Source organism: Rhinoderma darwinii, chromosome 6 (genome assembly GCF_050947455.1).
Source record: "Rhinoderma darwinii isolate aRhiDar2 chromosome 6, aRhiDar2.hap1, whole genome shotgun sequence".
Lineage (NCBI taxonomy): Eukaryota > Metazoa > Chordata > Amphibia > Anura > Rhinodermatidae > Rhinoderma > Rhinoderma darwinii.
In genome coordinates, this window is record NC_134692.1 from 69,975,468 (window position 1) to 70,116,626 (window position 141,159).

At 44.1% G+C, this 141,159-nt stretch overlaps 1 protein-coding gene across 2 annotated transcripts; it reads right to left on the reverse strand.

Moving 5' to 3' along the window:
- Nucleotides 1–35,014: 35,014 nt before the first annotated feature.
- On the reverse strand, nucleotides 35,015–121,583 carry MFSD6 (major facilitator superfamily domain containing 6). 2 transcript variants are annotated; one of them, XM_075829921.1, is made up of 8 exons: nucleotides 121,225–121,583; nucleotides 93,981–95,551; nucleotides 76,565–76,662; nucleotides 57,456–57,617; nucleotides 54,619–54,717; nucleotides 44,030–44,310; nucleotides 43,148–43,167; nucleotides 36,397–36,485 (listed from the first exon to the last, which is right to left on the reverse strand). In XM_075829921.1, exons 2-7 carry the CDS (start codon nucleotides 95,495–95,497, stop codon nucleotides 43,150–43,152), a joined length of 2,175 nt encoding a protein of 724 aa, XP_075686036.1. In that variant the 5' UTR covers nucleotides 95,498–95,551; nucleotides 121,225–121,583; the 3' UTR covers nucleotides 36,397–36,485; nucleotides 43,148–43,149. The 2 variants fall into 2 exon arrangements, with proteins under 2 accessions (XP_075686034.1, XP_075686036.1); XM_075829919.1 differs by lacking the exon at nucleotides 43,148–43,167 and having other exon boundaries at nucleotides 35,015–36,485.
- Nucleotides 121,584–141,159: the final 19,576 nt, after the last annotated feature.

The window sequence follows — 141,159 nt, forward strand, 5'->3', positions numbered from 1 at the left end:
GTCCCCCCCATTTTTCATAACCAGCCAGATACAATAAAGCAGCAGCAGCCTAGCATCACCAGGGTGGGAAGGGCCACTGTTTTTGGCCTTTCCCCTCCTGATAATACCAGCCTGCGGCCACCCCAGTGGCCGACCATCACTACAGATGGTCAGGTACTGGATCGTACCCGGCTCTTCCCAGCACCCCTGGTGGCGGTGGGTACCGGGGTAATAATGGGGGTTAGTGTTAGCCTCTGCACCGGCTAACACTAAGCCCCGCCTTAGCAATGGATACTGTCAATCAGCCGGCGGCCATTACTAAGGCGGTAGTAATATAGTTTAAAAAAAACCACAAAGACATAGAAAAAATATTTTATTGAAATAAAAAAAAACCCACACAACCCTCATTAACCATTTTATTGATAATAAAAAAAAGCCGTCATCGAAGTAGTCCTGGAATCTGCCGTAGTCCAACGACCGAACCTGTAAGAAAACACAAGAAAAACAATTAGATACACATGTGTTAGGCTTAGATACAGGGCCCACCATGTGTGATATTGTCTGTGAGACCCTGTATCTAAGCCTACCACAACGTAGGCTTAGATACAGGGTCCAGCAGACAGTAATCTTATACAGAATAAGATTACTGTGTGCTGGGGCCCTGTATCTAAACCTACAGTGTGGTAGGCTTATATACAGGGCCCATCAGACAGGATCACACATGGGCCATGTATCTAAGTCTACCATGTGATTGGCTTATATACAGGGCCCAGCTGACAGGATCACGCATGGGCCATGTATCTAAGCCTACCATGTGATTGGCTTAGATACAGGGCCCAGCAGACAGGATCACACAATCTGTGATCCTGTCTCATGGGCCCCCTAAGCCTGCTACATCGTAGGCTTAGGGGTTGTGCAGTCCCTAAACATTGATGGCCTATCCACAGGATAGGCCATCAATAGCTGATGTGTCTCCCGGGACCCGCAAATCACCTGTTTTGAAGGGGCCGCAGCACTCGTACGAGAGCTGCTTCCCCTTCATTTCATTACTCGCTCACACTGTGAATCGCCGACACCGATTTACAGTGTGACCGGAATGAAGTGACCGGAATGAAGGGGAGCAGCTCTCGTACGAGTGCTGCGGCCCCTTCTAAACAGCTGATTGGCAGGTCCCGGGAGTCGGACCCCGCCAGTCAGGGCTAAGCTTACCTTCCTCTTCAGCCACGGCGGTAGTTCTGTCGTCTCGATGCTGTGCGCGGCGCATAGCGCTGTGACGTCATGCGCTGCGCACAACGCTTGACGTCAGGACCTCCGCTGCGATCCGGAACCAGGAAGGTAAGTAAAGTCTGTTACTATAGTAACAGGGGCCCGCGGCCCAAGTTACTATAGTAACACTTTATTGATGTGGTGCGGGGGGGCTGTGGCTTCGGGGCCCGGTCGCAATTGCGACCGCTGCGACCCCTATAGCTACGCCAGTGCTTGTGTACCAGTTGTCCAAGTACAAGTTGTACCCCTGATCAAGCAGTGGGTGCAGGAGGTCCCTCACTATCTTCCCTGTTGTGGACAGGACGGGGGGACTATTTGAGGGCTCTATGGTCCTGTCCTTCCCCTCATAAATCCGGAAAGCGTGTGTGTATCCCGTGTCCGATTTACACAGCTTGTACATTTTTATCCCGTACCTGTCGCGCTTATTCGGTAAATATTGGCGAAACTTCAGCCTGCACTTGAAGTGCACCAGGGATTCATCTATAGATATTTATTTTTGAGGGGTGTAGACTGATGAAACATTTTGGGATAAAATGTTAATGAGGGGCCTAATTTTAAAAAGTCTATCGAAGTTTAGGTCATCCGCAGGGGGGCATGGGGAATTGTCACTAAAGTGAAGAAATTTATGGAGGGCCTCAAAGCGGGATCTGGTCATAGTATTGCGGTACAGCGGACAATGATACAGAATGTCCGTGGACCAGTAGGATCTCACTTCGGGCTTTTTAGTGAGACCCATGTTGAGGACTAACCCCTAATACTTGTGCATTCCTTCACAATTAGTCGGTTGCCACCGATTGGCCTGGGCATGAAAGGCGTTGGGGTGTTCCGAAATAAACTGCTGGGCATAAATGTTAGTTTGATCAACCATGAGCTGGATCAAATTGTCTGTCAAGAATAATTTGAAAAATCCAATACTAGTCAGCCCTTCTGTCTGTACATGAATGCCTGTCGCAGCAGTAAATTCTTGGATTTCGGGGGTTTAATTGATTGGGGTTGACCAATCACTGACTGTACCAGGGTCAGGCAGATCAGCAGTTTCAGGGTCAGGTAGAACCTGGGCACTAACCCTCCTGTGACTAAGAGGAGGTTCCTCACTGTCACTGGAGGAGGACGATGAGAGAAAGAACTGTGGTTCCTCACCACTCGCTGAGTCCGTATCGGACGCGCTCATGGCATATACCTCTTCAGCGGTGTAAAGTCTCAATGACATTTTGGGGGTGTGTGTGCGTGTGTGTATATATATATATATATATATATATATATATGTAGTGTTTACACACACGTAGCTCAGAGAACTGTAACAAAGTCTAACAAAGATTTTTTTCTTGTTTTTGTTTTATTGCAATTAGTAAAACTTACTACACTTACTAACGGACACTGACTGACACGGACGCTACGTATTGACACTGACAATGGATTGACACTAACTGACACTTACTGACAAGTGACGCGACTGACAGTAATGGATTGATGCTGACTAACTGACGCTGACTAACTGACACTTACTGACAAGTGACGCGACTGACAGTAATGGATTGATGCTGACTGACACGGACGCTATGGATTGATACTAACAACTGTTTGATGCAGACTATCTGACAACGGACACTGACTAACTGACATGACAAATTGACGTAGACGAGCAACTACCTACGAACTAAATCAAATTATTTTTTGTGATCAAAAAAGAGAAAAAATATCTCCCTTATACACTGGGAGGCAGTGGGGAACAGGGGAAGTGAAAATTAGGGGTTATTCACTATTTTCACTGACAACACGATACAGGCTCTGATCTCTCCAACTACTAAACACTAACTAAGAGATCAGAGCCTGTATCCTGTATTTTTCACCTGCCCTGCAAGAAAACGCACTGTGATTGGTGGGTCTGAACAGACCCACCAATCACAGCTCTCGCCGGCAATCGACCAATAGCAGCAGTCCATTGCTGGTCACATGGGACATGGGGGAGGGGGGGAAGCACAGGAACAGTTTTGAAAACTTTTGCTAACTTTAAGGGAGGATCCTTTTAGGGGGGATCGGTTGATCTGTACAGATCTGTACAGATCCACCGATCACATCGATCGCCGGCATTGGACCGCTTTTACGGGTCCATTGCTGGTGACTGAGATTTGTGAGCTGTCGGGGGGGGGCATTTTTTACCCCTCCCCGGCTAAAAGTGCACTGTGATTGGTGGGTCTGAACAAACCCACCAATCACAGCTCTCACCGGCAATGGACCAATAGCAGCAGTCCATTGCCGGTCACATGGGACATGGGGCAGGGAGGGCGACCTTTGTAACCGTTCCCGGACTTAACTACAAGTCCCGGGAACGGTTTTTAAAACTTTTTACAGTAAAAACAATGTGATCGGTGGATCTGTACAAATCCACCAACGACATCGATCGCCGGCATCGGACCGCTTATCGGGGTCCGTTGCCGGTGACTCGGGAGTGTGAGCTGTCAGGGACATCTTCAATCCCAGTTCCCGGCGCACACAGCCACCGTACACTGGGAACGACTCAGTAACTGTACGTCCTCGTGCGGGAAGTAACCTCCCGCAACGACGTACAGTTACTTACTTGAGCGGGTAGGAGTTAAAAATAATTTGTTCTTTATTCAGTGGACGACTCGTTTCTGGACCGTACCGGTCCCTTCATCAGGTCTGTAATACATGTGTGCACGTGTATAATGCTCGGTTATATGATGGAAAAGACCGGGAAAAACCATAGTTCCACGTATTTTGAAAACTTTTACGAGGAGGGAGGGGGGACATTTATTTAACATTTGCTCTATACGATCTAATAATTAAAAATTACAGTTTTCACATATTTGATTCAAAAAATTAAGCATTAAAACAAGTGTATACTTAATTGGTATTAAATATATACGCTTGTTTTAATACTTACTTTTTTTTAATAAAATATGTGAAAACTGTAACTTTTAATTACTGGATCGTATAGAACAAATGTTAAATAAATGTCCCCCCTCCCTCCTCATCTCCCTTCCCGTAAAATTTTTCAAAATACGTGGAACTATGGTTTTTGAAGGGACCAGTACGGTCCAGAAACGCGTCGTCCACCGAATAAAGAACAAATTCTTTTTAAAGATAATACCATCTGTCATCATCATTATTTCATTTCTGCCTGCCGCTGATACCGTAAATACTGTACCTTTTTCTTTTACCTTTCATATTAACACAGAAAGGTTTGATTCATAATGGGGGGCTTATGAACCATAATACCTTTAAGTGATCATGAAAAGGACAGTTCTGGGAGTCAGCTTTGGATAGCCATTTAAAACCTGGTACATTGAATGTCTCGCAAAATATCACAAGCCAATCTACTTTAGTACTAAGTGGAGGCTGTAATTACATACAGCACTACTCCATATAAAAATTAAGGAAATCTGGGGTGATCGGGTGGGTCTTCACTAGAAAAGGTGAAAGGAAAACTACTTTGAGTAGAACATAAGTCGTCCCACTATTAACCCCTTCCCGACATCCGCCGTATATATACGGTGCTGCCGGGAAGGTGTTCCCGCAAAGCGCAGTACAGTTACGGCGCAGTGATGGTTTCGGGCTCAGGAGCAGAGCCGGCACCATCACCGCGGGGTGACAGCTGTATTATACAGCTGGCACCCTCCTGTAACTGCCAGGACCGGAGCTATTCTCCGATCCGGCAGATTAACCCCTCAGATGCTGCGCTCAATAGAGCGCAGCATCTGATAGGTTTTCACCTGTCCGGCAACCCAGTGATGCAATCGCTGGGTTGCTGTGGCAATCGGACGCCAGAAAATGGCGTCCGAGTCTGCCTTGTAGGGGAGCCGATGAGGACCCGCCTGCGGCGTGTCCTCATAGGCTTGCTGTCAGTAAATAACTGACAGCGCTAATACACTGCACTATGTATGTAGTGCAGTGTATTAGAGTAGCGATCGGGGCATCAGGCCCTCATGTCCCCTAGTGGGACAAGTCAAAAAAGTTAAAAAAAGTAAATAAAAATGTGGTAAAACAATAAAAACACACACTTTTCAAATAAAAATAAAGCTAAACTGACTTTATTCCCATAGTAAGTCTTTTATTAAGGGAAAAACCGTAAAAATTAAAAAAAACTATACATAACTGGTATCACCGAGTCCGTAACGACCCAAACGACAAAACTATTATGTCATTTATCCCGCACGGTGAACGCCGTAAAAAAAAAACATGAAAAACAACGCCAGAATCATTGTTTTCAGGTCACATCTCCTTCCAAAAAATGCTATAAAAAGTGATCAAAAAGTCACATTTACTCCAAAATAATACCATGAAAAACGACAATCCGTCCCGCAAAAAATAATCCCTGACACCGCTTTGTGCATGCAAAAATAAAAAAGTTATGGGTCTTAGAATATGGCGACACAGAAAACAAATGATTTTATAAAAAAAGTGCTTTTATTGTGCAAAAGCCGCAATACATAAAAAAATATACATAATTGGTATCGCCGCGTACGTAATGACCCAAACTACAAAACAATTATGTAATTTATCCCGCACGGTGAACGCCGTAAAAAAAAAACATGAAAAACAACGCCAGAATCTTTGTTTTTAGGTCACATCTCCTTCCATAAAATGCTATAAAAAGTGATCAAATAGTCACATTTACACCAAAATAGTACTAATAAAAAACAACAATCCGTCCCGCAAAAAATAATCCCTGACACCGCTTTGTGCACGCAAAAATAAAAAAGTTATGTCGACACAGAAAACAAATGATTTATAAAAAAAGTGATTTTATTGTGCAAAAGCTGCAATACATAAAAAAAACTATATAAATATGGTATCGCCGTAATCGTATCGACCCGCAGAATAAGGCCTCATTTACACGAGCGTAATATACGCGCGTGCTTTTCACGCATGTCGTACGCACCTATATTACTCTATGGGGCAGTGCAGACGATGCGTGAATTTTGCGCAGCGCGAGTGCGTTGCGTAAAACTCACGACATGTTCTATAATCGTGCATTTTTTGCGCATCACGCACCCATTGAAGTCAATGGGTGCGTGAAAACCACGAAGGTCGCACGGAAGCACTTCCGTGCGAACTGCGTGATTCGCGCAAGAGCTGTCAAACTGAATGTAAACAGAAAAGCACCACGTGCTTTTCTGTTTACAAACATCCGAACGGAGTGTCTTAGACATGAGCGAACCGAACTTTACCGGGTTCGGCCGAACTCGTTTTGACCGAACCCGGCAGGAGACAGTCACTGTGCAGGGTGCTGAAAGAGTTAAACTGGTTCAGCATCCTGGACAGTGACTTCCGATTCCAATATACGTGAACGTGTAAAAAAAAAAAAAGTTCTGACTTACCGATAACTCCCGGCTTCTTCCTCCAGTCTGACCTCCCGGGATGACAATTCAGTCCAAGTGACAGCTGCAGCCAATCACAAGCCAAGCACAGGCTGCAGCGGTCACATGGACTGCCGCGTCATCCAGGGAGGTGGGGCCAGATGTCAAGAGAGGCGCGTCACCAAGGACGCGTCACCAAGGACGCGTCACCAAGGCAACGGCCGGGAAGTTCTCGGTAAGTACGAACCTCTTTTTTTTTAAACAGGTTACTCTATATGGTGATCGGAATTCACTGTCGAGGGTGCTGAAAGAGTTACTGCCGATCAGTTGACTCTTTCAGCACCATGGACAGTGACTGACGTCGACTAGCCTCATCTCTATGATGGCGGCTGCGCGAAAATCACGCAGCCGCGCATCCTACACGGATGACACACGGAACTGTCAAGTGCCTTTTGCGCACGCAAAATGCTGCGTTTTTTGCACGTGCAAAACGCACACGCTCGTGTAAATGAGGCCTAAAGCTAACATGTAATTTAGGGTGCACTGTGGATGCCGAAAAAAAAAACAATAAAAAACTATTCCAGAATTGCTTGTTTTTGGTAATTTCCTCTACCAAAAAATGAAATAAAAAGTGATCAAAAAGTCGTATGTGTTCTAAAATGGTACCAATAAAATCTACAGCCTGTCTCACAAAAAACAAGCCCGCACACCGCTCAATTAACTGAAAAACAAAAAAGTTATGCCACTAGTAAAGCGGTGATGAAAAAACATCTCAATGCCCAGGCCGGAGGGGAACATTCCTTCAGTTTCAGGGCCCTAGTATTTAGGAGCTAAGAAAGGGAAGGGACATAGCACATCCGCTGGAAGCGAGGGCGCCCGTATTATACCAGGGCATCACTTTCCCAGTAATATTTCCCAAACTACGAAGGAGAAAAAGTCCCCAAAAGGTGCAGAGTGTTACAAAAGGGGGATAAGAAAGAAAACCGTTTATCAGTGTGACACCGGCCTGCGCATAACGGATCGCTTCACAGCGTAACACACTTCTATGGATAATTGTATTATTTACCCCATTATTATACCCTCTTATTATGCCCTGATGTACTCCGCACAGATTACATATGCCCCCACATTATAAACGTAAATTCCAGCAAAACCCCAAACAGAACTCTTACCAAGCAAAATCCATGCTCAAAATGGCGGCCTTTCCCTTCTTAGCTCTACAGTGTGCCCAAACAGCAATTTATGTTCACAAGTAAGGCATTACCATACCCGGGAGAACCCGCTTAACAATTTATGGAGTAAGATTCTCTAGGGGCACAACATATTCTGCAGTGAATGGGCAGATCAGTGGAGAAATTGCAATTTTCACTTTGCACCATCCATTGCGTATTCATTTCTGAAAAACACCTGTGGAGTCTAAATTCTCACTACACCCCTTGATAAATGCCTTTAGGGGTTTAGTTTCTAAAACGGGGTCACTTTTGTTTGGTACATCAGTGGTTTTGCAAATGCAACATGGCGTCCGCAAACCATTCCAGCAAAATCTATGCTCCAAAAGATAAATACCACTCCTTTTCTTCTGAATGCTCCCATATACGTAAACAGCTGATTATAACCACATATGGGGTGTTACCGTACTCGGGAGAAATTACTTTACAAATGTTGGGGTGCTTTTTCTTCTCTATTCCTTGTAAAAATGAAAAATGTTGATCTAAAACTACATCTTGTTGGAAAAAAAATATTTTTTTCATTTTCATGGCTTAATTCTAATTAATTCAGCAAAAAACCTTTGGGATCCATATTTTCACTATACCCCTAGATGATTCCTCAGGGGTGCAGTTTTGCAAATGGAGTCACTTTTGGGGTGTTTCCACTGTACTAGTACTACAGGGGCTCAGCAAATGTGTCATGGCGCCCAGAAACCATTCCAAAATCCAAATGGTGCTACTTCCATTCTGAGCCCTACCGTGTGTCCAAAAAGATGTTTGTGACCACATGTGGGGTATTGTTTTACTCGGGAGAAGTTGCTTTACAAATTTTATGGTGCTTTTTCTCTTTCAGTCCTTGTGGAAATGAAAAAAAAATACCTAAACCTACATTTTCTTTGAAAAAATGTAGATTTTCATTTTTACGGCCTACTTCCAATAAGTTCTGTAAAACACCTGTGGGTTCAAACTGCTTACTGTACCCCTAAATAATTTCCTCATGGGGTGTAGTTTCCAAAATGGGTTCACTTGTTGGGGGTTTCCACTGTTTTGTCCCCTCAGGGGCTTTGCAAATGCGACATGGCCTCTGTAAAGGGAAGTGTCCATATATATATATATATATATATATATATATAGTGTGTATGTATACAGTGTATACGTATGTAAATATACACATACTGTATATATAATATATATGTGTATGTATAATACATATAATGTGTCATGAGCCAGGGCTGTAACAACAACAGCCCTGGTCATGAATGCGGTTGGAAGCAGAGCAGGACAATTAGCATGGCCCTGCTTTGTTAGGAAACCATGGAGACAAGGGATAGTTATCCCCTGTCTCCATTTCAAGTCTCCCGCGCGCACGGACTGTCTCGTGCGGGCGCTCATGAGTCGGCTGGTGATACACGACCCATACTAGCCAGGGGCAAGCGCCACATTCCCCGCTGCAAGCGTACCGACAGGGTTAAATAGCCCTGCGTCGGTACGCTCAGGAGCCGAAGCTAGCTGGAGCTACGATCAGCTGAGTGCTGCCTGCCTGCCTCCCACACCACCGACCCGGCTCACCTCTCTTTCCCCCAAAGACCTGGGCTCCTGCTCCTGCCTCTGCTGCTCCACAAAGTCACGCTAAGTATCAAGTGTAGCAGCAGCTACACTTAACCCTGTCTCTCCCTGTCTCCTCCTGCTGTAACCCTTGCTTCCCTGAGTTAACCCCTTGATCTCCCTGAGTACTATCCCTACTGTCCCTGAGTTAACCCTTGCTTCCCTGAGTTAACCCCTTGCTCTCCCTGAGTCCCTACTGTCCCAGAGTTAACCCCTTCTTCCCTGAGTAAACCCTTGCTTTACCTGAGTTAACCCCTTGATCCCTGAGTTAAACCTTGCTTCCCTGAGTTAACCCCTTCCTCTCCCTGAGTCACTACTGTCCCAGAGTTAACCCTTGCTTCCCTGAGTAAGTTAACCCCTTGTTCTCCCTAAGTTAACCCTTGCTGTCCCAGAGTCCATGAGTTAACCCCTTGCTCTCCCTGAGTCCCTACTGTCCCAGAGTTAACCCTTGCTTCCCTGATTTAACTCCTTGATCCCTGAGTTAACCCTTGCTGTCTGTTTTACACAGTAACCCATTCCCCTTGTTCCTCCTTATCCCGTATTAACCCTTAGTGTATAGGGAAAGTTATATTAGGAGGGAGTGGGATAGAGATAGAGAGCGTGTGAGAATAACAAGTAACTTCTGTGTATTGTGTTGTAACGTAACTGTATTCTGTGTATGTTTAGGTAAGTGGGTGGCGGTATAATATTGTGATACCGTGTTTATACTGTACTGTGATTAGTTACTGTATTAAACATATGAGAGTGATTACTGTATGTTAATAAATATTACCTTTATTTACTATACGGTCTTATTCCCTTGAGTAGCCGCTAAAGCAATTAGATCGACGTTAGTATAAGGAAAAGGTAGGGGAACTAGGCATAACCCTAGTGACCCTGTTTATAAAGGCGGTAGTAATAGTGGGTGTCACTAACCAGTGAATCCTGCTATTACCCCACCCCCTTTAACATTGGCGAGCCAGCCCATACTGCTTTCAATTTATTTCTGTCTTTTGTACAATAAAATTGTGTCAAAACGTGTGCGCAGATAGGCGGCGAGGTGTGGACAGGTAACGTACATACACGGTGTAGTGTTGGGTTATACTGTGCGCCTAGACCTTTTTGAAGTTCAGACGAATAACACAATTTTATTTAAGGCTTGGACTGTTATATTATTGATCAGCGAACCTATTGTTTTTTTGTTTATTTTCTGAGGTATTAACGACTTTTATTTTGCTTTGCGGCGTGCTGCTCTATGGCGACGAATTGTCGGGCGAGCGAGCAACTTATACAAAAGAGTTTGCAGAAGTATCAACGTCGGTGTTCTTCCGGTGAAGTCCAGCTGATCGGGAAAAGGCGTTCCGGAAGAAAAGGACCTTTTTCAAAACAGCGGGTTACAAGAAGGACAACGCAGACGGAGATGACTTCTGGAACAGTGAGTATAGACTTCTCCACACTTAAACACCTCGCCAAAAACAGTAAATTTAATCCAGTAACACCCACGACATACAAGTCAGCAGGAATGCTGTGGTCCACTCTGCTGGACGAGGCTTATACACATGATAAGTTGTGTATTAGCAAGAGGAGTGTTCTTAACAAAACCTCCAAACGTCTCCACATGCTCGCTAAATTAATCTGTGTGTATGAGGAGACGTGGAAGCCTGATCACTCAGAAATGAAGAGTGATTCCCCAAATCTTCACTGCCAGTGTTGTGCCAACAATGTGAAGCAGGTTTGTGATTTGCAGACACAACTGGCAGAGAATGCCCAATGTAGAGATCAGCAAATTTGCATGCTGGAATCGCAGGTGAAATCACGGTGATGATATTGATGCACAGCTGACTGGGTCTTATGCTGTGATCAATGCATTTAAGGATAAGGCGGCATCTACGGATGCCATCATTGCCAAGTTTAATGATGAGCTTGCTAGGTCACAATTGGTTGCCAGTATGCAAAACACCATAAAAGATTTCTCAAAAATGTTACCGGCTTTGTCTTTTTCAAGGCCTGATTCTGCTGTAAGTTTGCCCTCTACAGGGCAAAAAGGGGGGAGTAGTAAGAGTGATGGATCAGATGTCACAAATCGTGATCCCATCCGGAATCCTGAAGGTAACATTGTTACGAAAGTGTTATGCAGATGTAAGCTTACAATATTTAGAAGTGCGTCCCTAGCCATGCAGAACTTTAAGAGATCATGCACTGCTGACTGCCCTAAGTCCAGCAGAGAATGTACTGTTAAATGTTTTGCATGTGCCGGATCAGGCCACATTGCGAAGTACTGCGAGTCTTTGAGTACTAAGAAATGTGGTCCTGTTAAATGCTTTAAATGTGGTCAGATGGGACATATTGCGAGGAACTGCCACGGCATAAGCAACCATGGAAAGCCCAGCGAAATGGCAATAGAAAATGGCCACGTCACAACAAAAACGTGGGTATAGACAAAATGGCTGCATAAGAGTCTCCTTACAGCCTTATGTGCTCCGCCACGTGCTCAAGGGTCTAAATGACCAACCACAACTAGGGAGGAGTTTAGGAAGTTGGCCATAAATTGCATGTTCAGTCTGGTGTTACGTCTGTAATGGTTGTTTATGGTCTGTTGTGTTTGTCCCCAGTTGTCCGTTTGTTTTCATTTGTGTTTTTATTTTGTGGTTCTTTCACATATTCTATTGTGGTATATTCCTGGTTATCAGTAGTTATGTATTTATATTATATAGGTGTTGCCTGTATTTATAATGCATAATTAGAAAACCACTCCAGGAAAACAACTGGAGAATCAACCATTGGATAGTGGTGTATTTGCGCCCAATGTTTTAATTGCTCTCTATTAGGATAACGTTGAAGTTGTTATTATACTGTGAACTCAGGTTGGGCGGTGCGAACAGGTAACATAAGTTCACGGTGTAGTGTTTTATGTTATTCTGTGCACCTAGACCTGGGGGGTTCAGACAGGTAACACAACTTCATCTGAGGCCTAATGCGAGTGCAATTGAATAAAGCGAATAACAGTATGGCTGATTCTTTTGTGTTTAACTGGAGTTAGGAAAATTTGGACAGGGGGAGGTAACCCTGGCATTACACCCATATCTTGATTTTAAGATAATGGGTTTGGTAAGACAGGGATACAGTTCTACAAACCTGAGAATTGTGAGGAACCACAAAAACAGTGCTTCATCCACAGCTCCCCTCAGATATCCTGACCTACACCAGTGTTGGGATACCGAGGGGTCCTGTGACATGAAGGCTAATCCAATGCCCTCCTCAAGACATGGGTCAAGGATATTGGTGCTGGTATCTAATGCAGAATGCCACGCGACTAACTGCTCTGAAAGAGGCATACTCCTCCCCGGAGCATACTGTACCCTTAATCCCGTATTAGGCATTGATGTGGCAGATCAGAAGGGAAGAACTCCGGTGACACCTGAAAAAAGGCTCAACATCCGTCCAGACACCCCTGTCAGACTCCAGACGATTCCTCTTGGGTTTGGCATCGAACTAAGAAATCTCCTGCTAGACTTCAATGAGGAAGAGGATGTCGTGGAGAACCTGAAAGATTCCCAACACCAAGCAACTATTCAGTTGGAACATGACACTAAAAAGATCACAGGAATTGTGAACAACCTTGACGCGGACGCGGAAGTGTCTTGGTGGGAGAGCTTGTTCGGATATAGTCCCAAGGCCACTTCCTTCTTCAACTTGCTCATCCACCCAGTGATAATCCTTCTCACTTTTTGTAATGATAGGGGTAGGGAAACGGACAAGTGAGCCCTAATCAACCCGCCACTCTGTCCCTGCCTACTTGCAACGACCCGCCCTAGGCGACGGGGTACAACTGGGCGGCGGTCCCTACGCTCAGTAAATGCACGAGACAAACAGACAAGGGTACACAAAGCTAAGGGAAATGGGGCAGTTGCCCACGGCAACACCGTGAGCAACAAGAGAGGTGAACGAGCCGAGTCAAACCAGGAGTGTACGAGGTACCAAACGCAGAGCAGGAGAGTAGTCAGTAAGCCAGGGTCAGTATGGAGCAGGATCAAATAGTCAGAAGCTGTAGCTGGGCCAGGAAACCAAACGAGAAGAATCACAAGCAAAGGAGGAACAGGAAAGGCAGGTATAAATAGCCAGAGGGCGGGAGCTAGCTCCGTCTGGCCAGGCTGTGATAGGCTCTCCCACTCCTAAGCCTGCCATCCTGAGTGGTGGAAGATGGAGTCAGTCTCACAGACATAGAAGCAGGGGCAGACTGATTACCTATGGGCGTGGATACAGAAGCTGTGCCTGGCAGATCCTTAACAGTTTTCATCTCTGTTGTGCATAATAATTAGAAAAAGTGCATTTTGAGTTTTTTACTTCTAAAAAAAAAATCTGTTATCATTAGGAGATTTGTTCAATAAAATTTGCATTATACTCCAACGGTTGATGGCTTGAAGATTAGACTGACTGTCATTTGCATCGACTATTTAGGAAAATCAGCGAAAAATAACATTTGCATAATAATTTGGAATGGAGTGTACACTGTCCCCATGAATAAAATAGTGTCAAACATTGTAAAGTAAAACACCACACATACTCACAGAGCCCCTATTCACAATGCCCGCTGTACATGGTGCCCTACATACAGCCCCCTGTAAATAGTGCCACTCACAGTGCCCCATATAGATTTCCATGTAGGTAGTGCCTCCTGTACATGGAGGCTATATCTACAGGGAACTCTAAGGCTGCCCATTGAAAAAAAAAATAAAAAAAAATTACATGCTCAGCTGTCCCCATTCCCGCACCGTCCTCCAGCGACGCAAGCCTGGTCAGTGACCAGGCATCATCCATCATAACGGTGCAGTCGATGTGATGACCTCATCGCACCGACTGCGTCATTGCTAAAGCAACGAATGGCGAGGCAGGCAACTGCTGGTTCCAATCTTGTCAGCGCTGGAGTAATCAATTGTATCTGCATCCTAAGGATGTCGATACAATTGGGGTCCCACTTTACTGCAGTTCTCCGAATTGGCTGTAATTTTATCGGTTCGGGAGAACTGGGGTGAACTTGGCCCCCTTTCAGCCACGGGCACTTGACCAGATTGCCCTAATTATAATTCGCCCCTACACACTTTGTTGAAAACATCTGAAAAGAAGACATGCGAAAATTGGCCTGCGGTGCGGATTCTGAATCTGGAAGGAATATTCAATGTGTGCAGGGTGAACCAACTGTGATCTGTGTGACAGGAATCTGCCTAATAATCAGTAACTTTGATAAGTTGTGCTGAGCGGTCCATGTGAGGGAGAGCCAGAAGCTGGATGCAGCAAGCGCGTAATCACATCACACAGGAAGTAAATGTATGAGTGACTCAGGTTTAGACCCACGGAGAGAAATCACAGAGGCTTTTGCTATAGATACTGTCGGGTTTACTCACCTCCCGACGCCCGTAGCCATGGATCTGTGAGCGCTGGTCCCTGTATCCTTCCAAGGAGACGCCAGCACTCACTTCCGCTCCGTTCTGCTGTGTCCCATAGGGTGCGCACGCACGCTCGTGCACAGCCTTAAAGGGCCAGCGCGCGCACAAAGAAAATCGTCATCATCATCAACTGCCATGATTTCCTGGTCTAAAAGAAGGCCACATGCCTTCTGATCCTTGCCTGAGCGTTGTTAGTCTGTCTTGCAAATGGTCCCTTAGTGTTTCCCCGTTCCAGTCATTACCTGTGCCCTGTTACCCGTTCCTGTATCCCGTATTGTTCTTGTTCCTGTGCCTACCGGTGTTGGAGTCGTGTCTACTGCACCTGCTGTCCTTTGCCACGTCCAGTGTCGTTTGCCACATCCAGTGTCGTTTGCCACGTCCAGTGTCTTCTGCCACGTCCAGTGTCTTCTGCCACATCGGATACTGCCCGCCACATCTGGCGCTACCTGCCGCACCGGCCTCCATCCATGTTGAAGCCACAGCCACCGTCTGGACAAGTTCAGGTACCCAAGCGTTGCTATCTGCTATTGACTTTCGTGTAGACTGTGACCTTGTCAGCTGCCTCCCTGCTACAGAGGAGCGGCCTAGTGGGTCCACATACCCTGTGACCGTGACAGATACCGTGGATAGATACCCAGTGATAGAGAAAGGAAGAGGAAAATAGGTATAAGGCTGGATTCACACGAGCGTGTGCGTTTTGCACGCGCAAAAAACGCGGCATTTTGCGCGCGCATAAGGCACTTGACAGCTCCGTGTCTCAGCCCCGTATGATGCGTGGCTGCGTGCTTTTCGCGCAGCCGCCATCATTATGACACTCCGTTTGGATGTTTGTAAACAGAAAAGCACAGCTGTTGTGTGAATCACGCTCGTCCCACGGAAGTGCTTCCGTGTGGTGCGCGTGATTTTCACGCACCCATTGACATCAATGGGTGCGTGATGCGCGAATTACGCCCAAAGAACGGACATGTTGTGACTTTTTCGCAGCGGACTCACGCTGCGGAAAAATCACGCAACTGTCTGCACTGCCCCATAGACTAATATAGGTCCGTGCGACGCGCGTGAAAATCACGCACGTTGCATGGACGTATATTCCGTTCGTCTGAATAAGCCCTTAGACTAATATTTAACGCTTCATGAAGACAACCCCTTTTCCATATATCCTATTAGGCCATATAGACATTATAGGCCTCTTCATGACCAACCTCTAGTTTTTAAATAATCATTCCATTTATTGAAGGTAAAGATTTATTCAAAGCCTATATCACCCATGTGAAAAGTAACTGTCCCTCTCAATCTAATAACTGGTTGTACCGCCCTTGGCAGTAACAACCGCAATCAATTGTTTGCTATAACTTGTGATGTTTTTTCCATCGCTGTGGTGGAATTTTGGCCCCACGCTTCTTTGCAGATTTGTTTTTATTTCCGCTACATTGAAGGGTTTTCGAGCATGAGCTGCCCGTTTAAGGTTTTGCGACAGCATCTCAATGGGATTCCAGTCAGGACTTTAACTCGGGCACTCAAAAACCTTTTGTTTCTTTTGATTTATTCAGAGATGGACTTGCTTGTGTGCTTCGGATCATTGTCCTGCTGCAGAACCCAAATGTGCTTGAGCTTTAGGTCACAAACTGATGGGCAAACATTCTCCTTCAAGATTTGCAGAATACATGGTTCCATCAATTATGATAAGTCGTCCAGGTCCTGCAGAACCAAAGCAGCCCCAGACCATAACGCTACCACCACCATTTTTGACTGTTGCCATTATGTTCTTGTGGTAGAATGCAGTGTTAGCTTTACATCAGATGTAACAAGACCTTTGTCTTCCAAAATGTTCCACCTTTGACTCATCAATCCACAGAATATTATCCCAGAAGTCTTTGGGGTCATCTACATGTTTTCTCAGACTTTCGTGTTCTTTTTGGTCAGCAGTGGTTTGTACCTTGCAACTCTCTCATGGATGCCATTTTTGCCCAGTTTCTTTCTTATTGTAGAAACAAGTACATTGAGCTTAACTGAGGCAAGTGAAGCCTCCAGTTTTTTAGATGTTCGTCTGGTTTCTTTTGTGATATCCTTGATGAGTAGTCGATGCACTTTTGGTTCCAATTTTTCTGCATTTGTGGATAATAGCTCTCACTGTGGTTCGCTGGAGTCCCAGAGCCTTTGCCATAGCTTTGTATCCCTTTCCAGACTAGTAGATTGCAATTACTTTCTTTGGCATCTATATTTGAATCACTTTATACCTCTTGCAAGCGACCGAGCTCGGGCCGTGTAAAACTGTCCGTGTGTCGGCCGGATTTCCCGACCCGACCGCGGTACAGGTGAACGGGACTCCTGGCATCATAGACATTTTATGATGCTAGGAGTGCCTGCCTTCCCACGTAACTGAACAAAATGATACAGTACGGAACAGCAGTTCCGTGGGAAGGCAGGAACTCCTAGCATCATAAAATGACTATGATGCCAGGAGTCCCGTTCACGGAGCATTTTTCATGGCCCGAACTCGGTCGTGTGCAACTGCACTTAGAACGTGGCATCATGTGCTGCTTTTTGAGACTTAGCCTGCTTCACGTTTCCAGACAAGTTCTAAGTAATGTTTCGATTCAACATGTCTGGTAGAAATGATGCCTGGGTGTGGCTAGTGAAATTCAACCCAATTGTCAATTGAATTCGGTTAACTAGATGATTAAGTTGCTAAGGTGGCAATATATTTTTCACATAGGGCCAGATAGGGCAGAACAGCATTTTTCCTTCAATAAATGAAATGGTCATCCAAAAGCTGCATTTAGTGTTTACTTGGGTTATTTTAACCCCTTAATGACCGGGCCTGAAAAGACCTTAATGACCAGCTCAATTTTTCTGTTTTTGCCTCTCTGCGTTTCAGCAGCCATAACTTTTATATTTTTTCATTGATGTGGCTGTATGAGGCCTTGTTTTATGCGAGAGAAATAGTATTTTTTTTTTCACACAGTTTGGGGGTAAAAAAAAAAATTTTTACGGCGTGAATATAGGAAAAAGCGATTCTCGGAATAGTTTTTTGGGTTTATTTTTTATCCCATTCACGTTTCACGCTAAATAACCCATTATATTAATTCTTCAGGTTATTACGGTCGTGTAGATACCTAATATGCGTAGGTTTTTCGTTTTTATTTAGTGTAGGGGCAATAAAATGTATTTAATGCAAAATAAAGACTCTTTTTGGGACTTTTTTTATTTATTTATTTGTTTTGTTACTTTTTTTTTTTTTTAATCCCATCAAGGGATAACTTTATTTGTAACTTTATTTTTTACTTGTAATGTATTAGCATACTTCTGTACGGTAATACATTACACTGTGTCACTATTAAACAGGCTGCTGATCGGGCAGCACATAGTGAACTGAACAGACAGCCCTGGGGTCCTTTGTAGGTCCCCAGGGCTGACTGCAGAGGGATTCCCCATTGTTTGATTGCATCACTGGAATTCCGGTGATGCGATCAAAGAGGGGAATTCCCTTTGATCATGCCGCGGTCACGGACCACGGTAATCAAAGGGTTAACAGCTGGGGTCCGAATGTTTGCCGACCCCAGCTGTTTTCAGGAGGCTGCTCTAAGATCAGGAGCTGTACGTTACAACTCCTGCTTAGAGGATGAGCGCTCTCACGAGCGCTCATAAGCCTGATCTACAGCGACGCCAAAAGACGTCTCTGTAGACTAAGCACCTGCACCCCCTGACGTCAAAAGACAGTGGGCGGTCGGGAAGGTGTTAATCTAATATTATAAGTACTTAAATATGAAACATTCATGTGTGACAAATATGCAAAAATAGAATAAATTAGGAAGGGGCACATTTTTAACAGCACTGTATTGTAACAGAATTGTAGCTTCATAGACACGACATTTTTTCACTAAATAGGAGGAGATTGCTTTCATATCTATTCCCTTCTTTTAGCAGATGTGCTGTATTTCAGCTTCTTCATTTTTAAAAGGGATTCTCTCTGGTGACGCTTAATTTTTTTTTTTTGTAAATTCTTTATTTATTTGCTTTTTCAAACAAGGAACATATCAAGCAAGGAAACAAAAAAGAAAAAAGGGGGGAAGGGACAAGGGCACACAGGCCCAAAATATTGCATCAAACAGCTTACAAAATCCTGTATGCGACATTAGGGACAGAGGAGGGATAAAGACAAGGGAGTGACGCTTCATTTTAAATAAGTTTTCTTACATGTAAAATAAAAGCAGCCTGCTAAAGAATTCAATCATAGCTGAAGTACAGCATCGTACCTTAGAAATGTACAACTGCTTAACAAAGCTACAACATAGGAGGGAGCAATGAAATGTTAAAAACGAATGTACTGCAAATATCTGCTTCGTTGTTTCAAAAGAATCTCTATCTAGAATATAAATATCACAAGTTAAAGGGGTTGTCTGAGATTTAATGACTTTGTGTTAATGCTTGTAATTTATAAATGGGTAGATAACGCCATACAGCCCCCCTGTAGATAACGCCATACAGCCCCCCTGTAGATAACGCCATACAGCCCCCCCTGTAGATAACGCCATACATCCCCCTGTAGATAACGCCATACAGCCCCCTTTGTAGATATCTACAGAGGGGGCTGTATGGCGTTATCTACAAAGGGGACTGTATGGCGTTATCTACAAAGGGGGCTGTATGGCGTTCTCTACCGTGGGGGCTGTATGGCGTTATCTACAGGGGGGGCTGTATGGCGTTCTCTACAGAGGGGGCTGTATGGCGTTATCTACAGAGGGGGCTGTATGGTGTTATCTATAGAGGGGGCTGTATGGCGTTATCTACAGGGGGGCTGTACGGCGTTCTCTACAGTGGGGGCTGTATGGCGTTCTCTACAGGGGGGGTCTGTATGTGTGTTTGAATTAATGACGAAAATAAACGTTGTGGTGTGCGATCTAGCACTCGACTATAATGTTCATTTTCATCATAGGTCCTTAAAGGGGTTATCCAGTTTTTATTTATTTTTTTTACTTATTTGTAGAATAGAAAATCATAGTTTTCTAATATACATGTATGAGAAATTCTCCTCACATACATTTATTATAGTGCATGAGGCCCCTGTCACAGTAGAATGGTATAGCCCACTGATCAGTCCTGTGTAATGTATCCACAGGCTAATTCAGTAGGACTAAACATTGGCGTCAGTCATGTGACCTACACACACACAAAATGTGTTGGGGCAAGATGGGCTATGTGAATAGGACTAATGGTGGAATAATGAAAAAACAATTGATTCAATGCGCATATTCACTGTCTCTAGATCAGGGGTCTCAAAATCGGCCGGGTAAATGGACCGCACGTATAAAAAATTTGAAGTTGATGGGGCGCATCACTTTCAAATTCGATACAATGCAAAATTATTGTTAATCAGTTAGGTATTTGAACTACTATAACAATACTACATTACTATAATAATACCGCTAGTTTTAAACTTACCGGAAATTTGCGAGTTTTCTCCACGTGCTTATTTTAACTTTCCAGTTTTCCAGTTTTTGTCGCTAAATGCAGTCTCGCTGCTCAGTGGGCAGCTTTTGGCAGACACAAGAATGTCAAGATTAGGCAATCCCTTTTTAGATAGTGCCACACTGCCCTCTGTTGATATTGCTACAGTGCCCTCCGTAGATGCCCCCCCTGTAGATAGTGCCACACCCACCTACATAATGCCACACTGCCCTCTGTAGATAATGCCACAGTGCCCTTTGTAGATAATGCCACATTGCCCCCTGTAGACAGTGCCACACACCCCTGTAGTTAGCGCTACCCCCCCCCCCCTGTAGATAGCGCCATTGGGACTCACTCTAGGAGTGGAATCACCTCCAGAGCGTCGGCGACTGGGATTCCACTCCAGGAGTAGCCACTGACGTCACAGTATATATATTGACAGTGACGTCACGGGCTTCCCCGGACACAGCGATTAAATTAGCGCTGTGCCCGGGGAGTCCTCGGTGAGTGGAGGAGCTCCCTCTGATCCTCCGCTCTGAACTAATGCTGAAGCAGGGACCTGACGGTTCCCTGCTTCAGCATTGGGTTCAAATGAATCCGCATCCTGAGGACATAGATACAGTTGATAGCGGGACATACGCCCGGGACTGTCCTGCTGAATCCGGGACAGTTGGGAGTTCCCATGGGGGGGGATGTAGCTCTGGCTACAAGGGGGTGTGTGTGGCCATTGCTGACCTACTGCCAACGCTCCAGCATGGGAAAGGGACTGCGCTCTTTCATGACGTCATGAAGGAGCGCCGACGCATTCCTCCTTCAGCCTGCTCTCTCCTCTCCCAAGGGAGCTATGGGGCTCTGCAGGCCGCAGATGACAGCCTCAGGGGCGGCATGGGGCCTGCGTGTTTGAGACCCTTACTCTAGATGATTCATAAAATAACTGTGTCTCTCTAGGGGACGTTGTTAATAAAGTTGAATACAAAAACAAACACACAGAGGAGACTGTGAGAAGAATGTTAGAGCTGCTCCTTGCAGAGACTGACAGACATCATGAGATGTTGCTGGAGGTAGAAATACTTTATAACTTCCGCCCCTCAATAATCTACTATTTACCAGTTATATACCTGGATAGTGTACCTGAATGCCAGTGGTCACCTGACTGTCCATTCAGTTATTCTATGGGTGCTTTTTTATGGACAAATCTTTGGGCTATACCATTTTTTTTCTATTTAGACAGCGATAACTGCACTCATATATGTAAGCAGAATTTTAAATACATATACAGTATATTAGAAATCTGTATGATTTCCTATTGTATAAATAAATGAATAGAAAAAATAAAAAGCGGACAACCCCTTTAAGGGATTAAACATTCATACACTTAGATGATAAAATCTTAGCTGTAATGTCCGCGGTCGCAGACCGCAGTCTTCTATTATCCTGCAGACATCTTCCTCCCCAGAGATGCCAGCACATTCGGCCGTCCTGTCCTGCAGGGATTACTAGGGTGCGTGCTTGAGCTCATTCCCGGCCTTAATATGCCAGAGCACACACATGTTTTAGATAGACTGATTGCTCCCATGATCACCCTGGACTATAAGGGCCCTGCCCCTTCCTTCATTGCCTGACCTTTGTTGTGTTTACCCGTGTTAGTCTCTGCAAATGGTCCCTTAGTATATTCCAGTTCCCAGTGTTCCCGTTCCTGATACCTGTATCCTGTGCTACCTTGTTCCTGTGCCGTAGAGAGTTGGAGTCATGTTGTGTCGTATACTGCACCTGCTGTATTTCACCACGCCTCTTGTCTGCCTGCTGCCAAGGTCCCATATGAGCCTGCCATCGCTACTATCTGTATTGCCAAAGGTACCCTTATTCAAACTATTGACTTTGCCTTGGTATCCTGTTTGGTTAGCTGCTATCCCGCTACGGCGGTACGGCCCAGTGGGTCCACACACCCATCGTGATAGTAAGCTCAAGTCATGGACCCCGCTGGTCAAACCAAGACCATGACGACGTCACAAGTGATGCGAGCGGATATGCTAGACCTCTGGTCTCGACAGGACCAACTCCTCCAGGCGTTGCAGTTCCCTCAGCACCTGTTCCTATTGCCTCTGCTGTTCCTCCTACTACACCTCCTGGCAGTACAAACCCTCCGACTACACCTCCTGGCAGTGCTGGCCCCCGGATTTTATCTGCTACTACCCCATCGCTATGACTGAGACGCGAGGACCTGCAGGGGATTTCTTAACTAGTGCCAGATCCACTTCAGTCTGTATGCCAGAGCATTTTCTACGGACGGCGCAAGGGTTACTTTCATCGTCTCTCTCCTCAGTGGCAGGTCCCTAGCATGGGCGAACCCTATCTGGGAATGACAAGGACCAGAGACCCGTGACTTCCAGGGGTTCCTACGGACCATTCGCACAGTATTTGAGGAGCCTGGACGAGTTTCGTCAGCAGCTGCCTCCCTGCTGAATCTTCGCCAGGGAGACACTTATGTGGGCGAGTACGCCATTCACTTCCACACCCTGGCGGGAGAGTTGTTATGAAACAATGAGGCCTTGGTGGCTACATTCTGACAGGGACTGTCCCCTGAGATTAAGGACGAGTTTGCCGCCTGAGATCTGCCATCTACTCTGGATGACCTCATCCTTCTGGTCACCGGGATCGACAAACGGATTTGAGAACGGTTCCAAGATGCTTGTCGGGAGGGAGGACTCCCTAGTCCGACTCCTACATTGCAGCAACCCCTGCTGCCCTTATCAGCTGTTCCTCCAAAGAAGTCTTTGGAGATGGACCATCTCAAGCTGTCTACCCAGGAGAGACAACGCAGACACACCTCGGGACTCTGTCTGTATTGCGGCCTCGGAGGTCATCTTGTGCGTCTGTGCCCCCAAAGGCCCCAGAGCCTAGGGTTGAGAGACAATTCTGGGTGAAGAAGGACTTTCTTCTAAATTGTCCATCCCCGTGACCATAGTGTCCGTTAAAAAGACGCACCGGGTCTCTGCCTATCTGGAATCTGGATCCACAGCTAACTACATTCAGAGAGACCTGGTGGATATTCTCAAGTTGCCCACAACCCCCATGGATCATTGCCTCGGTGAATGGACTGCCTCTGCGAGACCCGATTGTGGCTGTGACCAAACCACTGAGACTCCAAGTGGGAGCCCTTCATTCCGAGCTCATCTTGTTTTTTTGTCCTGTCCAAGGCCGTCAACCCTGTGCTGCTGGGCCTGCCCTGGCTCAGACTACATGCCCCAGTTCTGGACTGGAATTCTGGATAGATTCTCCAGTGGGGTTCCAAGTGCATCAACCGCTGCCAGGGGCAGATCCATCCGGCCCAGCCTCCCCAGTCTCAGTCATTGGCAGGATTGCCTTCTCACTATTCACAGTTTGCAAATGTTTTCAGCAACAAGGAGGCGGAGACGCTGCCCCCACACCGGGTGTATGACTGCCCTATTGAACTGGTTCCTGACACATCGCTTCCCCGTGGAAGGGTATACCCTCTCTCCTTGCCAGAGACTCAGTGTATGTCCGCCTATATTAAGGAGAATTTGGAGAGGGGCTTCATACGAAAATCCTCCTCCACGACCCTGCATCGACTACTGGGGTCTCAATCAGATCACGTTCAAAAATAGATATCCGTTGCCACTGATTTCTGAACTTTTTGACCGCATACGAGGAGCCAAGATTTTTTTCTAAGCTAGACCTGCGTGGGGCTTACAACCTAATATGGATTCGCCGAGGAGACCAATGGAAGACGGCATTTAACACCCGAGACGGGCATTATGAATACCTGGTGATACCCTTCGGTCTGTGTAACGCTCCCGCGGTCTTCCAAGAGTTCGTTAATGACATCTTCCGTGACCTCCTCTATGTCTGTCTTGTGGTCTATTTCGATGACATCATCAGAGACATGTCTGTCAAGTTTTTCTGCGATTAAGGGAGAATCGCCTGTATGGCAAGCTGGAGAAGTGCGTGTTTGAGGGAAATGCTCTACCCTTTCTGGGCTACATCATCTCAGATCAAAGCCTCAAGATTGATCTTGTGGAAATAAAAGCAAGATGCACGGCGCTACATAGTGCAGGTCAATCCAAGTAGGCAAGTTTTAGGTCATAGTGGTTAAACAATGTTCACGGTGAAAATCCAATAGTGCTGCTGCCAAGATCCAAACCGGTTAACCATACGGTCACCGCATTGCTATGAAATATTCAAAGATAGGAAAAGAACAGATCTTATGGGGCGCTGCTACATTACAAATGGACAAAGGCACAGGAGATTTGGAAGTAAATGAACTTAAAACATATATCTATTTAATAGAAACATTAATAATAATAGTGGCTACGCGTTTTGACTCCGAACTAGCGTCTTCCTCAGGCCATATACATCACATGCAATACAGCTTATATACCATAGAAAATATAAATTTAGGAAAAAAGGCCGCCAAAGTAAAAAAGGTCAAAGTGCGACTGAGAAGGTAAAAGCCATCCTGGAATGGCCACGTCCTCAAGGCTTAAGGTCCATACAGCGTTTCCTGGTATTCGCCAATTTCTACTGGCAGTTCATCCCAAACTTCTCACTGACAGCTCCCATCTCCACCCTCACCAAAAAAAGGCATGAACGCTAAGGTGTGGATTCCAGAAGCGGAATCCGCATTTAATAGCCTAAAGAGTGCCTTCATGTTAGCCTCTACCTTCGATCATCCTGATGCATCTCAACAGTTTTCGTTGGAGGTGGACGGCTCCTCTGTTGGTGCTGGCGCACTTCTGTTCCAGAGAGGTCCCAAGGGTATGTGGCTATTACTCTAAACGTTTCTCTTCCACAGAGCGCAACTACTCGATTGGGGATCGGGAATTACTGGCCATCAAATTGGCCCTGGAGGAGTGGAGACATCTACTAGGGGGCACAGTTCATCCCATCCTGATATTTACTGACTCACGTATCTCCAGACGTCCCAACGACTGAACCCCCGTCAGGCCAGGTGGTCGATGTTCTTTGCCCGGTTCCAGTTTCACCTCCACTACCACCCTGCCGACAAGAATGTGAGGGCTGATGCTTTGTCCAGGTCGTTCGAGACAGAGGACATCATGGAGTCTCCACAAAATATCATTGATCTGTCCTGCATTATCTGTCAACCCTCTGCAAGTAATTGAATTTCCTCCGGGGAGGACTTTTGTGCGCTTGGCAGACAGAAGGAGAATCCTTCACTGGGGACATAGCTCCAGACTGGCAGGTCACGCGGGTGCAAATAAAACCCGAGACCTGATTGCCCATCATTTCTGGTGGCCCACGCTGCCCAAAGACATCATGGACTTTGTCTCGTCCTGCACGGTGTGCTCGGCTAACAAGGTTGCTCACTCCAAGCCTGCTGGCCTGCTCCAGCCGCTGCCTGTGCCCAATGCTCCCTGGCAGCATATAGCAACTTTGTCACGGACCTGCCTCCCTCTGCTGGATGCAGTGCGGTCTGGGTGGTGGTGGTGGACCGATTCTCGAAGATGGCTCATTTCGTTCCGCTGACCGGTCTACCTTTTGCTTCTCGACTTGCCAACCTCTTCATCCAACACATCTTCCGCCTGCATGGCTTACCTCTGCATATCGTGTCGGATCGGGGGGTTCAGTTCACTCGAAATTTTGGAGAGCCCTCTGCAAACTCCTTGATGTAAGTTGGACTTTTCCTCAGCCTACCATCCCCAGTCCAATGGCCAAGTAGAGAGGATCAACCAAATCATGAAGAACTATCTACGACACTTCAACTCCAGGCAGCATGATGACTGCATGCAGCTCCTTCTTTGGGCCGAGTTCTCCTATAACAACCACACAAGTGAGTCCACTGCTTCTACACCGTTCTTTATTGTCTATGGCCAACATCCACAAATTCCTCTCCCTGTGTCCGCTACGTCCCAGGTGCCTGCAGCTGACTCTGCATTCAGGGACTTCCTACAGATCTGGCAGCAAACCCGATCCTCTATTCTGGTGGTCGGTCAACCGCATGAAGCGAAAGGCAGACTCAAGGAGATGAGAGCCCCCTCCCAGTTTCTTCCGGGTACCAAGGTCTTGCTGTCCTCAAGGAATATCCGGCTGAGGGTGTAGTCATGCAAATTCGCTTCTAGGTTCCTCAGACCCTTTGAAATCCTCCAGCGGATCAACCTGGTCTCTTATACGCTTCGGCTGCCCGCTACTCTCAGAGCCTGCCATCACTACTGTCCGTATTGCCACAGGTACCCTTATTCGAACTATTGACTTTGCCTTGGTATCCTGTTTGGCCAGATGCTATCCCGCTACGGCAGTACTGCCCAGTGGGTCCACACGCCCATCGTGACACTAGCTTCCTGCATCCACCACTAAGTGGAGCTTACTGAAGTCTTCGATAGGCTCGCGCTGGTTTTATAATTTAAAGGGAATCTGTCACTAGAACAGATCCCTTTAACTTAGGGCATTTGTTCAGGGCACTGCTAAAAAGCACACCAGGAATGTTAGAGGCGTTTTCCCACAATCCATGTATAAATCCATTAAATGCTGAAATAAAGATTAATCAATACCTTTAGTGCCTTTTTAATGTTTTGCTTTTTTGCAGAACATGACTTTCATGCCACGTGCCACTTGTTATGCATCGCCACAACCTCGTTCGGGGCGTGTCCTACAATCATAACTTTACTACAATTCCCAGACTATATGGGCCATCTCACATGATCTTCCCCCTAGGTACATGTCAGTACTGAGGTCATATACACGGGGAGGCCCAAGGGCTGGTTCTCAGTGTATGCGTGATACACACACTATAAGCATGCGCTGTGAGAAGCAGCCCTTAATGCGTGCCCCCGTACCGACTGTCAGTAACGACAACCTATACGATGGATGTTTGGCACATGATCTAGCTTGTGACTGGAAGAGTGGGAGATTGTGTCAGCTATGAATTGGCGGATCTGTGAGTATAACAACAATTATAATTTCCAAAAACGTTTAACACTGCCATTTATATTGATAAAAAATTAAGTTAGTCCCGGAAAAAAAAACCTTCACTGTAGTAGGCCATGCAGCCACGTGCACGACCCCTTAATCTGAACTGCAGTGGACACGGACACATGGTCCAGCTTGACCTATCAGTGGGGAGCCAAAGTAAAGTACTGATCGTGCTTTTTAGCAGCACCTGGGATGCGCCGGCTGATTTTTCTTAGGGCATTTAACAAATGCTTTATGCAAAAGCGGTCTGTGTTGGTGGCAGATTTCCTTTAAGGGTGTTCTATACAAATCGAAAAGGTATGTTCACACTAAGTTTTTTTTGCGCTAGTTTTGACACGCAAACCATGCTAAAAAATGTCCAAAATTGCCTCCCATAGATTTCAATGGCAGCCATTTTTTTCCGTCCAGCGGGAAAAACGCTCGTGGGAGAAAGAGGCGTCATACCCTTTCTTCAGGCGTTTCGGTTTCCGACCTCCCACCTACGTCAATGGGAGGCAGAGAAGGCGGTTTTCGTGTTGTTTTTTTGCCCGCGGTACTCAATGGCTACGGCCAAAAAACGCGGCAAATTTTTCACCTGCAAAAAACTGTGTGAACAGGGCCTAAATGTGTATTGTATGTGAAAATTTACCACAGACAGGGGCTACAAAAAGAATAGGAGGCTGGATGAGAGCATGTACTGCAGCTACAAAAACGAGTCTGCTCTGATGTCTATAAAGGCATATTATAAAATGAACCAAGCACATTTTCACTTTAGGGACGTAGTAGTTTTTGTTTTTTTTGCTTTCCCACATTCTTTATTTTTTGGAATACGTTGCTAGTTGAGACGTTGTTTCTGTGACCGGAGGAGCTTGAAGTTTTTTTTAGCTATCATTTTGGAGCACTTCTAAGTTAGTGTTTAATATATGTGAAATTTTATCGGCATGCATAAAAAAAATATATATATAAATTCCGCCAATTTTTATTCCATTCACTAGATTGATACGCTTACTTTATAGCGTTCATTTTTACGTGTCCAGCACTTTACACTCAGGCACCGTTATTTCATCTTTACAAAATCACTAACTACAAAGATCAAAAATCTCCTTTTAAGTAAAAACTAAAAAAACTAGAGTAAAACCAAGTATAATTTAGTATAAATCCATGAGTTAATAGCTGTATGCCTTGGTCAGAAGCTTGAGACATACAGAGGAAGAGTATGGACCCATAGATTTCTATTGGTGCCATATTCTAGATCAGGGGTCTCAAGCACCCGGCCCGCGGGCCGCATGCGGCCCCTGGGGCTGTCATCTGCGGCCCACGGGACACAGAGCCGCTAGTATCGGCTCTGCTCCGAGACTCTGGAATTCCCTGACATCACTGTCCACATATGAACAGCGATGTCTGGGGCTTCCCCAGAGCCGGAGTCCCGAGCAAAGCGCTGGTGTTGGCTCTGCTCCGGGACTCTGTGGAATTCCCTGACATCGCTGTCCACATATGAACAGCGATGTCTGGGGCTTCCCCAGAGCCGGTGTCCCGAGCAGAGCGCTGGTGTCGGCTCTGCTCCGGGACTCTGTGGAATTCCCTGACATCGCTGCCCATATATGGACAGTGTGTCAGGGTCTTGCCCAGAGCGGAGCAGAGCGCTGGTGTCGGCTCTGCTCCGGGACTCTGTGGAATTCCCTGACATCGCTGTCCACATATGAACAGCGATGTCTGGGACTTCCCCAGAGCCGGAGTCCCGGGCAGAGCGCTAGTATAGGCTCTGCTCCGGGACGATCCGGAATTCCCTGACATATCTGCCCATATATGGACAGTGTCAGGGTCTTCCCCAGAGCGGAGTCCCGGGCAGAGCGCTATTATCGGCTCTGCTCCGGGACTCTGGGGAAGCCTCTGACATTGCTGTCCATACATCGACAATGATGTCAGGGGCTTCCCCAGAGCAGGAGTCCCAGTGATGTCAGGAGCACAGCTGGAGTCCCAGGAAGAGCCTACTAGCGCTCTGCCTGGGACTCCAGCTCTGGGCAAGCCCCTGACATCACTGGGGCAGCCTCTACAGAGGGCACTTTGGCAGCCTCTACAGAGGGCACTTTGGCAGCCTCTACAGAGGGCACTGTGGCAGCCTCTACAGAGGGTACTGTGGCAGCCTCTACAGAGGGCACTGTGGCAGCCTCTACAGAGGGCACTGTGGCAGCCTCTACAGAGGGCACTGTGGCAGCCATCTACAAGTGGGTGTGTGACAGTATCTGAAGAGGACACTGGCATTATCTAGGGGTGTGTTGCATTATCTGCAGAGGGCACAGTGGCCTTCTCTGCAGAGGGCACAGTGGCCTTCTCTGCAGAGGGCACAGTGGCCTTCTCTGCAGAGGGCACTGTGGCCTTATCTAGGGGTGTGTTGCATTATCCACAGAGGGCACTGCGGCAGCATCCACAGAGGGCACTGCGGCAGCATCTAAAAAGGGGCTGCCCAATCTTGACATGTGTGCTGAGCCACCGCACTGCATTTGGCGACACTTAAACTGGAAAGCTGGATTGTTGAAATAAGCACGTGGAGAAATATCTCAAATTTTAAACCTAGCGCTATTATTATAGTAATGTAGTATTATTATGATAGTAATATAGTGTTATAATAGTTCAAATAACTACTTGATTAACAATAATTTAGTGTTGTATCAAATTTGAAAGTAATGCGGCCCGTCAACTTCCCATTTTTTCTATATGCGGCCCACTTACCCGGCCGAGTTTGAGACCCCTGTTCTAGATCCATGTAATACAGCCATGTGCATGAGGCCTTAAATGGGCAGTTCATGCTTAAAAGCCCTGATCTCAAGTTACTGAAAGCATTTGGTATTAAAGGAATCCTGTCATCAACATCTTACCTGTTAAACTCGCCTGACCCCTCAATGGCCGCAGCTGTCCAGAGTTCGTTCCTGTTCTCTTCTTTCCTGAAGTCCTCCTCTGTCTGTAAATATCGTCATTTAAACTCTTCCCGCCTTTTATGGTAATTATTTTTCCCTCTGGGATGCAGCTTCTTAACCCTGCCCACCGTTGCCACCTGTCTGGCCCTGACTGGCTAAGGAGCTGTCAATCAAAAAGAAGGAGGTGGAGTCCACTCTGAGACGCTGGAGGAATGAAAATCTGACTCTTTTCAGATGAAGATTTGACTCTTTTCTGCTCATTTGCATACGGTGTGGGACCACTGAAAAACGGAATACTAAAGCTACAGAGCTTACTTAGAACATATTTATAGCTTAGATGACAATGATTTTTCACCCACTTTCACCAGGTATTACTGGCTTTATAGCTAAAATGCTGGTGACAGGTTCCCTTTAAAGAGGCTCTGTCACCAGATTTTGCAACCCCTATCTGCTATTGCAGCAGATAGGCGCTGCAATGTAGATGACAGTAACGTTTTTATTTTCAAAAAACGAGCATTTTTGGCCAAGTTATGACCATTTTTGTAGTTATGCAAATGAGGCTTGCAAAAGTCCAAGTGGGTGTGTTTAAAAGTAAAAGTCCAAGTGGGCGTGTATTATGTGCGTACAGCTGGGCGCTCTGAAGAGAAGTATCATCCACTTCTCTTCAGAACGCCCAGCTTCTGGCAGTGCAGATCTGTGACGTCACTCACAGGTCCACGTGTCGGCCACATCGGCACCAGAGGCTACAGTTGATTCTGCAGCAGCATCAGCGTTTGCAGGTAAGTAGCTACATCTACGGGCGGCGGCGCAGCTATCAGCCACTGCGGCTGCTACAGCGGTAGTGACGGCACTGTATCAAAGCAGGGAGGTATCTTACCGCTCTGAAATCTAATAGCGCCACTGTAGCTCCCTGAAAGAGCAGAATCAGTATGTGGCCAGGGATTCCACTCCTGGAGCACTCAGCTTGATTTCTCTGTCCCTATAAGGACAGTGACATCAGGGGAAGCAAATGACATCACTTCCCATAAATGGATAGACGACAGGCACTTCTCCTGGAGTGGAATCCCTGGTCATAGCCTCTGCAACGCTGTGGCTGGGGATTCCGCTTCTGGAGTTTCCCCTGATGTCACTGGGACAGGGGGGCGGTGTGGTGCTCTTTTGCCTGCGTCTTTTGCATTAGCTTCAACGGCTTAAGAGAAAACGCAAAAAAAATTTAAAAAAAATAAAAAATTAAAAAAAGCCAAAACAACGCTGTCAATACAGAATCTGCTTCAAGAGTAGTGTAGTGCTTGTTTTTAGCAATTTTATGTCTTTCTCAAAACAATTTTTGGTAGGGGTGCCCTGAGAATTTTATTTTTCCAGTGCTGCCTCGAGTCCGAAGAGGTTGGGAAACTCTGTACTAGGCTACAGGATCACACCGGCCTACACAAGGCTCCCGTCGTGGAAACGGGACCTAAGTGAGTACAATTTTTGTTTTGGGCACTGTCTACAAGGGGGAGGTGGGGGGGCTGTATGGCACGATCTACAAGGATGCGGTGGGGGATTATGGCACTGCCTACAGGGAGGCTGTATGGCAAAATCCACAGGGGGGGGGTACTATACTGTGTGGGGGCCACTAAGCGGACATTATACTGTGTAGGGGTACTACAGGGGGCATAATACTGTGGGCACAATTAGAAGACAAAATACTGTGTCCTTGAAGGGGTTGTAATATATTATATTATTATACTGTATGTGGGCACTAAAGGGGCATTATAATTTTTTTTATGGGGTATTTTTCTTTTTAATGATGGGGTGGTGTGCCGAAATATCATTTCGCATGGGGCACCATCTATCCTAAGGCCAGTCCTGGTTATGTAGGACGCTGTGAGCCACTGCCTCCCCGTAGGAATACAGTCCCGTACACAAAACCTGTTTCAGTATGTGACAGTATTCGGCCAGGGCGACAGGAACACCTAGCGACATACATAACTATAATGCTAGGACCCCGGCTCCCTGAACGGTGTTCAGTCTGGCAAATGCTGCCGACATGCTGCCCGTACATCACGGACCAAACACTGTCATGTGGATAAGGCCATACAATTGAATGGGATCCTTACAAACAGCTCATCAGGAAAAACAAGTCCGCTAAAACCTTTATTCTGGAACAGGAATCCGAGATCCCTATGACATTCTCTTTGATAGATATACGGCACAGGGGAGGCAAGGAGAAATATGTCCTGTATAGCAGTGTCAACCAACCGTATGCCGCTACACAAGCTAACTTAAACACTAAAGCCTTATTCACACAAACGTGTCAGTTTTGATTGCAAAAAAAATACTGCGTTTTGCATGCGCAAAAGTTCAGTGTGGCATCTGTATATGGTGCGTGATTTTCGCGCAGCCGGCATCATTATGACGCTCTGTTTTTATGTTACGAAACAGTAAGGCTGGATTCACACGAGGTCATTACGTCCGTAATTGACGGACATATTTCGGCCGCAAGTCCCGGACCGAACACAGTGCAGGGAGCCGGGCTCCTAGCATCATACCTATGTACGATGCTAGGAGTCCCTGCCTCGCTGCCGGACAACTGTCCCGTACTGAAAACATGATTACAGTACAGGACAGCTGTCCTGCAGCGAGGCAGGGACTCCTAGCGTCGTACATAACTATGATGCTAGGAGCCCGGCTCCCTGCACTGTGTTCGGTCCGGGACTTGCGGCCGAAATACGTCCGTCAATTTCAGACGTAATGACCTTGTGTGAATCCAGCCTAAAGAAGGAGAGGCTTTTATGTTTCACTTCACTTTAACAACTGTAGCGCGAATCACGCGCGTCACCCGGAAGAATTCAGTGTGCCGTGTGCGATTTGCACGCACCCATTGACTTCAATGGGTGCGTGCTGGCACGAAACACGGGCAAGTATAGGACATGTCATGAGTTTTACGCAGCGGACACACGCTGCGTGAAAATCGCTGACAATCTGAACGTCCCCATAGCCTAACATAGGTTCATGCGTCCATATATCACAGACGTAATATACGTTCGTGTGAATAAAGCCTAACTGCGAGAACCCAACGTAAACAGCAACAGTATAGAAGATAAACAATATTCACAGATGTAGTAGTACAATATGATTACATAGATTAAATTTAAAAGCCCCAGAATGACACGTGAGCACTTTAGCGGCCAACATGAATTGTGGGGCAAACCCAACCGGAGTAATCGGTTTTTGCCTCAAGAAAGGATTCCCAAAGATAAATGATAGCCCCATCAACTGTTGGCAGATCCTGCAGAGAACAATCTAAAATAGGGGTCAGCAACCTGTAGCAGCAGTGCCACAGCCGTCATGAGGAGTGTGGTTTACTAGCACACTTCTGGTGCCCAGCGCCGTCGTGTTCTTGGTGGCGCTGAACACAGAGAGGTGCTTCATTCTGCGCTTGGCGGCTGATCACCAGATTGGAGAGCAGTGCTTCATTGTCTTTGTTGCTACTGAACACTAGGCAAGCACACAACGCAGCAGTACTCTCCTGGTTTTCAGCACCGCCAAGTGCATAATGAAGCACTGCTCCCTCCTGATCAGTGCCACAAAGACGAAGAAGTTCAGTCACCACTCTGCTAACTTTTTCTTTTACAAAGGTTGGCAGGTCTTTCTTCTATCATCCCCCAAATCTGGTGTTCAGTAGCAGTGGTCTCTCCTATTCGCATCCCAAAGCTAGTTTTCAGTAGTCGCTCTCTGTTCTGTATGCAGCACCCTCAAGCTGGTATTCAGTAGCCGCAGTCTCTCCTGTGTGCAGTTCCTCCTAACTGGAGTGCAGCAGTCATGACCTCTCCTGTGTACATGCAGCCCTTCTTCACCGGGTTTTTTTTTTTGTCGGTAAGGCCTCATGCACACGACCGTAAAAACGCCCGTTATTACGGGTCGTAATCACGACCCGTAATAACGGGCTCATAGACTTCTATTGGCGACGGGTGCCTTCCCGTTTTCTCACGGGAAGGTGCCCGTGCCGTTGAAAAAGATAGAACATGTCCTATTTCAGGCCGTAATAACGGCACGGACAGTCCATAGAAGTCTATGGAGCTCTCGTAATAACGGGTGGCTACATGTGTGCACCCGTCATTACGGCAGCGTTGCTAAGCGACGTCAGTAAATAGTCACTGTCCAGGGAGCTGAAAGAGTTAACTGATCGGCAGTAACTCTTTCAGCACCCTGGACAGTGACTACCGATCAGAATAAACCTGTAAAAAATAAAAATAAAAGACTTTCATACTTACCGACAACTTCCTGCTTCCTCCAGTCCGGTCTCCCGCCCGTTGCCTTGGTGACGCGTCCCTCTCGACATCCGGCCCGACGTCCTGGATGACGTTTCAGGCCATGTGACCGCTGCAGCCAATCACAGGTCAATCACAGGCTGCAGCGGTCACATGGACTGCCGCGTCATCCAGGGATGTCGGGCTGGATGTGAAGAGAGGGACGCGTCACCAAGACAACGGCCGGGTAAGTATGAATTTCTTTAACTTTTATTACAGAAAAGGGATGTCCCTTCTCTCTATCCTGCACTGATAGAGAGAAGGGGCTGCCGATTAGTGCAGTGCTATTTTGCCGCCAAAAACGTGCTCGTAAATACGGGTGGAATACGGGTGACACCGGACCCATATTTACGGGCACGGGTTCGTAAATACTGGTGCAAAACGGGTGGAATACGTGTGACACCGGACCCGTATTTACGCCAGTATTTACGGGTGGGAAAAAATACGGTCGTGTGCATGAGGCCTAAGCCATACAAAAAAGGTTGTTTACCACTGATCTAATGTCTAAGGGCAGCTTGAATGTAAAATTCTTACTGTAAACGTACTGCCATAGGAACACATTTGAAGATGGGACACAACACAGACTAGTTTATTTGTATTTCGATTTTTCAATAATTTAACAGTACTGAATAGGATGAAACTAAAAGGGTATTGTTTTATTCTGCCAATCCAAGTCAATGAATTGTGAAAGGTCTTTCCATGTCACACGTTTAGCAACATTAATAAAATAGTACATCAACTTTTTACAAGCTTTAAATATATTTAAAAAAACAAAACAATTCACACAAGATGGGCTGTGCTAGAAAGATCCAGAATGATAGAAGTGTAATAAATATATTAGAGCTGAACAAATCAGTAGCCAGGTTGCCAAAATGTGCGATATCTTATGGAATAATAGATGGAATGAATTACATTTAATAAAAGTCCTACATTTCAGCCAGTACATTGTCCAGCTCAAAGCAGAAAAAAAATCTATGTAAACCAAACAAAATCTTCTCCTATAGAAGTCCACAGAGGCAATATTGACATGACAAAAATTACATTGCATTAACAGCAGATATTTTGACGAATAAAAAAAAAAAAGTTTTAGAATTTCTAAAAATACAATTACATTTCCAGATATCAAAACCGCATGCCCGACGTATTTAAAAATAGATAGAATTTCTTCTGAAATAACATAAAATACAGAACATAAAAGGAAATCTGCTACCAATCTGCCTGTATGACTGACCCGCTATACAATATATGTATACTGTATGTAAATCAATATGAACAAAATGTAGTCAAGCCCCTTTCTAAGGCTATGTTCACAAGTGCGCTAGATTTTCCGATATTCTGCTCCGTGATAGGAAGAGAAAAACTAAATTGCTGGATCATTTGCATAACGGAAACCAACAATGCCCGACGGAACCCATTGACTTTAATGGGTTTTGTCGGTCATGGTTTCCTGACAAAATAGTAATGGAGCCTCCGACGCATATTTGAACAGGGCCTAAAATATTGACGCTGCAATGTGAGTAAAGACTTTTGTTGGCTCTACTTCTCCAATGTAACACATACAGTATAATATACAGTACATATATTGTACAGTATTAAGGATGCTTATCATTAACCATTGCACTGCATTTGACAAAACCTATGCGCTCCTATAGTTTATATGTTCACATTATGAACGCTGGCGGAGTTTCACTAAGCACGTCGGGCTGCACACACTTCAATATGGAACAATGCAACGGTTACAGCCAATGAGACTGGAAACGTCTTTATAAATAATCAAAAGTTATTCTTTCATTCTTGCTCCATCCACTAAGTATTCCAATAAAACCAGCCGTGTGATTTATTAAAATGTTCCTCTCTTTACACCCAATTTTCAGTGTGTAACTAGCAGTTTTTCCAACAAACATTAAGCGCACTAGTTCCCTATGTCTTCTGGTAGAGAGGGGGGACCCTCAGAGTTATTTCCTCGTGCATGGACATTCATTTCTGGATTAGGAGCAGCACCGTCCTGAATATCAGGAGTTACAGCAGCTGCCTCCGTAGTAGCGTCTTCACCCCTTGCAAGTCGTGGAGATCTTGTAGCAGTATTACTTTCATTATTTTCCTGGAAGCAGAAAAAAAAACTTCTTACAATATCCATATTTTTTATGACATCACAAGAATAACGTGGAATTGTAAACATGCGGATACCGATTCATTGTAGTGAATATGAAATGTGAACAGGACAAATGTAACACTTCTGGGAAAGCAACCTGTAAGACATAGGTAGACAAACCGTGAAATGCAAATAATAAAAGTATAAGGATACCGGTCAGGCCATACCTTTCTAAAAGCGACATGTCAAGTATGGAGGGAAAAACACAAATGTGAAGACAAGGCCTGTCTCGTAAGACAGTCTGTAGAGTCCTATATAAACAATAGGGGGGGGGAAGCACTACGGTGTCTCCCATGGCAATATATCATCATTTATTTCTCAACCTTCATATCTATCAGAACAGTTCGAATATGGTTGATGCTGAAAACATCACCTTTCTATGCACGGTTTGTCTTTGGTGGTGTTCAGACTAGGGTTGTCACAATACCAGAATTTGGACTTCGATACCGATACTTTGTGTAGTATTGCGATTCTCGATACCAAAACGATAATTTACCAACGATAAAAAATAAAATAAAAAAAAGTTCTTTCATTTTCTGATGTGAGGCATGAGGTCTGATGAATTTTGAACCTCCATGTGCCCCACATTAATAGCAATTAACTCCATCATGTTTCTCAGACATAATGGACAACATTGGGTGAATGTGTGAGGTACATGGTGGGGTTAATTACTATTAGGGCGGATTTACACGTGTGTGCGTTTTGCGCACACAAAAAAACGAAGTGTTTTGCGTGCACAAAAGGCACTTAACAGCTTACTTTTCGCGCAGCCGCCATCATTATGACACTGTTTGGATGCTTGTAAACAGAAAAGCATGTGGTGCTTTTCTGTTTGCAATCATAGTTTGCCTGCTGTTGCTCGAGTCACGCGCGTCCCACGGAGGTGCCTCCGTGTGGCATGCGTGATTTTCACGCACCCATTGACTTCAATGGGTGCGTGATGCGCGAAAAACACAGAAATATAGGAACGGTCGTGAGTTTTACCCAGCGGACTCACGCTGCGCAAAAATCACGGACAGTCTGCACTGCACCATAGACTAGCATAGGACCGTGCGACGCGCGTGACAAGCACGCGCGTTGTACTTCCGTATTACACGTTCGTGTAAATCCGCCCTTAATGTGAGGCACATGGAGCTTCAAAATTCATAACACCTCGTGCCTCACATTAATAAGTGAAAGAAAGCAGATTATTATTATTTTTTTTTAACGGCGTAAACATCATAAATGACGCTATAAATTTGTTGTGAAGGTTATTACGTTCGCAACGATACCGAATGTGTGTATATTTTAACGATTGAGGCTTCATTTTAATGTTTATTGTAAAAAGTGTATGTTTATATTTCTATTTTTTATTTATAACTTTATTTATTTTAAACTTTAATGTACTGGCATATATCCATATTCTGGTACATTAGCCTGCATACTGATAGTACACAGGCAGTTGTTCGGACATACCCAAGGGTGGACATATCGCCGGTTCGGCTGCACAGGTTCCCGCTCAACTCCCCTAAAAGCTGTGCACATAGATCGGCAGACAGAGGGGGGTCCCCTTCCCTCCCTGTGCACCTTAGGCAACTCAAAGATCGGGCTCCCTTCTTTCACATATGTTATTGATGCCATCAATAACATGTTAAGGAAGGGGCCCAATCTATGAGTTGCCAAATGTGCACAGGGTGGGAGGGGCCCCCTACATTTTCTGCGCGGTAACGCCGATCTATTACTTAGAAAACATATTAGGAGGGGAGCAGCCTGGCAAAGATTGCTCTGTCTGGTGGTCATCATCTAGTAACCAGCGTCACTGTCAGATGCAGTGCAACATCTGACAGTGACGCTCACTAGGTGACCAAGACCACCAGACAAAGCGCGCCGCACCTAGCAAGCAGCATTGCTATCTTCGGACCACTTATTGATCCAGGATAGCGGCGCTGCTGAAATGAACCCCAATACTGGTTGGCTGAGCCTCTGTTAAGGTTCTTCTTGCTCCACCCCCTGAGCCTGTTGCCAGCGAGCCAATGCTTTTACTGTAGAGTGTGTGCTGAGTGTCGTGAAGGGGACTGACTGAAAATAAAAAGAACTAGGAGGTAGTGGTTGCTGCCCTGTGTGTAGAAAATGTTTGGAGTAGAGTGGCGCTGGGACCTTCGCTTATCTCTAGGACGGGGTCCCCTAAACACCGTTCTGCCTTTCTTGGCTCCTGCGTCTTCCCGTCCACTTCCGGATTAGATGGCCGGGAGTTACGAAAACAGCTGAGCTACACGGTTGCTATTCACTTCTATGGGAGTTACGGAAACAGCGTAACTCCTGACTATCTAATCAGGAAGTGGCCGGGAAGCAGGGGCCGAGAAAGGTAGAACAGGGTTTAGGTGCCCCCGTTCTAGAAATGGGTGCGGGTCCCAGAGGTGGGACCCGCATATCCTGTGGATATGCCATAAATGTCCAAGATGGGCAAACCCCTTTAACCTCTTAATGACCAGCCTATTTTAGACCTTAATGACCAAGCCATTTTTTACGGTTTTCCATCGGCTCATTCAAAGAGATATAACCTTTTTATTTTTGCGTCAACATAGCTGTATAAGGTCTTGTTTTTTTGTGGGACAAGTTGTAATTTTTAATAGCACCATTTTGGGGTACATAGAATTTATTGATTAACTTTTATTAACTTTTTTTTTGGGGTGGGGGGGAACCTGCAATTTCTCCACACTTTTTTGCATCCTAAATTTACGCCGTTTACTGTGTGGTATAAATAACACAATAACTTTATTCAGTGGTTCATTGCGATGGCAACGATACCAAATTTGTGTAGTTTTTGTAAGTTTTACTACTTTTACACAGTGAAAACTTTTTTTTAAAAATTATTTGTTTTTGTGTCTCCATATTTGAAGAGATAACGTTTTTATTTTTTCCCCAATGCATTTGTTGGAGGGCTTTTTTTTGCGGGACGACTTGTAGTTTTTATTGGTACCATTTAGGAGTAGATGCGACTTTTTGATCACTTTTTTTTTAAGGCTGGTTTCCAAGAAAACAGCAATTTTCGCATGTTTTTTTAAGTTGTTCACAGTGCGGGTTCAATGATGTAATAAGTTTATAGTTGGGGTCGTTACGGACTCGGCGATATGTGGAACTTTATTACTTTATTTTGTTTGTTAATAATGAAGTAGTTTATAAGGGGGAAATGTGGGTTTTTCATTTCACTTTTTATGAAACTTTTTTTTTTTTACTAGTCCCACTAGGGGACTTCACTATAAGATCTTATGATTGCATTTATAATACACTGCAATACTTCTGTATTGCAGTGTATTACTGCCTGTCCGTGTAAAACCTGGCTGCCATCGGAGACACAGACACTCGGTGATCTTATCGCCTCTGGCAGCTGAGAGCAGGGAGATTTGATGGCTCCCTGCTCGGTTTATTTATTCCGATGCAGTGACGTAAAAAGGCTATTGCATCGGAATAAAGCCCATTAGTGACCGACGTAAAAACACTATGGGGTGGTCACTAACGGGTTAAAGTTTTCACTCACTGTGTGGTTTCCACACTGTGGTGGCCTCCTCAAGCACTGTATGGAGTACCACCCCCCATTTCACTACCACAAATACACTTATTTTATTATTGGTTTACTACTTTGGTTATAGTATTTTGTGGTATAAAGTAAGTTTACTTATAACAGTGTATTAGTTATTAGAATTGCAAGTCTTCATTTAAAAAAAATATTTAACTTTTCGGTCAGGACTTCCTTGGTTCAGAACCATTGCATTCCTATAGGTGAAGTATCGCATGTTAGTCCTGCTTGATAAGTGACAGTGAAATGAGCAAGAAAGAGTCATTATAAAGTTAGTTACATGAGTGCCTTGTGTTCTACTCAGTTGTTAAATCTGGAAATTATTTGTATAAACTAGTAAAAAAATAAAAAAAAAAATGTGCAACATAGATTTGTATAGTTTTATAGGCACGTGGGCGTGGCTAGGTTATGGGGTTCCCAGGCACATTCTTTGCATAGGGGCCCTCTGCAGTCTGTGTCCACATCTGGACATACCCAAGTATGTCCTAACAACAGGAAATATGGTCAGACAGTCCTGGGGTCCTTCAATGGACTGTAGGCTGTCTGCCCATATATGGTATGTCCCTCGATCGCGTCACAGGGACTCTCTGACACTATCCAAAGGGCATCCCCCTTCTCGTTTTCTCCTTGAATGCTGCGGTCAGCTTTAAACGCAGCATTCAAGGGAATAGTGGCGGGACCAAAGATTTCTCTGATCTCTGCCGTTAGAGCGGGGTTGCGGCTGTGTAATGCAGCCATTGCCCTGCCACTGACAAATGTGCGCGCGGTCAGAATGAGGCCTGCACTGAAAACAGAACATGGGGGTGTTTTGCAGTGAGCCCGTCATGTTCCCTGTCTTCAGTGCGCCGCTCATTAGTGCAGCATCGGCCGCATCGCATCATGCTGACCGCGCACGCTCACTTGTCAGGAGCGGGGCAATGGCTGTATTACAGCAGTGGCAAAACCGCTCTTACTACATTCATGTGTTACAATACTAAGCTGTGCAGCCGCACAGCTTAGTATTGAAATACATGAACAGTATTGAACCATTTTCAGGGTGCACGGCATCTAAATAGTATCAATATTTATATGCATTGTGCAACCCTGGTTCTGACATGTTAGAAAATAGAATCACTAGAATGAAGGAGGTGGAGTGCTCTTCAGAACCTACAGTCCCATTAGCACCCATCGGCCTCTCTTGACTTCAATTGGTAGTGACCCTGCCGGGCCAGAGATGAAAATAGGTGCATAGGAGCCTGTACTCCCACCAATATTGCCTTCTGACAGGTCTCTATAGGTATCCAAATCTTGTAGAAATTAGCATTCCTTAGCTTAAAGGAATAGTCTCATAATCAGCTGTTAGTGCCAGGGGAGGTCACATTTGGCCATATATTTTACCTGCAGCTGCGGCTGCTGGGGAAATGTGCCATCACATGGTGACCTTTGAAATTAATGGCTGTCCATGTAAGGCATGAACGGACCGAGTCATTTAGAGACGTATGTTCTGGCAGCAGAGTAAGCCCTTTTAGTACATCTGATGGTTTCAAAGGACTTCAAGTGAATAGGTGCAGAGCTGCAGTATCCCAGCACGGCCCCTATATAGTGACTAGAGCCATCTCCTTCCGGCACCGACCCCTGCAAAGCTTCCGGCGCCCGAAGGCAGTCGGAACAGCTGATCAGTGTGGGGCCCAGGTGTCTGACTCCCACCAATCATATTTGTAAAAAATAAAAAAATTGGACCATCGGCGCTGCACGAATAGACAGAAAAATGGACGACTTAGATGACCATCATGGCAAAGTTTAATGGAAGGGCTACGCGTTTCAACACCGGACTGGTGTCTTCATCAGACTGGCCTGATGAAGACACCAGTTCGGTGTTGAAATGTCTATTTCTGTCTATTCGTGCAGCGCCGATGGTCCTATTTTTTTATTTTTTACAAATATCCTCGGGACAACAAACCCCATTTGTTGTGTTTTGGGCTTGGCAGCAGCAGCTTTATTACCACTACTACCTTTGTGTCCTTGGGCCAGGTGAGCGTTTTCTTAAACAAGTTTGCTCCTCTGCCCCATCCTGCTTTTACTTTGCACTATGTGGCGCCGTGTTTCTTTTTATTTTCTATTTTAGTTCCCACCAATCATATACTGATGAACTATCTTTTGGATAGGTCGTCAGTATAAAAAAAAACACCAAAAAACAAAAACGAAAAAAACAAAAACAAAAAAAACAGTCCCTAAACTGGACAACCTCCTTAACGACCTTAAGGACCAAGCATTTTTCTAAGTCTTTTCATAGTCACATTTTTCCATCCATAGCTGCATGAGGGCTTGTTTTCTTGCGGTACCAGATATATTTTCTTAATAGCACCATTTTGGGGTACATATAGTGAATTGATTAGCTTTTAGTTTTGGGGGAGGGGGGGCAAAAAAATAAAAAAATATCCCAATTGTTTATTGCATTTTTTTTCTTCTACTATTTTTTATGCGGTAAAAATATCAAGCTGACCCCTACACTACCATGGGCGACTACGAAAATCAAAAACGGCTATTTACGCCTCCACGAGCCTGGACCATCATGGAACTTGGCATTAACCCCTACACAACCCAAGACCAATGTGTCATCTGAAAAGTAAAGTTGTTAGCATATGTTGCACTATAAACCGCATTCTCCTGATCAGATAATCGAGGAGTTTAGTGCAAGCACATGCAAACACCAAGATCTATTTGTCGGACTAACATCACAGACCCTGGCAAGTGCCCTACAGCTCCCATTTTCTTCCATAATCCCGGATGGTGGTCAAGGCCTGGTAGTGCAATAGGAAAGGGTACGCTGTAGCACTTCTCTTCCTGAAAGTGATTTGTAGTTTTTCACAATTATTTGTAAACCAACAGTTCCGTACTCAAAAAGGTGGTTTAGATGACCAAGTTGTGTTCGGTACAGGGTCGCATTAACTAAAGGTGAAAAGTTGTACTTATAATATGTATTACATATCAGAACATAAGATACATGCACCTCACATTTATCAATCATCAAATGCTACAAACTGATGGATTAGACAGAAAAATGGGAAGACCTTACCTTTAATTCTTGCTTCCTAACTGTTATCCCACAGGCAGCAATAGAAAAACAATTCTTAATATATCTCTCTACATGTCAAACAAATTACAATACAAGCAAGTGGGGCTGAGCTGCAATACCAGACACCGCCCATGGACAAGTGTAGCACTGTTTCTGGAAGGAGCCATATTTTTATAATATGATAAAACTCTTTTGAAGGGGTTGTCTCATCACAGACCACCTCTTTTTATATTGGGAGCCGGGACGTGATCAGCTGAACTCCATGGCTAAGGCACATGTAGTCGCAGACAGACATTTTCTCTGGGGAAAAGAAGTATTACATGGCTGCCATTGAAATGAATGGCAGTTTATGTAATACATGGACAGCTAGAGTCTGCCAGGTGGGGAGCTACTCTTACGGTCTCTCCGTTTGGGCTCATAGAGGGTGATCCTGAGTGGTTGACCCCTTCTATGACGTTCGTTTGCCCTCATAGGGCTCATGAACAGGGGTTATCTTCAGGAGTACTGAGCTTTGCTGTATTATGACATGTTTATGGCAGATAAACCATTATGTGAGAAGCTAGCCGGTGTTCACAAACTTCTCTCAAGTTCTCTGCTTCCTACCATGTTAGGCCTCATTCACACCTGCGCTGGAGGCTCAGTTATGGGTCTCCGTCGCAGATCCGGCTGAGATTACTGGAGCAACAGCGCAATTTTGGTGAAATTACGGTCGTCCCCCCCGACGGAACCCATTAAAGTCAGTGACATAATAATGGAACACACCGACGTAGGTGTGAACATAGCCTTAGAAATAGTTGTTTGTTTAGACATTGAGCGCCCCCATAAAGAATACCTCTTCATGATAACCCTTATACATTTCTTCAGTTTATATTTGACCAGTACCTGCAGTGGCTGCGTTTCGGGGGCAGGACTAGTTTTGGCAAGTGCCAACATTTCCTTTATCTGATAAAAGGCATAAGCAAGGGTGACCCAAGGAGAAGAGCTTATCCCCCATGCTGGTCTGTTGACATCCTCTTGTTCCTCCTGGTGCCTTGTCTTTTTCGGTGGAAGTTTGGCTTGAATAGTAGGCATGATGTTCTCGGAGTGCTGTGGTACAAGATCAATAGTTGCTATGGGAACTGGGCTGGAGGGTACCGGAATTCTTTCTGCCAACATAGATGCATCTGCAGTAAAAGCATGGTGTAAGTAACAATAGAAAACACCTCTGGAGTATCAGTAAGGTAATGCATGAAATTACTCTACACGACCACATTCATTCTAAATAGCAGTATAAATAGACAACATCTATGGACTACTATGGCAGCGATAACAGCGGCACTGCCCACGTGAACGAGGCGTGTGACAAATAACAGTCTCTGAGCAAAACTAATGTCACATCCTCATAAGACCCTACAGTAAGGAGAATGAGGCGGCAGAATCCGTGATATACAAACACCCAGATCAAGATTTGTCTGCTACAGCGCTGTAAATGATCAGTGGCTAAATAGAAGGCGTTCACATTGGAGAAGTGCTACATCACATTAACGCAGCCTATTTTGGCCTCGAGGATGCTGCAATTTTTCTTAATTTTTCCATCATCGCATTCTAAGAGCCATACCTTTTTAATTCTTCCGTTGACATAGCCGCAAGAGGGCTTTTTTTTTTTTTTTTGCACAACGGGTTGCATTTTTTGTATTATTATCACTGAAATCAATATGTGGGCTCCTCAAAGAAACAAGTATCACAGAGTGGGTACTCTTCATAAAACATAACCTTTATTCATTTTTAAGATTAAAATACTCTGGGTAATTCTTTTGAATGACACAACCAGGGTTGAATCAAATAAGCAATCCACAATTATCACCAGCATTATCCAGAAAATGATATCTAGATGGCGTGGTACCGTACGCCACCTATGGACAAACTCCAGGGATACAAAACTTTCTATCACACACAATTAGGGTATGTTCACACGCAGAGTCAAAAACGCCTCAAAATACAGAGCGGTTTTCAAGAGAAAACAGCTCCTGATTTTCAGACTTTTTTGTGCCACTCGCGATTTTCGCTGCGTTATTTACGGCCGTTTTTGGAGCTTTTTTCAATAGAGTCTATGGAAAACAGCTCCAAAAACAACCCAAGAAGTTTCCGGAGCTTCTTTTTCGCGGCCGTTTTTACGCGTAAAAAAACGCAGCGAAAAACGCTCCGTCGGAACAGAACGTCGTTTACCCATTGAAATCAATGGGCAGATGTTTGGAGGCGTTCTGCTTCCGATTTTTCGCCCGTTTTTCGAGAGTTTACGGCCCAAAAAACGGCCGTCTGAACATGCCCTCAGTGTAATTTCTAAACACCAAATATTGCATAAAATGACCACAAAACTGACACTTCAGAACCGCCCAATGCATTTCCCCAATCTAGTTGGTTCATCAGGGGACAGTACTGGACAATTTGTGTGTAATTGGAGACCTATAATGGTATAGATAAATATAGAATAAATATTTGCTTGTATTGGCACATTCGTGCTAGATTACAACCCACGACTCCTGGGAGTAAAGATGACAATTGGTTGCGGAAGGAACAGGTGGATGAAGATGACCCATTTTACAAAACATGCTGGTGTGTAGAAGCTGTGGATGGAGGCTTGGTATAGTATAAACTTTTATTAATATTTTAGTGAGGGGGAGGGGGCTGAAAAACCCCATAAATTCACCCATTGATGTTTGGGTTTTTTGTTATTACGTCATTAACTGTGTGGTATAAATGACATTTTGACTTTATTATGTGGGTCAATACAACTGCAGCGATACCAAATTGTTATATTTTACTAGTTTTGCACAATTAGAAAAAAAATCTAATTTTTGTGTTGCCATGCTGGGAGAGCCATAAGGCCAAGTTCACACTGCATTGTTTGGAGCGGATTTTAGCACAGAAACCGGAAGTTTAAGGCGTTTTTATCCCAGGCAATTTTTGTCCGCTCGCGGAGCAGTTTGCGCCATTCGTTCTGAGCATGTTTTAACCAAAAACCGGCTGTGGCTTTTGCATTTCCTTAATTTAAAAAAACAAATTTGTTGGTTTCTTAAAGTGTCAAAAAACACTTGCATTTCAAAATCAGCCTTAAAAATCCTGATGGTTGTTTTTCCTGATTGGCAGAAAACGCTGTGTGCACATACCCTAACTTGTTATATTTTTCAGTTGACTAAGCCGTGAGAGGCCTTGTTGTGGGACAAGTTGACTTTTTCATCGCTATCATTTTGGGGAACGTACAACTTTTTGATCATGTTTTGTGTGTTTGTTTGTGAGATGGAATGAACAAAAAACAGAAATTCTGGCATTGTTTTTTATGGCGTTCACAGGTTAGACGTGATAATTTTATAGTTCAGGCCGTTAACAATTATGTGTACTTTTTAAAATTTGAAAGTTTGTGAATTTTCTTTATTTCTGCATAAATTTGACCTAAAACTACATCAGATTTTCACAAAAGTCCTAAAGTAGTTAAAGAGAAATAAATTTAAAAAAAAGGATAATTGCTCAATATATTTATATATTGAGGAAAATGAGCCAATATCACATATCTCTGAGTGGCAAAAGTATGTGAACCTTTTTTTTCAGTATCTGGTGTGACCCACCTTGTGCAGCAATAACTGCATCTAAATGTTTCCGGTAAATGTAGATTAGTCCTGCACATCGGCTTGGAAGAATTTTAGCCCATTTCTCTGTACCAAACCGCTTCAACTCGTCTATGTTGGGTGGGTTTCCTCCCATGAACTGCTCGCTACATGTACTTCCACAACATTACTATTGGATTAAGGTCAGGACTTTGACTTGGCCATTCCAAAACGTTAACTTTATTCTTCTTTAACCATTCTTTGGTAGAACGATTTGCTGGTACCGTATAATGCAGAATTCATTGTTCCATCAATGATGGCAAGACGTCCCGGCCCAGATGCAGCAAAACAGGCCCAAACGATGATACTACCACCACCGTGTTTCACAGATGGTATGAGGTTTTTATGCTGGAAAGAAGCGTTTTCCTTTCTCCAAACATAACGCTTCTCATTTAGCCCTTTTACCCCTTCCCGACATTTGACGTATCCATAGGCCAAAGTCGGGTATGGGAAGTATGGAAAGGGCTCACGGAATGAACCCGCTCCATACGATGCCGGCGTTGGCTGTTTGTTACAGCCGACACTTCAGGGTAACGAGCGGCATCGCGCTCGAGCGCAATCCCGCTTGTTTAACGCGTTAAATGCTGCAGTCAATACCGACCGCAGAATTTAAATCGTTAGAAAGAGGGGGGCCAACTCCTCTAACAGCTCATCGTGCCCCCCGCAACGCAATCGTGGGGAGGTGATGGTTGCTATGGCTGCTTGGGTGCCTAATGAATTGCACCACCTCCGACAGGGCTTAATAAAAGCCTGTCAGAATCAAGATATACTGCAATACATTAGTATTGCAGTATATCGTGCAAGCGATCTAACGATCGCTGGTTGAAGTCCCCTAGGGGGACTAATAAAATAAGTAAAAATGAGTTAAATAAATTTGTTTTTTTATGTAAAAAAAAAAAAATAAAGTTAAAAAAACCCCCCTTTTCCCATTTTCCCCCTAGAGCATAGTAAAAGAAATAAAAAAGAAATAAACATAATTGGTATCGCCGCATCCGTAAAAGTCTGAACTATTACAATATATCATTATTTAACCCGCACAGTGAACGCCGTAAAAAAAAAAAAAATGTAAATGCCAGAATCTCTATTTTTTGGTTACCTCATCTCCCACAAAAAAATGAAATAAAAATTGATCAAAACGTCACATGTACTCCAAAATGGTATCATAAAAAACTACAGCTTATCCCGCAAAAAATAAGCCCTCATACCACTTAATCGACAGAAAAATAAAAAAGTTATGGCTCTCGGAATTTGGCAACAAAGTAAATTATTTTTTACACTTCGGTTTTTACTTGTAAAAGTAGTAAAATATATATAAAAAAAAAAACTATATATAGATTTGGTATCGCCGTAATCGTATTGACCCACAGAATAAAGTTAACATGTTGTTTTAATTGCAGAGTGAATTCCGTAAAAACGACGTGCAAAAAACAATGGAGGAATCACGGTTTTAATTTTCTACCCCACAAATAATTTTTTTTCCCCCTTTCCTAGTACATTATATGGCACAGTAAATGGTGCTACGAAAAACTACAACTCGTCCCTCAAAAATCAAGCCCTCATAGGACTATATAGATGGAAAAATAAAGTTAGTTATGGCTTTTGGAAGGTGAGGAGGAAAAAACTAAAATGAAAATCTGCAAAAGGGCTGCGGGGGGGGGAAGGGGTAATGACCGGACCTGAAAAGGCCTTCATAACCAGCTAAGTTTTTCTGTTTTTGCCTTTCAGCAGCCATAACCTTTTTATTTTTTCATTCATGTCGCTATGTTTTATGTGGGAGAAATTGTATTAGAAATTGGGTTGAAAAAAAAAATTTTTTACGCCATGAATATAGGAAAAAGCGATTTGTGGCATAGTTTTTCTTGTTTCGTTTTTATCCCGTTCGTTTCATGCAAAATTAACCTGTTAAATTAATTCTTCAGGTTATTACAGTCGTATAGATACCTAATATGTGTAGGTTTTTTGTTTTTATGTAATGTAGGGGAAATAAAATATATTTTATGCAAAATAATGACTTTTTTTGGGACATTTTTTAATTTATTTATTTAGTAACTTTTTTAAATCCCATTAACCCCTTCAGGACTGCGCCTGTTTTGACCTTTTTTCAAATCTGACAAGTGTTAACTTATGTAGTAATAACTTGGGAATGCTTTTACCTATCCAAGTGATTCTGATTTTCTCGTGACATATTGTACTTCATGTTAGTGAAAAAAAATTGTTGATAAATTCAATGTTTGTGTGTGAAAAACACCAAAATTTAGAAAATTTGCATTTTTCTAAATTTAAATGCATCTGCTTGTAAGACAGTTCGTAATACCACACAAAATAGATACTATTTCATATATCCTATGCGTCTACTTTATCTTTGCATCATTTTTTAAACATTCCTTTATTTTTCCAGGACGTTACAAGGCTTAGAACTTTAGCAGCAATTTCTCATATCCTCAAGAAAATTTCAAAAGGCCATTTTATCAGGAACCAATTCAGTTCTGAAGTGGCTTTGCGGGCCTTATATATTAAAAAGTTCCCATAAGTCACCACATTTTGAAAACGGCACACCTCAAAGTATCCAAAACAACATTCAGAAAGTGTTTAACCCTTTAGGCATTTCTCAGGAATTAAAGCAAATTAGAGGTGAAATTCACAAGTTAAATTTTTTTTTTGCCAAAATTCATTGGTAATACATTTTTTTTCTGTAACACGGAAGGTTTTACCCAAGAAATGCAACTCAATATTTGTTGCCCAGATTCTGCAGTTTTTAGAAATATCCCACGTGGCCCTAGTGTCCTAATGGACTGAAACACAGGCCTCAGAAGCAAAAGAGCACCTAGTGGATTTTGGGGCCTCCTTTTTTTTTATAATATATTTTAGGCACCAAGTCAGGTTTGAAGAGGTCTTGTGATGCCAAAACAGTAAAAAAAACAACCAAAAGTGACCCCATTTTGGAAACTACACCGCCTCATGGAATTTATCTATATAGTTAGCATTTTGAGCCCACAGTTTTTTTGCTAAATGTATTTGAATTAGTATCTGATGAAAATCGACTTTTTTTTCTAAAAAACTTAGACAATTGTAATTTTTAAAAGGATTAAAGGAGAAAAAGCACCAGAGCAGGGCTTAGAAGGGAAGAAGCGCTATTTTGCTTTTGGAGCTCAAATATAGCTGAAGTTGTAAATAAAAATTAATGTTAAAATATGTAGTGCCCAGTTTGTGTCACTGAAGACAAATACCTCATAAAATATTAAGCGGGTTCTCCCGGGTATGGCGATGCCATATCTGTGGACGTAAACTGCTGTCTGGGCACACTGCAGGGTTGAGAATGGAGGGAGTGACATTTGGTTTTCGGAGAGCAGATTTTGTTTGGAAGTTGTTCCGTTTGGGGTTTTGCTGGTATTTCAGTTTATAATGTGGGGGCATATGGAAGCTGTGCTGAATACATCAGGGTATCATAATAGGGAATAATAATGCAGTAAATATATATTTCACAGATGTGTAGCCGGCATCGCAATGATAAGTGGTGCCCAATCCTATCCGCTTTTGGAACACTGCACATTTTGCGTCGCCATATACATAGAGCCAGAGATTATTCATTCTTTCTACAATGCTGCTGTGTGAGGGCTTATTTGTTGCAGGGACGATCTGCAGTTTTCATTGGTACAATTTTGGGGTATATGCGATTTTTTTATCACTTTTTATTCCATTTTTTGTCAAGCAAGGAGACCAAAAACCATTAATTCTGACAATGTTTTTTACGGTGTTCACAGTGGGCTATAAATGACAATTTTATTTTATTCTGCGGTTGGATAAGATTACGACGACACCATATGTATATAGTTTTTTTTATGTTTTGCAGCATTTGTGCAATAAAATCACCCTTTGTTTTAAATTATTTATTTTTAGTGACACCATATTCTGAGAGCCATAACTTTTGGGAGGGGTGGTGACCAAAAAAAAAAGTGATTCTGGCATTGTTTTTTGCTATTCTTTTGCAGTGTTTACCGTGCGGCAAAAATAATATTATAGTTTGGGTCGTTACGAACGCGGTGCTACCAAACATATGTACTTTAACGTGTTCAATTTTTTCCTATAATAAAAGTCTTATTATAGGAAAAAAAACATTTTTTGTTTTCGTAACTTATAAAACTTTTATTTTTATTAATCTTTTTGTCCCACTAGGGGACTTGAAGACTTGCAGCTCAGATCGCTGCTACAATACATTACACTACCTATGTAGTGTAATGTGTTCTAACTGTCATTGTGACGTGACAGTCACTGACAGGAAGCCTTTGAGAACCAGCCCGGAGGCAATTATCTGGCCTCCATGGCAGCCCCCGCGATTTCATGTGGGGGCTGCTGATCTGCTCTAAGCTCCTTAAATGCCACGATCGCAATCAACCACCTCATCTAAGGGGCTAATTGCCAAAATCAGCGGCGATGGGCCACTGATCGGCAACAGGGAAAGCAGGGCAAACACCCTGCACATTTAACTGCGCTGCGGTGTGGCGCCGTGCGGCGGTTAACTACCAAATTACAGACGTAACTGCACGTTAAGGTGCGCAAAGTTACTGCTCACCTTGACGTGCAGTCACGTCAAGGTGCGGGAAGGGGTTAAGGGATAACTTTACTTACAACTCTATCTTTTACTTGTAATGTATTAGCATACTCCTGTATGCCAATACATTACACTGTGTCACTTTGACACAGGCTGCTGTTAGGGCAGCACATAGTGTGCCCCAAAAGCAGGCAAACTGAACAGACAGCCCTGGGGTCCTCTCTTGGTCCCCAGGGCTGACTGCAGAGGGATTCCCTGGTCGGTAACACAATCAAAGAGGGGAGTTCCCTTTGATCATGCTGCGGTCACGGATCGCGGCAATAAAATGGTTAAACAGATGGGGACGGAATGTTTTCCAATTCCAGCTGTATTTAGCAGGCTGCTCTAAGATCAGGAACTGTAAGTTACAGCTCCTGCTTAGAGGATGAGTGCTCACAGGAGTGCTCATCAGCACCTTCTACAGCGACAACAAAAGACGTCACTGTAGACGAAGCACCTGCACCGCCTACCATCAAAAGACTGCGGGCGGTCGTTAAGGAGTTAAACCAAAATGTTTGATTCTGGTCTCATCCGTCCACATAACATTGTTTCAATAACTTCTGACTTGCCCAGGCAATCTTTAGCAAACTGCAGACGGGCTGTGATGTTGTTTTTGGAGAGCAGCAGCTTTCTCCTTGCAATCCTGTCATTCTCACCATTGTTGCTCAGTGTCCTCCTGATGGGACTCATGAACATTAACTAATGTGAAAAAGGTCTTTAGTTGCTTAGATATTACTTTGGGTTCCTTTGTGACTTCGGACTATGACGCCTTGTTCTTGGCATGACGTTTGTTGGTCGACCACTCCTAGGGAGAGTAATAATGATCTTGAATTTCCTCCATTTGTACACACTGTCTTACTGTGGCTTGGTGGAGTCCAATCTCTTTAGGTCACGTGTTGTGAAGATCAGACTTTGATAGACCCCTGTTCTTTAAACAAATCAGTCGTCCATTCACACCTAATTGTCATCCTATCGATTGAAAACACCGGACCTAAAGGTTCACATACTTTTGCCACTCACAGATATGTAATATTGGATAATTTTCCTCAATAAATGACCAAGTCTAATATTTTTGACTCATTTGTTTGATTTATTTCTCTTTATCTACTTTTAGGACTTGTGACAATCTGATGTAGTTTTAAAGGAACAGTGTCACCAAAAAAAATTTTTTTATATCAGTTTGATGTTAGTGTTTTATTAAAAACATTTGTATTTATTTGTGTGTTTGTGTGTTACTTTTTTTTATTTTTACACTTTTTCTTCCCTATGGGGGCTGCCATTTTTTTTTCCATTTCTGTATGTGTCGATTAACGACACATACAGACATGGAATACGGCAGCTCCAGTCCCATAGGGAATGCGAACGGGGCCCGTTCCATCCACTATGGTGTAGGCCGTCTGTGTGGGAACGGCGCATGCGCCGCTCCCACACAGTCCAATTTGAAATGCGCGCCGTCCGGCGCCATTTTCCTGTGGACCGGAAGTCGCGGCCGGACAGTAAGATTACTACTTCCGGTCGCGGCTTTCGGACTTGTGCACATGGAGCATCGGCAGCAGACGGAGCGGACGGACCGGAGGGAGCGGCGGCGACTGGAGCAGGTAAGTGATTTCTATGTATGTTCGTGTTTTACTGTGTGTTTACTAGTGTATGTTAACCTACTACACTGTGTGTTAGCTCAAAAAATGGCGACACACAGTGTAGGAGGTTAGACCGTTCAATCCCCTCGTTTCTCCCGGCACTAGTCAGGATAAAGGAGGGGGGGATTCTGAGAGCTCACTAGAGCGAGGGATTTTTTCCCAATTTTGCAGCATAAAGCAATGTGGTTGCTTTACCACATGCAATGCTGCAATTTTGGGAATTGCTCCATCTAGTGACCAGCAATGGGAAATATTATAAATTAGAATCCAATTTATAATATTTCCTGACTCGTGAAAAAAAAATAAAAAAAATTAGAACATTGTTTAATCACCCACACACTAATTGTTTAACTAAAAAAAAAAAAAAAACATTTTTTGCTAACACATTCCCTTTAAGTTAAATGTATGCAGAAATCTAGAAAATTCTGAAGGGTTCACAAACTTTCAAGCACCACTGTAGTTGACGCGGTTGCTATTGACCCGGACACCTAAGGTCTTAAACGGTCGGGATCGGCGTTATTTACAATCCCGGCCGTTAGAGCGAGGTGTTGGCTATATAATAAAGCCGGCACCCACAAGTTATGGCGCGGGCACAGCTTCTGAGCAGACGCCATCAGCATGACGTGCTACTACATCAATTCGTGGGAACTACTTAGTTCCCATGACGTAGTAATACAAGCTGCATATTTTAAAGAATGAACATAAAGCATTGAACCTAGAAGAGGATATAAACACTGTAGGAAGACAAACAAACTAACAGCTACAGGTATATTCGGTTGATAGCTTATTGGTAATATATCTGTCACCTATGAAAGATCGAGGTTTACAGTCACGTGGCTACCATTGTAAAATCAGTAACTATGATCCAGTCCTAATCCTAGCTTTGAAATGTGGAATTTATAAAATGTGGCATTTTTGCTGTGGACTTTGTTTTCACAGACTGAGGCCTCGTTTACACGAGCGTGATATACGTCCATGCGACGCGCGTGCTTTTCATGCATGTCGTACGTACCTATGTAAGTCTATGGCTTTCGCGCAGACAGTCCGTGAGTTTTGCTCAGCGTGAGTCCGCTGAAAAAAACTCACGACATGTCCTATATTTGTGCGCTGTTCGCGCATCACGCAGCCATTGAAGTCAATGGGTGCGTGAAAATCACGCAGGTCACACGGAAGCACTTCCGTGCGAACAGTGTGATTCGCGCAACAGCTGTCAAACTCTGAATGTAAACAGAAAAGCACCACGTGCTTTTCTGTTTACAAACATCCAAACGGAGTGTCATAATGATGGCGGCTGTGCGAAAATCTCGCAGCCGCGCATCATACGCTGATGACACATGGAGCTGTTAAGTGCCTTTTGCGCACGCAAAACGCCACGTTTTTTGTGTGCGCACATGCACACGCTCGTGTAAATGAGGCCTCAACCTGATACAGCACAGCTGCAGAATATTGAACAGATACTCTAAATACATCAGTGCTTTATAGATAAAGGATGGAATGTAAATTATAATAACATTAGAAACAAAAATATGGCTAACTGTACTTGTAATGTAATTCCCTGGCAAAGAAAAAAAATAAAAAAATAATAATAAACAGTTTACCCCCTACCTTTTTCCTTCTGAGGAACGGCTACCCACTGGATCAGAGCAAAGAGTAGAAGAATGACCAAAGAAGCCATGCCTATCCCCCTGAATGTTTCTGCAGCACCTGGAAGAGCAAAAAAAACAAAAAACACAATGCAGATAGATCTGCCGGTTAGGAGGTAAGATAAAATTACTCATTTTCACAGTCATTTAAAGGCTATGTAAACCTTTAAACACTTTTTTAAATAAAACAATATATATCATGGTGTTTTAAGCAACTTTTTAATTGGTTTTTATTTTTTAAAAAAAACTTTTGGAGAAACAGCTTCTATGTATCCCGGATACATAGAAGCTGCATCCTGCACGTGAATCAGTCAGGTCAGCAGGACGGACTGTGTCAGTTACAGCGACACGCAGGATCCAGCGGTCATCGATCACATCTAACTTTATAACTTAAACGGTATTATTGCAAATTCGAAGCGGTGAGGAACCACAGCAACTCCGCCACAAAGTGGCAGACCACGTAAAGTTAGGCTAAGTTCACATTTCGTTTTTACTGTACGTCTGATATGCACTTTTTGACATGGAAAAACAGTGTCAAAATGTGTACATTGATTTCTATGGTCAGGACGGATGCCCTAATGGTGTAGTTTGGGCATAATTTGTGTGCTTACGTTCTATCCTTTTTTTTCCCACGTCCTGAAAAGCGTAGTCTACTACGCTTTTCAGTACTTTTCCCAAAACGTATACCACACGTATAAATTTTTATTCGTATTGAAGTCAATGTCGACGTATGGACGACGTACGCAATCTTAAACCCTACGTTTGCTTACGTAAAACGTATACGTTTTTGTCACCGTATATGAGAAGTCTTGACTTTACAAAGTTTGATTTAGCTCAAGAACAAAAAAAAAAATTATACGTTTTTAGGACAGAAACGTATAAAAAAAGTGTATGATGTATACTACAAAAAAACTTAAGCGTAGGTTACAAATGCATACGTTTTTGTAAAGTTAAAACTTATAAGTCGTCTCATACCACAAACGTGCGCACGAATGTGAATGTGAACTTTTTTTTTTTAAATCAAACCAATTTTATTGATACGAACACAGAAATGAAATAACACATTAACATTCACATTACAATTTTCCAACATCGTATACAATAGTTACAGCATATCAGGAAATCCCCAACTTCCCCCCTTTCCCCCCTCCCCGCACAGCCCTCCCCTCCGCCCTTTGTTTCTAGTACCATTCCTGGCCAGAGCACATTTCTCTTATCAAGGTTCCCCACCACCCCTTTTTGCTCCAGACTCTATCACCCCCTGTTCCTCAGACGACTCTTGCCCTTAGTCTGCTCAGTTCAGGTGACAGCACCTCAGGACAGGCCAACAATCTGCTCCATTGTTTCTCAATTTTTTTTTCCGTGCCCCTTTTAGAAAATATGCTCCATCAGGATATTATAATTCAACATTCCTACAATTTCCCTCATCCCTGGTGGCTCCGCGTCCAGCCAGTGTTTAGCAATGCATTTCCTCGTTTGGTATAATATCTTGGCAATTGCCAGGCTTGCCATTCTGTCACTCTCCAATTCTCCCACCGCTCCCAACAACATAACTTTAGGGTCTGCCGCCAATTCCCGACCATACACCTGCTTTATCAGGTCCAATATTTCCCCCCATAGGGTCCTCAGGGCCTCACATGACCAAAACATATGCAATATGTCCGCCTTCTCCTCCGTGCACCTAGGACATTTAGTATCCGTTCTAATACTCATCTGTTTTAATACCCACGGGGTGCGGTACACTATGTATCAGGAAGAGTTGTGATCTCCTCTGCGCCAGACTGAGCGATAAGTGACATGTGGACGCTAATATCTCTTCTCACTCCTCCTCGGTCAATGGACCGACATCCTGTTCCCATTTCGCTTTTACCAGCACCATTGGGTTTCCCAAGTGTTTGGACAGTAAGCTCCTGTACACCATTGAGATCAGGCCTTTGATCGTGTCAGCCCGTCCCACATACTCTAGGACCCCAAAAGCACAGACCGTCAGGTCCACCACATGCGCCTGTAGGGCATGACGGATCTGCAAATATTGGTAAAACATATTGTGCTCCAGTGGAAATAGGTCTTTCAACTGCTGAAATGATCTCAGCCCGTTGTCATCATACAGGTGTTGTAATCGCCTAACCCCTGCCGATTCCCATTTTTGCATGCCCTCTAATTGGTATAATTCCCACAAGACCGGATTATGCCATAGGGGAGTATATTTGGTACACATTCCCACTCCCAGGATCTGTTTGCATTGCCACCATATTTTATGTATCAGGAGTAACGTTGGTTTAGCACTCGCCAATCTCTTAAAGGTATGCGCTTCCAGACCCTCTAGTGGGTTAAGTCCTCCCCCCAAACATGACAATAAACGTGCACTGGAGCCCCAGGTCTCTGTGTCCTCCCACCCCTTAAACTGTTGGCTTTGGGCAGCCAGGTAATATATCCAGGCATTTGGCAGCGCGACCCCCCCTTCGTCTTTAGGCAATTGCAATTTCTCCAATTTAATCCTTGGAACCTCTTTTTTCAAGACCAGATCCCGAAAGAGATTGTGCAATCGTCTGAACCATTGCTTAGGTATCCATACTGGGGAGTTATGAAGAATATATAAAACTTGAGGCATAAGGATCATCTTGATTAGATTAGTCCTCCCCAGAGCAGAGAGCGGGAGCCTGTTCCAGGCATCCACCTTATGTTTTACCTTGAGCAGCAGTGATAAAAGAGGAAAAAGCCACACGTCTTGCAGAATGAATGAATGAGTCAGTGATAAATGAAACGAGACAAATCTTAATTGAAAATTGTATGTCTTACCAAAGAAATTGACCAATACACCACCAATCATGGCCCCACATCCTCTACCAAGTCCAAGATGAAGGCCCTGAAGGATGCCCTGAGCAGACGTCCGTAATTCTGGCGGAACTGCGGCACTCAGATATGAAATGCAAGCTGCCCATATGGCTGCATGGGTCACACCTGTTTAAGAGCAATAAAAACGTAATCATTCAATATTCAATAATAACGTATTCATGCAATTGAGTTTATTTGTGAATGTGAGTTAAAGAGGCTCTGTCACCAGATTTTGCAGCCCCTATCTGCTATTGCAGCAGATAGGCGCTGCAATGTAGATTACAGTAACGTTTTTATTTGTAAAAAACGAGCATTTTTGGCCAAGTTATGACCATTTTCGTATTTATGCAAATGAGGCTTGCAAAAGTACAACTGGGCGTGTTGAAAAGTAAAAGTACAACTGGGCGTGTATTATGTGCGTACATCGGGGCGTGTTTACTACTTTTACTAGCTGGGCGTTGTGTATAGAAGTGTCATCCACTTCTCTTCACAACGCCCAGCTTCTGGCAGTGCAGCACTGTGACGTCACTCACAGGTCCTGCATCGTGTCGGCACCAGAGGCTACAGTTGATTCTGCAGCAGCATCAGCGTTTGCAGGTAAGTAGCTACATCGACTTACCTGCAAACGCCGATGCTGCTGCAGAATCATCTGTAGCCTCTGGTGCCGACACGATGCAGGACCTGTGAGTGACGTCACAGATCTGCACTGCCAGAAGCTGGGCGTTGTGAAGAGAAGTGGATGACACTTCTATACACAACGCCCAGCTAGTAAAAGTAGTAAACACGCCCCGATGTACGCACATAATACACGCCCAGTTGTACTTTTACTTTTCAACACGCCCAGTTGTACTTTTGCAAGCCTCATTTGCATAAATACGAAAATGGTCATAACTTGGCCAAAAATGCTCGTTTTTTAAAAATAAAAACGTTACTGTAATCTACATTGCAGCGCCTATCTGCTGCAATAGCAGATAGGGGCTGCAAAATCTGGTGACAGAGCCTCTTTAAAAGGAAATTGCTCATAGCATCACGTTACAGATTGGAGATTAGATTTAAAAAATAAAAGCAGTTTGTCTAGTAAGAGCAATTTATCAGTTTGTTTTTTTCATAATGCGGACCCAGTATGGTTCCGCAAATGCATTTCTCAACGTTGAAATTCCAACACCAAGAAGGGCAAGCCGTAAGGTTATGCAAATCTTGGAAGTCGCAGGTGTCGCTAAAATCGGCAAATGATCAAATTGTCAAGAACGTAGCTCCAATCTGTGGTATGTGGGAAGGGATTAAACCCAGATGGAAAGCAAAGGTTTTTAGCCACATGAAACCTCAAAAATCGGATCAAGTGGTGTGAGATGATTGTGTGATGCCTCCTGTTAGTCAACGTGGAAGTTATCACCACTTGTCCCGAACAGAGGGGGACAGAATCCTTGAACTGAGTGACCTTGGTTTATCAATCCAGCAGATTGCTATGCGCCTAGGCCGAGATGACAGTACTGAGTAGTGTAGCTGAGAATACAGCACTGGGATGACATCATACCTCCCAACAGTCCCGGATTCAGCTGGAGAGTACCGGATTCCAGGCGGTGTCCCGCTGTCCCGGGCGGCTGGTGGTATATACCGATGTCAACGATATCTGCGTCCTGAGGACGCAGCACTGGCGCTGGAACTTTATATGTGGGCAAAATGGCAATTTATATGTGGGCACTGTGGCATTATCTACAGTGGGCACTTGCACCATCTATGTTGGCACTGTGGCACTATCTACAGGGGCCTTGCAGCACTATACTATATGGGGACAGCTATAAGGGCATTATACTGTATGGGGCAGCTATGGGTGTATTATACTGTATGGGTGCATCTATGAGGGCATTATACTGTATGGGGCTCCTAAGTAGGCATTAAATTGTATGGGTGCATCTATGGGGGCATTATACTGTGTGGGGGCAGCTATTTGGCATGATATGGTGTGGGCTGAATCAGGTTTGTATAAATTTGAGGCGTGGCTTAAAAGGAAAAAAAAATTGCTGTGCCACACTACGCTTGCCGCATAGGTTGTCCCTCTTTTCGATACTTGAAAGTTGGGAGATATGGGTGACATAGATGTGCTTGTAGGATCTCTGTCTCTGTCTGCTCCTGCTTCCTCCCCCTCTCCATAGACTTCTATGCAGTGTCTGTGTGACTCACACTCTCTGTGCTCCCTCCTCCTGCACCCCTCCATAGAAAAAGTTGTAATAAAAAATATAACATCAATAGGTGTGTACTGCATGTCACCTCAACGTACAGTTTTACAAACAACGGACTTCTGAGGGTTTGAAAAAGACAGTGTCTCATTAAGGTTCTTTCAGCATCAGGTCGATGGAAAGTTCACAATTTGACACAGGTAGTATTGGTTAACGGACCATCTTGTGTAGGTCAACAATTCAAGCTAATCGTAATTGTGCAACACTGTGGAGCATCCTCTCTTGAAAGCACACATACCGCCACAGGGAACTACCTGCCAGATAAGCATGCTGGGCAATATTGTTCATTGATCAGATATGTAGAAGATTTTGACTTCTCCATTCTCAGAAGTCAATGGATCGTGTTGTTTATGTGCACATCAGCGAGTTAGAATATAGGAGTATAACACAAGGGATTTACAGTAATTATATGTAGACATACCAAGAATGTTGTTTGTCCAGATCACTAAAAATGTGCTTTACCCCTTGCCGACGAAGTTATTTGTTTCTTTAATTTTTGTTTTTCACTCGCAGTCTTCCAAAAGTCATACTTTATTTTTCCATCAACATAGAACTATGAGAGCTTACGTTTTGCGGGACGAGTAGTAGTTTTTAATGACACCCTTTATTGTAGCAATGTACTGAAAAACGAATTCTTTGTGTGGAATAGAAAAAAAACAGATTCTTCCATTTGTTTTTGTTTCTCTTTTACAGTGTTCAAAATGCGATAAAAACGACAAGTTAAAGGGGTTATCCGGGGAGCAAATAAAAAAACAAAACCAAACATGTCTAAAGATATTTATATAACCATCTAATCACTTTCCCTGCAGTAATTCACATTTCAGCCTTACTCACCCATCCACGATGTAACACTGTAGCCACGGACAGACTTCTAGATGGTAGGCTGGACTTGTCAGTTCAGTGCTCTCAGGAAACGACAGTTCCCATCATGTACCTAGTTTTTCGATCTTATGTGTATCCCAGCCTACCGCAAGTACTGTTCATTAGAGCAGTCTCCACTTTAGATGTGTTGGTGCATCATCATCCCACATGTCCACTTTTTTTTTGCATTTTTATTTGGGAGCAGAGGTGACCAAAAAGAAGCAATTCTGGCATCTTTAATTTTTATTTTTTTTATGGCGCTCACCCTGCGGGATAATGTTCTAAACTTAATTTCACTAATGTTTTCGATTTTTCTATAGTCCCCCTAGGCAATTTAAACAAGCGATCATCAGATCGCTGGTACAATACACTGGAATACTTAAGTATTGCAATATATTGTGATTTTTTACCCGCTTCTTAACCCTTTGACGCATCAAAATTCAGCGCAGAGAACAGACGTCATCTTACGCATTTTGGTTTTAATTCCACATTTCAACTGTATCTGCATCCTCAGGACGCAGATACAGTTGAAAACAATGGTAGAACAGGGGCAATTTGGTCCCTGTTCTAATATTCACTATGTAACACCGGCCGCTCACGGGTCTTGCGCCTGTCTGTGCAGAGCCATTCACAGGTCGGCACAGACGTGTGCCATGCAGTGCAGTCATCACGCCTGTCTGCGCCGAGCCACACAGACCGGAGGAGCAGAGGAATCTCCTTCACTCATCATTGAAACGGGGTTAGGGGAGTATGTATTTTATTAGACACCATCAGGGCTGTGTGGGGGCATAATACTGTGTGGGAGCAGCTGTGGGGCATTATACTGTGTGGGGGACAGTGTCAGGGGGTATATTATACACAGTACAATACAACAGGCTCAGGCGATATATTAATTCAATGGCGTAGCATGCAAATAGTGGGCGTGGCCTAAATAATTGTTCATAATCGCCCAGCCCTACGATGGCTACACTTTAAAGTGTAGCTAAATGTTTGACAAACTTCTGACATGTCACAGCTAGAACGAAGCAGCTACCGCTTCGTGTCTGTTCGGCTTTTTCCGGAAAGCTGATGGAGTACGAGCTCATAGACTTTCTATTGAGTCCATACACCGATACATTTATTTCTGGAAAAAGCCGAGCACTTTAGCTGCTTCGTTCTTGCGATTGGTGGGGGTCTCAGCGCTCGCACCCTCACCAATCCAAACTTCTGACATGTCACTATGACTTGTCAGAAGTTTGTCAAACATTTAGCTACACTTTAAACAATCACTAGTACAACAAATTTGACTATTTACTTTACAAATTTTGATTGACTATAGAAAAAAAAAAAAAAAAGCACTTCGTAGGTAACCAGAAAAAAATAATTTTTTAACTATATTTCCATTTCAGTATATAGCATTGTCATAACAGGAAGTACTGCAACCTGACAAACAATGTGATCATAGCCGTTTTAGTTGTGGGGCAACCAACGCCTTGTGCAAATGTATCAATAGGACTTCTGACGACTACTTGTCTGCCAGAGTACACAAGGAATCTAGATTTATCTGAAGTCTTTTGCTTCACGCCAAGAACATAAAAGAGAATGAACACACTTCATAAAGGGCATAATTAAGTTATCCTCTGGCTTCTGAAACACCAGTATTAATCTTCCAAGAGGTTCGTTCTTAAACAATTCCTTGGAGCAAGATGCAAGACACTTATTAATTAGGGAACCACCCACTCATCGTACATATAAAAAAATATATATAATTTGTTTGCTCACCCCTACTCTTTTCCCCACGGAGTTCCCTCAGCATGCTGCGGCTCATACAAGGTCCTGATCCTGCCTATACCCGTACCTTGTATGAGCCGCAACATGCTGAGGGAGCCTCAGCGGAGGAGAAGGGGAGATGTGGTGAGTAACGAACACATTTTTATCCCCTTCTTGTCCGATGGGGAAGTGGGGGTGGTTTTGATCGGGGAGGGGGGGGGGGGGGGGAGATGCGGGGCCTGGCTTGGGCCTCTACCTTGCTATACCCCACAGTGTAAAATCGATGCCAGCTAGGCGCGTAGATTTCCGCTATAATTTAAGTCAGCCTTCTGGTGTAAATTATAATAAATTTGTCGGGCCATTGTGGTCCCGCCCCTTTTAAATTAACCACGCATCCGGTTTCAAAAATACTCGAACAGCATAAAATGGCCAATTTTCACTGCGAATTGCGACTTTTCTACGCCTGAAAACTGCCATAGAAAGGTTGATGAATCTCCCCCCTCCCCCTCCCTTGACTGTTGGTGGTTTGCACTTGGAAATCTTGTGATTCTCTTTTGGCACTGCTCACATCGAATATACAATTGTTTACACGATTTATTGCAGTTTTAACACACTTTAAGGCCCTGTTCACGCGGCAGAATTTTGCGCCGGAACCCGCCACGAATTCCACCACAAAATTCCGCCTGCCTTTCATTTCAATGGGAGTCGGATGCTTCTTTTTGAATAAATCATCTAGCGGGAAAAAAAAAAAAAAAAGCGTCCTGCTTAACCTTCAGGCGGATTCAATCCAAACCTCCCATGCAGCAGGACTAGCCACGCAAAATCGGTCGTGTGAACGGACCTAAAACGTACACCTTTGCACAGATTATTAATTATTTTTTATTTTGGTTCCCAAATGCAAAAATTAAGCAGCTTTCTACATAGTCTTCATTAAAAATTCCCCACCATAGTGTTACTGTAGGGTCTGTGTAACTTCTGTACATGGTGCTATTTCGGACATAGATCCGACAGAACACTGCTCCTGGCTGCTCTCGGCTCAGGACTGATCTCATCTCATTTCTCTGCTCTCCCCTCCCCCTCTCAGAATATCACAGAGGTACCAGTAGGGAGGGGGTGGAGATTGTACATAAAAGAGCAAGCCATATTCGAGATGAAGGAAAGCCCCCATAGCAGAGTCAGGAGGAGAGGAATCACACAGGCTCTATCACAGTGTAGATAGGGAGAAGATAACCCACAGATCCCACACACTACTCAGCATAAGTGTGTGGGATCAAGGGAGAGAAGATTATACAGGGTATATAAGTGTATAAGAAGGGGCAAGCGGTACAGGAATGAAGCTGTGCTGGTACATGTACAATAGTGAAGGCAGCAGCATCCTGGTGTCACAAAACTCACATCCAGTATGGATACGCCAACATGAGAAAAGTCTGAAACTTGGATCAGGTTTCAAACTCAATATCAGGGGGTCTAAAAATGAATGAAGAAATTAAGATTGCAGCATGAGATAATTTTTTTAAAGTTTTTATTTTTTTTTAACTCCATGTAACCACTCATGTGATTTACACTTCGCATGTGAAAGAGGAAAACCTCCCAGTGTACACGCTAAGTATATGCATAGGGCTCCATTAACCCAAAGGTGGCAAGAACAGTGTTCTTTTGACCTCAGTCGGGCTGGTATATGGAATTGCGTAGAAGATTATGCTATTCCATACAACTATACACAGTAGAAAAATATCATATACTGGGCAGTAGATTTTTTTTTGCAATGGGAACCTATGGAACCATTAAAGCCTCTCCGAGGTGCACGTTGGCAGATTTTCCCTGCGTATAGGGCAAACAGAGGGGCCATAGCATAATGTAAACAGGGCCTAACGTATTTAAAAAAACATTTTTTAGAAGTCAAAAGGCATCCATAGCCTTTAAATATTTCTACCATTCAACCTCTGGAGGCAAAATATCAAACATGATAACAAATAAATGTGGAAGTGACTATTGATACATGGACCCACTATGCGATGGGCAGGTATTTGAATATTTATATAATGCTTTAAAGAAAAAAAAAATTAACAGTGTGTTGTAGCCTACTTGAATAACCCAATGTCCCCATCACACATATAAAAGGCAGATGAGAGAGAACAGAAAGCACGGCGCCACATGGTACAGATTACCCAGGTACAAGGTAGTAGACAATTGAGAGTAATACTAACCTGGTATCGGATGATGGAAAGCAATGAGAAGTTAAGGTGCTGCTGCTGCCAGGACTCAAAACCGGTGTTTCAGATGAAAGACCGCAAAATTTGTGCTGGGTTAGCAAGAAAAGGGAGTCTCCGCGGGCGCTGCTGCACTTGAATGGGACCAGATAGACACAAAAGTTCGGAGTGACGATAAGTGATGTACGAGAGAATAAATGATAAAATAGGATTTATTGATATAATGACTACGCGTTTCAATGCCGCACCGGCATCTTCATCAGGTATTGACCTGATGAAGATGCCGGTGCGGCATTGAAACGCGTAGTCATATCAATAAATCCTATTTTATCATTTATTCTCTCGTACACCACTTATCGTCACTCCGAACTTTTGTGTCTATCTGGTCCCATTCAAGTGCAGCAGCGCCCGCGGAGACTCCCTTTTCTTGCTAACCCAGCACACATATAAAAGGTAATTTTACTTATGTCGATTTACACAAAGCAAACAGACTTTCACTAGTTTAATGACAGCGGCTGTAATGGGTAAACAGTGAGTTGATCTTCAGGTCTCTCATTAAGGTCAATTGTTCATCTGGCTTCCAAGTAAAATATTAAGAGAACAACATTTAGCAAACCGTTTAACCACTTGCTTACTGCCAGACACTATATTCAGCTGAATGGGAGACATAAAAATATTTATAAAACTGTCTGGAGTCGGAAGTAGGGACAGCCAGACAGTCTATAAAAAAAAAGTAAGGATATATTTTATAACGATCTCTGCCACTGCAAACGCTGAATGCTGCTTGTCGTATAAGTCCCGTTACTCAAGTGATCGTCAGATGCCCAGTAAGGGCTAGAGCTCAGATCAGCTCTTTGATGTTGGCATAGAGACCGTATCTACAGGAGATGCCATGTGCACAAAAAAACACTACGTTTTTTGGGGAAAATGAATATAAAAAAATAAAAAAATCACCTCTAGTTCAAACTACAGTATAGGGGCCTGCCACTGATGACCAAAAACTATACATCACGGATATCAAAATTGTAATGAAACAGGGGGTCCACAGTTTTAGTACGATTTTATACTATTAAAATTTTTTAAATAAACTTAAAAGCCAGTCATATTTTGGTAATTTTGCCCCAATAGGAGACGCGCACACAAAAAATAAACTCCATGTAGATGTTACCTTTTAGAAGATACGAACCCAGGACTCCGATGCTGTAAGGCAACAGTGCTAACCGCTGAGAAACCGTGCTGCCTGTTGCCACTGACAGCTATTGGTCAGAAAAAAACAGCCTGCATACAGTTTACATCCAGTTGCACCCAGCTTTAAAAGTTTAAAAATATAAAAAAAATAAACAGTTTTCTTTAACAGGATGGAAAACGTGGGGTGAAACAAGCTTACCTATGTCCACAATAGTCAAAACCACACCCCTTTTTCCAAAAATTCCGATTTCAGCAGTGAGGTCATGCTAGTGCACACTGCGGATACCAGGAAGTAAAGGCTCCGCCTCTTTGTCTGCAAGATATCTGCAAAACGGCTTTTTTTTTTATCCATAAAAAGGCTTAGTGTACATACAGCAGGTCTTATCTGCTTTTTATTAATTTTTTCTTTACAGCTTCAGGGTGGTTGTCAGCCTTACTGCTAGTCTAGTGAACCCCTTGAGGGTGCCAAGGAAACCAGGCAGCGCTTCTTCCACCACCAAAGAGTTAACGCTGCAAGAAACCGAAGACTCCGGAGGGCGAGTATAATGAGTGAAGACCACCCACACTTATTCTTTTGTGCTCCTCACACCTTGGGGCTGGCAGTCAGCCGCATCGCCAAATTTAGGCCACGGCTCCACTGCGGCCTGCTAGATCGCACTCTCCCGCAGTTTCCCTCTCATCAATCTGGATGGCGACCTCGCGGTCTGGCCGAATCCAAAATTCAGCCCACAGCTTCACTGTGGCCTCCTAGGCCACACTCTGCCTCTCTCCCAGGTGGAGTCCCTCTTGCTAGGCCTCCTGACTGGTGTGCAATGTTGGGATCAGCCGTATTCAAAATTTAGCCTGCAGCATTACTGCAGCCTGCTAGGCCGCACCTTGCCTCTTTCAAGGGTGGGCCCCACCTTTCTCTGGGAAGCATCACTAAAGACCGCGGTCTTCACTGCTAGGTCGCATCTCCTTTCCTTCATTGTCTGGTTGCAACAAAAATACAGGCTGTGGCCTACTATTATGGAAGAATGGAACGAATATACAAAGTATCCCAGACGCACTTCTCCTCGCCTCCGTTACCTCCATAGGCGGAGTAGCAGTTTGGCAACACATATTAGGGCCCGTTGCATCCCCTAATTTAGTCCCCGGATTTACTATGACCTACTAGTCCACACTTTGTTTTTGCAGTGGTTATGACCACACTTCATTGACCTTTTTCTGCCCTTCCCGAAATTATTGGTGCACGAGTAGGATACTATGGAAGGAAGGAGGACACCCAAATGGTGACATCGATGGCTCTGCCTACCTCAAAACATTGTGGTAAGACCTGCCTGGGTAACTACTTTATTATTGCTTCTACCCCACTTGTAGTTTTTGCTAGTATTGTATCTAGCAAGAGGGGTATAACATTACTTCTGCAAGCACCACAGTGTCACATTACGGTCTCCCTAGTCCGTACCACTGCACTTTATTGTGAAGGACCCCCCGGTGGTGGTTTATGTAAAAAGTACTTGGTCCGATTCCCACTTAGACCCTTAAGTGGCTAAACGCTGCCGAATTTCTTCCATGGAATTCTGTGCGGAAATTCGGCCGCATTCACAGTAGTAGCAAAATGGATGAGATTTAGAAAATCTCATGCCCACGCTGCAAAAAAAAAAAAAACGCAGCGTAAACGTTAATAAATTGATCTGCGGTGCAGAATTTAAAATCCGCAGCATGTCAATTTATGCTGCGTTTTCGTTGCTTTTCTGTTGCGGGTTTTTCCCATTGAATTCAATGGGGATGCAAAACCTGCAACAGAAAGCCAAGTGTTGCGATTTGCGGCGGAATTGCAGCAGTTCCGCCGCAAATATCGCAACTCAGGAAAAAGTTATATACTTACCCAGAACTCAGCGGTCACCTGTGATAAAACGTCATCCCAGGTGGCCGGTTTGCCGCAGAAGTCGCAACACTTGACTGTTTCGAGTTTTAGACCCCCAATTGATCTAAAACCCGATTCCGCAGGTCAATTTGTGTGCGGAATCTTACATAAAAGTATGCAGCGTGTGGATAAGATTTCTTGAAATCTCATCCACTCCTCTGCTATTGTATTAAGCTGCGGATTTTCTGCAATGAAAAACGTGGCGGAAATTCTGCAGTATTTACACCACGTGTGGACTAGCCCTAATAGTTCACATCCCTTGACAGGTTTGCACTTAATGACAAGTTCCTGTTCCCAAATCAGACTTTGATGCGGACAGTGCCCAAAAGGCTGGGGCAGCCTTATTAATCTAGTCTAGAAGACACTCTAGATCAGGGGTCTCAAACTCGGCCGGGTAAGTGGGCCACATATAGGAAAAATGGGAAGTTGACGGGCCGCATTACTTTCAAATTTGATACAATACAAAATTATTGTTAATCAATTAGTTATTTGAACTACTATAACACTATATTACTATAATAATAATAATACTACTACATTACTATAATAATACCGCTAGGTTTAAAATTTAAGAGATTTCTCCACGTGCTTATTTCAGCAATCCAGCTTTCCAGTTTAAGTGTCGCTAAATGCAGATGCTGCCGCAGAGCCCTCCGCAGATGCTGCCGCAGAGCCCTCCGCGGCGTGCCCTCTGCTGATGCTGCCGCGGCGTGCCCTCCGCTGATGCTGCCGCGGCGTGCCCTCCGCTGATGCTGCCGCGGCGTGCCCTCCGCTGATGCTGCCGCGGCGTGCCCTCCGCTGATGCTGCCGCGGCGTGCCCTCCGCTGATGCTGCCGCGGCGTGCCCTCCGCTGATGCTGCCGCGGCGTGCCCTCCGCTGATGCTGCCGCGGCGTGCCCTCCGCTGATGCTGCCGCGGCGTGCCCTCCGTTGATGCTGCCCCAGTGCCGTCAGGGGCTTGCCTAGAGCTGGCGTCCCGGAGCAGAGCCGCTTCTGGCACTCTGCCTGGGATTCCAGCTCTGCTCCTGACATCACTGTCCATATATAGACAGAGATGTCAGGGGCAACCCCAGAGCTTGAGTCCCGGGCAGAGCGCTAGTAGGCTCTTCCTGGGACTCCAGTTGGGCTCCTGACATCACTGGGACTCCTGCTCTGGGGAAGCCCCTGACATCATTGTCGATGTATGGACAGCGATGTCAGAGACTTCCCCAGGGTCCCAAAGCAGAGCCGATAATAGAGCTCTGCCCGGGACTCCGCTTTGGGGAAGACCCTGACACACTGTCCACATATGGGCAGCGATGTCAGGGAATTCCACAGAGTCCCGGAGCAGAGCCGACACCAGCGCTCTGCTCGGGACTCCGGCTCTGGGGAAGCCCCAGACATCGCTGTTCATATGTGGACAGCGATGTCAGGGAATTCCACAGAGTCCAGGAGCAGAGCCGACACCAGCGCTCTGCTCCGCTCTGGGGAAAACCCTGACACACTGTCCATATATGGGCAGCGATGTCAGGGAAATTCCACAGCGTCCCGAAGCAGAGCCTGTACTAGCGCTCTGCCCGGGACTCCGGCTCTGGGGAAGCCCCAGACATCGCTGTTCATATGTGGACAGCGATGTCAGGGAATTCCAGAGTCTCGGAGCAGAGCCGATACTAGAGGCTCTGTGTCCCGCGGGCCGCAGATGATGGCCCGCGGGCCGCATGCTCGAGACCCCTGCTCTAGATATAGGCCACAGTACTACCTAGACATGAGTGCTTCCCTTTCAGAGTCTTGTAGCTCTTCTAAGGGTTTTTTTCTTACACACTCTGTCACGAGTCTCTCAAGGTGTCCTAGTCAGGTGTTTTTTCCAACCTCAAATATCTGGATCTGAAGACCTCCCGGCCCACCACCTAAGGTAGACCTGCTGGTTTCTCCTCTGGTTCAAGATACCAGTATCCCTACAGTGGACGCTGCCTTTTTGGAATTTGACAGGTTCTCTTTTCTGGAGATAATCTAGTAATGTGGTACCACTCAAATCAACTCTGCAGTAAAATACACATCGAGGCTCCTCGGAAAATACAACTCTTGGTGCCTTTTGATTCTGATCCAGCTTCCAATTGCTTTCACGGGTCTCTGTGATTCCGGTCTCTTGGTCCAGGACTGCACTCTATTTTCTCTGAGGTTACAGGCGATGGGAGCATTCACTTGCCACAAAATGACCGACACCTGGAGGACACACCTCTGGCTGATAATCAGCTTTCACTCAGGTTGTTGGTCAGGATTCTTCTCATTGGGACTCTCAGATCAGTCTCATTACAGACACATGGCTCTCAAAGTAGTCACACTTGTTCCCTAGCCCAGTTTTTTAGGTCCAAAAGAACGGGCCTGGCCGCCCCATCCTGGATGAAATGCACCTCCATAACTTTGTCAGGGTCAGGCACTTCAAAAGGGAGTCTAAAAGGACCGTAATTAATCTTTTGTACTGCGGTGGATACCCTTAATATCAGAGCCATTAACACTGCCTCAGGCTTCCCTCTATCCTGGCCTCTGCTACTCATGTCTTTACAAAAATTCTCGTCATGGTAATGCCAGTTCTCCGCTTCAGGAGTTTTTCGGTCAAACCATACCAGTTAGAGGTCTTGTGTAGGCCCTTCCATCTTTGGAAAACTTTGGAAACCAGGACTGCATTCAAAAAATACACGTCATTCTTGCTCCTTCCTCTCTCCATCCAGATGTGTTTAATACCGTCTTACCTGGGTACATCTTCCATGGAAGCCTTCCCCCTACGCTTAGTGCCACATTCGCCAACTTCATCAAGCTATTCCAATCTGCTAAAATTGATATCCAACTTAACTGGATCATCCAATTATTTTTTCTTCTCCAAACTCCCCTACATATGGACGTTCGTTCCCATCCAGTCTGACAATGCCTGCATTATTGCCTACTTGGACCATTTGGAAATACTGCTAAGATGCGGTTACCTAGAGTCGAACAGATTTTACTGTGAGCAGAGAGCCGGATCCAGCTCTCCGTTGCCTACATAGCGGTAGGGTCTTCTGGATAGCGGCCTTCCCCATGAGAAGTCTGGCCCCATTCAAGTAGTTTCTTCACTCTCTTACGGTGGATGCTATGGTCATTTTCTGGGATCAGTTCTTTCTAATGTACATCCCCTTTCTATTGTACATGGCCCCACTTCTAACTCTTCTACCCTGGTTTGTTCAGGCGGATCGAGGCAGAAGACATTTCATCTATCCTGGTGGCTGTGGTTTGATCACGTTCTCTTTTCTAGTCTGAACCTCCGTGCCGTCAGCTTATCAGAGACACACTACTCTCTTGGTTTAGTTTTCCACCTGGCTTGGGGCACAATGTCTGACGACATGTCTTCTCGAACCACAGTCCAGAGATCTTTTTCAGAATGAGTTTTTCAGACAAGCGAAGGCCGGCTGACTTTACAACCTCATATTGTCCACAAGACTTGCTTCTGTCAGTGGAGGAATGCCATTTCCTCTTCCCTTGTCCAGGATTATCTAAATCAGGGGCGTGGCCTTAGTTTTCAAATCTCATATACATTTTTCTCTAGGGCGTTGCCACTCTGCTCCCACTAATGTTCACCCCATTATTCTGTCGGACCTCAAGTTTTATGTGGGGGGCCTCTTGGCCGGCCCACTATTACTCCTCTGTTTTACAGATCCGTTAGACCGTAACCTAGTCTCTCCACACCTTAGGGGCCCGCTCAGATATGTCAGTTGTCCCTTTGTTTCCCTCCGGCGTGTTGCAGAAAATCCGGAGGGAAACCGATGCGTCAGGGGCTCCTCCTGGGGGGAATCCCAGACCCCAGCGTCAGCAATGCTCTGGCCGGGAATTCCGCTGAATACAGTGGTGCTATCTAGAGGGGGCACTGCTGCATTATCTACAGGGGGTACTGCGTCATTATCTACACATGAAATTCAGTTTTTAAAAATTAGTCAAAAACTGAAACACAGAAAAGTAACGGATACAAAACAGACGTAAAAAAAGGACAGAGACGGACGTTTTTAAAAGCCGACACCCGTCCCTGTTGTGTCAATAGAAACAACAGCAATCCCAGCATAGTGTCGGGTGGGTAGGAGATACGGGGTGGGATTGGGTAGATGTAAAAGCAGAAAAAACTAGCTTATTCTTGAAGGTAGGGCTAGCGTTTGGCATCTTTGCAGGTTCAGAACACAAACTCTAAAGTGACCCTGATAGCTGGCGGGCAATTAACATTCAGGAAAGGACTATGTGCATCAGCACACAAAAGGACCCAGCTTTCCCAAAAGCTTTCAACTTTTTGCATGTTCAGAAGGCTGCTTCGAAGATTTGATCTTAGGTGAGGTCAGTGGACAGCAGCTGCCTTCTGGGATCTTCCTCTCGGCGCTGCACTGAATAGGACACAGGTCACATTACAACGTGCATGTCAGTCTTCAGTGTAGCGCCGAGGCCGGAGCAAAGCAGGAGAGCTCTGACATGATACACAACATGTATCTCATCGATCATGTATCCAATAAATCACATACTGTGCACCACTCTGATAAAATTGGCACATTTTTAGAACAGACTACCTTTTTGGTGGACCACTGTGGTAAAAACGGATGTTAAAAACTGATGACAACCTATGAGTCTGTAGTAAAAATTCTGAAAAAGCCTGATGGCAACTAACATTTTTGCATCAGCTGTAATCACGAGAGACAAGAAAACTGATGCTGATGCAACTGATATGTGAACGCACCCTTAGGCTTTATTCACACGAACATTAAATAAATACGTGTGACGGCCATTGAAACAACGGCCGTCACACGGACCTATGTAAACGGGGCCGTTCACACGGCCATTGTGTCAACGGAGCACGTGAAGGGTCCGTGAAAAAAAGGACTGCTTTAATACGTACCAATATATTCTGTGTCAACCAATTGATGAGCAATTTGTTCTGTAAATTATCTTCTTAAAGTTCATGGGGGGGGGGGGGGGAGCAGCTTCCATCCTTGTTTCCTAACCATCAAGAGTTTGGTTCTAGGTTTACGATTTACCTTCTTTTGGCTTCTCCTAGTTGCTCCTACGGCTTGTATACAAACTGATTAGCTAATTTAGGAGAAGTTTGTGAAGGAATCAAGCTTCAATGTTTCAATGCACGTGACATATTTTAAATCCAGTCAAATCTGGACCATCATCCAACCATTGGCAATTTATTAAACACATGCAGAGCAGTATTACAATTAATCTAAACTAGTTCTACTTATGAAACCAGGATAATAGGCATTTCACCCAACTACAAAATTCTGTGTATAAAATCGATACCCTGAAGCAAGCACAGCCCGTGCCAAGAGAGGTCTAGAAACCAAATTAAATTAGAGCATCTAATAGTGTGTTGATGTAACACATTTACAAGAGACATTGGATAACATGAACCTTGTCCACCGTATAATGAAATGATTAAAAGGAGCGCTGAACAATAAAAATAGCAGTTACATGAAATAAACAGACAGACAAGAAAAACAAACATGGCATAAAAGCACATGATACATCAAAAGCAAGAATACAATGGGTAACACAGGACAGGCAGGCCTAATATTGTGTAACCAAATATTAATACAACCGTGAGATGGAGAGCACTTTATGATCTAGTCACATGCTCTGGCTATCTTCATGCAGATAATCAAATGTCACAGCAGACTGACCAACTTATTCTTATCAACACATGTCATGAGTCAGAAGGGGGTTCAGTCACATAATACAGTAGAGCGAGACTCCTAGTCAACAAGACACTGTATGAACTATATATACCGTGTACTACTTCTCTGCGCTGTGTACAGTACTATCTATACATTCTATAAAACCATTATCTATGCATTATGTAGAAATATGTCACTTCACAAGTTTGGAGTATTTTAATTGTGGTTTCAATTTTACTAACCAACTAGAGGGGAGGACGATATGGGGGGCACAGAGGACGATATGGGGGGCACAAACTAGAGGGGAGGACGATATGGGGGGCACAGAGGACGATATTGGGGGCACAAACTAGAGGGGAGGACAATATGGGGGGCACAAACTAGAGGGGAGGACGATATGGGGGGCACAAACTAGCGGGGCCCCTATCTCCAGGGGACGCCTGCGGGGCCCCTATCTCCAGGGGATGCCTGCGGTGGCCCCTATCTCCAGGGGACGCCTGCGGGGGCCCCTATCTCCAGGGGACGCCTGCGGGGGCCCCTATCAGGGGCACTACCAAAGGGGACCCCAACAGGGGGCACTATCGACAGGGGACACCACCTACACCACCATTTACCCCTTGAATGCTGCAGTCAGCTTTGATCGCAGCATTCAGGGGAATACCGGCAGAGATGAGAGATTTCTCAGATCTCCGCCATTAGAGCGTGGTTGTAATACAGCCATTGCCGTGTGTGTGTGTGTGTGTGTGTGTGTGTGTGTGTGTGTGTGTGTGTGTGTGTGTGTGTGTGTGTGTGTGTGTGTGTGTGCGCGCGCGCGTGCGTGCGTGCGTGTGCATGCCTGCGCGGTCAGCATGTGATGCAGCCTGTGCGGCACGGAAGATAAAACATGGGGGTGTTTTGCTATGTTCTGTCTTCAGTGCCGGCAATCATTAGTGCAGTGCTGGTCGCATCACATCATGCTGACCGCGCGCGCACACTTGTCAGGACTCAGGAGCGGGGCAATGGCTGTGCTACACAGCTGCAGCCCCGCTCTAACAACATTCAACATTCATGTGTTACAATGCTAAGCTGTATGGCCGCACAGTTTCGTATCGAAATAATGAAAGAACGGTATTGAACCGTTTGGGGGTGCACAGTATCGAAGTTTCGATGCATCGCGCAAACCTACTGTATACATGTATATGAGCTTTGCTCTGGTGCTGTATATATGTATATGAGCTTGGTTCTGGTGCTGTATATATGTATATGAGCTTGGTTCTGGTGCTGTATATATGTATATGAGCTTGTTCTGGTGCTGTATATATGTATATGAGCTTGGTTCTGGTGCTGTATATATGTATAGGAGCTTTGTTCTGGTGCTGTATATATGTAATGAGCTTTGTTCTGGTGTTGTATATATGTAATGAGCTTTGTTCTGGTGTTGTATATATGTACTGAGCTTTGTTCTGGTGCTGTATATATGTACGGAGTTTTGTTCTGGTGCTGTATATATGTGTATGAGCTTGGTTCTGGTGCCGTATATATGTACTGATCTTGTTCCTGGCACCATATCTGTGCATTAGCCAGGAGAGTTGTCGCGGCCTACTGCGCACACCGCACTGTTCTCCACACTTCTCACAGTCCACAGCCTAACCAAATGGGCTGAGCACGCTTAGGATATTGAATGTGCGCATTTAGGTCTATACGTAATGGGCGAGTTTAATATAATGAGCACCGGTAGGTAGGTAGGTAGGTACGCTTATGTAATTATATACATAGTGTGGAAATCCACACTAAAACATTCTGGAAAGGGAATTTCTTTTTTTAGAGTTCACTTTAATATAGGGCGTATTTGGAATATCGTAATTGTTTTATTTCATTATTAGAATAATTTTCCATGGCGCGATACACCGCAAAACACCGCGACCCCCCACGCGTATGTCTTTGTCCGCAAAACAGGGAACTGGTTAAAAAATTTAATCCCACCCCTGATTAAAGAGGCTCTGTCATCACATTACAAGTGCCCTATCTCCTACATAATGAGATCGGCGCTATAATGTAGGTGACAGCAGTGCTTTTTTTTTTTTTAAAAACGATGCTTCATGCACTCCTCTCCATTCATTTAGGCAGCGCATAGGGATCCTTTTAGATCGCTATGTGCTATCTTATACTAACACATTAACAATACTGAAGTGTTTAGACAGTGAATAGACATTCCACGGGATGTCTATTCACAATCTCTGCACTTCGTTACTCTGTCTGTGGTAGTTACAGCAGAGGAAGCGTGATCTCGCTGTAAATGACAGGTTACAACGAGATCACGCTTCCTCTGCTGTAACTACCATAGAAACAGTAACAAAGTGCAGAGATTGTGAATAGACATCCCATGGAATGTCTATTCACTGTCTAAACACTTCAGTATTGTTAATGTGTTAGTATAAGACAGAACAGCGATCTAAAAAGGATCCCTATGCGCTGCCTAAATGAATGGAGAGGAGTGCATGATGCTGATTGGTCAGCGTCATACACTCCTCTGTACAACGCCCACTTGGTCTAAAGTAAAAATACGCCCACTTGGGCATTAAGCAACTCATTAGCATAAATCTAAAATCATTAATAAAGTGGTAAAAAGAGATCTTTTTTTAAATAAAAAGCATTACTGTCACCTACATTATAGCGCCCATCTCCTTATATAGGAGATAGGGCACTTATGTGGGGACAGTCTCTTTAAGCTGCTTTGCTTCTGGCTGCAAGGCAAAAAAGGAAAACCTACACCCAGTGCTCTGATCATGATCAGTGAGGCTGCACCTACACTTACTAACTGAAATTGGTCTCGCTTAAAAAAAATAAAAAAAAAAACAAAAAACAACAGCATAGGAAAGACAACTCCATTGAAAGGTTTTATTTTATAAATATCAAAAAGGCAGATGAGTTGGTAAGAATATAAAAACATATATTAAACAACATTTTTGGGGGGATAAGAATAGTTGAAATTTATGTTATGATTAAATGATGCTAATTAATTTGTTTGATAATAAAGTAAAAATAAATAAATAAAAATAAATAATAATAAGTATGCGTGTAAACAGTCGACCCTGGCAGCCTACTATACATGTAATTTATGGAGAAATATGCCCACTATGGCACAGTCCTAATATAATTTTACATGTACACTGTCCTTTTTCATTCATATTTCCAGCTTTTTTTCCCCAAGTGTGAAACAGACATTTCAGTATTTATCTCATGCATAATGCAAACGACAGAACCCGAAAGCTTCCTTACCCTGTAATACTTCCATGGGGAGGACGGTCCAAGCATTTTCCATGTAAGAAATATACAGATAACGTGCAGTGTTACAAGCGAGGCCGATATACAGCACCCTATGAAAAACAGAGGAGATTTCTTGTTAACATTGATCAATATATTTATTCACAAAGATTTTTTTTAAATTTATTTCTATTAGGTCAATGAGCTTGATTGTGAGATACACTAACCGTATTATACAGGTATTCCGAATACTACTAGTAATCACCTATCCCAGCGGTCGGAGCCCCACCGATCTATTAGTGATCACATATCCAATGAATAGGTGATAGCTTGTAGTAATCCGAATACCCCTTAAATTGTACAGCACTCTGCCACCTGTGGTAATAGTCTGGAGACCCAAAATGCAGACCGGGTGCTGGCCCGATCTCTGTTAAGCTAGCCATGCATCTTAGATAGCTGTCGGCCAAACTATAGTTCAGCTTCTCCTGCCCCCGCCCCCCCCCCCCCCAACATCTATACACACACACACACACACACACACACACGTTCAGCTGGGGCAAGTGACTCGGTGCCAGACTCGGCTTATCTACTAATGAACAAGGAATATACTGGTGCTCTGCATTATATCAGTTTGATTCTGCAGATATGGAAAGTAATTGCAAAAACATTGTAAACATGGGAACTGCTTTTTGTTTTTTTGGAACATGTACATAAGAAAAGATAGATTGATAGATAGTCAATTGGTTCAGTCGGCGGTGTCCGTTGCTTCCGATAGTCCCTTGTTCTGCTAATCTGACGGAGCAGAACAATGGAACACACAAACGCAGGTGAGAACTAAGCCTTAAGGCCTCATGCACACGACCGTAGCCCGACCGTAGCCGTGTGCACGCCCGTGATTTTCGTGTCGGCCGGCTGCGGACTGTCAGCGGACTGTCAGCCGCAAGCCGCCCGCACATGCACATGGCCGGGCCATTGTTTTCAATGAGCCCGGACCGCAACTCCGGACCATAATAGGACATGTCCGTACTTTCTGCGGTCCGGGTTCCCGGGCCGTGCACGGACCGCAAAAACTACGGTCGTGTGCACGGCCCCATAGAAAAGAATGGGTCCGCAATTCTCCCGTGGATTTGCGGGGGAATTGCGGACGCAAAAACACGGTCGTGTGCATGAGGCCTTAGTGTTCACATCAGCGTTACCTTTACGTTGAGGAGTTCAGTCTGAGGTTTTTTTGTCGGGATCAATAGCGCAGTCAACTGCGCTATGGTTTCCGACAAAAACAATGGAACCCTGTCACAACGGTGACAAACGGAAACCTTTAACAACGTTTCCATCACCACTGAGATCAACAGGGATGCAAACGGAAGCTAAGGTTTCCGTTTGCCTTTCTGTTGAGGGGTTAACCCGACAGAAACCTCCGACGGAACCCCTCAACGTAAAGGCAACGCTGATGTGAACACAGCTAAACTTCTATAATGCTGTGGGAAAGTTTAATTTTCCTACTTGAAATTACTCTACAGTGCACGGGGAAAAAAACTTCCCACAATGCAGATCACTAGAACAAGTGCGATGCAGACATTCTGGGCTGTAGTCTGCAGAATCGTGAAGGCAGTTCTGTACTAAAATACAAGCAGAAACTGACCGGTAAAGGAAATGTAGAATATTTATATACGTTAGCTAGAAGATCGTTTAATGTCTAACCCTTTCTGGACAAAGCCATTTTTTTATTTTTCACTTCCCGCCTGCCAAGGTGAGGTGCAATTGGAAAAAACTGATTCCTCCAATGTTTATTTGATTTTAGTTTTTACAGCTTTCACTGTGCGGTAAAAATGACAACTTTATTGTGCAGCTCAGTACGATTACGGAGATACCAAATGTATATACACTACCGTTCAAAAGTTTAGGGTCACTTAGAAATTTCCTTATTTTTGCAAGAAAAGCACAGTTTTTTTTCAATGAAGATAACATTAAATTAATCAGAAATACACTCTATACATTGTTAATGTGCTAAATGACTATTCTAGCTGCAAACGTCTGGTTTTTAATGCAATATCTACATAGGTGTATAGAGGCCCATTTCCAGCAACCATCACTCCAGTGTTCTGGAGTGATGGTTTTTTATTGATGAAAAAACAGCGATTTTGGTGTTTTAACAAATTATTTTTTTTACAGCGTTCACAGTGCGAGTCAAATAACATTGTATTGTAATAGTTCGGACTTCTACGGATGCGGCAATGCCCATTTTGTTTATTTTTTACTTTAGGAAAAAAAAAAATGGTTGTGTTTTTTTTAACTTTTAATATTTTTTATTTTACTACTGAAAAGTTTAATAAAAAAAAAAAAAAGTGTCAAAAAAAAGTTTATTAGTCCCCCCTAGGGAATTTGAACAATACACGGCAATACTAATGTATTGCAGTATATTGTAATTTCTACAGGTTTAAAGAGAACCTTTCACCTCCCCATACATATGCATCTGAGTGCAGCATGTAATGGGGAGGGCTGCACAAACCCTGGGGCACTTTACATTTTTTTTTCTACCTCCCTCCGTTATTTAGATATCGGTGCAGTTATATTTGGCGCCCGATATTTAAATAACCCCCTGAACAGACAACGGGGCGTGTTACGATGGCTGTGACACTGTCCAATCAGATATGAACAGTGCCACAGCAAAAGTGAGAAAGTGCACGCTCTCTCTCTTCAGCTTTGATGATCAGTCTTTTCACCCGCACTGGCAAGGGGGCGTGTCACTTCTACGGACAGTGTAAGAGCTGGGGAGCGCTGTTCGTAGTAGTGACATGCCCCCTTGCCAGTTTGGGTGAAAAGACTGATCATCAAAGCTGAAGAGAGAGAGCGTGTACTCTCGCTCTTGCTGTGGCACGGTCCATATCGGATTGGACAGTGTCACAGCCATAGTAACACACCCCCTTGCCAGTACACACCCGTTGACTGTTCAGGGGGTTATTTAGATATCGGGCGCCAAATATAACGGCACCGATATCTAAATAACGTAGGGAGGTAGAAAAAAAAAATATGTAAAGTGCCCCAGGGTTTGTGCAGCCCTCCCCATTACATGCTGCACATGTATGGGGAGGTGAAAGGTTGTCTTTAACAGAGGCAGAGGGAAGGCAGACCAGGAGGCCTTCATTAGGCCCCTGCATGACAACCATCGGCACAACACAATCGCATCACAGGGGCCGCAATGGGCTGTCGAAGGGGGCCGCCTCCTCTCTCAATGGTTTAGATGCCGCGGTGACTATTGCCCGCAGCATCTAAGGGGTTAAATGGCCAGGAACAGAGCAATCGCTGTTCCTAGCTGTTAGTCCAGGGTGTCAGCTGTAATACACAGCTGACACCTGTGCCATTATTTCCTGATGCGAAAAGGGGTTATAAAAGGAAATAAAACAATAATCTGCTTTATTTACAAATTTAAAAAGGATGGTCCTGTTTAGAAAACCCATTCAAATACCCTATTAAAAGAACTCTGAGTTAATGGAGGGGGATTCCTGCAGTGGTGCTGCAAGGGAACTGAATTAATTTTATTTATATTAACAATGGCATAAAAGGCAGTCCACAACCTGTCCCCTCCATATATCTCTACCCTAATCTCCTGGTATCTCCCCACACGCCATCTCCGACCCTCACAAAATTTCTCCCTCTGTGCACTGTTTTTCGTGGATAATTCATTACAACCAAGATTTCCCCGTGCATCCCCAATAGTCTGGAACTCGCTACACCAACACGAGACGCTCTCCCGCCAATCAAACCTTCAAAAGCAACCTGAAAACCCATCTTTTCAGAAAAGCTTATAACCTGTAGTAACCTGGTGCCAATACACTAGATGAACAGCTTCTATCATCAACTTCTGTCTTTTTCCCCCTGAGCTTTTACTACCTTGTGTACCAGTCTGTCACTCAGCAAGCTCATGTTTATTGTACTTGTTTTTATGGTCTTGTGCTATGTATTTAACCCTTCTGTATTTCATATGAACAGTGCCTGAAATTAAATGGTGAGATATACAGTATATCTCAGATGCACGCCTCAGGACCTCAACCTCCAGCCCTTTTAGACAAGCGATTTCCCGAAAGGAATAGCCAGCACTCCATACAAATTCAAGTAAAAAAAAAAATAAAAAATGGTGTTTTATTCACCCATAAAAATGCAATGTTTCAGCCTCCATCTTGGGCCTTTCTCAAGCAATTGCTCCTCGTTTTTCTACTTTGCAAGCATTTCCTGGTTTCACTTTTCTGCTTCCTTTACAACAGATCCGGGAAAAACGGACAGCACATAGACGTCATCAGTGTGCTGTCCGTTTATATATATCACACACACAGAATTCAAGGGGAGAGTCTAGTCCGCGAAAACAGACAAGAATAGGGCTTCCTCCGATTTTCTCGAAACAGACACATACTCTATTGAAAAATACAGATGTGTGAATAGCAGCATTGTCTGGTATGGGTCTGTGTGCTGACCATTGATAACACGGTCGAGAAATAAGGCTTAAAGCATACCTAACTTTTCAGAATAAACTAATATATGTGTGTACATGAGGAATAACACTATTTCTGCCCATTTTATTACTTCTATGCAGTGTCGGACAGGGCCCACCGGAGAATCCTCCAGTGGGCCCAGGCAGAGAGCTGCCTTTATCGAGCAGCAGAGCAGAGACATATTGTCTCCCTGCCCCACTGCTTACTCTTGTAGGCAGGGCCGCTCAGCACATAATTATATGCCAAGCAGCACAGGACCCCACATGCCCGGTGCTAGCAACTGCCACATTCAGTTGTATTTGCACCCTCAGGAGGCAGATAATTGAATACTATAGGCTGGAGGCCATTTTAGGCCTGCAGCCTTTAAGGCGCTGGGAAGAATCCCTGCGCAGGCTGGTATGTCTTCACTGCACACACTGGCCTACCAAGGGTCCTGTCTCGGCGTCCCAAGGCTGTGGAGCAGCTGTGTTCGTCGCGGGAACGAGGCTAGGTAAGTAGAATTTTTTTCGTATGTGTGGGGTATTATAGTGTGTGGCACCAAGGAGGCATTATTTCTATCTGGGGCACTAATAAATGGTAAGGATTTTGTAGAGGATGGGGAGGTGCTAGGAAAGCAAGAAGCCAAAGATGTTTGTGTTGCAAATTCTACAGAGGCGATTCATAGTCAGGAGAAGGCGTCAGGGCCGGATGAAGACGAAAAGGACAAGTGAGCGACTCCAATCGGAGATGTCACCTTTGAGTCACTGGATTTAAAGAGGCTCTGTCACCAGATTTTGCAACCCCTATCTGCTATTGCAGCAGATCGGCGCAGCAATGTAGATAAGAGTAACGTTTTTATTTTTAAAAAACGAGCATTTTTGGCCAAGTTATGACCATTTTTGTATTTATGCAAATGAGGCTTGCTAAAGTCCAAATGGGCGTGTATTGTGTGTGTTACATCTGGGCGTGTTTACTACTTTTACTAGCTGGGCGTTCTGATGAGAAGTATCATCCACTTCTCTTCACAACGCCCAGCTTCTGGCAGTGGAGACACACAGCGTGTTCTCGAGAGATCACGCTGTGTCGTCACTCACTTCCTGCCCCAGGTCCTGCATCGTGTCGGACGAGCGAGGACACATCGGCACCAGAGGCTACAGATGATTCTGCAGCAGCATCGGCGTTTGCAGGTAAGTCGATGTAGCTACTTACCTGCAAACGCTGATGCTGCTGCAGAATCAACTGTAGCCTCTGGTGCCGATGTGGCAGACACGATGCAGGACCTGGGGCAAGAAGTAAGTGACACGCTTTGTGTCTGCACTGCCAGAAGCTGGGTGTTAACGAACAGAAGTGGATGATGCCGATTCGTCAGCATCATACACTCCCATTCCTAACGCCCAGCTAGTAAAAGAAGTAAAAACGCCCCGATGTACGCACATAATACACGCCAAGTTGTACTTTTAATGTAAACACGCCCAGTTGAGGCTTGCAAAAGTCCATTTGCATAAATACAAAAATGTTCATAACTTGGCCAAAAATGCTCGTTTTTTAAAAATAAAAACGTTACTCTTATCTACATTGCAGCGCCAATCTGCTGCAATAGCAGATAGGGGTTGCAAAATCTGGTGACAGAGCCTCTTTAACTCTATTGTATTAAAGGAGTTTTCCCAACTTAGACATTAATGGCATATCCACAGGAAATGCCAAAAATGTCTCATAGAGGAGGGTCCCAGCTCTTGGACCTGCACCTATATCAAGAACTGGCCACAGAATCCAGGCAGAGACCAGTAAAGAGAGGGTCGCACGCGTGCGCATTGCTCTATTCTGTTGTGTGCTTGTTATGGAAACTGGCAGAGCAGTTGTTGCTCGGCTGTTTTTGTAACTCCCATCGAATAGAATGGAGAGCTGCGCGAAACGCTCTCCACTGGTCTCCGCCTGGATTCCGCGGCCAGTTCTAGATATAGGTGCGGGTCCGAAAGCTGGGACCCCCATCTCAGACATTTTTGGCATTTCCTGTGGATATGTCTAAGATGGGAAAACTCCCTTAAGTTATATGGTCTGCAGAGCGATTGTGTATGACTGGTGTCTACCACTATATGGTCACTATGTAGTGGTAATGTTGGTCATTGGTTTACTACACACGTTTTACTGCACAATTAAGAGTGGTTGCATTATTTCTATGTAGCTGACGGGTGGGCCCCAAGAATTATTTCCTCTGGTGGGCCCAAGATACTCCAGTCAGACACTGCTTGTGTCATTATTTAGCAGATCTTCCCTCTGCAGGCGCTCTCTAATTCTCAGTTGCCTCAAAGATAGTGGGCGGAACCTGACTACTATCATGTTTTCTATAAACTGCACGCAAAGAGCAGAACCCTGCTCTCCTTTCTCCATCACATACATTTTCCAAAAATAAAAATCTAGATTTTTTTTTTTTAGCCCTATGGGCGATTTTCCATTTGAATCTCGATTTTCTTATTATTGTTAACCTGTTCGAGCACCACGACGTAATAGCTGGTCGTAGTGCGGGGGCGATGTTTGGAGCAGGCTCACCCGCTGAGCCCGCTCAATACGCAATGGGTTCCACCCGGGACTAATGGCAAGGAACAGCAATCGCGATCAATCATGATCGCAGCATCTGAGGTGTTAGAAATAGAAGCAGCCCTCAGACAGCTCATCGGCGGCCACAACGCGATCATGGCGGCTTAATAGGAGCCTTTAAAAATGACAATATACTGCAATACATTAGCATGCAGTGTATTGTACTAGCGATTGGACGATCGCTGGCTCACGTCTCCTAGGGGAACTAATGAAGTGTAAAAAAAAATTAAAAAGTTAAAGCTTTTAGTAGAGTAAACAAAACAATTCTTATTTTTCAACATTCAAAAAAAAACAAAAAAAAAGAAAACCTTTTCCCCCTGAAGTAAAAATTTTTGGGAAAAATAAACAAAATTTGTACCGCCACGTCCGTTAAAGTCCGATCTATTACAATATACTATTATTTGACCTACACGGTGAACGCCGTTAAAAATAAAAAATAAATTAAAAACACCAGAATCGCTTATTTTTAGTCCCTTACCCATTCATAAAAAATTTAATAAATAGTCATCAAAAAGTCTCATTTAGCCTAAAACGGTACCAATAGAAACTACAGCAATATGCCCTCAAATAGACGGAAAAATAAAAAAAAAGTTGTCAGAATGTGGCAACAAAACACAAATTTTATTTTTAAAAATTTGTTTCTTCTTTGGAAAAGTAGTAAAACATAAATATATATTACATACAGTGAAGGAAATAAGTCTTTGAGTCTGTGGACAGGAGTCTTTTATACAGGTGACCATGTAAGACAGCTGTCTTTAATGCAGGCACCAAGTTGATTTGGAGCGTGTAACTGGTCTGGAGGAGGCTGAACTCTTAATGGTTGGTAGGTATTTCTCTGTGCACAATGCAAATAAATATAATTTTGACAATATGATTTTTTTTTTAATATAATCTCTCTCTCACTGGTAAAATTAACCTAGCCTAAAAATTCTAGACTGTTCATGACTGATAGTGGGCAAACTTACAAAATCAGCAAGGGATCAAATACTTATTTCCTTCACCTGTATATATATATATATATATATATATATATATATATATATATATACACACACATATATATATATATATATATATATATACACACACACACACCCCCGTTCAAAAAAAGTTTAGGGTCACTTAGAAATGTCCTTATTTTTGCAAGAAAAGCACAGTTTTTTTTCAATGAAGATAACATTAAATTAATCAGAAATACACTCTATACATTGTTAATGTGCTAAATGACTATTCTAGCTGCAAACGTCTGGTTGTTAATGCAATATCTACATAGGTGTATAGAGGCCCATTTCCAGCAACCATCACTCCAGTGTTCTAAGGGTACATTGTGTTTGCTAACTGTGTTAGAAGGCTAATGGATGATTAGAAAACACTTGAAAACCCTTGTGCAATTATGTTAGCACCGCTGTAAACTGTTTTGCTGTTTAGAGGAGCTATAAAACTGACCTTCCTTTGAGCTAGTTGAGAATCTGGAGCATTACATTTGTGGGTTCGATTAAACTCTCAAAATGGCTAGTAAAAGAGAGCTTTCATGTGAAACTCGACAGTCTATTCTTGTTCTTAGAAATGAAAGGCTATTCCATGCGAGAAATTGCCAAGAAACTGAAGATTTCCTACAACTGTGTGTACTACTCTCTTCAGAGGACAGCACAAACAGGCTCTAACCAGAGTAGAAAGAGAAGTGGGAGGCCCCGCTGCACAACTGAGCAACAAGACAAGTACATTAGAGTCTCTAGTTTGAGAAATAGACGCCTCACAGGTCCTCAACTGGCAACTTCATTAAATAGTACCCGTAAAACGCCAGTGTCAACGTCTACAGTGAAGAGGGGACTCCGGGATGCTGGCCTTCAGGGCAGCGTGGCAAAGAAAAAGCCATATCTGAGACTGGCTAATAAAAGTAAAAGATTAATATGGGCAAAAGCACACAGACATTGGACAGAGGAAGATTGGAAAAAAGTGTTATGGACAGACAAATCGAAGTTTGAGGTGTTTGGATCACACAGAAGAACATTTGTGAGACGCAGAACAACTGAAAAGATGCTGGAAGAGTGCCTGACGCCATCTGTCAAGCATGGTGGAGGTAATGTGATGCTCTGGGGTTGCTTTGGTGCTGGTAAAGTGGGAGATTTGTACAAGGTAATAGGGATTTTGAATAAGGAAGGCTATCACTCCATTTTGCAACGCCATGCCATACCCTGTGGGCAGCGCTTGATTGGAGCCAATTTCATCCTACAACAGGACAATGACCCAAAGCACACCTCCAAATTATGCAAGAACTATTTAGGGAAGAAGCAGGCAGCTGGTATTCTATCTGTGATGGAGTGGCCAGCGCAGTCACCATATCTCAACCCCATAGAGCTGTTGTGGGAGCAGCTTGACCGTATGGTACGCAAGAAGTGCCCATCAAGCCAATCCAACTTGTGGGAGGGGCTTCTGGAAGCATGGGGTGAAATTTCTCCCGATTACCTCAGCAAATTAACAGCTAGAATGCCAAAGGTCTGCAATGCTGTAATTGCTGCAAATGGAGCATTCTTTGACGAAAGCAAAGTTTGAAGGAGAAAATTATTATTTCAAATAAAAATCATTATTTCTAACCTTGTCAATGTCTTGACTATATTTTCTAGTCATTTTGCAACTCATTTGATAAATATAAGTGTGAGTTTTCATGGAAAACACAAAATTGTCTGGGTGACCCCAAACTTTTGTACGGTAGTGTATATGTGTATATATATATATATATATATATATATATATATATATATATATATATATATATATATATATATTTTTTTTTTTTTTTAATTATTTATTTATTTATTTTTTTTGAAATATCCTATTGCAGCAGATAGGCGCTGCAATGTAGATTACAGTAACGTTTTTATTTTTAAAAAACGAGTATTTTTGGCCAAGTTATGGCCATTTTTGTATTTATGCAAATGAGGCTTGCAAAAGTACAACTGGGCGTGTTGAAAAGTAAAAGTACAACTGGGCGTGTTATGTGCGTACATCGGGGCGTGTTTACTACTTTTACTAGCTGGGCGTTCTGACGAGAAGTATCATCCACTTCTCTTCACAACGCCCAGCTTCTGGCAGTGCAGACACAGCCTTGTTCTCCAGAGATCACGCTGTGACGTCACTTCCCCAGGTCCTGCATCGTGTCAGACGAGCCGGCACCAGAGGCTACAGATGATTCTGCAGCAGCATCGGCGTTGGCAGGTAAATCGATGTAGCTACTTACCTGCAAACGCTGATGCTGCTGCAGAATCAACTTTAGCCTCTGGTGCCGATGTGGCCGACACGATGCAGGACCTGTGAGTGACGTCACAGATCTGCACTGCCAGAAGCTGGGCGTTCTGAAGAGAAGTGGATGATACTTCTCATCAGAACGCCCAGCTAGTAAAAGTAGTAAACACGCCCCGATGTACGCACATAATACACGCCCAGTTGTACTTTTACTTTTCAACACGCCCAGTTGTAATTGTTCTTTAACTCCTTAACGCCGAAGGACGGATATATCCGTCCTCAGCAGCGGCTAGTTCGCGCAGGAGGACGGATATATCCGTCCTGTGATGGCGCGGGTACTGAGACTGTACCCACGCGATCAGCGGCAGGAGCACGGCTGTTATACACAGCCTGGCTCCTGCTGCAACTGCCGGAATCGAAGCGCGCGCCGATTCCGGCAGTTTAACCCATTAAATGCCGCTGTCAATAGTGACAGCGGCATTTAATGTGTTTGACAGAGGGGGGAGCTCCCTCTGTCACCCGATCGGCGCCCCCGCAAACAAATCGCGGGTCGCCGTCGGGTTTCCATGACAGCCGGGGGTCTAACAAAGACCCCCAGGTCTGCCTTTCAGCATCTGCCTGTTAGGCGATGCCAGAGGCATGACCTAACAGGTTGCCTGTCAGTTTTACACTGACAGGCAATAATGCTTTGGTATACGAAGTATACCAAAGCATTATATATGCGATCGGCACATCGCATAGTGAAGTCCCCTGGTGGGACTAAAAAAAAAAAAATGTAAAACAGTTAAATAAAGTTTGTGAAAAAAATAAATAAATAATTACAGTCAAAGTCAAATAAAACTACTTTTTTGGCCCAAAAAGTGGTTTTATTTAGTAAAACGGTCAAAACAAATCACACATACATGGTATCCCCGCGATCGTAAGAACTTGACCAATAAAATGAACATATTAATTAAACCGCCGGATGAACGGCGTCCAAAGAAAACGCAAAAAACAACGTCAAAATTCTCTCTTTTCTCCCATTCCCCCCATAAAAAATAAAATAAAAGTTAATCTATAAGTCCTATGTACCCCAAAATAGTACTAATAAAAACTACACATTGTCCCGCAAAAATCAAGCCCACGTACGGCCACATCGACGGAAAAATAAAAACGTTACGACTCTTGGAATGCAGCGATGCAAAAACAAGTAATTTTTTTCTAAAAGGCTTTTTATTGTGCAAACGTAGGAAAACATATAAAACCTTTACATATTTGGTATCCCCGTAATCGTGCCGACCCATAGAATAAAGTTAACATGTTATTTACGCTGCATAGTAAACGGCGTAAATTTATAACGTGAAAATTAATGCTGGAATAGCTGCTTATTTTCAATTCTCTCCTAAAATAAAGTTAATAAAAGTTAATCAATATATTATATGCATCTAAAAATGGTACAATTACAAAATACAACTCGTCCCGCAAAAAACAAGCCCTTATACGGCTATGTCGACGGAATAAAAAAAAAGTTACGACTCTTGGAATGCGACCGTGAAAAAACAAAAAATAATCCTTGGTCATTAACGTGCAAAATGGCCCGGTCATTAAGGGGTTAAAGAGGCTCTGTCACCAGATTTTGCAACCCCTATCTGCTATTGCAAAAGATCGGCGCTGCAATGTAGATTACAGTAACGTTTTTATTTTTTTAAAAACTAGCATTTTTGGCCAAGTTATGACCATTTTTGTATTTATGCAAATGAGGCTTGCAAAAGTACAATTGGGCGTGTTTACAGTAAAAGTCCAACTGGGCGTGTATTATGTGTGTACATCGGGGCGTTTTTAATTCTTTTACTAGCTGGGCGTTGGAATGGGAGTGTATGATGCTGACGAATCAGCATCATCCACTTCTGTTCGTTAACACCCAGCTTCTGGCAGTGCAGACACACAGCGTGTTCTCCAGAGATCACGCTGTGACGTCACTTACTGCCTGCCCCAGGTCCTGCATCGTGTCTGACGAGCGAGGACACATCGGCACCAGAGGCTACAGTTGATTCTGCAGCAGCATCAGCGTTTGCAGGTAAGTAGCTACATCGACTTACCTGCTAACGCCGATGCTGCTGCAGAATCAACTGAAGTCTGGTGCCGATGTGTCCTCGCTCGTCCGACACGATGCAGGACCTGGGGCAGGAAGTGAGTGACGACACAGCGTGATCTCTGGAGAACACGCTGTGTGTCTGCACTGCCAGAAGCTGGGCGTTGTGAAGAGAAGTGGATGATACTTCTCATCAGAACGCCCAGCTAGTAAAAGAAGTAAACACGCCCAGATGTATGCACATAATACACGCCCAGTTGGACTTTAGAATGCCTCATTTGCATAAATACAAAAATGGTCATAACTTGGCCAAAAATGCTTGTTTTTTAAAAATAAAAACGTTACTGTAATCTACATTGCAGCGCCGATCTGCTGCAATAGCAGATGGGGGTTGCAAAATCTGGTGACAGAGCCTCTTTAAACACTGAAAAAAGTGTTTTTGGTGCCTTTTTTTTTACTTTAAGGAACATACAACACGTATTCAGTGCGGATACACTGCGTTAAGCTACGCAGCATATCCACCTTGAACACCGCAGGGGATGCCGTCCGGAAAACAGCACCACATTGGGATTTGTTTTTCCGGCAGAATTTCCACTGTGAACGGGCCCCCGGAAAAATCAAAACGTTTATACTTACCCCCTTCTCAGCGTCTAGTCCGGCTTCCTGGGGTGACGTGCAGGCAATCTGACGCTGCAGCAGTCACATGGCCTGCAAAGTCATCCAGGGAGGCCAGACTGGAGAAAAAGCAGGGAACTCTGGGTAAGTATAACGATTATGATTTTTTTCCTACTTGCGATTTTCTGTTGCGTGAAACTCACTGCATGTCCTAAATTGGTGCGTTTTTGCGCACAGTCAACCATTGAAGTCTATAGGTGCATGTAAACCACGGACAACACCTGTGTCCTGTCCGTGTTTCACTGATCAGTTACATAGAAAAGGAGAAAAATAAAAAAATAATACAAAGTGCTTGCACGGATGTGAAAATGCATGCCCCACACAAATCACACTGATCCCAATACGCAACGCCCAAGAAATGCAGGAAAAACGCTGCGTATTGTACGTGCGCATATCAGACACACTCGCCTGAATGTAGCCTTACTTTAATGTAAAAGAAATCCTGTCTTACTTGAAATGTTAACTAAACTTTCCAACAGACTGGGTGTGCCTCAAGGCGTTTCCTGCATACACGGTGTGATGTGACCATGTCAACACTACACACCCATTACAAAGAGCACAAGGAGGTAGCCATTTTTAACCCTTTCATGACCAGGGCTGTTTTGGGCCTCGATGCCAGAGCAAAATGTCACATTTTGTAATGCTGTATTCCAAGGCTCCATGCACACGATGCAAATTTAGTTGCAGATTTTATGCTTGATGCAGAAACAACCCAATCCAGATGAATGGAACGGATCTTCAGTGGCAATGGTTTCTGCAACAAAATCTGCAGCGTGCGCAAGGTGCCTTAAAAAAGTTGCCCTGGATTAGGAAAAAGGGTATGCTTTTTTTTTTTCTTTTTCAGAAGCTGCGCCACTCTTGCCCATGGGCTGATCTGGTATTAAAATTCAGCCAGATACACTTGAATGTGATGAGCTGCAATATCAGGCACAGCCCATGGACAAGAGTGGCGCTACTTCTGGAAAACAAAAACAAAGCCAAAAAAAAAAAAAAAACTATTTTCCCCAATCCAGGTGAACCCTTATAAGCGGATTTTTATTTCTTAGGTCTACCTACTCTTTCCACATTAGAGTCAATGTCTTTATTTTGTAGGTCTCATTATTTTCTAAGGTAGCTGGTTTAAATGAACAATATTTACCCCAAAAAGGCGTCCCATAATTCTCCTGTGAAGACAGTGCAAAATAGAAGTATAGTGCTACAAGAACAAAGCCCCCATTTTAGCATTAGATTACCGCATTTTCCACAAGCTTTATTACGTCATGTTCACACATGGCGGATATGATGCGTAAAAGTACACAGCACGTATCCATGCTGGAAGCCGCACGCAATTGTGCCTGAAAAACCGCATCAAATTGTGGTGCAGTTTTTCGAGCAGCATGTCCGCTGCGGAGATACTGCAGAAATATGAAAAAAAAATGTTTACTTCCCACCCACGGGTTGTCATAGCGAAGCGTTCCTCTCTAACGAATGTAGCCAAGCCTCCTGGGATGACGCTGTAGTCCATGTGACCACTGCAGCAGTCACACGGGATAACACGTCATCCCATGGGGCCAGCCTGGACGAAGACGTATACAGAAATGGGTAAAAATAAAAGATTTATTTTTTATTAGTTGCGATTTTTGCGGGAGAATCGCAGCTTTTACCGCCTCAAAAATTGCAACATTTGCTATTTATTGCGGGTTTTACCACCTAATTGAATTCAATGGGGAAAACCTGTATCGCAAAGCAGTGATTCCGAAGTATAAATTGGCATGCTGCGGATTAAAAAAGATGCAGCGAAGGTCAATTTTATGTGCGGTTTTCGGCTGATTTTTTGTACGCAGCGTGTGGAGGAATTTCTTTAAATCTCATCCACTGTGTTGCTACTGAATTACGCTGCAGATTTTCCTGCGATTAAATTAACCCTTATACTTCAATTCACTATCACAGTACAGTATTGGGTTGTAAAAATGACAGCCTAGGCCAGTTGATGGCAATGTGAACTGGAGCGAGCAGTGCCATCACAAAGTACATCAAATGGCATGGACTACGCCAGCAGCCCGCTTTTTTGAGTGGGGTAGGCCGGAAGATGCTAATTACTATCAGATAATGTACGTCTGTTCTGTGTAACAGCTTCTCTCTCTCTCCTCAGATCTCAGTCTGAAAGGAGACGGAAAGAGAGAGGATTGTATACAGAACAGACCGCAGGAAAAGGTGTTACTACAAAAGACTATTCCTATGACTGCCATGATTGTCATGGTGACCACATCATTGGGACCTCACCCACTCCAAACCCAATGAGGTCACTAGGACCAGAGTCTGTTAGTAACATCCAGATCCGGGTGTTGGGGCTGTTGTGAGGGACACAAACACTAGTACAGAAATTCATGTAGCGCAAAGCCCAGTAAATGTGGACGTATATTTACAGCGGGTGGTCCGGTAAACTCCAACTGGCGAAGTATGATTGTACACGTAAAAGGGTAAATTAGTGGATGTGTCAAAACTAAAAAAATAAAAACTATCGTACCCCCCAAAAAAAAGCTGAAATCCCCTTGCCTTGCAATTGACAGATCACACCCAGGGTGGAGAACCTTTTCGAAGTGTGTCAAAGTGCCAGAGTGCCCTATTAAACAGTCACAGTACCACAATAAAAACAGCCAGTGTACACAATAACAGAGGCAACTGTGAGACCCCCAGTCACAGTGACTGCCACAGGATCCCCTGTAACAGAGGACAAACAGTAATAGAGCCCCAGTAACAGCAACAGAATAATAAATAAACCATATTCAGTACCATTATATACAATGCAATTCAATGATCTCTACAGTAGACACTAAGCCTTTTCTTTTAAAAGAAGCTAGGAATGCTTTTGGGTAAGTAATAGAGAGTACCATACAGTAGAAGGGGTCAGTTACTTTAAATTTATGGTGTAAGGCCAGTGTCTCCTCTCAAAAAGTGTTGGAAAGTAACACGCACTCCACGGTTTGCTCTTTTGGCATGGTACCGGGTTGGCAGTGCAGGACATAGAGGGAGGAAAAGCAGCCACACCGGAACAAGAGGGAAGATTGTGCGATAGGTGGAGCGTCAGCGCATCACGTGCAACGGTAAACATCACTGGTTTGCCATCCCTGGCCTACACAGTCTCCTCCATTCCTACCCTCTGATCCCCTTTTCCTAACCTACTAATACACTGACGGTTTAGCATTTACAGAAAACCTTTCACATTCGGTCATTTACATAAATAAATTTGTCGGTGATCGAATACGCATTTTTACCTCACATCACACAATAAACTGGGCATAATGCCAATCAACAATTAGAGGCTGGTAGCAGCACGATTTGAGGCATTGCATCAAGCGCAGACGGCAATATCAAGTTCTTCTCTGCCAAAATACCAGGTTTTATCACTTTTATTTTATTTTTTATTACTGTAAATTGCAAAATGTTACTTCAAATCGTTCTAGGTTTTTTTGTTTTGCTTTTTACAGATTTTGAATTTGTAAAAAGACCATTTGACATCTCAAGTTATCTTCTCTTAAAACCATTTATAGGATATTATACACCGACAAAAAAGCCCATACTTAAAGAGGCTCTGTCACCAGATTTTGCAACCCCTATCTGCTATTGCAGCAGATAGGCGCTGCAATGTAGATTACAGTAACGTTTTTATTTTAAAAAAACGAGCATTTTTGGCCAAGTTATGACCATTTTTGTAGTTATGCAAATGAGGCTTGCAAAAGTCCAAGTGGGTGTGTTTAAAAGTAAAAGTCCAAGTGGGTGTGTATTATGTGCGTACATCGGGGCGTTTTTAATACTTTTACTAGCTGGGCGCTCTGATGAGAAGTAACATCCTCTTCTCTTCAGAACGCCCAGCTTGTGACAGTGCAGATCTGTGACGTCACTCACAGGTCCTGCATCGTGACGGCCACATCGGCACCAGAGGCTACAGTTGATTCTGCAGCAGCATCAGCGTTTGCAGGTAAGTCGATCTTACCTGCAAACGCTGATGCTGCTGCAGAATCAACTGTAGCCTCTGGTGCCGATGTGGCCGTCACGATGCAGGACCTGTGAGTGACGTCACAGATCTGCACTGTCAGAAGCTGGGCGTTCTGAAGAGAAGAGGATGTTACTTCTCTTCAAAGCGCCCAGCTAGTAAAAGTATTAAAAACGCCCCGATGTACGCACCTAATACACGCCCACTTGGACTTTTGCAAGCCTCATTTGCATAACTACAAAAATGGTCATAACTTGGCCAAAAATGCTCGTTTTTTTAAAATAAAAACGTTACTGTAATCTACATTGCAGCGCCTATCTGCTGCAATAGCAGATAGGGGCTGCAAAATCTGGTGACAGAGCCTCTTTAAGGACGTGGCTATAATATAATAAAAAAGGTGTAAGAACTTACCTGATGTGACCAACTAATTCAATCAACTTGTGGCTGAAAAAATAAGCAGTCAGCTCAGAGATGTGGCTCAGGACAGAGCAGACACCAAACAATGTTGTGGTTCCTTTAAGATCCTCAAGGTGCCAGAAAAGGAAGGTGAAGACATATCCATAACCAAATCCCATGAACCAGGCTACAAAGAGGACAGATCCATACTGTACGGTGCAAATGATCTTGATCAAATCCCAAAATCTGAAGTTCTGGACTATCTCTCCGTTCTGATTTTGTGCTGGAGATTCTGATTGGGAACTTGTATCCACAGGAGAGATCTCTAAATCTTCCCTGCGCTCCTCGTTTGGTTTTAAATGGTGGTAATAAAAATGAAATTGTGTGGAGACAATTAGTGCCAAAGACATCAGTACGCCAAAGACTATAAAGGCAATACGGTAGTTCTTATAGTCCGGCTCAGTGCAGCCATCACCTTGAATGATCACACTAATGTGAGTGTGATCTATCCCTATTCCTATAGACAACATTGCCAATCCCCAGCCAAGTGATCCCCACATTCTCTGCATTCCATACCGATCCCTGTGTTTACCTAAATATTGGAGAGTTACTGTATCTACAATAGTGACAGCCGGAGCACTGAAAAACTCTCCAATAATAACCACTAATAAAATTAATAGGAAAATAGTTTCTACATCCTCTTGGTTATACTGTAACACACCATTAGTACTCGTTGCGGCGGTGGTAGTGGTGGCGGCGATGATGGTTGTTGTAATGTTTCCACTAGACAGTGGTGGTACACTAGTGTCATTTGCAATTTCTCGAATTATCCTATGTAAAGGGATGAAAGGTTCTTTGTAAAACAAGTTTTCAGAATTCGAGGCTTCATTGGCTTCCCATGCAAGACGGTCATCCTGCAAATCTCTCTTCCGCTTGTTTTTGGCTATTGTGCTACTTTCTTTGGTAGACTGGGTTGAAACAGAAGTAAGTGGCAAAGGGGTTGTGTCAAATAGACTGGAGTTAGTAGGTTTAACTGGAATAGGCATATTAGGCACACAAAGTAAAGCTGCTGGTTTTACAAAACCGATCCCCAAATTGAACAAAACCCAGCATAGTACTGAAAACAGTAAGACTATCTTTCCCTTTCTAAATCGGTCAGCTATGACTCCCCAGAAAGGGGCACTGCAAAATTCAATAAAATATCTAATGCCTACTAATAACCCACTTTGGGTGGGAGACATCCCTAACTGTTTATAGTACACTGGTAGTAAAGGATAAAGCGAGCCATATGCGGAGTAAAAAAAAAAGTAGAACACTTTCGAGATTAGAAGGTCATTGTTAATCTTGACGCAGTGTTTTTCCAGCCAGTCCATGTCCTGATCCTCTGTTGACAAGTTATCAGCACCTCCAGAATTTGCACTAGGCACATTTTGCTCTGTGACGGCACCATTGAAAGGATCAGCAAGGACATATTTTCTCTTTTGTTCCTCCTCATCCTCAGATAGTATGGCAACTTTGTCTCCTGTAGCCATGGTCTGTCAGTAGTCGTTATTTCAGTAGGACCCAAATGTAATTACGCAGCTGCCCTGCAAGTAACAAAAGAGTGAAATATCAAACATGAGAAAACGTTGACATACAATACTGGACATAGGAAATGTGCCATGCGGGGATAGAGTTGCAGGGTTATATCACTTCATAACTGTGAAGGTGTTTTGCTCAGGAGCCACACAACATATGGGAGCTGTAAAGGCCATATCAGTTGCCATCCAGCTATAAATATATAAAAAGAGCTGAATTATCGAAATAATCGAACAGAAGAGGACAACCAAAAGGACCTTCATTTTACAAGGTACACACACTTTACGGGGGAAAGTCTCTTCAACTGCACCAGCAGTGATAAAGCTCTCCCATTTGGGCTTAAAATATTAAATCAGAGGTCAAACCTATTTTTTTGTACTAAACCGCCTAAAGATCAATAACTTATTACAGAAGTTAAAAAAAAAAAAAACGTTCAATAGGCTGAACTTTCTTACACCTAATAATATTATATCTATAGGAAAGGAGGAAAAAAGCCCAGAGAGAGACGCCATTTATTTTGTTGCTCATTTTTGAACCCTCCCCAGCTCATCTACGTACACAGTAAAGTCACATTATTATGACCACCTCCTGCTTTCGACGTCGGCAGCGCATAGCCCATGAAGGAAGTGATGTGTCGTGGGCTGGCTTGGTGGGTCTATAAGGTGTGCGATAGGCTGTCTGAACACATATTATTCGTTGTCATGGGTAAAAGGGGAAATTTATCAGAGTTGCAAAAAGGGATGACTATTGGCTTTTGGGCCAAGGGGGGCAGTATTTCTCAAACAGCGCAGTTTGTGAAGTGTTCGCGTGCTGCTTTGGTGAAAGTGTATCGTGAGTGGACAAATGGCACCATTGAGAAGAACGGAGGTGGAAACTGCGGAGCACCACGTGCCATTGACGTGAGAGTTGAACATCAGCTACGAAGGCGTGCGAGGGCCGAACGATGCGCTACAGTGGAGCAGCTCACTGTGAAAAATCAACCAGGGGGCTACCAGACGTGTGTCTAAAACAATTCAGCGAATCGGGTACATATACAGAAAGGGAAACTCAATCCTGTATCTTCTCCCCATTCCAGAATTTCAGGTATGTTATAATTCTGCCAGAATGGAAATCTATATCCTAGGGCCTGAACCCAAACACTGTAAATTTTTGGATTAATAATCTTATTAACTTTCTCTGCCAGAAAAATATAGTCTCTCATTGCTGGAATTGCCAAACCACCCCTATCAACCGGTTTCATCAGCAGTTCAAGTTTTATTCTAGGACGTTTCCCCCTCCAAACCAACTCTGAGAACAATATATCAAAAGTTTTGAATAACGCTTCTGCCAACCAAATTGAACTATTCATCATAACATAAAATTTTTAGTAATAAGATAGTTTTAATCAGTCCCACCCTTGCAGTCAACCCTATATCCAGTTTTTTTCCATATCTGAACAGGAGGTTATGTATTTCAAGAGTGTGGCTACATTTAACTTGTTGTAGTCTTTTAGATCACTAGAGACGGTAATCCCCAGATATTTAAAATTATCTTTTTTTTGCTATTCTTTTTAACTGCACTCCCGGAATATGTTCCTTTTCATCAAATCGGTAAGATAGAAGATTTTCCCCAGTTAATACCCACACCTGAAATTCTATCGAATTCATCAAATAGGTTAAAGATAATCCCAATAGAATCGTGTGTAGCCAATAACTGTAAAAAAATCATTCGGGAACAATGCTATATTCTCTTCCTCCCTTTCATACCTATAACCCACTATTTTCTGGGCTTTTTCTTATATAACTTGCCAATGGCTCAATTACTACGACAAAGAGCAAAGGGGATAGGGGACAGCAATGTCTAGTACGTCTGTCAACCTTAAATGGATCATATACTGTCCCATTTATAGATATCCTTGCCATCGGTTCCAGTATATAACAATTTTATCCACTTTAGGGATTTTGGACCTATCCCCATATACCTCAACACATCCCACAGAAAATCCCACTCAATAGAATCAGAGGCCTTGGCTGCATCCAGCGACAATATTACTCTATTACTCTTTCCCCCAGACTATCCGGCATCAGCTGAATATCCCGGTATAGTCTGGATAGGTTATCCATTGTAGATCTACCCATCATAAAACCAGCCTGATCACTATGGATTAGATTCCCCACTACTTCTTTTGATCTTGTTGCCATAACCGTAGCCAAGATTTTAGCATCTGTATTCATTAACGAGATTGGAATTCTAAAAGAGGGAAAGGATCCATTATCATCGCTTCCCTCAGACTCAGGTAAAAAGACCAACCTCAAATGCTTCCTCATATATAACCAGTAGTTCAGGCAACAAGATTTTGAGATATTTTTTTTATAAATCTCAAAAATGGGAGGGAGTCCAAACCCAGGGTCTTTCCATCTGAAGATGCAGCCAACGCCTTTACCAATTCCTCCAAGGAAATTGGTGATTCCAACCATTCTTTTTTTTTTCCCTCAGTCAAGAAAGGCTGCCCTGATCTCAACAAAAACGAAGCATTCTCTTCTTTAGACCTCTTCCCCCTTGAGAGATAGATACTTAAAATAAAAAGAGAAAAAAAGTCAATCCCACCTATTCTGTTCCCACCACAATTTCCTCCTGGTCATTCTTTATAGTTGCGATAAATATACTTTTTCTTTGGTATTTAATAATCCCACTATCTACAAATTTTGGAATTCACAGCCTAGAGAGCAGTCTAATGATTTTTTTTTTATACCTAGGCAAGGGGGCATCCCCTACATATAGGAAAGGGGGCATCCATTCATAGAGGAAAGAAGGTTTCATCATCATCATAGAAGAGGATTCTTTACTGTGAGAGCAGTGAGACTATGGAACGCTCTGCCAGATGATGTTGTGATGGTTGATTCTTTGAAGTAGTTCAAGAAGGGTCTGGATGCCTTTCTTGAAAAATATAATATTACAAATTATGGTTACTGGATTTCTGAAGATTGGACATTGATCCAGGGATTTATTTTGATTGCCATATTTGTTGTTGGAAAGGATTTTTTTTCTCCTAATATGGGGCAATTGGCTTCTGCCACATAGGGGTTATTTGTCTTCCTATGGATTAACATAGTAAAATTATAGGTTGGGCATGTGTCTTTTTTCAACCTTATCAACTATGTTAAAGGGAAGGTGTCATGAAATATATCTTTTTTTTTATCATATTGATATTAGCATAAATTGTATTTATATTCTCGTGTTCTACTTTTTACTTTGTTCATATTTTTACTTCTCTATGGGGCTGCCATTTTTTTTCGTCTCCGTATGTGTCGATTAATGACACATACAGAGATGGAGTACGGCACATACAACCGCATAGAGAATGTGAACGGGAGCCGTTCCATTCACTGCAGCGTACGCAGTCTGTGTTGGAACGGCGCATGCGCCGCTCCCACACAGACCAAAACGAAGCTCGTTCGCAGAGCGAAATCCGGCGCCATTTTCATGTGGACCGGAAGGCGCTGCCGGACAGTAAGATGACGACTTCCGGCCGCGGCTTCCGGCCATACGTTAAAGGAAGCAAAGGCGCAAGGAATAGGAGCGGAGGCGGCAGGAGCAGGTAATTTATGTTCGTGTATGTGATGTGTGTATTATGTTTGTGTATGTTCATGTTATACTGTATCTAATCCTCCTACACTGTGTAGTCGTCAGAAAATGGCGGCACAAAGTGTAGGAGGTTTGAAGATTCAAACCCCTCCTTCTCCTGGCACTAGTCAGAATAATGGAGGGGGGATTGTGTGAGGACACTAGAGAGAGTGTGTCTACCCCAAATTTGCAGCATAAAGCAATGAGATTGCTTTACCACATTGACCATGCTGCAATTTTGGGAACTGCTCCCTCTAGTGGCCAGCACATGAAAATTTTATAAATTAGAATCTAATTTATAAGATTTCCTGACTTGTGAAAAAATTAACAAATGTGTAATCACTTAAATAATAATTGTTTAACTAAAAAAAAATTAAAACATTTCTAGCGACACATTCCCTTTAAAACCGTGTATGTACATTATATTTGAATCATGGGTATGCATTTCTCTTTTTATGCACTCCAAAATTTGATTTGCTTTTTCAGCTGTTACATTGCATTATATGATGGAATAACCTAATACAATGCCATCACCTATTGACCATGATCCGACAGGAAGGACCCTCGCGATCCCTAGAGCGAAGAGGCCATAGTCTTTCAGGGACAAACCTGAACTAGTGCTGTACATATGTCGGTAACAGTGCGCAAAAATTGTCCTAGCTACCAAAGGTTCAAAATGACCCAAAAAAAACCCCAAAAAACCCTGGCAACGAAAGAGTTAATTAGATAGGTAGGTATCTAAGTTACCAAATAAAAAATCATACTAAACCCCCATACCTAAATAAGAGTACTAAGATGGCAGACATAGTGGCCTTCATTGGGCCCCCGGATGCCATGACATCCCATTGGTACCTTGCGATCGCACTGCAGGAGGGCCGATGGGGTGACATTGGGACGCCCTCTTTCTAACTGCTTAGATGCCGCAATCGCTATTGACTGCGGCATCTAAGTAATGAAATGGCCAGATCAGAGTTATCCCTGATCCCAGGAGTTAGAGCAGGGTGTCGGATGTAAAATACAGCTGACACCCACTTCATAATAACCCCACCTTCAACATTGCCGTACATGTACATCAAATGTCAGAAATGGGTTCAAATAAATTGGTAATAACCCCAAAAGTGGTACAAATTTAATAAAAAATAATAATGGTGTGTTAGATGACAAACATAACAAAATGTACTGAAACACCGCTCATATCAGAGAACAGCATTTGGATGCATGCCTACAGTAACAACTACACAGATAAATGATAACTGGTGACTGCTTCTGTGTAAATATCACACGTTACGTGGATTTAGTATATTAAACCGGCTCAATAGTTTCTCCTAGGAACGACTATTGCTTAAAATGACTTACTTTATATCCTCCCTGTTTAGAATTAGAATGTTTTCTATCATACAGTAAAGTTCATGTGAAAACTGGAGGTTTGATTATCTAGATACGTAGGCACACCCATTGCCCATAGCAATCCTTCAGGTATTGATATCAGTGTTACTAAGTAAAGACACAATACCAAATTCTAAAGTATGCTGGCAAACATGACAGAAAATCATTATACAATACATTAAACCAATACAAAGAAGACTTAAAAGGTCACATTGACTTGTAAAGGTAAATCAGACTTCATTACAGACACGGAGCCCGTTTATCAAAACGGTTAGGCCAGATTTACACGAACGAGTGCAAACTCGGACATGAAAAAAGGCGGTTTTTCATGGCCCAGTTTGCACGTTGCATTGCACATGTATTGGAGAAGAAAAAAAAAAAAAAAAAGACAGCTTGGCCTTAAAGTCCCCTAGTGGGACAAAAAAAAAAAAAAAAAAGTTTAAAAAGTATTAAAAGAATCACCCTTTTTCCCTTATCAAGTCCTTTATTGTTGAAGAAAAAAAAAAAAAAAAAAAAGAGAAACCATTCATATTTGGTATTGCAGCGTCTGTAACGGCCTGAACTCTAAAAATATGTTATTTATCCCGCGCAGTGAATGTTGTAAAAAAACTAAAACCTAAAGAACAATGCAAGAATTGCTGTTTTTTTTTTCACCTGCCTTCCAAAAATTGGAATAAGAAGTGATCAATATGTCGCTTGTAGCTACAAGTCTACAGTTATTTCTTCCTGACCAGTTAACTTCCTCACAAATTGGATTTGTCCATGGAAAATCGATCACCTATAAGATCAGAACTGCACTTGGGGCCATAGCCTCAATTATTTCTGCTAAAATGAAGAAAGCCGTACTTTTAAGCCTTGACGCGGATAAAGCTTTTGACCAGTTTTCACGGTCATATTTAATTCGCCTTTTGGAATAGACTTTATAACAACGATTAGATCTCTATATCATGAACGCACATCTTCAATTTGGCTGAATAATTCGATGTCATGTTCCTTTTTAATTCAGAGAGGGACGAGACAGGGATGCCCATTATCCCCTTGCTCTTTAACCCCTTCACGACTGCCATATGGCTATATACATTCCAACTGCCGATGCCCCATGCAGTTAGCACGTGTATATATAGACGTTGACAGCCTGGAACGGGTTCCATGAGCGCAGTGCTGCTTCAGTGTGTGCAGCTGCAATCTCACGTCGGCCAGGGCTTTGAGAGCACCGGAATACACCCCCCACTGTAGATAGTGCCACTCGCAACTCCCTGTAGGTAGCGCAAAACCCTCTGTACATAGCGCCACCTAAGCTCCCTCCAGCATCGGAATCCCCAGCCAGCGCTCAGGCCGAGCATTCCCCTCCTAGGAGGGAGCCCCCGCCGTCTCTCCATACTCGCAATAGATAGTGCCACCCGCACTGCAGAAAGCACCCCCCCCCCCCCCCGCGCCACCTGCATTGACTCTAGGAGCGGAATCCCCGATGTCAGATCGCACTGGCCGGAGATTCCGCTACTGGAGAAGCCCCTGGTGTCACTATCCATATAAAGACAGAGACATCAGGGGCTACCTGTAGGAGCGGAATCTTCAACCAGAGGGATTTCGCTCCTACAGGTAGCTACAGTAGTGCTATTTAAAGGAAGAGGGTACCATTTACTGGGGGGCATGGCGCTATCTGAAAGGGGGTGTTGCTAAACACAGGGTGGATGGCACTATACACAGGGGGTGTGGTGCTGTCTACATGGGCACTGTGGCATTATATGGGCACTACTTACAGTGGACTGTGGCACTATCTACATGGGCATTGTGTGCGGCACTATCTACAGGGAGAACTGTGGCACTGTTTACAATGGGCACTATGTGGGGACTGGGACAAAAAAAAACCCTATTTAAAAAAAAAATAAAATAAAAAAAAATGGATGAATTTTAACGTCCATGAAAAGCAGATGGGAAATGGCGGTTAAAAACTGTCAGATGGATGAGAAATGGATTCAAATTTTGAGAAGCATTGATGCAAAACAGCCATGAAAAACGGACGTGATTGATTCGTTGTTGACTGACATTTTTTTCACGGTCGTGTGTATATAGCCCTCTTCCCCTCCCCTCACAGCGATCCCAAATAACGGATAGAGGAGGACTACAAATTGTTACAGAGCTCTGCAGGGATATAGACACACACACACACACACACCTCAATGAATTAAAATATCAAAAAGTTAATTTCAGTAATTCAATTCGAAAAGTGAAACTCATAATTCATTACAGACAGAGTGATCTATTTCCAGCATTTTTTTCTTTTAATGTTGATGATTATGGCTAACAGTTATTGAAAACCCCAAATTTAGTCTCTCAGAAAATTTGAATATTAAATAAAACACAATTTCAAAAATGATTTTTAATACCGAAATGTTGGCCTAGTGAAAAGTATGTACAGTATATGCACTCAATACTTGGTTGGGGCTCCTATTGCATGAATTACTGCATCAATACGGCGTGGCATGGAGGCGATCATCCTGTGGCACTGCTGAGGTGTTATGGAAGTCCGGGTTGGTTTGATAGCGGCCTTCAGCTCGTCTGCATTGCTGGGTCTGGTGTCTCTCATCTTCCTCTTGACAATACCCTATAGATTCTCTATGGGGTTTAGGTCAGGTAAGTTTTCTGGCCAATCCAACACAGTGATACTGTGGTTATTAAACCAGGTATTGGTACTTTTGGCAGTGTGGGCAGGTGCCAAGTCCTGCTGGAAAATGAGATCAGCATCTCCATAAAGCTGGTCAGCAGAGGGGAGCATGAAGTGCTCTAAAATGTCCTGGTAGACGGCTGCGCTGATGCTGGACTTGACCAGCAAACTCGCCTGACTTAAACCCCACAGAGAATCTATGGGGTATTGCCAAGAGGAAGATGAGACACCAGACTCAACAATGCAGACGAGCTGAAGGCCGCTATCAAAGCAACCTGGGCTTCCATAACACCTCAGCAGTGCCACAGGCTGATCGCCTCCATGCCACGTCGCATTGATGCAGTAATTCATGCAAAAGGAATTAAACTAATCTAGAAAATGAAAGTCTCATAAGTCTTCTAAAAAACGAAGTGAATATAGTTGGGATATTCAAAGCAGTTCCAAAGATATTATAGTTTAAAGAGGTGCATGTCAAAAATGGAAAATAGCCAATCAGAAACTGAACGGCTCTACGCTCACCCGAGCGCTTCTGACGTTTAGTTCTAGCGATCGGTGGGGGTCTCAGTACACAGACCCCAACAGATTAAAACTTCTGACATGTCAGAAGTTTGTTGAAAGTTTATTTACACTTTCATTAAAATGGTAGTCTTTCCCAAGATCTCTACGTTCTACAAACTATTCTAGTTAGACTTAAAGAGGCTCTGTCACCAGATTCTCAAATCCCTATCTCCTATTGCATGTGATCGGCGCTGCAATGTAGATAACAGTAACGTTTTGGTTTTTTTAAAACGTTCATTTTTGGCCAAGTTATGAGCTATTTTATATATATGCAAATGAGGTTTGAAATGTACAACTGGGCGTTTTTTTTTCGTTATGTCCAACTGGGCGTGTATTGTGTTTTTAACTGGGCGTGTTTACGTGTATGACGCTGACCAATCAGTGACCAGTCAGCATCATACACTCATCTCCATTGATTTACACAGCAGCGATGTGCAGCCACATAAACAGAAATTAACGTTAATCGAGTGTCCTGATAATGAATACACATGAATGAATGAATGAATGAATGAATGAATACCTATAAACTGGAACAATTTAAAGCGGATGGTAGTGTTAGGCTGGATTCACACGAGGTCATTACGTCCGTAATTGACGGACGTATTTCGGCCGCAAGTCCCGGACCGAACACAGTGCAGGGAGCCGGGCTCCTAGCATCATACATATGTACGATGCTAGGAGTCCCTGCCTCGCTGCCGGACAACTGTCCTGTACTGTAATCATGTTTTCAGTACGGGACAGTTGTCCAGCAGCGAGGCAGGGACTCCTAGCATCGTACATAAGTATGATGCTAGGAGCCCGGCTCCCTGCACTGTGTTCGGTCCGGGACTTGCGGCCGAAATACATCCGTCAATTACGGACGTAATGACCTCGTGTGAATCCAGCCTTAACCTCCCCAATTTAAAGAGGCTCTGTCACCAGATTTTCAAACCCCTATCTCGTATTGCAGCAGATTGGTGCTGCAATGTAGATTACAGTAACGTTTTGTTTTTTTCAAAAACAAGCATTTTTGGCCAAGTTATGAGCATGTCTATATTTATGCAAATGAGCCTTTCTACAACTGGGCGTGTTTAAAGTTAAGTACAAGTGGGCGTGTATTGTGTATGTACATCTGGGCGTTTTTACTTCTTTTACTAGCTGGGCGTTGTGAATGGAAGTGTATGATGCTGACGAATCAGCATCATCCACTTCTCTTCGTTAACATCCAGCTTCTGGCAGTGCACAGACACACAGCGTGTTCTCGAGAGATCACGCTGTGACGTCACTTCCTGCCCCAGGTCCTGCATCATGTCGGACGAGCGAGGACACATCGGCACCAGAGGCTACAGTTTATTCTGCAGCATCGGCGTTTGCAGGTAAGTCGATGTAGCCTCTGTCGCCTGGTGCTGATGTGTCCTCGTAGGACCTGGGGCAGGAAGTGACGTCACAGCGTGATCTCTCGAGAACACGCTGTGTGTCTGTGCACTGCCAGAAGCTGGATGTTAACGAAGAGAAGTGGATGATGCCGATTCGTCAGCATCATACACTTCTATTCACGACGCCCAGCTAGTAAAAGAAGTAAAAACGCACAGATGTACACACAATACACGCCCACTTGTACTTAACTTTAAACACTCCCAGTTGTACTTAAGAAATGCTCGTTTTAAAAAAAAAAAAAAACGTTACTGTAATCTACATTGCAGCGCCGATCTTCTGCAATACGAGATAGGGGTTTGAAAATCTGGTGACAGAGCCTCTTTAAAACTTTACTCACTTGCAGCACATTTGACATACGTAGCTGATTGGATCCGAGGAGTGTCATTTCACAAATGTGCTCCAGGATAAAAACGGTTTCCCTTCAGGTAGATTGGAGGCCCTTCTACATACTGGTTTGGATCAAGTTCCTTTGGAGGTCAGAGATAACCCTCTGTTATTGTCTACTATTCAAGCATGGCGACAAACCAGAAAACTGTATAGATTACCATATAATTATTCCTTATTGCTTCCTTTTGTAGGTAATCCGTCTTTCTTGGCAGGAAAATAGTCTCCTATTTATAGATTATTGAGGTCACCTGGCGGTGTTTTATTAATAGATCTCCTTGATATCACATATGATATTTTGTCCTATACTGCAGCCTCTGAAAAATTTCCGATGTTAAGGGGACCACACTTTATATATTTACAAATGCGCAGCTATACAACTCAAGTATTAAACACACTTACAGGTAGATGGTAGATCACAGACGAGAAAATATATATTTTTTAAGAGGTTTCGTACCTCTTCACTTCCATAAGTGCGATTTACAGGGTTTTTAGATGGTGTATAGATTGGACACAAGAATCTGCTGGAGCTCCCAGATGGTCTTCTCAGCTCTTGGATTATAAGACCTTTTGGAAGCTACGCTCCATTTAAATAAGGCCATTCCTGTGAGTACTTACCAAGATATGCCTCTTCTGATCGGTCACAGGGCCTAGATCACACAACTGCAGTCTAAAATGTCTCCGCTTGAAGTGTACTCTTGTGCTAGATGCAAATGACCTAAATCTGCCAATTTTCAAAATTTTTGGGAATGTCCACAAATTCAATTGTAGACACCTGTTAAAACTCACCTTTATCAACAATTTCAAATCTTTTTTGAAATGACTCCTGAATGAGCTATCTTCAGTTTTTTTGTCAGAATCGGACATAAATAGCCTTTCAAAATCTATCTTGTATATTTGGGCAAGAGTATACTTTAATACTGGGCAAATCTAGATGCAGTACCCTTTACATTGGTTTTAACAAAGGTGGAATTCTTATTGCGCAAGGATTGGCTTAATGCGGCGTTACAGAAGGAAACACTGACAAAACGATTCTTTTCAACTTGGCAATCCTTTATTAATACTCAATCTTTGGAGTTACTACATGGCGAACACCTATTTCCTTGGTATGACATTTTTATACTTTACAGGGGGTGACATGAGTGAGGGGGTTCGAAGTGGGTAGGGAGGGGGACAGTTGGGATTTTCTAGATTGTTGTTATTGCACAATGGTAAAACTTGTCTTACTGAATACTCATAGGATTATTTTACTCCTGTTGTGTTATAATATTGTGTATGTTTAGATGTGGAAAGTATGCAAAGAGTCGCATGTATCCAAAAATGGTACCTATAAAAACTAGAGCTCATCTCGCAAAAAACAAGCCCTCAATTAGCTCCTTCCACAAAAAAAAAAAAGCCTTATGGTTTTCACAACATGGCGACAGAAAAAATTTTTTTTTAACAAAAGTAATTTTACTGTGCAGAAAGTTGTAAAACATAAAAAAGTGCTATCAATTTGGTATCGCCGGAATTATAATAACCCGCAGAATAAAGTTAACTTGTAATTTATAATGTATATATATATATATATATACACACATACATACACACACACACACACACACACGGTATAAAAAAAAAAAAATATTTGAAAAAACTATGCCAGAATTGCTGTTCTTTGGTCACATTGCCTCCCAAAAATAGGATAAAAAGTGATCAAAAAGTCGCAAGTACCCAAAAACGGTACCAAAAGAATCAGCCCTCATACCACTGCATCTATGAAAAAATAAAATAAGTTAAGGCTCCAATAAGTGAGGAAATAAAAAAAATATACAGCTGAGTAGGTACGAGGGGAACATTCCTTCTGTTTCAAGAGGCGATTTATGAAGGCCCTAATATTGAGGAACCAGGAAGAATAGGGCCCAAACATATCTGCTGAAAGCGAGGGCGCCCGTAGTATATCAGGATAAGACTTTCCCTGCATAATTCCCCACATTGGAAAGGTGCGGATTATGTACCAAAAGGGGGATAAGGAAGTGCGACACCAACCTATAAAGGAAGGATTGCTTCAAAGCGTAACAAACATCCAGGGATAATTGTATTGCTTTTTGTTACCCCATTATTATACCATCTTATTATGCCCTGATGTACTCCGCACAGCTTACATATGCCCCCACATTATAAATTGAAATACCAGTAAAAGTCCAAACAACACTACTACCAAGCAAAATCCACGATCCAAAAGGAAAATGGCACTCCCTTCCTTCTGAACCCTACAGTGTGCCCAAACAGCAGTTTACTTCCATATATGGCATTGCCATACCCCAGTAAAGCCTTTTAACAATTTTTGATGTGTGCGTCTCCAGTGGCACAAGCTGGCCACGACATATTTGCCACTGAAATGGCATATCTAAAGAAAACACACCATCCACAGCGCCATCATTCATGGAAAAGACCTACTGGGTGAAAATGCTCACTACACCCCTTAATAAATGCCTTGAGGGGTGTAGTTTCCAAAATGGGCTCACTTCTCAGGGGTTTCTTTTATTATTTCACATCAGAGCCCTGCAATTGTGAATCAATACTTTGTAAGTCGCCAAATTAGGCCTCAATTTCGCATGGTACTGTTTCACTCCTGAGCCCTGTCGAATGTCTAGGCAAAAGATTAGGGCCACATATAGGTTGTTTCTAAAACCAGGATACACAGCATAATAATTAGAAAGCGGTCTTTTCACGGTGGCACAAGAAAGCACCACATATTGGCATATACATGGAAAAATTGTCATTTTCACTCTGCAACATCGAGTGAATGCTAATTTCTGGAAAACACCTGCATGGTTAACATGCTCACTATACAACTAGGTGAATACCTTAAAGAGGCTCTGTCACCAGATTTTGCAACCCCTATCTGCTATTGCAGCAGATAGGCGCTGCAATGTAGATTACAGTAACGTTTTTATTTTTAAAAAACGAGCATTTTTGGCCAAGTTATGACCATTTTTGTAGTTATGCAAATGAGGCTTGCAAAAGTCCAAGTGGGTGTGTTTAAAAGTAAAAGTCCAAGCGGGCGTGTATTATGTGTGTACATCGGGGCGTTTTTAATACTTTCACTAGCTGGGCGTTCTGATGAGAAGTATCATCCACTTCTCTTCAGAACGCCCAGCTTCTGGCAGTGCAGACACAGCCGTGTTCTCGAGAGATCACGCTGTGACGTCACTCACAGGTCCTGCATCGTGTCAGACGAGCGAGGACACCGGCACCAGAGGCTACAGTTGATTCTGCAGCAGCATCAGCGTTTGCAGGTAAGTAGCTACATGGACTTACCTGCTAACGCCGATGCAGAATCAACTGAAGCCTCTGGTGCCGGTGTCCTCGCTCGTCTGACAGGATGCAGGACCTGTGAGTGACGTCACAGCGTGATCTCTCGAGAACACGGCTGTGTCTGCACTGCCAGAAGCTGGGCGTTCTGAAGAGAAGTGGATGATACTTCTCATCAGAACGCCCAGCTAGTAAAAGTATTAAAAACGCCCCGATGTACGCACATAATACACGCCCACTTGGACTTTTACTTTTAAACACACCCACTTGGACTTTTGCAAGCCTCATTTGCATAACTACAAAAATGGTCATAACTTGGCCAAAAATGCTCGTTTTTTAAAAATAAAAACGTTACTGTAATCTACATTACAGCGCCTATCTGCTGCAATAGCAGATAGGGGTTGCAAAATCTGGTGACAGAGCCTCTTTAAGGGGTGTAGTTTCCAAAATGAGGTGCCTTCTGGGGGGTTTCCACTGTTTTGGTCCCACAGGGGCTTTGCAAATGCAGCATAGCGCCTAGAACCCAAATCTACAAAATCTGCACTCAAAAAGTCAGCCTTCCCTTCTGTGCCCAAACAGCAGTTTATGACCACATATGGGGTATTGCCGTACTTGGGAGAATTTTTTTTCTAATTTTATTTGTTGAGAAAATTAAACATTTTGAGCTAAAGCGAAGTCTTATTTGAAAAAAAAATATGTATTTTTTATTTTCACTGCCCAATTCTAATAAAAACTATGAAACACCTGTGAGGTCAAAATGCTCGCTACACCCCTAGATGAAGTCCTCAAGGGGTGGAGTTTCCCAAATGGAGTCACTTTTGGGGAGTTTCCACTGTTTTGGCCCCACAGGGGCTTTGCAAAAGCAACATGGTGCCAAGAAACCAATCCAGCAAAATCTGAACTCCAAAAGCCAAATGGCACGCCTTCCCTTTGGAGTTCTGCCGTGCACCCAAACAGCAGTTTATTTGGGGGCTTCTTTATTCCTTGTGGAAATTGTTGTTTTTGTTTAGCTAAAACTACATCTTATTTGAAAAAAAAAAATAAATTTTTCATTTTCACATCTAAATTCTAATAAAATCTATGAAAAGCTACGCCCCTAGATGAACTCCTTTTGCGCTGTAGTGTGGTCTTTTTTTTTGGGGGGGGGGGGTCCTATTTATTGGCATCACTAGACTTCTTCAAACCTGACATGGTGCCTAAAATATAATGTAATAAAAAGAAGCGCCCAAAATCCTCTAGGTGCTCCTTTACTTCTGAGGCCTGTGCTTCAGTTCAGTAGCCCACTAGGGTCACACGTGGGATATTTCTAAAAACTGCAGAATCTGGGCAATAACTATTGAGTTGTGTTTTTCTGGTAAAACCTTCTGTGTTACAGAAAAAAAATTGATTAAAAACGAAGGTCTGCAACAACAAAAAAAAATAAATAAATGAAAGGAGTAAATTTTACCTCTATTTTGCTTTAATTCTCGTGAAACGCCTAAAGGGTTAAGAAACATCCTAAATACTGTTTTGAATACATTGAGGGTTGCAGTTTTTAAAATGTGGTGATTTATGGGGATTTGTATTGTATGGGCCCCTCAAAGCCACTCCCAACTGAAGTGGTCAGTGTAAAAATAGCCTTTTGAAATATTATTTAGGCCTCATTTACACAAGCGTGTGCGTTTTGCGCAGGCAAAAAAAAACAGCGTTTGGCGTGCGCAAAAGGCACTTGACAGCTCTGTGTGTCATCTGTGTATGATGCGCGGCTGCGTGATTTTCGCGCAGCCGCCATCATAGAGATGAGGCTAGTCGACGTCAGTCACTGTCCAGGGTGCTGAAAGAGTTAACTGATCGGCAGTAACTCTTTCAGCACCCTCGACAGTGAATTCCGATCACAATATACACCAACCTGTGAATAAAAAAAAGACGTTCATACTTACCAAGAACTTCCTAATTCCTCCAGTCCGGTCTCCCGGCCGTTGCCTTGGTGACGCGTCCCTCTTTGTCATCCGGCCCCACCTCCCTGGATGACGCGGCAGTCCATGTGACCGCTGCAGCCTGTGCTTGGCTGCAGCTGTCACTTGGACTGAATTGTCATCCCGGGAGGTCAGACAGGAGGAAGAAGCCGGGAGTTATCGGTAAGTCAGAACTTCTTTTTACACGTTCATGTATATGTTCATGTATATTGTGATCGGAAGTCACTGTCCAGGGTGCTGAACCAGTTTAACTCTTTCAGCACCGTGGACAGTGACTGTCTCCTGACGTCGCGTACCGGAAATTTTTTTGCCGGGTTCGGTCAAAACGAGTTCGGCCGAACCCGGTGAAGTTTTGTGCGCTCATCTCTAATTTGACACTCCGTTTGGATGTTTGTAAGCAGAAAAGCACGTGGTGCTTTTCTGTTTACATTCATCCTTTTGATAGCTCTTGCGCGAATCACGCAGTTCGCACGGAAGTGCTTCCGTGCGGCATGCGTGGTTTTCACGCACCCATTGACTTCTATGGGTGCGTGATGCGCGAAAAACGCACGATTATAGAACATGTCGCGAGTTTTACGCAACGCACTCGCGCTGCGCAAAATGCACGCATTGTCTGCACTGCCCCATAGAGTAATATAGGTGCGTACGACACGCGTGAAAAGCACGCGCGTATCTTACGCTCGTGTAAATGAGGCCTTAAAGTGTGAAATTTCTGCTAAAGTTCTCAGCCTTGTAACGTCCTAGAAACATAAGAGGATGTTCAAAAAACTATGCCAATCTAAAGTAGACATATGGGAAATGTTAAATAGTAACGATTTTGTGTGGTATTACTATCTGTCTTAGGGCGGATTTACACGAACGTGTAATACATTGGTGCTACCCGCATGTTTTTCACGCGTGTCGCACGGACCTATGCAAGTCTATGGGGAAGTGCAGACCGTCCGTGATTTTTGCGCAGCACGAGTCCGCTGCGTAAAACTCACGACACGTCCTATATTTTGGCGTTTTTCGCGCATCACACACCCTCTGAAGTCAATGGGTGTGTGAAAATAACGCGCAGCACACGGAAGCACTTCCGTGGGACGCGCGTTATTCGCGCAACAGCAGTAAAAGAATGAATGTAAACAGAAAAGCGCCACGTGCTTTTCTGTTTACAAACATCCAAACGGAGTGTCATAATGATGGCGGATCACGCAGCTGCGCACCATATGAACATGACACACGGAGCTGTTAAGTGCCTTTTGCACACGCAAAACGCCACGTTTTTTGCGTGCGCAAAACGCACACGCTCGTGTAAATCCGCCCTTACATTTAAGTTGCTAAAAATGCTAATTTTTCGCTCAATTTTGGGTTTTTTCACAATTAAATACTGAATGTGTTGACCAAGTTTTACCACTAATACAAAGTACAATGTGTCACGGGAAAACAATCTCAGAATCGCTTGGATAGGTAAAAGCATTCCAAAGTTATTACCTCATAAAGTGACACGTCAGATTTAAAAAAATGAGGCTCTGTCTGGAAGGTCAAAAGTGGCCGCAGCGGGAAGGGGTTAAAGAGTCCAAATTACACAGAGGTAAATAAGATTTGTAAAAATCTCATTCACGTTTTACACTTGAAAACTGCTTTTAGGGACTTGTTACCGTTTTTTAAAGGCAGCAACCACTTTTATTTTTGAACTGACATCTTTGTGACAGTAAAATTTGGATTCCTGACTCATACTCCTTGTTTTCATACATACAGTAAGTAATGAGCATTTTCTTTACCACAGCTTTACAGTCAGAGTACTGTGCCGTAGAGGGGTAATGATTAACTTCACTATATCAGTATACGGAAAGAGACAGACCTGCAGGCCAGTCCTAACTAATGTGGATAGAACATACTACACAAATCCAATAATCGGTATGTAACCATAGAACGACCTCACCGCATCACTCTTATAAAACTAGGGCTACACCAACACTTTTTATCGCTCACTCTGAAATCGCAGTCTATAGAGACGCATTGAGATTTAAAATCGCTTTATTTTTTCGCTACATGCTTAGGCCTCATGCACACAAACTTATTTTTTTTTCCTCCCGTAAATACGGGTCCTTGGGCACACGTTTTCGACCCATATTGCACCAGTATTTACGGACCCGTGCCCGTAAATACGGGTCCGGTGCCACCCGTATTCCACCCATATTTACGGGCACGTTTTCGCTGCAAAAATGCACTTCACTAATCGGCAGCCCCTTCTCTCTATCAGTGCAGGATAGAGAGAAGGGGCAGCCCTTTACGCAGTAAAAGTAAAATAAATTCATACTTACCCGGCCGTTGTCTCGGTGACACGTCCCTCTCTTGACATCCAGTCCGACCTCCCTGGATGACGCGCCAGTCCATGTGACCGCTGCAACCTGTGATTGGCCTGTGATTGGCTGCAGCGGTCACATGGGCTGTAACGTCATCCCAGGAGGCCGGACTGGAGGAAGAAGCAGGGAGTTCTCGGTAAGTATGAACGTCTTTTTTTTTTTTACAGGTTGATCTATAGTGTGATCGGTAGTCACTGTCCAGGGTGCTGAGAGAGTTACTGCCGATCGTTTAACTCTTTCAGCACATACGTAACCACCCGTAATTACGGGAGCCCCATAGACTTCTATGGGCCTGCCCGTGCCGTTACTACGGCCTGAAATAGGACATGTTCCATATTTTTCAACGGCACGGGCACCTTCCCATACGGGGAGGTACCCGTGGCCAATAGAAGTCTAAGGGGCCCATAAATACGGGCCGTAATTACGGCCTGTAATTACGGGCGTTTTTAAGTTCGTGTGCATGAGGCCTTAATCCAGGATAACACACACACACACGGTTGATGCAGTTTTTTTACTCAGGTTTTTGTGCCAAAGCCAGAAGTGGATCCAAAAAGGAAGCAAAGGTATAAAGAAATGATTGATGCATCTCCTTTCTTGTGTGTCCACTTCGGTGTTTGACTCAAGAAACTGAGCAGAGAACTGCACCAAAACTGTGTGTGTGATCCTGGCCTTAGAGTAGTATTTACTTTTTTTCTTCATAGGAGCAAATTGAAAATCTCTTCCAAATTTATTAACCTTTCTACACCATCTGGCATTAAAAAGTAATGAAAGGACCAAAAGCCACAATTTGCGAGGAAAAATGTTGACATTTGGCCGTTTTATGACGCCCTCATCCCTTTTGGAAAAAGAAACGGGACTTAAAAAAATGGGATGGGACCACCACAAAAATGGCATAAATTATAGCATTAGGCACAGCAAGGCAGAGGGGAGGGAGCGCCATTTGGTTTTTGGAGGACAGATTTTGCTTGGTAACTGTTCTGTTTGGGGTGTTGCTGGTATTTCAGTTTATAACGTGGGGGCATATGTAATCTGTGCTGAGTACATCAGGGTATATGCAAGCTGTGCGAAGTACATCAGGGTATAACGAGGATATAATAATGGGGTAAATAAATAATATTTCAGAGATATGTGGCCAGTTTTGCACTGATAAATGGTGCCCGATCCGCTTATGGACACCCTGCACATTTTGTGTCACTATATTCTGAGAGCCGGAACCTTTATATTTTTCAGTCAAAAAAGCTGTGTGAGGGCTTGTTTATTGCGGGACGGGTTGTAGTTTTTATTGGTACTATTTTGGGGTACATGAGACTTTACGATCACTTTTTATTCCATGTTTTGGGAGAGGTGGTGATAAAAAAAAAAAATAGCGTTTATGGAATTGTTTTTTATTAATTTTTTTGCTGCGTTTACCGTGTTGGTAAAATAACAGTTTTATAGATTCGGTCGTTACAGACGCGGTGATACCAAACATGTGTACATTTTTTTCCTATAATAAAAGACTTCTAATAGGAAAAAAGGCAGTGTTTGTTTTTATTAACTTGAAACCTTTCTTTTGTTTTGTCCCACTAGGGGACTTGAGGGCCTGCACCTCTGATCTTTAGGGCTGATTCAGACGAACGTTGCGTTTTTGCGCGCACAAAAAATGCGGCGTTTTGCGCGCGCAAAAAACACTTGACAGCTGCGTGTGTCATCCGTGTATGATGCGCGGCTGCGTGATTTTCACGCAGCCGCCATCATAGAGATGAGTCTAGTCGACGTCAGTCACTGTCCAGGGTGCTGAAAGAGTTAACTGATCGGCAGTAACTCTTTCAGCACCCTCGACAGTGAATGCCGATCACAATATCGAGAAACCTGTTAAAAAAAAAAAAAAAAAAAAGTTCGTACTTACCGAGAACTTCCCTCCCGGCCGTTGCCTTGGTGACGCGCCTCTCTTGACATCGGGCCCCACCTCCCTGGATGACGCCGCAGTCCATGTGACCGCTGCAGCCTGTGCTTGGCCTGTGATTGGCTGGAGCTGTCACTTGGACTGAATTGTAATCCCGGGAGTTCAGACTGGAGGAAGAAGCCGGGAGTTATCGGTAAGTCAGAACTTTTTTTTTTACACGTTCATGTATATTGGGATCGGAAGTTACTGTCCAGGGTGCTGAAACAGTTTAACTCTTTCAGCACCCTGGACAGTGACTATCTCCTGACGTCGCGTATCGGAAATTTTTTTGCCGGGTTCGGCCAAAACAAGTTCGGCCGAACCCGGTGAAGTTCGGTTCGGTTGTCCGGGTTCGCTCATCTCAAAGACACTCTGTTTGGAAACAGAAAAGCACGTGGTGCTTTTCTGTTTACATTCATCCTTTTGACAGCTGGTGCGCTGTTTCAGTCGGTTCAGTGACTTCAATGGGTGCGTGATGCGCGAAATACGCGGAGATATTGAGCATGTCGCGCTTTTTGCGCAGCGGACAAATGCTGCGCAAAAAGCACGGACTGCCCCATAGACTTGTATTGGTCTGTGCGTGGCGCGTGAAAACCACGCGGCCCGCACGGACCCAATACACGTTCGTGTGAATCCCCCCTTACTCTAATGCATTGCACTACCCACGTAGTGCAATGCCTTAGAGCTGTCAGGCATTCACTGACAGCAAGCCTATTAGGTTCCGTCTGTGGGTGGGGCCTAAAAGGCTATCGTACGTGGCAGACCAGGAGGCCATTGTTAGGCCTCCGGAATGCCATATCAACGATCGGCATCCTCATGATCCCATCGTGTCTATGCCGATCGCTACAAACCACTTAGATGCCGCGATCGCTTTTGATCACTGGCATCTAAGGGGTTAATGACAGGTATCGGAGTTAGCTCCATTCCCTGCGGTTACAGCACGGTGTCAGTTGTAACTTACAGCTGACACAAGCGGCTGATGTCGCAGGCTCAGCTCCTGAGCGGGACCTAGCAGGCTTCCTTAATTGGCAGACAGGAGGCCATTGTTAGGCCTCCGGTCCGCCGAAGCAGTCATCGGAACCCCGCGATTTCATTGCAGGGTTTTGATCTGCTTGTAAACACCATAGATGCAGCCGGATCGGAGGATAGCTTCGGTCCTGGCCTTGAAGCAGTGATAGCGTTAAGTTATCACTGCTTTAACCCCTTAACACTATGTGCCGTAATAGTCAGTCACAGGCGTTGTCCTGTTAACGCAAACCGACAGACTATTACATTAGAGCATTAACAGGGTACAATGACACAGATTTTTTATTTTTTTTTGGATTCTCGTTTTTCACTTCCCGCCTTGCAAGAGCCATAACATTTTTATTTTTCCGTCAATAGAGTGGTGTGAGGGCTTATATTTTGCGGGAGGAGTTGTAGTTTCTATTGGTAGCATTTAAAGTACTGGGAAGCTGAAAATAAAAAAAAAACTTTATTTGCGGGCTGAAGTTGGAAAAAACGCCATTATTTTTTGGGTTCTATTTTTACGTCTTTCACTGTGTGGTAAAAACAAAAACGTAACTTTATTCTGTGGCTCAATACGATTACGGTGATATCAAATTTATATAGATTTTTTTATATTTTACTACATTAAAAAAAAATGAAAACTTAGTTAAAAAAAAAATAGATAGTTTTGTTTCACCACATTCTGAGAGCCATAACTGTTATTTTTCTGTGCATTGAGCGGTGTGAGGGCTTATGTTTTTGCAGGACAAGCTGTCGTTTTTATTGGTACCCTTTTGGGAGCTAGGGTGACCAAAAAACAGCTATTTTGGCAGTTGACATTTTTTATTTTTCACGGCGTTCACCGTGCGCGTTAAATAATGCTATATTGTAATAGTTCCGATTTTTACGGACGCAGCAATACCAATTATGTTTACTTTTTTTATTTTTTACATTACTTTAGAGGAAAAATTGGAAAAGGGTTTTTTTTTTTTTTATTTGAATTTTTTTGTAATTTTTGTTTTCACTACTAAAAACGTTGTTTCACATCTTTTTACACATTTTATTAGTCCCCCTATGAGACTTAAACCAGCGATCAATAGATCGCTGGTGCCAGAGACACGGCTTAACAGAGGCAGAGTGAAGGGAGTCCTGGGGGCATTCATTAGGCCACTTGGGTGCCACAACAACCATCGTCACCCCTCCATCTCGTTGCTGGGGGGGGGGGGTGACGAGCTGTCGGAGGGGGCCGCCCCCTCTTTTCAACGCCTCAGATGCTGCGGTCGCGATTGAGGAGTTAAACAGCCAGGAACAGCGCGATCGCTAGTCCTGGGTGTCAGCTGTAAAACACAGCAGACACCTGCAGCATATGGAGCGCGCTCCATACTTCTCCCCCTGCACCAGGACGTACCGGCGTGTCCTGTTGCGCTTAGGGGTTAATTTTAAACCAAAAAAATTGTTTGTTTTTTTCCTTATTCGTCTTATTTGCGGCAGAATTGCAGTGTTTCCGCCGCAAAAGCCACAACACTTGCTATTTGTTGTGGGTTTTATATTCCCATTGAAGCCAATGGGGAAGACCTGCAACAGAAAACAACGGATCCACAGCATAATCGACATGCTGCGGATGAAAAATCTGCAGCACTGGCCGATTTATGAATGTTTTCGCTGCAGATTTTTTCTGCACTGTGCGAATGAAATTTTGGTCAAATCTCATTCAATTTGCTGCTACTGTAAATGCTGCGAGATTTCCAAACAGAATTCCGTTACTGTGTAATTTATATAATTAGCTTTTAGCCATATAGAAAAATATAGGTTTTACATTTTTTATTGTTTCTTTTTTACACTAAATAACCTTGTACATAAATTCCTCACGTTATTCTGATCATGTGAATACTTAAATTGTATTTAAAACTATTTCATTTTGCAGACTTTTTTTTAATGTTTTTTCTATCCCATGGAGGGATTACTATTTTACAACTTTATGTTATACTTCTGTATTACACGGTGTCATTATGACACAGGCTTTTGTTGAGGCAACACATACAGTAGTGTGCCCTAACAACAGGCTTCTAGAATAGACAGCCCTGGGGTCCTTTCCAGGTTCGCAATTGAAGTGGGGAGTCCCCTTTGATTATGCCACGGTCGCATAGTGCGGCGATCAAAAGGTTTAAACAGGTGGGATAGGAGGTTCCTCCGATCCCGGCTGTATTTAGAAATACTTCCCTAAGGGTATGTTCACACGCAGTGTTTTCAGACGTAATTCGGGCGTTTTATGCCTCGAATTACGCCTGAAAAAACGCCCCTAATACGCCTACAAACATCTGCCCATTGCCTTCAATGCTTTTTACGGTGTTCTGTTCCCACGAGCCTTAATTTTACGCGTCGCAGTCAAAACACGGCGCATAAAAAGACACACGCGAAAAAGAAGTGCATAATCACTTCTGGGACGTTTTTCATTGACTCCATTGAAAAACAGCTCCAATAACGGCCGTAAAATATGCCGCAAAAAACGCGAGTAGCTACAAAAACGTCTGAAAATCAGGAGCTGTTTTCTCCTGAAAACAGCTTCGTATTTTCAGAAGTTTTTGGTCACTGCGTGTGAACATACCCCAAGAACAGGAATGGTTAGTAACTCACTGGTGCGCTCAGACTCTTCTACGGCGACGCCAAAAGACATTGCTTTAGACAGAGGACCTGCACTGCCCGCCGTCAAAAGACTGAATGGCAATTAAAGGGTTAAATATCAGCAGTGGACTCTGACAGTATATTAAAGGGGTTTCACACTATTACAAATGATGGCATATCATTGGGATCCCACTGCCAGGAGCCCCATTGATTCTCAAAATGAGGGGGCCATAGCACTATGCGCTGCGGCTCCTTCAAAGTTTCTCCTTGCACAGCGGCAAGTAATGACATTTTTAGGGTATGTTCACAGAGGGCAGATACGCTGCGTAAGAGCACACAGCGTATCCCACCTGGGCGCCACAGCCAATTCCGGCTGAAAAAGCACACTAAATTGTGGTGCAGTTTTTCGGCCGGAATGTCCGCTGTGGAAAACTGCACGTACAAAAAAAAAAAAAGTTTCATACTTGCTGCAGGCCGGCCTCCGGGGAGGACGTTTCATCCCATGTGACCGCTGCAGCCGGTGATTGGCTGAAGTGGTCACATGGGATGAAACGTCATCCCAGGAGATCGGCCTGGACGAAGAAACACATAATTCTGGGTAACTAAAAGATTGTAATTTATTTTTCAGAGTTGCTTTTTTGCGGCGGAATAGCTGCTTTTCCGCTGCAAAAAAACGCAACATCTGCTATTTGTTGCGGGTTTTACCTCTCCATTTAATTCAAAGGGGAAAACCTGCAACAACAAAAAAAACAAAAACGCAAATACATTTGACATGCTGCGGGTTAAAAAAACGCAACACAGGTCAGTTTGAGTGTTTTTTTCCGTTTATCATTCACGCAGCGTGTGGATGAGTTTTGTTCAAATCTTATCTACTCTGCAGCTACTGTATGATGCTACGGATATCCACAGTATTTACGCTACGTGTGAACCTGGCCCAAGAGTGGATTCCAGCTGACAGAACCTGGCGATTTTATGGTATGGAATATCCAATATGCAGTATATAAAGCTTTACATGTTAAAATTGATCAAGCCATCAAAGTCTGGACGAAAATTCCATCGTTTTTACGCTGTACCCATAGGGAAAATCCACACGTAGCGTAAATACAGCGGATTTTCCGCAACGGATTTCATTGCGGAAAATCCGCCGCAATATACAGTAGCAGCAGAGAGGATGAAATTTGAACCAATCTCATCCACATGCTGCATAAATAACTACTGAAAAAAACGTTCAGAAATTGACCTGCGGTGCGTTTTTTTAAATCTGCAGCATGTCCATTTATGTTGCGGAACCTTGGTTTTCTGTTGTATGTAGAACCCGCAAAAAATAGCAAACATTGCAATTTTTGTGACGGAAAGGCTACGATTCCACCGCAACTCAAAAAAAAAAGTTATACTTACCCAGGTCTCCATGCTTCTGCATCCAGCCCAGCCTCCAGAGATGACGTTTCACCACATGGGACTGCTGCAGCCAATCACAGGCTCAGTGGTCACATGGGGTGAAACGTTATTCCAGGACATCAGGGGGATGTGTCGCCACGGCTACGGGTAAGTATAGGCTTTTTTTTTTTACCTGCTGTTTTCTACAGCAATTCCCTGCAGGCTCTAGGGAGGATACGCTGCGTACCTTTACGCAGCGTATCCGCCCTGCGTGAACATACCCTAAAGGTGCCATTACACGGCCCGACGGGGCCATGTAAGCAAGTAACGATCAACGAGACAGATAAATTGCCTGTAACAAGCACGGACTGACGTTATAGCATATCGATCGGCGCTCGTTTACCACATTTATGTGTTGCAATTATACGTTTTTTTCGCATGAACCATCATCTGGGCTATTGACAATGGACACAGCACATCCCCGGTTTACCCGAGTGCACGTGCTGCCGACATACGATTTTCATATTATAAAAATGCGATCAACGGCGAAAGAGCAAATTATGGTTCGATCACTTGACATGTTCATACAGGGTAAAGATCGCTCGTACGTTAGGCCCTAATGCCACCATTTTTTAACACCAGTTTTTAGTGTATTTGAAAAGTACTTAAAGTCGGATGACAAATATTTATTTTAAACAACCTCACAAATGATAGCGACGATCCTCACGTCTGCTGAATCAATTCTATCAGCGATCGGCTTGTGCTTTTACACAGGGCAAATATTGTTACATGCGTTCTCAAAATGGCCAGTAAATGTCTTTTGCATAGACACCACAAGTGTTATCATAGGATCATTTCACAGGGTCAACAGCACCAATATCCACGAGGTGATGGTCACTGTCGGGCATTGGCACTGCTGTACCCACAATATCGTCGTGTCACTCCTCTCAGTCCCTGCCCTGGGCGATGCTGTGCCTGGGTAGCTCAGTGACACTTGTCTGGTGGAGTTGGCTTTACGTTTGCGGAAGTCCCAGCAGGGGTGGCGTGTTGTGTAGCATCAGAGGTCAATAAAGCGATGATAACACAGCTGCGCGGCTACCTACCTCTACCTCCGTGTGCCCGCACACATCTCCACACGTAATACTGTGCCCACACTCACCTTCACATGTGCCACCACAAAGCTGGCATCCACAGCTAATGCGTCCCTTGCTGAATCATGACCGCAGCCCCCTGTACAGATGACGATGTGCCGGTGATGTGGAGGATAGCAGAAGACAGGCCACTCATACCTGTATTCACGCACAGAGCGCTACTGGTTGGACCGGTTTCATGGCAGGAGTCACCACCTTGTACAATTACAGCCCAGTGAAGCAGCAGGTGAATCGCTGCCCATCCTGCGACTTTAGCCCGGCCTCTACCTCCTCCCCCCTCCTTCCTAGCACTGTACTGAATACGCCCAGCAGCCTGGAAGTGTGTGCAGGACGTCAGATGTTTAGTATCGAGGTTACTACAAGGGAAACCAATAATGTGATAAGAAAAGGAAGGGAAAAACTTTTGCATTAAAAATGCATAATAACCGCCACTGCCCCCTATTGGACAGACACAGAATGAAACCCTTGAAGAGTAGAGGGGTTTTTTCGTTTTGCCTCCCGGTATTCTGCCGGTCATAATTTCTCTCGTTTTTTGGACGATGTAGTTATATGAGGCCTCATCTTTTTTTTTTTTTTTTCCACAGAACTAGTTGTACTGTGGTATCATTTTGGGGTACATATATGTTAGGGATTTAATTTATATTTTGACTTTTTTTTTACTTTCTATTTATTTTTGACACAATTCACCTTAAATAATGTTTTAGGTTTATAGAACAGATTATGGTTATGACGATACCAAATACGTGTGTCCTACAATGGGCCATGGGGTGTCTACTTATATAACGTATGGGTATGCAGGGGCCGGACAAAATCTCATGGCGCTCCAATGCTTCAAAATCTGCCCCCCCCCCTCCCCCTACACTTTTCTGAAATTCATGGTGATTGCTGGAGGGGGCCAACCATAAATGTGATTTTTATTAAAGACCACAGTAGCGCACATGTAGGTCATAATTGTCTATTGGTTTCGCTATCAGACCCCAATATAAATTTGGACCACAGACCAGACTTCTGAATAAATTTAGACCTCAGGCCCGACCCCAAAATGAATTCAGATTTTAAACCAGACCCTAAAATGTATTCAATACCCCGGAATTATAAATAAATTCAGGCCGCAAAATTAATTCAGACACCAGACTGATTCTAACGGGTCCTCTTCACCTTCATGCGCTGCCGCACTAGGTACTGACGCTGCCGGGCATCATAATCTTGACCAGTGTCAGGACCTAGTGCAGCGGCACCCGGAGGTGAAGAGGAGCGAGTAGAAGTAAGCGATGGTGGCCATTATCTATTTGATGTGGACACAGACAAAAACAGGTTACAGATGTTGCACCACACAGAAGGGAAGACAGGGAAGGGGAGGCAAGAGCATGGCCGGAAAAGGCAGAGGCATCAGCTAGTTAGAAGTTAGGGGGCACTTATTAAGGGGGCACAGTGTAGGCTTCTATTATTTAGGGGGCACAGTGTGGGCCTTTTTTTTTATGAGGAGAGGGCACAGTATGTCTGCATTTTTTTTACCTAAGTAAATTCTTGTATTCCACATAAAGTCTCAATGTAGCCTAGGCATAACTGACAACTGAGTGGTACCACTCCCCTTGTCAAGAGGATGTGTCCCTACATAGACTGATACTGTCAGCGATGATTGGAGACAGTCAGCGTGTAGGCACACAGTGGTTCCACAGTTTCCTGCCGAGACATCTTTGGCCCCTCGCTACAGCTATCTCCAGCCTCTATAGCAACACAAATAAATTCAGACCCTGACCCTAAACTATTACAGTACCCAGACCAGACCCCCCATAAAGAAATACAGACCTCAGAAGAGACACCCTAAATAAATACAGACCCTAAACAAGACCTCTGAATAAATTTGGCTGCCAAACAAGACCCCCTAAATACAGACCCCAGACTACCTAAACTAATACAGACCAGAACCCCTAAATACAGACCCCTAAACTAATACAGACCCCAGACCAGGCTCACTAAATACAGACTCTAGATGTCACAAACATACAGACCCCAGACCGCTAGACCAGACCCCTAAACTAATACAGACCCCAGACCAGACCCCTAAACTAATACAGACCCCAGACCAGACCCCTAAATACAGACCCCTAAACTAATACAGACCCCAGACCTGACTCACTAAATACATACTTCAGATCTCCTAAACATACAGACCACAGACCAGACCCACTAAACAAGCACGGAGTCTATGGAGGGATCCATGAAAACGGAACAAAATAGGACATGTTCTATTTTTCAACGGACCCTTTACACGGTCCGTTAAAACAACAGCCGCGTGAATGGCCCCTTTGAAATACATGCGTCCGTGTGATGGACGTTGTTTTAACGACCGTCACACGGACGTACTCTAGGTTCGTCTGAATTCGGCCTTACATAGCAACTCACACTGTCCTCCTGTGGAGCCTTGCTGCTCTGTAATCTGGCGTCAGCACATAAAAGATCCTTTTGGAGGTCCTACACAAAGCAGTTTTGTTGCAAAAACAGTGACAAAACCGCAATGTGCTTTAAATCCACAGGCGGCCATTGGCCCCCCCAAGACCCTCGGGCCCGAGCAGCATCCCAGACAGCCTATATGGTAATTTGCCACTGGTAAATAGTGAATTTTGAATATTGTAATTACTTTATTTGGTTATAGCTGCAGGAATATTTTTCCGTGGCGCCCTACATCGCGCACGCCGCGCTCATAAATATCATGCATGAGGATCAAAATTTGAAGGTATTTCCCACAAATATAAGTTATGGCATATCACTAGGATATGCCATAATTTACTCATTATAGGGTTACGAAAATTAGGACCCACACTGATTCCTAGAAGGGTCAGGAGTGGCGCCGTATAACTAAAGCATCAAAGTGGCCTCAGAGTTTTAGTGATAGTCACCTCACACTAGTGATTGTGGGGACCCAGCGATTATCATTTTTTGACACATCCTAGCGATCACATTTGTAAATCCTGCTGCTGCATATTTTATGCACATTCTTTATATAACTTTTATTTTTGTTAAACTTTATGACCCCCTGCACACGCTACAGACTTGAAAATCAGTTCCATTGTTATGAATGGGGATGTTTCTGCAGCAAGCACAAAAAAGCTCCCAATGTACATGCTAAACGTGTCCATAGGGCTCCATTAGTCCGATGGAGGCCAAAAGAGTGTTCTTTTGATTTCCGTCGGGCTGGTAAACGTCAGTATACCTTTTGGAGGATGAAATAACCTAGTAGACTACCCTATTCCATCCTGAGGGATCCGCAGAAAAACGTATACTGCACTCTATAATTTTTTTTAACTTGGGAGCCTATGTGTGGTTGATAGCACTGTATGGCATCCTTCAGAAGTATACATTAAACTTAGTCTCCAGGAAAAGCATCAGGTAGTGCTGGGCATGGGGATTCCAACAAAGGGGAAGCCCCTGATGTCATTGTCCATATATGAACAGTGATACCAGGGGTTTTCAGCTACGGAATCCCCGGCCAGAACATCGGTAGTGTTCTGGCCGGGGACTCCGGGACTGGAGACTCCTCCAGAAACAAAATCCTAACGTCATATATATGGACAGTTACGTCAGGGGCTCCACCAGGAGCGGAATCCCCAGCCAGGGCCTTGACAACGCTCTGGCCAGGAATTTAAGAATCTTAAAGCTCTATATATGGACAGTGACCTCTAGGGCTTCCCCAAGCCTGGAGTCCTTAGCCAGAGCGATTGCGGCATTGCAGCTCCTGACATCACGATATATGGACCGTGACCTCAGGAGTTTCCTATACAGTGCCTATACAGTGGGATACGTCTCTATCTTCCGTCATAGGTATACATCGGAACTCCTCGACGTAAGGAAAAAAATGGGATGTGAACCAGGCCTAACACTTTATCGACATTTAACGTAAATGTATGTCATAATCGGTAGGGGAGAGTATGGCGATAGCTCACGGGCTGAGCCCCCTTCCATACTCTGCGGTTATCAACTGTGTATTACAGCTAACACCTCGTACTATCGGCGGGGCTAGAAGATAACTCCAATCCCAGCAGTTTAACCACTTAGATGCCCCGATCAATAGCAACCATGCCATCTGAGCCGTAAGACAGAGAGGGGAAGCCGAGAACTATCACCCCCAATGCCATCACCGCGACGCTATCACATGGTGACGATGGGTGTCATGGCAGCCTGAGGGCCAAGGTCTGCCATGTTAGTTCTCCAGGTTAATAGGAGCCAGATAAAAACACAATACACTAGGAGGAATAACAGAAAAAAGGCACAACGCATAGTTCTTAGAAAATATGTTCCACAATTGTTATTTCCTGGGTAATACAAGTATTTACTGAAGTAGACATGTCAGGAGAGGTGAATGTTCCACTTTAAGGATACAGCCTATTTTGGACTAAAGGACTCAACAATATCCAAAAGCCAATTTTTTAACTTTTTTTATTTTTCTGTCAAAGTAGGGCTTGTTTTTTGCAGGACAAGATGTATTTTTTAATGGCGCCATTTTGGGGTACATATAATGTATTGTATAACATTTGATTGTCCAGGTTGTTACGAATGTGTTTATTTATTTATTTTTTTTCATTTTTACACTTTTCTAAAATGAAGAGCGTTGTACGGGGAAAATTCTACGACTTTTGGATGTTTTTTGATTTTTTTAAATATTTTTTCAAAATGACACCTGTAAGTGATGGCGCTGGCTCTGGTTCTGAGCCCCCGCCATCACAGCGTCGTAATAGTATGGCAACTCATGTTAACTAACAGCGAGCCACATAGTACGATTACGGCGCAGTGTCAGGGCCACCTTCAGGGTAGTACTAGTGGTACTGTCGTCAGGGGCCCGGCTACATGCATAAAAAAGTGACCCGCCCGCGGGAGGAGATATATGCAGAGCATTATCTACAGGGGTGGGCTATATGTGGGACACTATATACAGGGGGAGCTATATGTGAGGCACTATCTACAGGGGTGGGCTATATGTGGAGCACTATATATAGGGGGAGCTATTTGTAGGGCACTATTTACAGTGGTGGGCTATATGTGGGACACTATATACAGAGGGTGGGTTACCTGTGCGGCACTGTCTAGAGGGGGGATATATGTAGGGCACTGTCTACTGTCTACAGGGGTGGGCTATATGTGGGACACTATATACAGGGGGAGCTATATGTGAGGCACTATCTACAGAGGTGGACTATATGTGGAGCACTATCTAGGGGGAGCTATATGTATGACAGCACAGTGGCTCAGTGGTTAGCACTATTGCCTTGCAGCTCTGGAGTGCATATGTGGCCACTATCTACAGGGGGCTGTATGTGGGGCACTATCTACAGGCGCTTCTATGTAGGGCACTATCTACAGAGGCTCTATGGCGTCACTATCTTCCGGGGGGCTATGGGGGCACTATCTACAGGGGGCATGGTGTGTGGGACACAGTGTATGGTACTATTATAATCAGGGACACAGTGTATAGTGTTATTATATTTAGGGGTGTTGAGAATTTTATCTTCATTTATAGGTGCAGAATGAAGCTTTAAGACATTTGAGCGTAAAGCCGCAGAAATGGGTTGTGGCCGAGAGAAGTCATCGTAGAGGTCTGAACTAGAATCTGAGACGTCATCAGTGAGTCACTTAATGTAAATGTTTATTCTGCCTCTAAACAGTAATGTAGTCACTGTATGATCATGTAGCGAGATGATGGGTAGTTTATAGCCGCAGCCTAGAACTATACGATAGATAGATAGATAGATAGATAGATAGATAGATAGATAGATAGATAGATAGATAGATAGATAGATAGATAGATAGATAGATAGATAGATAGATAGATAGATAGATAGATAGATAGATAGATAGATAGATAGATAGTTTTCCTCAGGAGGCGTCCCCACGCCTGCTGAGAAATACTTTGTGAAACGCGCGTTGAGGCGGCTGGTTCACTTTCATTAATACTTTTAACCAGGTATGCTCTTATAACCCCATTATAAACATTTATATGATTCACTTTGTTTCATAAACTTCTTCAAGTATTACTACACTACATAGTGCAAACAAAGTAATTATTTTGTTTCAACTCACACTTTATTTATTAACTATATATTATATCACTTGTATCACTATATTTATTTAACATAAGGGTTTTTCCTTGGCTATTCTACTATGACATCCATATATTTGCATACCTTTGTGTAGAGCCTTTTACCACTGTACATTTACCAGCGTCATGTTTCTATTTTTATATATTTTCCGTTGTGATTTTTGTTTTTAATATATAATAATAAAAGTATATTTTATATCCACATCATTGTCTTTCCGGTTTATATTACTCTGTTAAGGTTGATTGTGAGTTTTGAATACTAATGTATTGCAGTATATCATGCAAGCGATACAACGTTCGCTGGTTCAAGTACCTTAGGAGAACTAATAAAAAAAAGTGAAACACAGTAAAAAAGTTTTTTCAATATATTAAAAAAAAATACAAAAATTAAAAGTTCAAAATACCACACTTTTCCCATTTACCTACCAAAAGCAATGTAAAAAAAATTAACATAATGGTATCACTGCATTCGTAAAAGTCCGAACTATTACAAAAAAATTATTTTTTTTATCACCTCATCCCCCACAAATTTTTTAATAAAAAGTTAGCAAATAGTCACATGTACCATAAAATGGTACCATTAAAAACTACGGCTTGTCCCCCAAAAAATAAGCGCTCACACTACTCAATCGATGGTTACATACATTTGATATCGCCGTAATTGTAGTAACCCGCAGAGTAAAGTTGACATGTCGTTTTTACAGCACGGTGAACGCTGTAAAAATTAAGCCACCCAAGAAATGTAGTTTTTTTCTCATTCCACCCCACAAATAGTTTTGTTTCCAGTTTCGCAGAACATTATATGATACAATAAATGGTGCCATTAAAAACTACAACGCCTGCTGCAAAAAACAAGCCCTCATAAGGCTATATCGATGGAAAAATAAAAGAGTTATAAGTTTTGGAAGATGGGGAGGAAAAAGCGAAAATCTAAATAAAAAAATGGTTGCGGAGGGAGGGGGTTAAGCAAAACGTTTTCCTTTGGCTATGGTACTAAGTATCTGACTGACAACAGTAATCTGATATGGAAGTTCTTGTAGTGCTTTGTTAGGTTATGTGCACACACACTAATTACGTCCGTAATTGACGGACGTATTTCGGCCGCAAGTCCCGGACCGAACACAGTGCAGGGAGCCGGGCTCCTAGCATCATACTTATGTACGATGCTAGGAGTCCCTGCCTCTCCGTGGAACTGCTGTCCCGTACTGAAAACATGATTACAGTACGGGACAGTTGTCCTGCAGAGAGGCAGGGACTCCTAGCATCGTATATAACTATGATGCTAGGAGCCCGGCTCCCTGCAGTGTGTTCGGTCCGGGACTTGCGGCCGAAATACGTCCGTCAATTACGGACGTAATTAGTGTGTGTGCACATAACCTTAGCTGTGCATTTATAATTAGCACAATTAGTGACTTCACCATTTGGCATGGCCTAAGTAGGGTGCAACTAATGAACTTTGTTCCACTGAACACTCAATTTCTGCATCAATTATTGCACGGAGAGCAAATGGAACAGGTCCTGGTTTCATGCGTATTGGCGTTTTTTTAATATAATTTAATAGATACAGGTTGTCTTTTGCATTTTCCAAGACCTTCTTCAAACAAAACAGCAATGTCTTTAACCCCTTAAGGACGCAGCCTAGTTTGGGCCTTAAAGAGGCTCTGTCACCAGATTTTGCAACCCCTATCTGCTATTGCAGCAGACAGGCGCTGCAATGTAGATTACAGTAACGTTTTTATTTTTAAAAAACGAGCATTTTTGGCCAAGTTATGACCATTTTTGTATTTATGCAAATGAGGCTTGCAAAAGTCCAAGTGGGCGTGTTTAAAGTAAAAGTCCAAGTGGGCGTGTATTATGTGCGTACATCGGGGCGTTTTTACTACTTTTACTATCTGGGCGTTCTGACGAGAAGTATCATCCACTTCTCTTCAGAACGCCCAGCTTCTGGCAGTGCACAGACACACAGCGTGTTCTCGAGAGATCACGCTGTGACGTCACTCACAGGTCCTGCATCGTGTCGGACGAGCGAGGACACATCGGCACCAGAGGCTACAGTTGATTCTGCAGCAGCATTAGCGTTTGCAGGTAAGTAGCTACATCGACTTACCTGCAAACGCTGATGCTGCTGCAGAATCAACTGTAGCCTCTGGTGCCGATGTGGCCGACACGATGCATGACCTGGGGCAGGAAGTGAGTGACGTCACAGCGTGATCTCTCGAGAACACGCTGTGTGTCTGTGCACTGCCAGAAGCTGGGCGTTCTGAAGAGAAGTGGATGATACTTCTCGTCAGAACGCCCAGCTAGTAAAAGTAGTAAAAACGCCCCGATGTACGCACATAATACACGCCCACTTGGACTTTTACTTTAAACACGCCCACTTGGACTTTTGCAAGCCTCATTTGCATAAATACAAAAATGGTCATAACTTGGCCAAAAATGCTCGTTTTTTAAAACTAAAAACGTTACTGTAATCTACATTGCAGCGCCGATCTGCTGCAATAGCAGATAGGGGTTGCAAAATCTGGTGACAGAGCCTCTTTAAGGCTCAGAGCCCATTTTTCAAATCTGAAATTTTTCACTCTATGTGGTAATAACGTCGGAATGCTTTGACCTATCCAAGCAATTGTTTTCTCGTGACACATTGGGCTTTATGTTAGCGGTAAAATTTGGTCGATACATGGAGTGTTTATTTGTGAAAAATAGCAACATTTAGTGAAAATTTTAAAAAATTTGCATATTTTTGAATTTAAATGTATCTGCCTGTAAGGGTATGTTCACACGATAGCAGGCATTTACGGCTGAAATGACAGACTGTTTTCAGAAGAAAACAGCTGCGTCATTTCAGCCGTAAATGCTCCTCCTCGTAATATACGAGGCGTCTGTGACGCTCGTATATCTTGAGCTGCTCTTCATTGAGTTCAATGAAGAACGGCTCAAATTACGTTGCAAAGAAGTGCCCTGCACTTCTTTGCCGAGGCAGTCAATTTACGCGTCGTCATTTGACAGCTGTCAAACGACGACGCGTAAATTACAGGTCGTCTGCACAATACGTCGGCAAACCCATTCAAATGAATGGGCAGATGTTTGCCGACGTATTGTAGCCCTATTTTCAGGCGTAAAACGAGGCATAATACGCCTCGTTTACGCCTGAAAATAGGTTGTGTGAACCCAGCCTTAGGCAGAGAGTTGTAACACACAAAATAGTTACCAATTAACATTTCCCATATGTCTACTTTAGATTGGCATAATTTTGAACATTATTTTATTTTTCTAGGACGTTACAAGGCTTAGAACATAAACAGCATTTTCTCATATTTTCAAGAAAATTTAAAAAGCCTTTTTTTTAAGCTACCAGTTCAGTTCTGAAGTGGCTTTGAGGGGCCTATGTATTATAAACGCCCATAAAACACCCAATTTTAAAAACTAGACCCCTCAAAGTATTCAAAACAGCATTTAGAAAGTTTATTACCCCTATAGGTGTTTCACAGGAATTAAAGTAAAGTGGAGGTGAAATTTTCAAATTAAATTTTTCTTGCAGAAATTCCATTTTAACCAATTTTTTTCTGTAACAGAAGGTTTTACCAAAGAAACACCACTAAATATGTATTGGCCAGATTCTGAAGTATTTAGAAATGTCCCACATGTGGCTCTAGTGTGCTAGTGGACTGAAACACAAGCCCCAGAAGCAAAGAAGCACATAGTGCATTTTGGTGCCGGTTTTTTATTAGAATATATTATAGGCACCATGCTTCCTGTTGTCTTCACGCTCGTGCTGCGCCTGCCTCGTCTCCAGGGATACGCGTCCCTGGGGGCGCGCACGCGCGGCACGGGCGTGACGACAGACGGTCGGGATCTCGCGGCTCAAGCCGAACTCCCGCGCATGCGCCGTGGACCGGCAACAAGCAGCAATACACACCGGAACCCAGTGATTCACCATTTATCTGAACGCTATATATACGCTTATACAATGCGACATGGTCACACATTATCCCCTGAGGAAGCCAGTTTGGCGAAACGTGCGTCGGGGCGCTATTACTGCAGGCCGCAGTGTGGGAACACATACTCCTATCCTAATGGGTAAGCCTACCATATAAACTAGTTATAATCCTAGTGGATCCCCTGTGGATCTACGTGCATCTTTAACCTCTACTCAATTTCTTTCCCTCTGGCTGGTTGCATCTTTCTATGACGGTCTCTCTTAGGCCTGATTTACACGAGCGTGTGCGTTTTGCGCGCGCAAAAAACGCTGCGTTTTGCGCGCGCAAAAGGCATTTGACAGCTCCGTGTGTCATCCGTGCAGCCGCCATCATAGAGATGAGGCTAGTCGACGCCCGTCACTGTCCAAGGTGCTGAAAGAGCTAACTGATCGGCAGTAACTCTTTCAGCACCCTCGACAGTGAGTTCCGATCACAATATACACCAACCTGTGAATCAAAAAAAGACGTTCATACTTACCATGAACTTCATGCTTTCTCCAGTCCGGTCTCCCGGCCGTTGCCTTGGTGACGCGTCCCTCTCTTGTCATCCGGCCCCACCTCCCAGGAAGACGTGGCAGTCCATGAGACCGCTGCAGCCTGAGATTGGCTGCAGGCTGTGCTTGGCCTGTGATTGGCTGCAGCTGTCACTTGGACTGAATTGTCATCCCGGGAGGTCGGACTGGAGGAAGAAGCCGGGAGTTATCAGAACCTCTTGATTTTTCTACACGTATATGTATATTGTGATCGGAAGTCACTGTCCATGGTGCTGAACCAGTTTAACTCTTTCAGCACCATGGACAGTGACTGTCTCCTGCCGTCGCGTACCCGAACATTTTTTGCCGGGTTCGGTCAAAACGAGTTCGGCCGAACCCGGTGAAGTTCGGTGCGCGCATCTCTAATTTGACACTCCGTTTGGATGTTTGTAAACAGAAAAGCACGTGGTGCTTTTCTGTTTACATTCATCCTTTTGACAGCTCTTGCGCGAATCACGCAGTACGCACGGAAGTGCTTCCGTGCGGCATGCGTGGTTTTCACGCACCCATTGACTTCAATGGGTGCGTGATGCGCGAAAAACGCACGATTATAGAACATGTCGTGAGTTTTACGCAACGCACTCGCGCTGCGCAAAATTCACGCATCGTCTACTTTGCCCCATAGACTAATATAGGTGCGTACGACACGCGTGAAAAGCACGCGTGTCGCACGCGCGTATATTACGCTCGTGTAAATGAGGCCTAACACTTATTTTCATCTGGGCAGTACAGGGTCTATAACCCTATGACCCTGGGCACTTCTCTTATATTTACATATGATGTACCAAATGTGCCTGTATTTAACTATATATAGTGTAATTTTGACTGGCTGTTTCATATATGCTCTTTACATCAAGAGATTCTTTTGACATAACTATGTTTATTTTTCATGTACAACCATGCCATGGTAGACTATCATTGTAGGACACCCTAATTCACTGGGGTTATATCCCACACTGTTCCTTTTAGATCTCCTTGTATTTTAACATTTGCAATTTTTGTGTTGGATGTCCTAATAAACTATTTTGTATTTTTTCATTACTTTTGTGGCATTTTGGCTTTTTTGGTTCTAATAAAGTTTGCTCAAGTATATGTGAAGCTTGCCTATCATACATAGTGGAGTTGCATTAAACACCCTATAGTGGCACCTAACCCGTTATTTAACCGGTTGAGTCTCTGTATTTAAAACCATGCTAGGTTTGAAGAGGTCTTGTGGTGCCAAAATAGTAGAAATCCCCCAAAACTGACCCTGTTTTGGAAACTGCACCATCGAGGAATTAATTTATAGGTGCTGTGATCATTTAGACCCCACAGTTTTTTCACAAAACTTATTTGAATTGGGCTGTGAATTTAAAAAAATGTATTTTTTTCCAATAATATGTAGTTTTGCCTCAAAATTTCTTATTTTCTCAAGGAATAAAATACCCCATTTTGTTGCCCAATTTGTCCTGAGTGCGGCAATACCCCATTTGTGGTGATAAACTGCCGTTTGGGCCCATGGGAGGGCTCAGAAGGAAAGAAGTGCTATGTGTTCTTTGGAGTCCAGATTTTGCTGGATTGGTTTTCGGGTGCCATGTCGCATTTGCAGAGCCCCAGACGTATCAAAGCAATGGAAACCTACCAGAGGTGACCCCATTTTGGAAACGACACCCCTTAAGGCATTCATCTAGAGGTGTAGTGAGCATTTTGACTCCTCAGGTATTGTGTAAAAGATAATGCGCAGCAGATGGTGCAGAGTGGCTGTTAACAGCTGCCTGGGCACACGGAAGGGCTCAGAAGGGAAGGACCACCATTTGGCCTACTGGGGGTTTTCTGGTGCTAAGTCATGTATGCAGAAGCCCCTGAGGTACCAGTACAGTTGAAACCTCCGAGAAGTGCCCCTGTTTTAAAAACGACACCCCTTAAGGCATTCTTCTGGAGGTGTAGTGAGCATTTTGACCCCACAGGTATTGTGTAAAAGATAATGCGCAGCAGATGGTACAGAGTGAGATTTGCAATTTTCTATACATATATGTCATTTCAGTGTCCGATATATTGTGCCCAGCATGTGCCACCGGAGACATACACCCCATAAACTGTAATGTGGGTTCTCCCGGGTATGGCAATACCCTACATGTGGCTGTTAACAGCTGCCTGGGCACACGGAAGGGCTCAGAAGGGAAGGACCACCATTTGGCCTACTGGGGATTTTCTAGGGCTAAGTCATGTATGCAGAAGCCCCTGAGGTACCAGTACAGTTGAAACCCCCGAGAAGTGCCCCTGTTTTAAAAAATACACCCCTTAAGGCATTCATCTGGAGGTGTAGTGAGCATTTTGACCCCACAGGTATTGTGTAAAAGATAATGCGCAGCAGATGGTGCAGAGTGAGATTTGCAATTTTCTATACATATATGCCATTTCAGAATCTTATATATGGTGCACGGCACGTGCCACTGGAGACATACACCCCATAAACTGTAATGTGGGTTCTCCCGTGTATGGCAATACCCTACATCTGGCTGTTATCAGCTGCCTGGGCACACAGCAGGGCTCAGAAGGGAAAGATGAGGGGGATAAGCTGTGCGGAGTGCATCAGGGTAAGTAAAACTGGGGTAGATTAAAAATCAAGGGATGTATGATAAAACTTTAAAACACTGTTTTGTACAGTGCCCGTAGCACGTACGCATTGTACAATGCCATCTGTATGATATGCACCGCCAGCTTCTTATACCACACCCTCGATTTCCGCATGGCACTATAGGGCTTCAGGACTTGATCTGACAAGTCCACCCCTCCCATGTACCTATTGTAGTCCAGGATGCAGTCTGGTTTGGGGGTCCCTGTACTGGTACCTCGTACAGGTACATGGGTACTGGTGTGGCCATGTATTGTTGTCAATACAAGGACATCTCTCTTGTCCTTGTACTTGACACACAATATGTTGCTGCTAGAATGTGCTCTGCTCTCACCCCTTCTGAGTGTTTGCCCAAGCAGAGTCTTAGGGAGGCCTCTCAGATTTCTTCTAGCATTGCCACATGCCGCTGTACTTCTGGAAGCGAGGCACTTGAAGAGTGGGACGCTGGTATAAAAATTATCCAGGTAGAGGTGGTAACCCTGGTCCAGCAGTGGGCGCACCAAATCAGTGGCGGATTATAATATGGGCGCACATCATTTTAAATCGCGGTCGGACTCACTAATGGCCGTTCACAAGAAGCGCCGCTAATGGCCGTTGAGAGGGAGGGGCGGGCGGACTGCAACAGAGGGCAGCGCAGTGCTGATGAGGAGGAGGAGGAGGGGGATGGATATCAATTGCTGGATAGGACTAGCAGACGTGCGTCTGCTAGTCGTGGTAGAACACGCCCCTCTGACGCTTCACGTACCGCCAGTGAGGAACAGACGAGAAGGGCGGTGGTCGAGCAACGAGGAGGTTAGTGTTCATGTTCGTCTCCATCTTAATTTACATCTAAGTGACTCCAGAGGACTCCATGAAGGGGGGAATAACCCCCCATCCCATCCCCCATAGAGCTCTCAGTATTTCAGTATTTATTATACAGCAGGGGGGTCTGAGCAGTGTAACTCACTGCAGAGGACTCTATGGGGGGACAATAATTTCCCTCCATAGACACTCAGCAGTGAGTTACACGCTCAACCCTCCCTGCTGTATAATAAATACTGAAATACTGAGGGCTCTATGGGGGATGGGATGGGGGGTTATTCCCCCCTTCATGGAGTCCTCTGGAGTCACTTAGATGGTTAGAACCCCCCTCCCCCATTCAGTATAATCCCCCCTTCCCATAGAGCCCTCACTAGTTACTAATATATTACAAGGGTAAGTCAAATGGTCTGACTTCTGGGGGCTGTATAGGGGGGTCTGAGCGACGGGCTCTATGGGGGGGGGGCTACCCCCCCCCCCCCACAGAGATGTCAGAATCAGACACTCAGACCTCCCTATAGAGCCCCCAGAAGTCAGACAAACTCACCTCCCCTTGCAATATAATCCCCCCATACAGCCCTCAGTTTTCCCATAAGAAAAATGTATGACATATCCACCATCCGTAAGTCCCATAAAACTGAATGATGGTTACGGAAGCAGTGTCTCTCGCCGACTCCCTCTGATCACTAAAACTAAGCGACGGAAGCACTCGTGTGAGCGCTGAGCTACTTGGTTTCTGTTTCCGGAAAGCTGAGCAGCTTATGTACGGGCTCATAGAAAGTCATTGAGCCCGTACACCGCTACTTTGGCTTTCCGGAAAAAGCCAAACAGAAATGAAGTGGCTCACATGAGCGCTACTGCCGCTTAGTCTCCGCACCCGGACCCCCACCCATCAAAAGTTCTGACATGTCACTATGACATGTTAGAAGTTTGTTAAAAATTGACTTACCCTTTAGGCCTCATTTACACGAGCGTGTGCGTTTTGCTCACGCAAAAACTGCGGCGTTTTCCGTGCGCAAAAGGCACTTAACGGCTCCATGTGTCATCAGTGTATGATGCACGGCTGCGAGATTTTCGCACAGCCGCCATCATTATGACTAGAGATGAGCGAACTTATGAAACGTTCGGTTCGGCTAGTTCGCCGAATTTCACGAAAAAGTTCGATTCGGACCGAACCTGTAATTTCCGTGCGCCGAGCATGGTACTGTCCAGGGTGCTGATAGAGTTAATGGGCTGCACTAACTCTTTCAACAACCTTGACAGTACATGCTCGGCGTGCGGAAAATACTATTTTAATGTAATAAAAAAAAAATAATAATACGTTCATACTTACATTCCTCCTGTCCGGCCTCCAGCGATGACGTTTCATCCATGTCGCCGCTGCAGCCAATCACAGGCTGTAGTGGCGGTCACGCACGTCAGGATGACGTCAGAAGGCCGGCCTCCAGGAATGACGCTTCATCCCACGTGACGGCCTCTGCAGCCAATCACAGGCTCCTCTCCTGAAATACTCTGTGCTGCCTTAAACTCTGTGGACAGGTCAGGATCCTGTTTCTTTTAAATGCTGCTGGGGAACCCGCTCGATCCATTATATAAGGCTGCGCTACAGTGCAGCATTTAAAAAAAAACAGGATCCTGACCTGTCCACAGAGTTTAAGGCAGCACAGAGTATTTCAGGAGATGAGCGTGCAGATTCAGTGCTGCTGTAAACTCTGCTCTTACCATTACGTAGCTCAGTCTGTTACCTCTCCTCCACTCCTGTCCTTAATAACACCTTCACATGATTGGCAAGTCACCACGTAATGGTAAGAGCAGAGTTCACAGCAGCACAGAGTATTTCAGGAGAGGAGCGTGCAGATTCTGTGCTGCTGTGAACTCTGTGTGAGGGGGGCCCAAGTTGTATCAACAGCCCAGGGCCCATGGTACACTTAATCCGCCACTGCACCAAATCCCACATAATTTTTGCATTAACTCCCAGTATGGGGGGGCATTCTGGGGACTGAATACTGCTGTCCTTCCCTTCATATATCCTAAAATTTGTAGGTATACCCTGATGCACTCTCGCACAGTTTATACATTTTCACGGCATATCTTGCCCTCTTACTTGGCAGGTACTGGCGGAATTGAAGCCTCCCTTTAAAATGTACCAAGCACTCATCAATAGAAATACACTTCTTGAGGGTGTATGCTTGGGCAAACCGGGCACTAAAATGGTCTAATAGGGGTCTCAGTTTACACAAACGGTCAAAACTGGGGTCATCTCGGCATGGGTACTGCTCACCAGTATAATGTAAAAAGCGAAGTATTGCCTCATAACGCATCCTGGACATGGCCATATGGTACATCGGGGTGTGGTATAACATGTCTGTACTCCAGTAGGTCCTAATGGATGTTTTTTTCAGAAACCCCATGTTCAAGAGCAGTCCCCAGAACTTGCCCAACTCTGCTGCATCTACAGGAGTCCTGTAATGTCCGTGGCTACGGGCTGTCAGCTCCGATCCCCTCCTTGTCATGAGTCGGCAAGCGCTGGCCCCAGCCTCCTCCTCCGGAGACGCCAGCGCTCGCCTCCTCTCACCTCAGCCGGATCCTGTAGGGTGCGCGCGCACGTGCGTGCCTGCTCTTAAAGGGGCAGCGCACGCAACGGACCTTTTGACGAACTTTGACCCGTGAGTACTCTGGACCAGCCCCCTGCTTTGATGCCTGAGCGTTGTTGTGTTCCCTAGTTTGTCTATGTGATGGCGTCCTAGTGTGCTAACTGTTCCTATTCCTGTACCTGTTCCTGTTCCCGTTCCTTGCATTCCATACCATCCTGGTCGAGCACTGTGCTGTGCCAAAGTCGTGTCGTGCTGTATCCCCGTCTGACCTGCTTCACCTCGTCTGACGTCTACCTGCTGTCTAGTCCCAGCCGAGCCTGCCTTGCTGCTGTCTGAGCTGCCACAGGTAGCTATATGAACTATAGACATTCACCTGCGCCCTGTTAGCCAGCTGCCTTACCGCCAAGGCAGTACGGCCCAGTGGGTCCACAGACCCTTCGTGACAGTACACTCAGGCCATGGACCCCGCTGGTCGATTCAAAAGCATGACGACGTCACAGGAGATGCGAGCGGATATGCTGGACCTCTGGTCTCGACATCCTTGCATGTCGGCACGAGGCACAAGCTGCTGTTCCTCCTACTACACCTCCTGGCAGTGTTGATCCTCAGACTACACCTCTTGGCAGTGTTGACCCGCGTGTTTCTTTGCCACTTCTTGACCGCTATGATGGAGAAGTACCTGTCGTGGATTTCTTAATCAATGCCCCAGATCCACCTCAGCCTGTATAGTAGGACATTTTCATCTGATGGCGCAAGGGTCGCTTTCATCATTTCTTTCCTCACTGGCAAGGCTCTTGCATGGGCGAACCCTATCTGGGAGAGACAAGGTCCAGATTCCCGTGACTTCCAAGCCTTCCTCCGGACTTTTAGCATGGTGTTTTATTGCGGCCTCGGTGGCCATCTTGTGCGCCTGTGTCCCCAAAGATCCCAAAACCTAGAGTTGCTAGGAGTGACAACCTTGGGTAAGAATGGACTTCCATCTAGATTGTCCATTCCTGTGACCATACTATCCGGCGAGAAAACGCATCAGGTCTCTGCGCATCTAGACTCTGGATCCGCTGCTAATTTCATCCGTAGAGACCTGGTGGATCTTCTGCAATTACCCACCACCCCTCTGGAGAACCCGTTGACAGTTGCTTCAGTGAATGGACTACCTCTGCCAGACCCAGTTATAGCTGTGCCCAAGCCGCTGAGGCTCCAAGTGGGAGCCCTTCACTCCGAACTTCTGCCTTTCTATGTGCTATCCAAATCTGTTAACCCTATGTTGCTGGGCCTGCCTTGGCTGCGACTGCATGCCCCAGTTCTGGACTGGAATTCTGGAGAGGTACTCCAGTGGGGCCCTGAGTGTCAAGGTCGTTGCCTGGGGCAGATTCGGTCGGCTCAGCCTTCGCTGCCTCAGGATTGCCGAGTCATTATGCAGCATTTTCGGACGTCTTCAGCAAGAGGGAGGCGGACACATTGCCTCAACATATGACTATCCTATCGAGCTGATTCCTGATGCATCCTTTCCCCGTGGTAGGGTATGTCCTCACTCCTTGCCAGAGACTATGTCCATGTCCACCTATGTGAAAGAGAACTTGGGGAGGGGCTTCATACGAAAGTCTTCCTCCCCGGCAGGAGCCGGGTTTTTCTTTGTCAAAAAGAAAGATTGCTCTCTTTGTCCTTGTATCAACTACCGAGGTCTCAACCAGATCACGGTGAAGAATAAATATCCGTTGCCACTGATCTGTTTTATCGTGTACGTGGTGCCAGGATTTTTTCTAAACTAGATCTGCGTGGGGCTTACAACCTAGTCCGGATTCGCCAGGGTGATGAATGGAAGACTGCATTTAACACCCGTGATGGACACTATGAGTATCTAGTAATGCCCTTCGGCCTGTGTAATGCTTTTGCGGTCTTCCAGGACTTTGTCAATTACATTTTCCGTGACCTCCTCTATGTTTGTGTAGTAGTCTACCTTGATTACATCTTGATTTGTTCTCCAGATCCTATAACGCACCAGAAACATGTCCATCAAGTTCTGCTACGGTTAAGGGAGAAGCATCTGTACGCCAAGCTGGAGAAGTGCATGTTTGACAAAGATGCTCTACCCTTTCTGGGCTACATTGTCTCTAATCGAGGTCTTGAGATGGATCCTAAGAAGGTAAAGTCTGTTCTGGAATGGCAACGTCCTCAAGGCTTGAGGGCCATACAGCGCTTTCTGGGATTCGCTAATTTTTACAGCCAGTTTATTCCAAACTTCTCTTCACTGACTTCTCCCATCTCTAACCTTACTAAGAAGGGTATGAACGCCAAGGTGTGGACTCCCGAGTCCGCATTTACTAGCCTGAAGAGTGCCTTCACGTCAGCCTCTATCCTTCATCATCCGGATGTCTCTCTGCAGTTCTCGTTGGAGGTGGACGCATCCTCTGTCGGTGCTGGTGCACTCCTGTTCCAGAGAGGTCCCAAGGGCAAGTCAAGGGTATGTGGATATTTTTCTAAGCTCTTCTCTTCCGCAGAACGCAACTACTCGATTGGGGATCGGGAGTTACTGGCCATAAAATTGGCTCTGGAAGAATGGAGACATCTACTAGAGGGCGCAGCTCATCCTATCCTGATTTTTACAGACCACAAGAATCTGACCTACCTCTAGACGGCCCAACGGCTGAACCCTTGTCAGGCCAGGTGGTCACTGTTCTTTACAAGGTTCCAGTTTGAGCTCTATTATCGCCCGGCCGACAAGAATGTGAGGGCCGATGCCTTGTCCAGGTCTTTCGAGACGGAAGACACCATAGAGAGTCCACAGAACATTATTGATCCATCTTGCATTGTGTCTGTCAATCCCCTGCAAGTTGGGGACATTCCTCCAGGGAGGACTTTTGTGCGCCTGGCTGATCGTGGAAGAATCCTCCGCTGGGGACACTCCTCTAGACTGGCAGGTCACGCGGGGTTCTGTAAGACCCGGTATCTGATTGCTCATCATTTCTGGTGGCCCACGCTGCCCAAGAACATTATGGACTTAGTTTCTTCCTGTCCTGTATGTGCAGTCAACAAGGCGGCTCACTCCAGACCTGCAGGTCTGCTCCAGCCATTGCCTGTGCCCAATGCTCCCTGGCAGCATATAGATATGGACTTTATTACGGATCTGCCTCTCTCTGCTGGATGCAGTGCGGTCTGGGTGGTGGTGGACCGATTTTCAAAGATGGTGTAATGACAGGGATAGGGAAACAGACAAGTGAGCCCTAATCTACCCGCCACTCAGTCCCTGCCTACTTGCAACGACCCGCCCTAGGCGACGGGGTACAACTGGACGACGGTCCCTACACTCAATAAGTGCACGACAGACAACAGACA

What these genes read in the sequence shown, in the direction of transcription:
- MFSD6 (XM_075829919.1), bottom strand. Translation starts at nt 95,497, where the DNA reads ATGGCTACAGGAGACAAAGTTGCCATACTATCTGAGGATGAGGAGGAA. An exon ending in TGTATTGGTCAATTTCTTTG is followed by an intron (nt 54,718 to 57,455) that starts GTAAGACATACA and finishes TTGCTCTTCCAG; the next exon opens with GTGCTGCAGAAACATTCAGG. An exon ending in CGTTCCTCAGAAGGAAAAAG is followed by an intron (nt 44,311 to 54,618) that starts GTAGGGGGTAAA and finishes CTTTTACTGCAG; the next exon opens with ATGCATCTATGTTGGCAGAA.